This window comes from Glycine soja, chromosome 1 (assembly GCF_004193775.1).
Source record: "Glycine soja cultivar W05 chromosome 1, ASM419377v2, whole genome shotgun sequence".
Taxonomy (NCBI): domain Eukaryota; kingdom Viridiplantae; phylum Streptophyta; class Magnoliopsida; order Fabales; family Fabaceae; genus Glycine; species Glycine soja.
In genome coordinates, this window is record NC_041002.1 from 29,124,307 (window position 1) to 29,268,485 (window position 144,179).

The window sequence follows — 144,179 nt, forward strand, 5'->3', positions numbered from 1 at the left end:
GCTTAATTTCCCCTTATTCCCCATCGCTCCTCTATTCATTTAGGTTTTTAGCTACTTATTCCATATTTTTCCCTACCTTGTCCTTGGCCCCATTACAACCTTTAAAGACCTTTTGATCCTCATGTCCATGTCTTTGTCAAGTTTGTTTGTCAAATTTAGAATTTTGCCAAGTCTATGTGGTGTTTGTTTTCATGGGTGCTTTGAGAGTAAATAGTAGCCTAGACACTTGAGGGATAGAGTGAATATCTTGTGAGGCTATATCACTTATATTTGAGCTGATTGACTACCTGACCATGTTTGAGATGCTTGGATGATATTCATGATGGTCTTGATTCTTTAATTCATCACACATTGGATATTACCTATTCCTTTCATTCCCTGAGACTCAGTGAGAAATATATAATTGCTTTGGTGTTTGTTTATCTCTCTTTAATGTCTCTGGATTTGTTCCTTGCTCTATTTTTAATTTTTCCCAGGAGTGCAAAAAGTTAAGTGTGAGGAATTTTGATGTGTCATTATTTTCTCCTATTTCTTAACCCTTTTTGTCACCAATTTAATTACTGATTTACTCTAATTGTTAAATGTATTATTCAGTTTTATCAATTAGGCCCACTTGACTAATTTGATGTTTTTAATTCAATTTCAGGATAATTATAAGCAGTTGGGCTGAGCTAGATTGGACTTGAAGAGAGAAGAAAATTTTATTAGATTTCGTCTAATTTCATTTTATTGCGTTCATTTTTTATTTCGTATTTTTATTTCGTTTTAGGCCAAAATAATGTAATCAGGCCCACTGACTTTGAGTGACCCTTATAAATAACAGCCTTGGGATTCGTGTAAAGAGGATTCTGTTATTCTATTATTCAGGAGTTTTAGGGTTTTACGTTTTGAGCTTTGTATTACTGTTCACGTGAATGCATTTTTTCATTTTCTGCTTCTAATTGCAATTTCGTTTCTGTTCCTTTTTCTGCCTTTAGCTTCATTTTCGTTTTTGCCTTTAGCTTCATTTTCATTTCTGCCTTTAGCTTCATTTACGTTCTGCTTCTAGTTTCATTTACGTTTTCTGCTTTTGTTGAACTTATGGAAGGCTAAATTTCTAGTGTTGTTTCCCTTTGAGGATGAAGCGTAACTCTCTTTGAGGTTTTGTTTTTAATGTTGCTCTCCTATCGGTTTTCCCTTCACCAATTAACCCATATGCATTTTGTTAATCTGTGCACGCTTCGTGTTCAATTAATTGCCTCTGTGCTTAAATTACGTTCGTGCTTAATGAACAAGGGGTTAATTGGTGTATGTGTTGCTTAATCACATATTGACAACCCTAAATTGATTTTCGCTTAGTAAATTAAATTAGGGTTGGATTAAGTGGTTAACTGCCAGGGGTGAAATCCTCATAACCTAGGATAAGAGAATGGCTTATGAATCAGAGGAAACAACACGTTTTTAATACTATTAATTTCGTATTCCAATTTGCTTGTTCTTAAATTCACAAACAAACACCCGCCCCCAATTGTTACTGTTATAACGAAGCATATTATGAACATTTGGTTAGTCATTGCTCGTTGGGAAACGACCTAGGATCACTTCCTAGTTACTGCATTTTAATGTTTATTTGATTCGGGTATGACCTCGATCCCTTGAATTTGAATCACATCACTACTAAAAAAAGGACCTTCTACATCGGTTACAAGGCATATTCTACGTCGGGTCCTACATCGTCTTTGAATAAGGTATCGTTGAATGTCGACAACAACTACGACGGTCGTAGAAGACCCGTCTTTGTTTGTTGATGAGACTACGTGGCAGTGGTGGCAACAACACGAGGTGTGGAGGTCAGGAAATGCAACAATGTAGGGTTCCTTTTGCGGAGGTCAGGGAAACGGCACAATGTCAGGGTGGTGAGAGGGACATTCAGGTGAAACAGTCGACGGGAGCTGATACATGATTTTTCAGGCAAAAGGTTTTTGGAGGTACATGTGTTCAATTACTGCGCAATAGGGGAGTATATAAAGCACAACGTTAACGATGGTGTATTTCTGACACCGTCTTTGTAGCTAACTATTTCTACAACGGTGTCTAGAAATGCACCGTCTTAGATAAGTTCCAAAATGCCCCTGCCAAAGCTACAAAGACAGTGTTACAAAGAAACGTCGTTGTAGACGAAATGCAGCACATAAAAAAATTATATATTTACGTAAATGCCATCGCATACACTACTACGACGGGTTATATACGACTGACGTAGAATGTGCGTCGTAAAATAGGATTTTTTTAGTAGTGCATGCTTCATCAATTTTATACTTATAGAATATAATGTGCAAAGTTTGGACTTGGAAATCTTAGAAGCTAAAAACATCTTCACAATACAACACAAGTTGTGATATGGTTGGGCTTGTGAGGTCTCAATTCTTAATAAATTCATGGGAAAAAAAATTTCTTCTCGCTTAATTTAGACAGCTCTGAAGGCAGAAGGATTGTAATTAGAAATTCAATTTCTTAACCTTCAATTATAGACAACCTTTGTGATGTGGCTCTGCTGGCAGCAGAAGGGGCTATTGTTACCTTTGCCAAGAAAAAAAATGAAAATATATGCAGAATAGTAAATTCTGACCATAGGGATGTTCTGAGTCTTTTCTCGAAATCATCATTCTTAAGAACCCAACACACGTCTTATTATTACACTAATTGAAAATAAATATGTTTAAATGGGATGCATAGTTACTCTTAATGGAATTGACATGAATGATATTGTCGTGGTTGTCCCAGTGCAACTTCTAACAAATTGTAGGCAGAGAAGAAATATAAATGGTGATGCAGATTACTGTAATATATATCATTTTTTTTTATAAAATGTTTAGGTATGTACAGTGTTATTTTAGTCTTTAAACATTGTACTTGTACCTTAACTTATTTATCATTTGTCTCCGATATGTATATTACCATTCTTATGCGATACAATTTGTTGCATTACCTTTTGTGTTGACAAGATTGTTTGCATATGCATGGCGTGGGTTTTCCATGTTGCTATCTGAACACGTGGTTGTATAACTGGTTATGCTCTCAATGGTTATTCTTTTAGATGTTCAAACTACTGGATTTTTTTTCTTGATTCTTTTTGTTTTTTCGTTCTTGTAAATGTTTAATGTTGTCTAAATAGGAAATTTATCTGTCAGCCTGGTTTAGAAAATGTATCTAATTTAGCTTTTGTTTTACATCTCTCTCTTTATATATATATATATATGTGTGTGGCCATCTGGGATATATGTAGTGGGTGCTTCAGCAATTATTATGATTAAAATAATTATTTATCAATTAAATTTATTTTGCATTATATTTTTTTAATTTACTCCACCGTTGACTGCCCAAAAGCATGTTCCGGTCAATCTGAATAGATTTTAGATTTAGGTGTTTTAGGGTTTAGGTATGACTATTGATAATTTATATATATGCTCTCATATAAGGAGATATCACTTTCTAGATGAGTATCTCCGAAAGGGGATGATAGAAATTAGTAGTTGGTAACTTCAAACAAAATCAGTGAAATACTGAAAACTATTTTGATAGAAAATGCTACAAGTGTGGTGTGGTTATTTGGTATAGGACCAATTCATATCAGACTTTCAGATTGATCAGGGAACTCAATGGTTGACACTTATTCAAAATAAGTTCAATGCTATCATGGAAACTTGTAGATGGAAATTAAAGTGACTGGGTCTCTTCACTGTATTCTCGTTTCAGTCATTCTATATGCCAAGATGCGGAAATTGATTATGCATCTACTTGTGGAAGTTAATGCGTTAGACACTGAGAAATAGGAATGTTAAGGGGAAACTTGGAGTCTCAATTAAATTGGTGAAAGAGATTTCACACAAGGATTAGCTAGGAGTAATATATTCCTAAATTTAGAAACCAAATAATATGCAAAGACAAATTAAAAAATTAAATGACAAGTAGGAATTAAACTTGAAGATAGAGAGAATGGATATTTGAATATATGAAGGGTCTATTTATAGGATATAAACAAATTAAAAAGATCCAGCTAATCATCACCTATGCACAGTGGCTTAAGTTGTGCAAAGTTAGCTTTCTATATATGTTAGTCCTAATGCGTCTTCTCGTATCCGGATGAAATGATTAGTGAACATGGCACAAATTTCATATTTTAAGGAATGTCTAACTTATAGATCAATAGTTTATAATGTATTCAACTAGTAGAGATAGGAAATAAGTTAAGTTACTAGCTAGGCATAGATTAGATCTCGTAATATATCGAAATTACAACTCACACGTACATCTTTTATGAACATAAGTATTAGGTAACTTAAGCACAACGCTAAAATGTTCAGTACAATTATAAGCACAAACAATAGTTTTTATATCCTTAGCATTACATATATAAATATTGCATGCCATAATATATGTTGCGTGGGATGAAATTACAATTGCAGAATGAAATGTAGAGATTTTGTCAACTACTACTTGTGATTCATAGATTTACAAGTTAAATTAAAGGTAGAGATTTTGTATTATATATGATTTTGTATAATTTTTTCTTGCTATAATCAAGATGTGACTACAACCAATGCTTGCATAAGGTATAAGTGTAGAAAATCAAAAGCTGAAGATGACATTAAAATACTTTCAGCATGTGTTTTAACATTTATAAATTAACTTTAGCCTATAAAAAAATGTATAAATAAAATTTATTATTTTATTTGAATGGTTGTTAATTTGTACCTGTATACATCTCATGCAAGAACTACACCACAATTATATCACATTTTTCTATGCATATATCCTACAATTTTAAAATTTTTATTGAGCAAATTAATGGACAGAAAAGATTAAAAACCCAGCTATATATTGAAAAGAACGATTCCATAATTGAATAAACAATTGTAAATACTTGTCAATGTTGATGATGCACTATTCCCGTCAAATTTTGTTAGTTATTTAATTTTAATTCATCCGAATATTTTATTTAATTAATTATTTGTAATATTATTTTTCTATATATAGATATGTGTCATCAGGTGATGTTGATCCTCTCTGACCCCCATCACATGATAATAGTGGGAAAGAGACAAGGTGGAAGAAAAAATGATATGCGGTTAAACTATTACCATGTAGAGGTAATTTGTCATCATCTACCCTATCCCCGTCTACTTCGAATGTTGCACCTACATCATCTCCAACTCCGACTAAAGTTAGACCATCCACATTCCCAATTGATGCACGTAGACTATCCCTGGTACCTACATCCACACCATCCCCATCCTCGACTGTAACAGACATGCCTACTAATGAAGACATTCCAAATTTGGTCACGGAAGCCCCCCCCCCCTTCTCAATGATCGTCCTACGGTTACACTTACTAATAGAACATAAGTATTACAAAATTTAAATAATTATCATTATATATCATACATCTTTTGATCTTTTAATTTTTCATGAATTATTTTTTCTATTTAGGTTTCATCCATCTAAGGTTGTGACAAAGGCTATCACATTGTCCATTAGGCAACAATTTGGTAACCCATGGCCTACCATGGGGAGCAATTCCAGAAGATCATCACAAACTACTTTTCGAGTGTTTTAAGGTGACTTATACACCTCTTAATGAATTAGTTCAATGGTTGAAATGGATAGCTCATGTTTTAGAGTTTTTTTTTTCATTTTTGCTCTATATTTAATATCCTTCATTTTTGCTGGAAAATCAATAATAAGTAATGCTGATTTTGTTTTAATTGATCTGAAATGTTAAAATTGGTATTTTGCTAACTGTGTGTCATTTCATATCTTTGTGATACTTTAGAGAAAATTTATTTGGAGACCCAAGGAAGAGAATGACATTAGGAAAGCTTTTAACTCGAAAGCCTCTCATAGACTTTCCAAGATGTTTAGGGATGCCTGAAATGAAAATAACCATATTGGATTGGAGATTGTGTCTGGAACTATTTGTTATCACATTGGAATGCAGCTAGGTATCATTCCAAGTGTGCACAGGCAAAAAAAAATCATGTATTTGAAAATGGTGGGTGTATGCACACAAGTGATTCTATTATAATACATACTTCTTTGTACTTGTTTAATTTACCACTTAATGTTTATTTTATAATATTTGTTAATAGTCAGAGGAGCTTGATCGATCTGCATATGTAGATGAGGTCTTTCAACAAACTCATTTATGAAAGGATACCAGTCAATTTGTCAATGATAGATCTAGGCAGACCCATGTGAATTATCTTGCACATTTTTTTTTTATTTTTTAAAATGTTTATTATATTTATGAAATAATTACTATTTATGAATGACAGGAAGATTTTGAGGCTAGACTATCTGAAGCTAGGTTTGATGCTACATCAAGTGTTGGTGAATCACAAATCACTCCTTTAGACCCTACTGAAGAAGAAAGACTTAGGACTCGGTGTTCGGTTGTAGCTGCGGGAACAAAGCATAAGGGATGCCTTCGCGGTACTGGAGAGCTTGCTCATACTTATAAATGTGGAGATGACTGCTTCATGCAGCACATGCAAGGATCTTCCAATCATGCTCAAGATTCAATAGAGATTAATTGACTAAGGGAGGAGCTTTGTCAATCCAAGAAGGAGATGCGTGTATTTCAGCCAATTGTACTTCAATTTCTAGCTCTTGAAGCGCAAAATATTATTCATCAACATCAATATCCTGACTAGCAGCAACAGGACCAGCAACAACAACTAGACAATGACCAACCAGATGACCAGTAGCAACAACACAATGACCAACAATTTGATGACCAGCAACAAGATGATGAATATTTTGATTACTGACTTAACAACACAAAATTACTATTGACATATTAGACATTTTGCTTCTATTTTAGATTTATTTTGAATTTAAGTGAATTTGTTTTACTATTTGTTTTGGATTTATGAATTTGAGTATTTCGTTAATTACATGTGTTAATTTAAATATTGACATTAAATAATATAAATGAAAAAAATTCCTATATTATGGATGTTAAATAATAAAAATGAAAAAAAAAAACAAAAACAATTGTCTCCCGAGATGTCATCTGGCTCGATTTTTTTCTGCAAGCCAACTTTCAATTCACATGTCGTCTAATGGGAGATGGGGGATCCACAATTGCTTCACTACTCCCAGATTGGGCTGCTTGCTCCAATCATTTCTTTCGCTTTTCCTCCATTAACTTCTTGTCAAGAAAGTTATAACCCCCATGAGACAATACATGAGGGACAGTGTTGTGTTTTTGGATGGTTTGTGCCTTCTTTCAAACATCCAGTGGGAATTAGACACTATGTCAACAAAATGATTAAATAAATTATAAATGTCAATTTGAAAAACAACAACAACAACAACAAATCTCCCATCAAGGGTCTCTGCAGCTTTGACAAAATTGGTTCCACTTATCTTTGCTGATACCGTACTTGTCACACATAGTTTCATCATCATCATTCTTGCCTTTTGCAAGAATTCATTTGGAGGTCAAATTTCACTTAAATTTCCTCTATCACTCTCCTACAGTCTGGAGGATTTTCTTCTTCGTCTTTTTATCGGACGCTTCTGCAATATCAAATTCATGCTTCATTACAAAATGACATGCAAGAGTTACTGATTAACAACAATTGGTAGGTTTAATACATCCAATTACCATAACATACAAGGTTTAATTGAAATATCTAAATGTCCTCCCAAATCAATTCCTTTTGAGATGCAGGAACCCGCTTCCAGTTAATATATGTAACATCAACTTTGTCTCGGGCGATGACCCCCAATTAATTAAAAACAGAGATAATTATGGAGATATAGCTCAAAAATAAATGAAGAAAATCACTTGGAAGATTATTGTAACAATTAAAACAGATTATATCAGAGGAAGAGATAATTTCCTTGTATAAATTATATTATATTGTAAATTAAGGAGATTATTTATCTCTATTAAACACTTCTATGATTCTATAAATAAAGAGGCATCAGCGACAACAAAAGACACAACCTCTACACACCACCCTTCATTGAAAAACCCTCTTTTCTTCTCTCTTCTTGTATTTCATGATTGGTTAGTTCCTTTCTTAGTTAAGAGAGGAAAGGATTGAACCCTATTTGATGTAATTTTCTCACATTAATATATTGTTTCAGTTCATTATTCTCCTTCTGTGCTCAATGCTTTGTGAGCCTGTGCACCTCATGGACGATTCCAAAAATTGATGTGCATTTTGATGAGTGTCGTTGAAACCCAAACTGAATCGGATACATAATTAGGGTTATCTCTAGGGATAGAATAATCTTGGTTAAGCCTCGCTATTTCCCAAACGATAATGTTGATTGCTTGTGTTGGTTTGCCAAGGGATTAGGAATCAAGGAAAATGATTTAGGGTCTATCACCTAAGAGATTAGGGATAAAATACATTAGTAAATTAGGGATGAACGATATAACAACATAGATGTGTAAGGAATTACAGCAAAGAGAGGGATTTTGAGTATAATCTTAACATCTCAACGTTATTGTTTCCGTCTACAATTATTATTGCGTCAACAAATAACTTCTTACCTTTCTCTTAACTACTGTTATTAAATTTTCAGCTCATTAATCTCTCTAGAAAAATATATCATTTATTTTCTATTTTGATTAGTTTTAGTTTTAGGTAGTTTAAAATATAAAAACACAAAAATATCTTTATCCGACAGGTTTTAATTTGAATATTCATCCTTGCATTATTCCCTTGGGAGACGACTTGAGCTTTAGTTCAATACTACAATTAGGATTTGGTTACACATGGCCGACGTAAATCCTAATGTAATTAAAACGTTAACATATATCTATGTTGGATAATTCCTTTTAATCCCATCACAAACAAAATGTTTCGTACGCTGTCTACTACTTGTTATCTCCCATTCATACAGTTAATACAAAGACACAAATATTTCCCATCCTTATCTGGTTGAGTTCTTTCCAAGGAAAATTCCAAGAACTGTTCACCCCATTCTCATATGCAGGGCTTATGCGACTTGCATTCATCCAACTTCGATCCATCTTTTCTCTTCTATCAGTCACTTAAAGTTATTCCATGCATGAAGATCTCATTTTTTTCATTAAAGGTGTGGTCTTATCCCATTCATGAAGACATTTTTATACTTGATTCATACGCATAGGTTAAGTGTCTTTTCTTAGATTTGATGAAATTTCGGCATTATTTCGCATTGATCCCCAAGCACACGACACCAAAGTGGTGACATCAATTCCACCACAATCAAGTATGCACCCGAAAAACTAAGTGAAATGCACTATACAGAAAATTTCATCAAATTTAAGAAAAGAGACTTAACCTATACATATGAATCTAATATAAAAAATATCTCTTCCCAAAATTTTCAAACCAAATGCAACAATTAATCAAAACTGTCTGTATTAATCATTATATTGAATATCAAATGGGAAACTAAGGTTCACTCATAATGAACATAACTTGCATATAAAACAACAATCGTTAATAGAATGAAGAGATACATTAAAATAGTCATACCATACACAAGTTTAATAAAATAATTTCAAACTTGTAACAGACTGAAGTGAATATAGTATTGGCAGCGAATATTTTGCAACACTATGGTTATCCAATAGATTATAATGGTTCCAACACTTCTTGTTAAATATTTGCATTGAACTTAGTATTTGTAGGAGAATTGTTACCGCAATAACTGGGCTTCTAGGTGATCTGCGGTACTTTAGGGATTCTTTTGTTTGATGATTTAGTGGCCTAACTAAAGGATGATCTACGGTCAGTGTGTTGGACAAGTGGCCTCAATAACTTAAGAGGGAGAAGAATCAACAACCAATTTAATAATGTTCTTTAAACATGCAGGAAAAAATTGATTGCAATAAAATAAATGAGATAAGGGAAGCGAGAAATGCAAACTCAATTTATACTAGTTCGGCCACTTCCCGTGCCTACGTCCAATCCTTAAGCAACCCACTTGAGATTTTCCACTCTCTTTGTAAAAATCCTTTTACAAAGTCTGAACCACACAAGGACAACCCTTCCCTTGTGTTCAAGAATCCTTACAACTTAAGAGACCATCGTCTTAAACAATTTCCATTCAATAAGAAGAAGAAGAAGTTTCTCTCTTTAAGAAAAGGATATTAAAATTGAAGATCAATCAAGATTCCTTATTGAATATGTAAGTGTTAGACCAAGGAATCATTTTTGAGAGAATAAGACATTTCAGTTCAGAGAAACTCTCTCAGAAAATTCGTGTCCCAAGTCACCTATATATAGGCCTTTGATGGCCATTCAAAATCATTTGAAAAGATGTGACTGTTGGGATTCATTTTAGAAAATTCCTCACTGTTAATCGATTACAAAAATGGTGTAATCAATTACACAATTGTTTTGTGAAGAGTTATGACTCTTCACATTTGAAATTTGAATTTTAACTCTGGTAATCGATTACATACACTCTATAATCAATTACAAACTTTGAAATTTAAATTCAAATTTCTAAAGGTTGTTTTAAAACGTTCAAAACTTCTGGTAATCGATTACAAGCCTTGTGTAATTGATTACGAGCTTTCAAAGATATAAAAAACATTTTAAAACATTCCAATAAGCATTTTGGCCACTGCTAAATTGATTACCAGAGAGTAAATATATCTTTTAAATGCTTTTGAGAAAAACCTTTGGCCATAACTTATGCATCATCAATTTGAAAACTTCTTTCTAAGACTCTAGAGACTAACTTCATCATTTATCTTGGATTTCTTGGAGTCTTGTTTTAGATCAAACTTGAGAAGCGTGTTTCTTTGGCATCATCAAAACATCATGATATCTTTGCTTCTACAATCTCCCCCTTTTTGATGATGACAATATCCTGAAATTAAGATAAACTATATACAAGTTGATAGCACGTATACATAACCCTTATTCCCCCTATCTTTTGAAATTTATGCCTAAGTTAATGATTTCTAGCCCATGTTCTCTCCCCCTTTGGCAACATCAAAAAGCCAACAACATATAAGAAAAAGAACTAAGGAAAACAATCAATAGTAAACAAAGTTAGTCATAAACTAAAGAAAACCACACAAAGTCTTAAACAATCAATTCAAAGTCTAGAAATAGTAATAAAAGTGCAAGATAACCATAACTAAAACAATAAAAGCCAAGTACACGACTGAAATAAAGAACTACTTAGAAAGAACTATGGGGCAGTCGATGGATCGAAGCAACGGCGAATGAAACTTATGTCATCTTTAAGTTGATTAATCTGTGTATCCCTGCCTTCAAAATGAGCATCCATGGCATCCAGGCGACTATCCATGGCATCAAAACGGTCACCGACGAACGCTCGAAGGCCACATAGCTTAGAAAGAACTACATGCATAAGAGTAGAGGAAGCATCTCTCTGTGACGGAGGAGATGGAGTACGCTCGTTAGGAATCAGTGGTGGTAAATCTTGTTTCTTAATCCACTTTCCGTCAATATCCTTACGGTACCCAAAAGAAGTTACCACTCCAGCACTAATTGCAAAAGACCTCTTAACTTGAACAAAAGGTTCAATATCCAAAGGAATTTGGAAGTGATGAAGAAAAAGAGTGACCAACTGAGGATAAGGAAGAGGTGCATTGGCCCGTAATGCCGTATGCATTTGGTACCTAACCAAGTGGGCCTAGTCGATCTGACGACTGGTAAGAAAATCCCACATGAGAATCAAGTCCTCCTCAGAGGCTTGAGCAAGATTAGACGAACAGGGTAACAAAATGTGAACAATGATGTAGTGCATGATGCAACAGTCAAAGGTTAATGACCCAGCAAGCAATCTGCCGGTCATATCAGCCTGGTCATTACAGACTATACGACGAGCATCATGACTCGAGTAATCAAACTTCCAATCATCAACAACAGTTCCCTCAAAAGGAACACCTTGACTGGGTAATTTAGTCAATGAGAAAAATAGAGATTAATCAATGACAATAGGAATACCATGCACCTTAGAGTAAAATGTACTATTCTGAATTCTTAAGTTATTGTAAAAGACTCTAACTAGTTCAGGATAATAAGGCAACTTTAAAGACATAAATTCAACTAAGCCAGAGTTTTGAAATACTTGATAACAGTCAAATGTCTCATCATCAAAGAAAGCTATGTCTAGGTACTTAGGGTCTAATATGATTCTAGTAGAAAATTGAGAAGAGTACCGTAGACATTGATCATCTAAAGAAAATAGAGTAGATGATCATGGAGATGACAAGGAAGGAGGAACTAGTGCTATGGGTGCTTCAGATGGTCTGTGGCATCGATGGCCAGCAACAATAGTGGTAGAGGACATTCCCTTTTGCTTCTTTGATGATTCTGCCATTTGATGAAGTTTTAACGAATTTCAATCGGTGGAATCGAAAGAGGAGTGAAAATGATGAAGTTTTGGCTTTGTGGGACGTGATTTGGTTAAGAAATGAAGAAGATATGAGGATTTGAAGTTTGGGAGAAAAAGGGGCGCCACAATCGTGAGTTTCGTGGCTGCAACGTTTGAAACACATGTTATTTATAGTGGAGGATGAATGGTAATCGATTATAGGACTTCGTAATCGATTACATGACCATATTGCCTACTAGGAATCGATTGCAGGGATCTGTAATTGATTACAGGCTACCTGTTCTTGTGTAATCGATTACACGTAATGGTAATCGATTACTAGAATACTAAACTAGGTTTTTCACTTAAAAATTACCTATGTCTATGTCTAAAATCATCTAACTATATCAATCAACCATAAATACCAACATTCAATTCAACACAAGCAAAATTAAACACATACAATCAATCATCAATCATAAACACAATCAAAAACTCATTCAAAAACAATCATCAAAGACAATCAACATTTAAGTAGAAAACAAGCATCAAAATTCAATCAAGAGTTAACAATCATAAGAAAAAAATAATCAAAAGTAATTTATCAAAGACAAGTGACCTTTTTGGTATCATTGATACCACTTGTTGAGCTTGTTGATCAAGTGGCCTTTGTTCGTTGTCTCCATAGATCACATATTCACTATCTTTGGGAGAAATATGAATAAACTCTTATGCATCTCCCGCCATGTGTTTGGAGAAATTGCAATCAATGTATCAACTTTGTTTTTCTCTGCTTTCATAGTCTTTTAACATGAGGCCCAGATTTATGATTTTATTTACTGAATCACTTGAAGAATTTATGTCACTATCTTCCCAAGTGATTTATGCTTTTTTTCTTTCTTTTCTTTGAGATTCCTCTTGTCAGATTTTTCCAACACGAAAAAAAAGAGAGAAGGAATTAAAGCAACCAAATTTGTTCAACCATATTGCTAATATTTAAAAAAAAAAGTGAATTGAGAAACTTACCAAGAATTGGAGCACCAAACTGCGTAAAGTTGGGCTGGAGCAAGCAAGCAAGTCAAGGCTCAATAGAAAACCAGCCCAAAATATAAAATAGAAGGAATAAGGAAAGAAAGAAAACTGAAAAAGTAAGGAAGAATAAGAATTAAATTCTGAGAGGAATCTAATTCAATAGAAAAGCAAAATACGTGCAATGTTTGCAAACACCCCAAATATTCCAGAAACACTGAGATCAACACATGTTCCTACTTTGGTTAGAACTCAAAACTACAATCAAAAGAATATGATGCATATGCGAATGAAAGATAAAAAGGTTTGAGGTCCTTTCCTATAACTCACTAGGCACTAGATAACATATCTCAACTTTGAAAACTCACTTTCCACCATTAGTCCCTAAAACACAGGCACACATCACACTTGAGCATCACTCCAAGTTATTGCACTAGCACAAACCAAAATTGATGATCATCCAATCAAACGTTATTTATTGATGCTCTGATGTTTTGTGTTTTACCAAAATGTTGATTTGAGTTTAGTTAAGTTGAGTCACATGTCTACAACACAAGACCTCACCATTTTTTTTTTTGCTTCTTATTATCTTTTGATCTCAAGAGAAAGAAGAAGGAAAAGAAAAGGATAACTTTTTATCTTAGGGGCAAGCCAGCTGTAGAGTTAATAATTAGGGGCAATGCTTTTCGTTTAAGTTACCCTAATTATTAACTCTGCAGCTGGCTTGCTCTCGTGGTCAGTACTCAAACACACTGCACGCGCATTCAGATCGAGTTGGGTGCACTTACTATAGTTCGTCTTCTCCGCCGCCGTCATTTTAGTTTCTCAAAAGCATTTCGCGCGTGAGGGATATAAAGTTAAGAGTCGTTTAGTGTTCAAGCACGAGGTTTAGGATGGCGGCAAGAGGTGGTGGTGGTGAACAATGAGGAGATTCACCTTATTTCGACGTCGAGCAAAAGGAAGAAGTTCCTATGCTTCGCGGTGCCGTTGGGGATCTACGACGCATGCTTGACGTGTGTTTGATTTGGGCGAGACGCTCATCATGGCGAAAACAATGAAGTCATTCGAGGATAGGATTGAGGCCCTAAGGGGGTGGCTTTTGCCCGAGATCGATCCGATGTGGGTCTAGGGGATGCCCTTGGAGCTTAAGAGGTACCTCAAGAATGGTTGTTGCTGAAGCAGTACGTGGAGAGTGACACTGTTGTTGATAACGAGAAGGTGTATAAGGTTCAGATGGAGGAGGCACTACCGCTGTCCAATAGCCACGAGAAATTGGTTTGGCCAGTTGTCCGATTGCAGGAGAGGAATATTGTCCTCACGAGGATTAATCCTGAGGTTTGTGGTTATTGTTGATTGAGTATTAAGTGTTGACTGTCATCTGTCAAGTGGAAAATTTGTGTTGTGCTTGTGTTTGATTTGGGTTATTGGTTAGTTTTTGTGGTGTTTGGGTTTTGGGGTTTTTTGACGGAGTGTGAGTGGTTGGCTGAGATTGCTCGATATGGATTTTAGGGTTTAAGTTTGGGGTTTTGGGAATTGGTGAAATTTGATGAGAGGCGAAGCTTGGGGGTTTTGGGAATAGGTGAAATTTGCTTAGAGTGAGCGTAGTGTAGTGATTTGCCTAATTTATGAAAATTTTAGATGGGATTGAAACTGTGAAATTTGCTGAGAGTGATCTTAGTGTGGTGATGTGCCTGATTTATGAAAATTGTTGGATGGGATTGAAGTGGTGAAATGGATTGCATGTGGCAATAAGGACTGTTATAGCTACAATAGGCCTTCATTGTGGGTTGCATTGGGCTGCATCAGAGATAGTGGATATCCTAATTGTGTAGTAGGTAATCTTCCAATTACTTTTGTTGACACCTGATACGGTTACAGTCCAAGTCATGTAACTCAAGTAGGGGGAACAATTAAGCAAAGTAGTTTCACAATAGAATGGGACTGTTACATGACCCATGTTTCGGTTTTGTTCACTAATTAGGACAAATCAAGAGATTGGAATTAAAATTCATGGTATAGAAGTCAAATACTGAATTCAAGGTAGCTTTTAAGGGGGACTTGACAACATGGATTTTCTAGTTAAATTTCTTTTACTCTATTTCTTTTCTTCTCTTCTCTCCCCTTTTTCTAGCTTATGGTATTTATCTTTCTACTTTTATTATTTATCCACATAATTGAACTTGAATGTAATGATTTCCGATAGATCAAAATCTGTGAGGTTTGCCAGTTGAAGAGCGAAGCTAAAAAGTTGAACTAGCAAACTATGGTTTCTAATAGATCAAAATCTGTGAGGTTTGCCAGTTTTTCCCATTGACATTGACTAGCAAACTCTTACGTAATTAGAATTTAGTGTAATTTATGCTAATGAATCCATTAAGTTGTAATGTTATCGGACATGTGCCAATTTATGTGATTAAAATTTTGTATGACTTGGCTATTTTCATCACCATTTTTTTCATTTGGTTTTGGTGTTGAAATTCAGTTGTGTATATGTGCATCCAGATTTCAAGATGAACTTGAGACAAATAAGTTAATGGACAACAAAGAAAGTCACTTGCCGATGGTGTCCTTTGATGGAGTGAGCGATAAACAGAAGGGTGGAAAGGATGCAATAGGCAAGTCCTCTGATGGAAGAGAACTTTCAAGGGTCTTTACTGAGGATTATGATGCAGCAGAGATTTCGGTATTGGATCCTATGGGAAATAGAGTAAATACATGGAACAAAATCTTCTTAGCTGCTTGTTTGCTTTAGTTATTTATGGATCCCCTATTCTTTTACTTACCAGTGGCTAAGAACAAAAATTGCATCAAAGTACATGCGAAGAGATTTATGGCTTGATCTAATGGTTGCTCAACCACTTCCACAAGTATGTTCTTGACATAAAATTCACATTCATTTCTTCTATGATCCAAAAATTTCTGAATATTTGTTTGTGAAGAAGCAAAGGAGATGAGTTGATTCTTATAAAATTGATGAAGATTCCAAAACTTAGATAATTTAAGCTTTAGCATCATCCAATAGGATTGCTTAACTATTGAACACTATTAGCACATATTAATGTTCTAAATGGGCTTAGTCAACTCTAGGTGTAAATTAATACTGACCACAATAAAAGTATTATTACCTCGTGCATTATTGCTACCCCTATATTTTGATAATTTTTTCTCAATTTGATATAGCGAAATCAGGGTCTACTTAACAGTTGATTTGCAATTTTATACTCCTGAATGTAGATAATGAGACTAAGAAGACTTCTTAATGCAGTGATTGTTTTTCCTTTCATTTTTATTGTTCATTTACAATAGCCTTATGCTCACATTCTGCCAAATAGGTGAAACTTGAAAGAGATGGATAAAGACTACAAAGTATTTGTTTGGTTGAACAATGTGAAAACATATTTGGACAAATTGTAAGCTTCTTAAGGTTATATTTTTTCATAAAACACTTTCACTTTCTCCCACTCAACTTGTGCTATGATAAAACAAAAATATACTAATATACTAAAAGTATCTACTTGGTTATGTCATTTCTCTGGTTCATTTGCTGAACTAAATTGATGTTACAACTCTAAATGATATTGTGTCTCACTTGTGTACATCCTATTTTGTTTCTACTGCGGTAGGATAACAATTTTTGTAATTCATATACGTGTGAGGTATTGATTTAGGCAGTAATTCCATATCTAAAAGGGTCTCAAATGATTGCTTCAAGGCATGTTTTATGCCTTGTTTCCATTTTCCTGTACCTCTTAGAGGTTGTATCTTATTTATCCTCTATCATCTGAAATCGTCAAGGCAAATAGGGTAATGATGGAAAAAGCATGGGCTGGGGCAGCATACAATCTGATGCTTTATATGCTAGCTAGTCATGTAAGTCACTTTTCTCCAGGCAATTCTTTGCATAAGAACTTATGATGAACTTTGTACTATACCTTTCAAATTTGGAATATTATACATTGTTAACAGTGAGATCAATTAAACCCACAAACACACACACACACGGCGGAAGAAATAAAAAAAGAGAGGAACTTTTTATTTTTACCACACTAACTCACACACTCACTGGAGGAAGTGAGAAATAAAACTAAATTTCATTCACTCATAATTTACTTAATTGATCATTCATATTCCTAATATGGCACACGGAGGTGCTTTTATAGGTAGATTATAATAATAAAACATAAAAAACTTGGTGCCTAAGTGATCGAGGCCGTACCCGAATCAAATAAACATTAAAAATACAGTATCTAGGAAGTGATCCTAGGTCATCTGGCAACGAGCAACGATCAACCAAATCTTCATAACAGATAGTAATAAAACAGTATTGAATTGGGGGGGGGTGTTTGTTTTTGTAATTTAAACAGCAAGTAATTTGAATTAAAGAAATAATAGAATTAAAATGTGTTGTTTCCCCTTGATTCAAAAACAAGTCTCTTATCCTAGGTTATGAGAATTTATTCCTAATCAGTTCACCCACTTAATCCAACCCGAAATTAATCTACTAAGCGAAAATTAACCTAAGGCTGTCATTATGTGATTAAGCAATACATACACCAATTAATCCCTCTCACATCTCCATTAAGCATGAACGAAACTGATCATTAAGCATGAACGTAAATTAAGCGCAGAGACTATTAATTAAGCATGAAGCATGCATGGATTAATAGCAACAAATACAGAGCAATTGATGAAGAGGAAAAACTGATCATAATTCAATAGTAATAACAAAACCTGAAAGAGAGTTGTGCTTGATCCTCAAGAGAAAACAACGTTGGAGACTTAGCCTTCCATTAATCAGCAGAAATGAAAACAAATTCAAAGGCAGAAGCAGAAAAAGAAATTGCAATTGGAAGCAGAAAACAAAATTTCTTTCTCCATGAACAGTGCGCGAGAACAGTAAACACTGGAATTGCAAAACCCTAAAAAAATTCTCCTCTCCAAAAAATAGTCTGCTGCACTAAAACCCTGGTGCTGTTATATATGTCCTCATCCCCAAAGTTTACAATTCTGCTTTAAGTCCAAGCCCAAAAACGAAATAAATAAAACTGGCCCAAATAAAATAAAATTCGATAAAATAAAATTTCCTGCTCTCTTCAAGTCCAAGCCGGTTCAGCCTAATTTCGGATCCAAGCCCAATTGCTTATAATTCTCCTGAAATTAAATTTAAAACACAAAATTAGTCAAGTAGGCCCAAATGATAAAACTGCATAGTTAATTTGACAATTAAGGCTAATAAGTAATTAAAATGGTGACAAAAAGGGTTAAGAAATAGGAGAAAATAATGACACATCAAATCCCCCCACACTTAGCCTTTTTCACTCCTGGGCAAAATTAAAAAGCAAAGCAAGGAAGAAATCCAGAGACAGTAAAAAGAGACAAACTGCATAGTTAATTTGACAATTAAGGATAATAAGTAATTAAAATGGTGACAAAAAGGGTTAAGAAATAGGAGAAAATAATGACACATCAAATCCCCCACACTTAGCCTTTTGCACTCCTGGGCAAAATCAAAAAGCAAAGCAAGGAACAAATCTAGAGACATTAAAAAGAGACAAACAAACACAAAAACATTTACATATTTCTCAATGAATCTCAAGGAATGAAAGGAATGGGTAACATCCAACACGTAAAGAGTTAAAGAATCAAGGGAGTCATGAAAATCATCCAAGCACCTCTAACATGGCAAGATAGTCAATCAGCTCAAGAATTGAATGAAAAGTGATAAAACCTCACAAGATATGCACTCTATCTCACAAATGTCTTGGCTACTGTTTACTCTCAAAGCACCCATGGAAAACAAACACCACATAGACTTGGCAAAACTCTAAAATTGACAACCAAACTTGCCAAACACATACACATGAGGATCAAAAGGTCTTTTATGGGGCCAAGGACAAGGTAGAGGAAAGTATGGGATAAGTAGCTAAAACCCAAAGGAATAGAGGAGCAATGGGGAATAAGTGGAAACTAAGTAAAAGTAGTAAACCCAAAACCAAAATTAAGAATTAAGCATAAAAAGTAAACTCAAAACAAAATCAACCAAGTCCTCAAACCAATCAAAGTCTTCAAGCCAAGACCTCATTTATTTAACTTCATTCTTTTTTTGCTTTTTTTCGTTTTTTTTAACGTGAACAGTAGCATTTGAAAGCATTTGAAAAATAAAGCAACAATTAGGCAATATCTATATATACATCAAGCATGGCCAAAATACATCATCAAGCATGGCCAACAAAAACATATCATCCAATGAAACATAACCCCCCACACTTATTCCCAAAACAATTCCAAAGCTCCAAAATTCCTTAAGGGTAAGGTGAGATCATGGTTTTTCACTTAAGGCTTGTAATGAGCTTCAAAACAAAGAAAGGGGAACATAGGCTCAAAGGGGCTATCAAAGGAATTAATTCAAGGTAGGCTCATTTGGCTAGAGGCTTATAAGAACAAAATGCCTAAATCATCTTCCAACATGCATGTGAAGCAAGAAGTATCAACAAGAGTCAAGCTAAGGCTATTGTGCAAGCAATCAATGGGCCAAAACACACCGAATAAAATAGATGATGATGGCTCAAAATCTCGCCAAGGGTAAATCTATCACTTTCAATTCGACCTTTCAAAACTAACTTGACATGTAGAGAAAAACAAGGATTTCAATTCACAAAATGCCAAGAAACTCCAATTTCAAAAAGAATTACCCATTACCTGTACATAACCTAGAATTCAAAGAGAAACATGCAATGTTGTACACAAAAACATAAAACCAAAATAAAAAAATTAACCTAGAAAACCCTAAACAGAGAACAATCCCCCCCCACACACACACTTAAACAACACATTGTCCTCAATGTAGTAAAATCATAAGATCAAGAGCAATCAGAACAATCAATAAATTTGGACAAGTGCAATAAAAGTAAAGAAGGGGACAAAAAAAGAAAACTCCCTAAGTCATGGCGGAACAGAAGTAGGGTGAAGTAAGGAGGTCTCCTCTACCACTACATCCACCAAGGAAGGATTTGTGAGGAATGGTTTCAGCCGGTGTCCATTGACCTAGAAGCTCTTATTTGTGGATTCACTTTTGATTTCAACTATACCATAAGGAAAAACATTAGTCACCACAAAAGGATCAATCCACTTTGACCTCAACTTACCACTCATGAGTCCGAGCCTAGAGTTGTACAATAAAACTTTCTGTCCAACCACGAAGTCCTTCTTAGCTATCAAGCTGTCATGGAACTTCTTGGTCTTCTCCTTGTAGAATTTGGAATTCTCATAGGCTTCTAAACATATATCATCTAGCTCACTTAGTTGCAACTTCATTTCCTCTCTAGCCTGATCAATAGAGAAGTTGCAGGTCTTTACAACCCAGTAGGCCTTGTGCTCTATCTCTACAGGAAGATGACATGCCTTGCCAAAGACAACCCGATAAGGAGACATTCCTATGGGTGCTTTGTAGGCAGTCCTATGCGCCCAAAGAGCATCATCCAACCTGGTGCTCCAATCCTTTCTGTTTGGCTGCACAATCTTCTCCAAGAACTTTTTTATCTCCCTGTTTGAAATCTCATTTTGAAACATAATCAACAAAACCAAAAGAGACTGGGAAAGGCCCCATAAAGTCGATACCCCAGACATCAAACACCTCACAGAACAACATGGGTTGTTGAGGCATTTGTTGTCTCCATGAAAGTGAGCTGCCTGCTCTCTGACAAGGCTCACAAGTGCTACAGATTCTCCACGCATCCTTGAAGATGGTGGGCCAATAGAAACTGCAGTCAAGACCCTTGTGAGCTATCCTCTGTATGCTAAGATGGTCACCTGGTGCAGAAGAATGACAGAATTGCAGGACTGAGTCAATCTTATGGTCTGGAATCCATCTCCTAATAAACTGGTCACTGCACAACTTCCACATATAGGGGTCATCCCAAATATAATGCTTAGCATCGCTCTTAATTTTATCAGTTTGAGCTTTAGATGCTAAGGGAGGAAAAACAGAAGCAACCAAATAATTCACAATATTAGCTAACCAAGGAGTGGGGAAGGAATCAAAAATCTTATACAGAATGTACAAATGGTCATCCGGAAAATCATCTCGAATGGGTGAGTCCTCAGACGCACGCTCAATCCTACTCAGATGGTCAGCCACGAGGTTCTGTGCACCGCTCCGATCATGGATCTCCAAATCAAACTCTTAGAGCCAAAGCATCCACCTGATCAATCTAGGCTTTGATTCAGCCTTCTTCAACAGGTACTTAAGAGTTGCATGGTCAGTATAAACAATAACAAGAGTACCAAGTAAATATGAACGAAATTTCTCAAGAGCAAACACTATTGCTAATAGCTCCTTCTCTGTGGTAGTGTAATTTGCTTGAGCAACAACCAAAGTTCTGGAAGCGTAGTAGATCACCCAAGGCAACTTATCAATCTGATGGAAGCTTGCTTGTGGGGCTTCTATGGAGGCTGGATCTTTGAGCTTCAATGAGGTCCTTTAATGGTGATTTTCCACCATGGAGATGCAGCGGAAGACAAAGGAGAAGAGGTGAGAGGAGGCGCCATCCACAAGGGAATAAGGCATGGAAGAAGGAGCTTCACCACCAAGATGAGCCTTGGATAAGAAGCTTGGAAGGATGCTTCAATGGAGGAAAAGAAAGAGGGAGAGAAAGAGAGAGGGGGGAGCATGAAATTGAAGGAATAAAAGAGGGAGAGAAGTGGAACTTTGACGTATGTCTCACAAGACTCTCATTCATCAAAGTTACAACAAGTGTTACACATGCTTCTATTTATAGACTAGGTAGCTTCCTTGAGAAGCTTTCTTGAGAAAACTTCCTTGAGAAGCTTCTTTGAGAAAAATTCCTTGAGAAGCTAGAGCTTATCTACACACACCCCTCTCATAACTAAGCTCACCTCCTTGAGAAGCTTCCTTAAGAAGATTCCTAAAGAAGCTAAAGCTTAGCTACACATACCTCTCAAATAGCTAATCTCACCTCCTTAAGATGAAAAGCTAGAGCTTACCTACACACCCCCTATAATAGCTAAGCTCACCCCCATGGAAAAATACATGAAAATACAAAAAAAATCCCTTTGTATATCCAAGCTTCCAGCACCCGCGATTTTTTTTAAGCATGGTATATTGATTGCTTTGGGCTTACTTTCAACCTTCCTATGTATGTTGAACTCACTAGGATTGTTTACGACAGTTTTAGAAGTTCAATATGCACTTAGGATCAACATTTCAGCCAGCAATTCAATCACCAAAACTCAAATTCACAATAGACACAATCATAAGGAAACCTAAAAGTTCAAGAAAAGGTTCACAATCAAAGACTCTCTAAGAATTTTGCATGAAGATGTTAAGGACTAATTAACATGAAAGATTCGACTCAAATCAAATAATAGGCTAAAATAATTTCATACACTCATGAACAAATGAGTTAGACAAAGAAACAAGAAAATAAAATTCAGCATAACATAAGAAATCTTATGTGACAAGTTTCATGACTAGACATGACTTCTATTACAAAACTACAATAGGTGAACAAGTCACTCTAGATTTTTGAGGTTTTCTTCTACTTTAATATTTTTGTAAGAATTTTATGGTTTAGGTTTCAGCCACAAAAAATAACAAGACAAATCTCAAAGGAACCTAAACACAATTCATGGTTCAAGAACAAGAACAAGAAATTTGAACCATAGAAAATCAAATCTAGCTTCTATAGCAAGTTTAATCGGTGGAAACTCTAAAGAATCATGTTAACAACATTTAGCACAAGACATGTGAGGAGATACATGGAGGAAAAATGAAGAAACAACAATGGAAGAGAAGGTAAAGCCAAAAATTAATGGAGGTTTAAGGAGCACCTACTTGAAGCTCTTGTGCTCTGATTATCACTTAATGGAAGCTTGCTTGTGGGGCTTCTATGGAGGCTGGATCTTTGAGCTTCAATGAGGTCCTTTAATGGTGATTTTCCACCATGGAGATGCAGCGGAAGACAAAGGAGAAGAGGTGAGAGGAGGTGCCATCCACTAGGGAATAAGCCATGGAAGAAGGAGCTTCACCACCAAGATGAGCCTTGGATAAGAAGCTTGGAAGGATGCTTCAATGGAGGAAAAGAAAGAGGGAGAGAAAGAGAGAGGGGGGAGCATGAAATTGAAAGAATAAAAGAGGGAGAGAAGTCGAACTTTGAAGTATGTCTCACAAGACTCTCATTCATGAAAGTTACAACAAGTGTTACACATGCTTCTATTTATAGACTAGGTAGCTTCCTTGAGAAGCTTTCTTGAGAAAACTTCCTTGAGAAGCTTCTTTGAGAAAACTTCCTTGAGAAGCTAGAACTTATCTACACACACCCCTCTCATAACTAAGCTCACCTCCTTGAGAAGCTTCCTTAAGAAGATTCCTAAAGAAGCTAGAGCTTAGCTACATATACTTCTCTAATAGCTAAGCTCAGCTCCTTAAGATTAGAAGCTAGAGCTTACCTACACACCCCCTATAATCGCTAAGCTCACCCCCATGGCAAAATACATGAAAATACAAAAAAATCCCTACTACAAAGACTACTCAAAATGCCTCGAAATACAAGGCTAAAACCCTTTACTACTAGAATGGCCAAAATACAAGGCCCAAATGAAGGAAAAACCTATTATAGTATTTACAAAGATAAGCAGTCTCATACTTAGCCCATGGGCTCAAAATCTACCCTAAGGCTCATGAGAACCCTAGGGCCTTCCCTTGGATCTCTTACCCAATCTACTTGGAGTCTTCTATCCAATGCCCTTGCGTGGTAGGATTGCATCACAGTCTTTTGAGCAAGGACAACCCCCAATGCGTAATTGGATGCATCGCACATTAACTCAATTGGGGCTACCCAATCAGGTGCCTGAATGATAGGGGTGGTAGTCACCGCACGCTTGAGGCAATCAAAAGCCTCTTTGCACCGGTCATCAAAATCAAACTCCACCTCCTTTTGCAGCATATTGGATAGTGGAAGGGCCACTTTGCTAAAATCCTTGATAAAGCGCCTATAAAACCCTGCATGACCAAAAAAAGAACGAACCTCTCGCATGCAAAAGGGGTAAGGAAATTGTGAAATAACAGCTATTTTTTTTGGGTCTACCTCTAAGCCTTTACTAGAAATGATATGCCCTAAAACTATACCTTGTTCAACCATGAAGTGACATTTTTCAAAATTCAGCACAAGGTTAGTTTACATGCATCTATTAAGAACTCTATCCAGACTATCCAAACATGCATCAAAAGAGGATCCATAAACAGTAAAATCATCCATAAACACCTCTATGCAACTCTCTAAAAATTCACTGAAAATGCTAGGCATACACCGCTGGAAGGTATCAGGGGCATTGCATAGGCCAAAGGGCATCCTCCTATAGGCAAAAGTGCGAAAGGGACAGGTGAATGTGGTCTTTTCTTGATCCTCAGGAGCAATATGAATTTGTAAATAACCAGAAAAACCATCAAGAAAACAGTAATGAGACTTACCTGCCAAGCGCTCAAGCATTTGATTAATGAATGGCAGGGGAAAATGATCTTTTCTGGTTGCCTGGTTCAGCCTCCTATTGTCAATACAGACTCACTAGCTGTTCTGCACTCTTGTGGGGATAAGTTTATCCCTCTCATTCTTGATCACTATGAGGCCTGTCTTCTTAGGAACCACTTGGACTGGACCCACCCACTGGCTGTCAGAAATGGGGTAGATGACTCCAGCTTGTAAGAGCTTGGTCACCTCCTTTTTCACCACATCTAGAATGACGGGGTAGAGTCACCGTTGTGGCAGCCTCACTGGCTTAGCTCCATCCTCTAAAAGTATCCTATGCATGCAGGTAGATGGGCTAATATCAGGAATGTCTGCTAAAGTCCATCCAATGGCTTTCTTGTGCTTCTTGAGCACTAGCAACAACTTCTCCTGTTGCTCAACAACAAGGGAGGCAAAGATGATCACTGGAACTTTTTCCTTATCCTCCAAGTAAGCATACTTGAAATTTGCTGGTAAGGGCTTCAACTCTGGTGTGGGTGGTGGCTGAACAGTGGGAGGAACCAGGGTAGGAGAAGAAGAGGAGGGTTCCTCAGCCTTTACCTCATAAAGCAAGTCAAAAGTATATGTACTTCCTACAACATGGTTAGTGCATTCTGACTCTAAAAAATCAACATCAAGAGGTACAACACCCAGAAAATCAAAACCAGACTCAAATTCAAATTTACTCTCAGCATAAAAATCAGATATAGGATCAAATTCAAACTCAGATTTAGATTCAATGCATGAGGAATGACAAGTATGCAGATCAGATAAAAATGGATGTTTTCTACCATGAAGAGAATCTAAATCAAACATATAATCATCAACAATCTGATCAAGTATCTCAGCACGAAAAATAGAATGATCCTCAGATGGATGTTTCATGGCATCAAAAATGTTAAAATGAACAACAATATCACCAAATTCCATAGACAATGTGCCAGCATAAACATCTATCTTGGTTCGGGTTGTTTTCATAAATGGTCTACCTAAAATAATTGGAACTAAACCACGGGAAAATCCCTCTTCCATATCAAGAACATAAAAATCAGCAGGAAAAATAAGTTCACCAACCCAAACCAACACATCCTCTATGAAACCTGCGGGGTAAGCAACACTTCTATTTGCCAAATAAATCACCACATCCGTAGGTTGCAAAGGTCCAAGAGATAAAGAATTGAAAATGGATAGAGGTATGACACTAACTAATGCTCCTAGATCTAGCATGGCATTCTCAAATTTGTTGTTCCCAATAATGCAAGGTATACAAAAATTACCTGGGTCCTTACATTTTTCAGGAATGTGAGGAACTGATTACCTATTAATGCTGACACATTTCTGACCATGCTAATCCTTTCATTGCCTTTGAGCTTCCTTTTGTGGGTGCACAGCTCCATTAGAAACTTGGCATATCTTGGGATTTGTTTGATGGCATCTAGTAGAGGTATGTTCACCTCTACTTTCCTGAAGGTCTCCAAGATCTCCTTCTCCACTTCTTCCATCTTTTTGTTTGGAATTGCTCTAGGTGGAAATGGAAGAGGGATAGGAGGCTGCTGCAAGTCAGAATTACTAGAAGCAAGTCCACCTGCATGAAAATTTTTGTTAGCTCCCTCATGATCAGGAAGCTTTCTCTTTTGTGCAGCTAGCTCATCCTTTTTTTTAAGTGTAGAATGAAGCTTGATAGGTTCAGGTGCAGGTGCTGCTACTGGTGGAGGCACTTCAATTTGCTTGCCAGACCTCAAGGTGATGGCACTCACATTTTTTGGACTCTGCACAGTTTGTGAAGGAAATTTATCAAAATTTTGGGACTAAGCTTGGTTCAACTGAGTAGCCATCTGCCCCATCTGATTTGTTAGACTCTGAATGGAGGCTCTTGTCTCTTGCTGAAATTGCATATTCTGGATGGTCATTTGCCTCACTAACTCCTCTAAGGAAGGTTGAGAGGGGGCCTCAGTGGCTTGTTGTCTTTGCTGTTGCTGCTGCATTGGAGGAGGAACATATGGCCTACTTGGACCGACAACATTCTGGAAAGGAGGGACAGGCTGATGTTGTTGTGGAGGACTTGCCCATCTCAGATTTGGATGATTCCTCCAACCTGGATTATATCTGTTGCTTGAAAGGTTATAATTATTCTACTATTGTTGGTTTTGCTGCTGATTTGGATAAATGTTTGCAACATAAGCTTCAGGTTGCTCATTGACTCCAGATTGCTGCAAAGAAGGACAGAGATCTGTATGGTGATCTGCTGAAGAACATAGACCACTGACTCTTGCAACAGGTGCTGATGCAGATTTCATATTCATGGCAAGCTGAGTTACTAGGTTGACCAAGGCATCAAGTTTTCCCTCAAGCTTTTTATTTTTAGTAGATGAAGATGAATCCATGGCCACCTCATGGACTCCTCTAAGGACAATAGCATCATTTCTTGCACTGAATTGTTGGGAGTTGGAAGCCATCTTCTCAATCAAATTCCTAGCCTCAGCAGGAGCCATCACTGGTAGCATCAATCATACTCATCTCCATGTTGCTAAGTCCCTCATAGAAATATTGAAGAAGGAGTTGCTCAGAAATCTGGTGGTGAGGACAGCTTGCACACAATTTCTTGAATCTTTCCCAGTACTCATACAAGCTCTCTCCACTAAGTTTCCTGATGCCTGAAATGTCCTTTCTGGTGGCAGTGGTCCTAGATGCAGGGAAGAATTTCTCCAAGAACACCCTCTTAAGGTCATCCCAGCTGAAAATGGACCTGGGAGCAAGGTAATATAGCCAATCTTTTGCCAATCCCTCCAGAGAATGACGAAAAGCTTTTAGAAAGATATGATCTTCCTAGACATCAGGGGGTTTCATGGTGGAACAGACAATATGGAACTCTTTAAGATGCTTATGAGGATCTTCATCTGCAAGACCATGAAACTTGGGCAGCAAATGTATTAGTCCAGTCTTGAGAACATATGGAACATCCTCATCAGGATATTGAATGCACAAGCTTTCATAAGTGAAATCAGGTGCAACCATCTCCCTAAGAGTCTTCTCACGAGGTGGAGGTTGAGCCATGTTCTCAGTATGAAAATTAGTAGTCGAATGCTCAAAATCAGAATGTTCAGAATCACCAGCAACAGAATACTCAAAATGCTCAAAATGCACAGTCACTAGAGCCATGAACAAGAAACTCGAAAAGGATTGGGCTAGAGCTGCTAAAGAAGGCCTTAGAGTTCTCATGAACCTTATGGTAGATTTTTTAGCCCATGGGCCAAGGTTGGGTCCACTTATCTTTGTACATATTAGATTAAGATTTTATTATTTTTGGGCCTTGTATTTAGGACTCCATAATGTAGGTAGGGTACCCTAAAAATGTAGGATTTTTCAACCCTTGTATTTTAGAGAACCTAGACTAGTTTTTGTATTAGGGGTAGTTTGGCAATTTCACATGCATTAAGTGCACTATTTGATGTGTGTGTTGGGAGATAAATTTAATTGAATTGGGAGAAGCCCAATCCAATTAAATTTTGGACCATCTTAAGGGGGAGGTAAGCATTTTCTTGCTTCACCCCATTGCCACATCATATAGTCACACTTTGTCCACGCTTTACATGCCTCAAGACACCTAAACACACTTAGTGAAGAATCTTGTACTTGATCTTGGATTAGTGGGCTGAACCATAGCTAAAATTCACTAATCATAATTAGTGAAATTTTGGCTCCAAATTTGGCTCCAAAAATTCAAATTCAAATTCAAGTGAAATTTGAATAGAAATTCAAATTTCCCTCCACTTTTGTGTGACACTTAAGCTATAAATGGAGGCCTTGTGTGTGCATTTTTTGAACTTTGATCATTTGAGAATTACACATCAAAGTTCAGACCTCATTAGAAGCACAAAATTTCGTGCTCCTTCTCTTCTTCTCCCTCTATCGCAACCTACCCTTCGGCGGGAGGGTGAGGCGAGATCGAAAAGGTGCGTCTTCTTGTGAAGGAAACACGTGGAGTCGCCACCAACATTTATTTGAGGAAAATGTTAGAAAAACCAAAAAGGGGGTTTGCAGATTTTGAAAATAAGGGTTCGGGAGTTGTTTACGCATGGGGAAGGTATTACCACCCCACGCCCTCGTCATAAGGGACGACAACCTTTAATCAAGTGTGCGTAACGTGACTTCAAAATCATTTTCTTTTCCCTTTTTATATTTTTTATTTTTTTGGGATCGACAAGGGTGTTGCCCTTGCTCCTACGTATCCTCAGGTGCGATGAGGAATTCATACCTACATAGTCCTTTAAGTCTAAAAGCTTGTGTGTTAAATTGATTTTTATGTTTTTCAAAGATTCATTTTAATTGTGAACAAAAAAGTCATTTAAGGCATTGGACCTTGAAACGATGTTTTAAATTTGGAAAAGCAAAGAGAATCGTTAAGGCATTGAACCTTCAAATGATCTTTTGTGATATTTCATAAAAAGAAGATAGTTATGAGTTAGTTTTATCTTGGTTTTGTTTATTAGCTTTCAACCTCTTTAAAAGATGACTTATGTAACTAAATGATCGGTTAAAATTTTATTTACAAAAGGAAAGAGATTTATTGATGATAGAAGGAGATGAAGATACACAAAACAACAAAGAGGGCCCCTAAGAGCGCATAGATCGTATCCAAATCCTTAAAACAAAAACTAACAGGATGACAAACGAAGAACACCGAACAAAGAATGATGTATAAGTTGATTACGGTCACGATTCGGTAACGCCTCAACCTTGTTTTCTCTTCTTTCTTCTTCTTCTTTCCCTCTTCTCTTAATATCCTTCAGTAATGAACCTTGGAACCCTTTACTCAGCCTCCCTCACCCCTATTTATAGTAAAAAAGGGGACTTGGTGGACTTCCAGCTTTCCCAGGTAAGCTGATGCTTCGCTCTGAAGTAACCTTGCTCGCCCAGGCAAGCAAGGTTACTTCAGCCCTAAGCCATTTGGGGGCCCAGGCAAGCCAGAGGCTGGCCTGGGAGAGCTAGGGTCCAAAAAATTTCCTTGAATGACCCTTTTGCCCCTCCCCTTGGGTATTTTCTGCATCCTTGACCAAAACGTCGAACGATATCACGCCTTGTGCAGTAACTCATGTCAAACAACTCAATTCGGCTAGCGAGAATCAAAATATCCATGAATGATAGTCCCCGGACGAAATTAGGGTATGATAGTTGCCCCTCTTTACTTACCTTTTATTGGAAATAAAGGGGAAGTAAAGATAAGGACACTAATTTCATTCGAGCGATCTTGCTATTCGACCGGGCAACTGGCAAAAACAAAGGAAGAAAAACCTGTGAACAAAAGGACATTGAAGTCCTATAAAAATAGAAAGAGAGGACGTTCAGCAAAAGACATTGAAGTCCTACAAAAACAATGGAGGACAATGAAGTCCTGTAGAGCAAAAGACATTTGAAGTTTTTTTTAAAAGCATAGAAAGAGAGGACGTTGAGTCCTAAGAAGCACAATGACAATGACATTGACTCCTATAAAAGATAGAAGATGTTGAAGTCTTATAAAGTGTAAAAGACAAAAGACATTGAAGTCTTGTAAAATGTAAATGAAGACATTATAGTCTTTTGAAAGTGTAAATGACTGAAGACATTGAAGTCCTTGAAATGTAAATGAAGACATTGTAGTCTTTTGAAAGCGTAAATGATAGAAGCCATTAAAGTCTTTGAAATATAAATGACAGAGGACTTTGAGTCCTATGAAAGATAGAGGCAAGGACTTTGGGTCCTATGGAAGATAAAATGGGGACTTTGAGTCCAGTGAAAGATAAAAGCAAGGACTTTGAGTCCTATTAAAGATAAAAGCGAGGACTTTAAGTCCTATGAAAGATAAAAGCGAGGACTTTGAGTCCTACGAAATATAAAGGTGAAGGAAGTTGAGTCCTATGAAGCAAGCCAATAGGTACTAGTACAAAAGGCTCAACCTTATGAGAAAGCAAGAGGTTGACTCTTTGAGAGGGTCTCTCATCCTATACTCAAAAGATAGGTCATTAGATTTGGGAAATTGGTATATAAAGTGAAATCTATGCACTTATAGCCTAATATGAACATGATTTGGGGGATGCAGACGCATGCGACCTTCACTTGAAATGAAATAAATGCAAAAGGTTTTGAATCATGAAAATTGTGTAATGCTCATTTGATCGAAGACTATTGTTTGTGATAATGGCATAAGGGAGGCCATACCTGCATATGAGGTGTTTCTACATGAACTTCTCCACCTCATTGGCTATGACTTGTTGCAATGGTCTTGCCTCGATCCACTTGGTAAAGTAGTCGATAGCGACTAGTAGATATTTGACTGCTCTTAGGGTCTTTGGCAGTGGTCCCAAAATGTTCATTCCCCACATGGTGAAGGGCCAAGGGGAGCTCAAGTTGTGAAGATTGTCAGGAGTGGTGTGTGGAATGTCTGCAAACTCTTGGCAGTGCTTGCATCTCTTTGTGAAATCAAGGGCGTTAGCCCTGAGTGTCAACCAATAGTAGCCGATGCACAATACTTTGGTTACAAGGGAGCGTTCTCCGCTATGGAGACCACAGATCCCTTCATGAAGTTCTCTCATGACATGGTCTGCCTATTGGGTATTTAGGCATTTGAGCAAGGGTGTTGTCAACCCTCTTTTGAATAGCTCACCATCAAGGATGACATAGTAGCTGGCTCGAGCTTCATTTTCATCTGATGGCAACACTCCTCGAGTTAGGAAATTCTTATAGGTGGTCATCTAGTCTGGTTCCTCCTCTTCTCTGGCCATAACTTCCTTAGTGTTTATGGTGGGAGTTTGGAGTGTGTCTTGGATAATAATCTTGAGGTGCCCGGTATTTTTGGTGCTGGCCAACTTTGAGAGCAAGCCTGCTCTGGTGTTGCTCTCCCTGGGTATGTAGTACATCTCAAAGTATTTGAAATTGTCAATGAGAGTTCTGGCGATATGGTAGTATTTGAGCAACACTATTTCCTTGGTCTGGTACCTGTTGGCAACTTGCCCCTCGACAAGCTACGAGTTTGTGTAACATCGTAGCTTCTTGGTCCTGACTTCTTTTGCTAGTTTTAGACCTACAATAAGCGCCTCGCACTTGGCCTAATTGTTTAAGGCTTTGAAGTTGAGCTAAAGGGCTTGCTCTAGAGTAACATTGTTAGTGCCTTCAAGGATGATTATTGCCCCTCTTTCCTTCACGTTCAACGCACCGTTAACACAGAGGCTCCCTCAGTCTAGGGTGGTATGGTCATTTCCAGCAAATTCTACTAGAAAGTCTGCCATGAACTGTGTCTTCATGGGGCCGTGGTGTCATGAGGCATGTAAAGCATGAAGGACATGCACAAAGTGTGACTATATGATGTGGCAATGGGGTCTAGTAAGCAAATGCTCACCTCCACCTCTAAAATTTAATTGGATTGGGCTTCTACCAATTCAATTAAATTTATTTCCAACCACACACATCAAATATTCACTTAGTGCATGTGAAATTACAAAACTACCCCTAATACAAAAACTAGTCTATGTGCCCTAAAATACAAGGGCTAAAAAATCCTATATTTCTAGGGTACCCTACCTACATTATGGAGCCCTATCTTCTTGGAGTCTTCCATCTGATGCCCTTGTAGGGTAGGATTGCATCACATGTGGGGTGCAATGACCAAGTTTGATATCCCTGGTGGGGGAAATAGAGTAGTTAAAGAGTTTAAGTATCTCTGGAGTGAAGGGATGACTTAGAATCTTTAATTATCCATTGTCAGTGCATTAATGGTGCCCATGTGTCTTCATACTGCATGATATAGTATAAACTTTGTCAATAAGTGTTGGATCAAGTGGCCTCAGAATAATTAAGAAGGGGGGGATTGAATTAATTATTAATAAACCTTTACAAATTAAAAAATCTATCCTTCTTAATGTTACTAAAAACAATTAGGCTTTTACTATAGTGTTAAGAAAGTAAAGAACAAAAATAGAAACTTAACCAAAAGTAAAAGCGATAATTGAAGTGCACGGCAGAAATTAAAAGTGTAGGGAAGAAGAAGACAAACACAAGAGTTTTATACTGGTTCGGCAACAACCCGTGCCTACATCTAGTCTCCAAGCGACCTGCGGTCTTTGAGATTTCTTTTCAACCTTGTAAAATCCTTTACAAGCAAAGATCCACAAGGGATGTATCCTCGTTCTCTTTGAAGAACCAAGTGGATGTACCCTCCACTTGAACTGATCCACAAGAGATGTACCCTCTCTTGTTTTCAGTTACAACAACCCAAGTAGATGTACCCTCTACTTGTACCACAAAGGATGTACCCTCCAATGTGTTAAGACAAAGATCTCGGGTGGTTAGTCCTTTGAAACTTTGTGAAGGGGAAACAAAAGATATCTCAGGTGGTTAGTCCTTTGAAATTTTTGGTTTAAGGGAAAGGGAAGAATCAAAAGAATTCTCAAACTTTCTCGTTTTGAATTCCTTGAAAAGGGAGAAGGGAGACACAAAAGAATTCAGACAGTTAGTCTTTTGTTCTTTTGGAAAAGGGAGAAGAGAGACACAAAACGAATTTAGGTGGTTAGTCCTTGTCGAATTCTTTTTGGCAAAGGGAGAAGAGATGAAAAAGATGAATAGCACAAGTTTTTGAACAAAGAACGTTTCTTGAAAGAGAAATTTTTGAACAAAAACTTTTAGAAAGATGAAGAGAAGATGAATCAGAAAAAAATCTGTTGAAAGAGATGAAAGAAAATATTGAAAGATTGATTGAAAGAGATGATTGAGATGAATAAAATAAATGTTTCATTCCAAGGTCACATATTTATAGTTTCTTGATGACTCAAGTCAAAACTTGTAACTCTTGGCAATTCCTTTAAAACTAATTACTTAAAATGTTATGACTTTTGAAAGAATCATCAGAAACAAGTCAATTGAAGAATTGTGACTTTTGGAAATGAATTTTTTGAAAACAGTCACTGGTAATCGATTACCATTAAGGTGTAATCGATTACACATCAATAGATGTGACTCTTCATTTTGAGTTTTGAAAATCTTAATGTTTTAAAACACTGATAATCGATTACATGTTTATGGTAATCGATTACAATTTTGTAAATCAGTTTGAAAAAAAATTCTGGCTATTGGTAATCGATTACTACCTTCTGGTAATCGATTACCAGAGAGTAAAACTCTTTGGTAAAAGATTTTGTGAAAACTTCATGTGCTACTCAATGTTTTGAAAAAGTTTTTTAATACTTATCTTGATTGATTCTTCTCTTGATTCTTGAATCTTGATCTTGATTATTCTTGAATCTTGATTCTTGAAACTTGATTCTTGAAAACTTCATTCTTGAATCTTTGGAATTTGCTTGACTCTTGATTCTTTGGCATCATCAAAATAACCTTGGAAGGCATTGCTTCCACAGAATTCTCCTCATTTCTCAGCGAATCTCTCGGCCAGAACGTCCTCCTCCAGAGAGAGGCCCGCTTCGTTGGTCTTCTACATGACCACCTTCGCTTTTCCTTTGACATCTGTGGGTTGTACCGATAGGTTGGGAGCTGCGAAGACTTGACCGCTACGGGTCACCCCACTTAGGTCAGTGATGTTGGTAACCTTGGTGGAAAGTAAGTCAATGCTAGTGGCCTCCTCTTTCCTTCCGCTTGGCTTCTGAGGGGCGTATCTCCGCGGGACCGCCTTGTCACTTTTGTAAGGGAAAGGGATAGGTTTGCTACCCGAGATAGGTCAAGAACCTCGGGGTTTCTAAGAGGTCGCATCCCTGGTGAAGTGTATCACCAAAGACTTGGGTTTAGCGAGGCTTTCTTTGTCCACCGACTGCATACACACGTGCGGTTCTTCCTTCTTCCTTGTTCCCTTCACTGATTTCAAGCCGTAGGGGTAAGCATGTCTATTATACCTCTGACGCGGGCTGTTGGTATTCCCCAATATCTCTCCTCCTCGTCCCATCATATGCGGGGCAAGCTTATGTGCTAGATTTACTACAGATGAAAGAGCCGGATCTGCCTCAACGACAGTGCTGGCGGCGACAACCATGGCTGCGTTACTTTCTATTAATCTTTTCATGCTTAGCATGGCTTCCATCAGGGAAGCCATTTGATCTTTCAGAGTCGACATGTCGGACTTCATTTTTTCCTGCACTTCCTCTACTTCACCCATGGCTCTAGATTTAGAACGAGTTCGATAAGGGTGCTTTATGGTGCGCTTAGTTATGGTGTTACTCCCTAAAGGAACAAAATGCGGTGAGTAATGCGAAAAAGAATTTAAACATGAATGCATGCTAAAGACAAGTTGTGGAAGCATTGGATTCACACAAAATTTTTAAGGAAACACATAGGATTAAATCAACCTCATTTTATTAGAGAACAAAAAGGGTTTATCTAGCCAAAATCAAAGCAACAAAACAATTGTCTTAGCGGCTTCTAGTTATGTAGGCCATCAGATTAATCATGTGTTGGCAATAACTAAGGAGCCCGTGAATCTTTTAGGCAGCCGAGTACACGTCCGCTATTGCTTTGGCCTTAGCTAGTAGTAGGGGAAGCTCTTGACTCCCATTCAAAGTAAAGGCGAATCTATCCTTCCACATCATTGCCTCTCTATGCAAAGAATCGATTACCCTTTCCCTTGCTTCCCTTTCCGCTTGCAAGACTGATACCTTGGCATACTCATCCTCTAGCTTTTTTCTCGTGAGTTACCGCTAGGTTTAGCTTTTCCTGGTACTCATCGATGATGGCTCACATATTTCCTTCATTCTTGCTTAACTGTTGGGACAAGCCTCTTTTCGACCTAAGAAAAGCCTTTAACTCGTCTTTCAAGATCATGCCTTCGACCCGCGACTGATCCCTTTCATCTCTTCAGAGCTTAAGCTCACTGTTGTTTCCCCACAAAGCTCCTCGGAACTTGTTTCGGTTGTGTTCTTCTTTTCGGGCCCTCTTGATTTCTCATTCCAAGGCTTTGGCGGTGGCCATATTGATATCCTTTAGTTTATCCTATTCTTTTTGAACTTTGATGGCCGTTGACTTGAACTTCTCTTTGACCGCTCAGGCTTGTTCAAGCTTCGCTTTTAGGGCTTGTACTTCCTCACTTTCTTTCGGAGCTTCAGCCTCTTCCTCTCTCACGGGGGAGCCAATCCAACCCTTGTGTCCAGACTCTCAGCTACTTATGATAGCCGCTGATGATCCCATTACTGCTTCCCCTAAGATCTTTGTCCTTCCTTTGCACCGCATCCCATGCCTTGTGGACTCCTTGAAGTACCATCGCATTGGGGTCACTAAAACCCCGTGCGATGAAAGGCGTGATGCTTTCCCCAACGATGCTCCTCTCATGGGGTAGCCAAGTTGTCTTATGGCGAGGACGGGATTATAATTAATACAACCCCTTGTTCCCATCAAAGGAACATTTGGAAATCCTTCACATGCAGATAAAACCCCAGTTCTTCCTTCCTTCCAGCGAGGGAACCAATTAATTGATGCCCCCTCCATACTAGCCAAGAGTTGGTCCCAGTTGCGATGAGGAACTCAGACCTACGTAGTACTTTGAAAAGCAAGAATGTTATGCGGGGTGTTGATTTTACACTTTTAAATGGTTCATTTTAACCGATAAAAGTAAAAAAAGGACCATTAAGGCGTTGGACCTTGAAACGATTTCAAATGACCTTTTTGCGGGCAAAATCTTGATTTGTGAGTTGATTTTAGCCTTAGTTTCACTTGGTTATATCTCAACTCATTTAAGGAGAACTTTCAAAGTAAATGTCTGGTTAAAACTTTCCATTTTGATGATTAACTGAGGTTACAACATAAACGATCAGTTGAATTTTATTTTAAAGGTGATTAAACGAGATTACAACATAAATGATTGGTAGAAATTCATTTTAATATTGATTAAGCGAGATTACAGCTCAAATGATCGGCCAAAATTTGCTTAAAACAAAGAAAAAGAATACCAAATGTAGACGAGATGAAGATGAAAACATACAAAGCAAGAATGAATTCAATGCTTCGAAATCGAAAACTAACTAGTCGAAGATCGACGAACAACGAAGAACGAACGAAGAACGGCGAAGAACGTTCACGGATTTGATCACGGAAGCGTTACGGAAGTGCCTCGACCTTGATTTTTCTCCTTCTTTCTTCCTCTCCTCACTAATTTTAAATGAAATATGATTGCCAAAGGTGTTGAACCCCTTCCCCTCAGCCCCCAATGCCATTTTATAGGAAAAATGGAGGAGGAGCTTGCCGCCCAACACGCCTAGGTGAGCTGGTGGCTTAAGCTTGAAGCAACATGCTTGCCCAAGCAAGCTGTTGCTTCCTCCAGAAGATTCTTGATGGGCCCAGGGATGAAGAACACCCCCTAAATTGATCAGTTCACCCCCATTTTGAGTTTTTTGGCTTATTTCCTTCTGAAACACCACAAAACCTTACGGATCGTGCAACAATTGGCTTTATGCAGCTCAACGGCAATGGAGTCGTTTGACATTTAATCAATCAACCAAAATATTGTTCCTAGGGTTTTCACCTTTCTTTTTTAAAACTTTGATTATTCTGCACAACAAGAAAACATAAGGCTTTGGGATCTATCATGCGCCCCATTGAAGGATGGCAATGGATTGTCACACTTTGGTATGTGACCAAGTGAAACTTTCCCAATTTAAGATCGTAGAGTGATGCCAAGGGTCTGTCGATCCCGTTGAACCTTGATGTCATGGGTTGATCCTGAAAGAATTTATATGGCAAAGGCCACCCTTGGATTCAAAAGGAATCCTAAGGAGTCGGCATGAGCGACTAACATCAAATGTACCCTACTATCACAATTGTCTTTAGGCATTTTCCATGAGCTCCTGGTCGAATGAGTTTTCTTCTTAAATGTGCAAGTGCGAAACCTCGAGGATTCTGTTTTTTTTTTCTTTTTATATATATATACATTTTTTTCAACAATCACAAGCGTGTGCGGGTTTCATTCCATAATCCCAACTTAAAAGCAAAATTAGTCATTCCTTGATCCACATGGGCTTTATTGGGCTTGTAACGTGGTCAGGGGTAAGAGGGCTATGAAAGAAAGGATCAGAGAGGCTCAAAGAGTATTTAAGGGTTATATTGAGTAAGAACCTTGAGAGCGTTGCTTGTACTTTGTTCATTTCAACTCTTGGGATGGGCTCTACTCCTTTTGTCTTATACATTAATCCTTTTGTCTCCTTTTTTTTCACTCGTCTCTGGCGGATTTTTTTTCTTTTTTTCTTTTCATTGTTGCCCAACTTCATGCATGTGTTGTTTGCATTGCTCTTCCCGTTAGTTTAGCGGTGGTTCCTACTCAGGGTTCCTATTTTGTTTTTGTTGTTTTTTTGTGTTGTTTTTAGAATACAAATATGATTTGGCTCGGAGGGGGTAGCAAGGGATAAATTAGTGTTTGGGATGTCGAAACACGACCATGTGTCATTTCAAATCTTCACTAGGTACTTTTGAAGTTTGGATTTTGGGACCAAACCCTTGATATACACGCTCCTGATTCTTTCTTCTTTTTATTTTTTATTAACCCTAATATTGCTTAGGCCGCCCTTTCGGGTTTTCAACCTACCGAGTGAGAACATTTGATCTTCCCTTGGGTTTACTTGAGGCTCATGCATGGTGCCTCTCATTGCCCCAGTGTAGGACTCTGAGGTATCTATTGTTGTCTTTTGTCATGACTTTGTAGCCAGGAAAAATGAAAGAAACTGTGTAGGTTCTCGAAAATGGATTTTCAAGGACGAGAAATATTTAAAGGATTTTCAATTGACAGGTTAAGTCGAATGACTCTTGTTCTTGACAACTTTTCTCTCAAAAAGAAAACTTTTAAGAATAAGGTCACATGAATGTCTGTACTTCTTATTTTGTTGGATCGAGTAGCCTCAAAATAATTAAGAAGGGGGGGGGGATTGAATTAATTATTCCTAAAACTTTACCAATTAAAAATTACTCTTTTAAGGCTTTTACTAAATTGTTAAGAGAATATGGAGTAGAAGAGAAACTTAACAGAAAGTAAAAGCGAAAATTAAATGCATAGCGGAAAGTAAAAGAGTAGGGAAGAAGGAAACAAACACACAAGAGTTTTTATACTGGTTCGGCAACAACCCGTGCCTACCTCCAGTCCCCAAGCGACCTGCGGTCCTTGAGATTTCTTTCAACCTTGTAAAAATCCTTTTACAAGCAAAGATCCACAAGGGATGTACCCTCTACTAGAACTGATCCACAAGAGATGTACCCTCTCTTGTTCTCAGTCAAACCCAAGTAGATGTACCCTCTACTTGTACCACAAAGGATGTACCCTCCAATGTGTTAAGACAAAGATCTCAGGCTGTTAAACCTTTGATACTTTGTGAATGGGGATACAAAAGAATTCTCAGGCGGTTAAACCTTTGAACGCTTTTGTATTAGGGAATGGGAAGAATCAAAAGAATTCTCAGACTGTGTCATTTTGAATTCTTTGACAAGGGAGAAGGGAGACACAAAAGAATTCAGGCGGTTAGTCCCTTGTTCTTTTGGAAAAGAGAGAAGAGAGACACAAAAAGAATTCTGGCAGTTAGTCCTTGGCGAATTCTTTTTGGCAAAGGGAGAAGAGAATGAAAAGATGAATAGCACAAGTTTTCAAGGTTTGGAAAACCAGAAAACTTCAGAAAGCTTTTGGTACAAAGAAGAAGAAGAACTTCAAAGAGATTTCAAGGCTTGTAAAGGATTGATTGGAAAAGCAAAAGTATTCAAGATTGTTGTTAGAAAGATTGATTGAAAATACAAAACAAAGCCTTGCTTTTATAGACTCTTCATGTCTGGTCAAGAAGGCCATTCAGAAGAGTTATAACTTTTAGAAAAACTTAAAACCCAGTTGAAAAAGTCAAAACCTTTTTGAAGAGTTACATCTTTAGATTTTTCAGAAACAAACACTAGTAATCGATTACCAAATAAGTGTAATCGATTACACAAATCTTTTGAGTGAAACAATGTGACTCTTCACATTTAAATTTGAATTTCAACGTTCAAGGACACTGGTAATCGATTACCAAAACATTGTAATCGATTACAGCCTTTTGAAAATATTTGGAACGTTGTAAATTTAGTTTGAAAACTTTTTCAAACTTATTTTGCTACTGGTAATCGATTACAACAATATGGTAATCGATTACCAGAGAGTAAAAACTCTTTGGTAAAGGTTTTGTCAAAAACTCATGTGCTATTCAAAGTTTTGAAAAAACTTTTTAATACTTATCTTGATTGAGTCTTTTCTTCATTCTTGAATCTTGATCTTGATTCTTGAGATCTTGAATCTTGAATCTTGATTCTTGATTCTAGGCTTTCTTCTTGAGTCTTGAATTCTTCTTGATTCTTGAACTCTTGACTTGTTCTTGATTGACTTGAAATGTTGTTTGATTCACTTGAGTTGTTCTTTGATCTTTGAGCTTTTTGTTCATCACCTTTGTCATTATCTTTTGTTGTCATCATTGTTATCATCAAAACACCTTTGAATCATTGTTGATTCATCATGAAGCTTTGCTTCCACATATTTTAATTTGAAACATAGTCAATCAACGTTTTTTCTATTCATTTTTCTGTTTTTTTGTTTGTTTTTGTTTTTTCTTTTGTGGAGGAAATGCAAGGATCATGTATGAGTGAACATAACATGCGAACAATGAAAATAGAATGTATGCAGTTGGCAGAACAAAAGCATGCTAAATAAAGATGTATGACAATGCAATGTCTTATGCAAATGTAATGCATGAATATGATAAATGATAAATGCAGGAATGATATGTCCATTACGATGCCATGAAGAGATGCATGATGCGATCAAGGAACAAGCCAGAGTGAGTTTGCTATGTGCCCTCTAATTTAGGAACCTAATGGAAATGATCCAAAAGTCCACTCCTAGTGGTAACTCCCAAGGGTACTTTCATGTAACCTTATCGGTCTCTAGAGATATCATCTTCTTAGATAATACATTGTGGCGATAAGGACTATCAGCGACAATGCATCACCAAAAGAGGAAAACTTTAGATGAGGATTCACTATTATCAAGTGAGTCAGAGACCCAGCATGACCACAGATCAACCTCCATTCCCTATGGCTCACACAGACCCAGGTATAGGGCCTAATATCTCAACGTTTGTGTGAGGTGTAGGTGCCATGTGTGCATAAAATAAAAATATTTCTAACTATGAATGAAATAGATAGACAGACACACCAAACACAACAACATAGCAAAGGTTATATGGACAAAACAAAGGATAAAAGGGAAAATAGGACATAAATAAAGAAGAAGTCACAATAAAAACATTGCACACTAATTGAATGGCCTAACTCTCTAACAAGTCCTCAGTGGAGTCGTCAACTGTCGCAACCTACCCTTCGGCGGGAGGGCGAGGCGAGATCGAAAAGGTGCGTTGCTTGGAGTCACCACCAACGTTTATTCAAGGAAAATGCTAGAAAAACCAAAAAGGGGGTTTGTGGATTTTGAAAATAAGGGTTTGGGAGTTGTTTACGCATGGGAAAGGTATTAGCACCCCACGCGCCCGTCACAAGGGACGGCAACCTTTAATCGAGTGTGAGTGGCGTGACTTCAAAATGATTTTCTTTTCTCTTTTTATATTTTTTTAATTTTTTTTGGAGTCAACAAGAGTGTTGCCCTTGCTCCTTCGTATCCTCAGGTGCGATAAGGAATTCAGACCTACGTAGTTCTTTATGTCTAAAATTTTGTGTGTTAAATTGTTTTTTATGTTTTTGAAAGAATCATTTTAGTTGCGAACAAAAAAGTCATTTAAGGCGTTGGACCTTGAAACAATGTTTTAAATTTTGAAAAGCAAAGAGAATCATTAAGGCGTTGGACCTTGGAATGATCTTTTGTGATATTTGAAAAATAGAAGTTAGTTATGAGTTAGTTTTATCTTGGTTTTGTTTATTAGCTTTCAACCTCTTTAAAAGATTACTTACATAACTAATGATTGGTTAAAATTTTCTTTACAAAAGGAAAGAGATTTACCGATGATAGAATAAGGAGATGAAGATACGCAAAACAACAAAGAGGGCCCCTAAGGGCGCATAGATCGTATCCAAATCCTTAAAACAAAAACTAACTGGATGATGAATGAAGAACACTAACCGAAGAACGATGTAAAAGTTGATTACGGTCGCGATTCGGTAGTGCCTTGGCCTCTTTTTGTCTTCTTTCCCTCTTCTCTTAATATCCTTCAATACTAAACCTTGGAACCCTTTACTCAGCCTCCCTCAAGCCTATTTTTAGCAAAAAAAAGGGACTTGGTGGACTTGCAGCTCACCCAGGTGAGCTAATGCTTCACTCTGAAGTAACCTTGCTCGCCCATGCAAGTTGGTTACTTCAGCCCTAAGCCATTTGGGGGCCTAGGTGAGCCAGAGGCTAGCCTGGGCGAGCTAGGGTCCAGAAAATTTCTTGGATTGACCCTTTTGCCCTTCCCCTTGGGTATTTTCCTCATCCTTGACCAAAACGTCGAACGATCTCACGCCTTGTGTAGTAATTTGTGTTGAACAGCTCAATTCAGCTAGCGAGAATCAAAATATCCATGAATGGTAGTCCCCAAACAAAATTAGGGTATGGCACCCTCCACTCATCTTCTCCTACCTTCAAGCTCTTATCCATGGTTTCCTATGGTGGTGAGCTTGTTCTTGGCTCATCTTCTCCTTGAAGTGGCATCTCCAATCATCATTCTTCAATCTCCATTCAGCTACCATTGATCTTCAAGAAGCAAAGAATTCCATTGACGAAGAAGATCCAAGGCTTACAAGCTCCACATGGAGCTACGCCACTTTCTCTCTCCATAAGAGCGTAACGCATAACACTGCCTCGAGCTGTGAGACAACGATCAAATCAGAGACATGTGATAATCTTGTAATAGATACTTTCATAAAGTTTATAGAAAGCGACCAATGCTCTGCTATCATGTGCGAGAAGTAAAAGAAAAAAAATACGAAGGGAAAAGCAAGAGCATTTTGAAGTGAGAATTTCTCAAGTCATTGGACGATACACAACAATGCTTAATTAGTTCATCCTTTGCATATCAAACTTATTCATTTGTATTTGAGCTTAATTTTTTATTCACTCTATTGAGTGATTTGAATTTGTGTATTCAATCAAACATTATTTGTTTGTGAAAGCCAAGAGTGGCTTAGTGTTAAATAACACTTGAGTGTCTTAGATTCAGAGGGAGTCTAAGGGTGCGCTAGTAGTGACCTAGAGAATACTGTTGTAGCTAGGAGTGGTAGGACAAAATACTTATTTGTAATCAATCTTTGCTTATTGGAACCCTTCATTGGTTTATGAATGAGAGCTGGATGTAGCTTTGTTTGAGTGAACCAGTATAAACTAAGTGTTTCTACTTATCTCTTAAACTATTTGGTTAGTTTATCTTTAGCTTATATTGACACAATTTATCACACAAGTGTTATCTTGAAAAACCTTTGTCAAAATACTATTTTATCAATCATTGGATGACAATATTTTTGGTTTCATAAAAGTTGGTTTTATTCATTGGACGACACTGTCAATAACTTGGTTTTTTGCATTTCTATTTGTGAAAAACAACTTCTTGCGAAAAAAAAAATTCTTTTTTATCTAACATATTATTCAACCTATTGTGTGATATCTATTATTCCATATTTTAATCAAATTAAATTTTGACAAAAAAATAAAATTAAAGTAATTTTTTTTATTAGCTAAAGAAAGAAAATGAAATATATGGAATACAAGGGGTGACCTTTCTAATTACATGAACTACTAGTAACAACATAATGAAATCACAAATATCACATTAGAAGGGGTAGGTTGAATAGTGTGTTAGGTAAAAGTTAAAGCATTTTTGAAGGATAAAAAGTTTCACAAACAAGTTTATCACAAATATAATAGAAATGCTCTTAATAGGAGTGTGCAATTGTTAAAAATAGATATCTGTAAATATTGTTTTCACAAAGACTTGTGCATCCTAAGATAAGAAAGAAATAGCTGAAAATAAACAAGTTATATAAGAGGTTAGAGTAAAAATACAATGTTTATACTGGTTCAATCAACCTGAGTTATGTCTAGTTTTCCTACATAACCTGTAAAGGGTTCCACTAATCACATTTGATTACAAATGAGTTTCTACTCTACCACTCTTGGCTACACCAAGTATTCTTTATGCCACTTCTATCTTACTCATAACTTTTCCAAACAATAGTTTGAATGAATTCAATATTCAAATCTCTCAAAGAGAGGATTACTTTTAAGCTTGAATATAAACAAATGACTTTTCTAAGCAAAGGATAAACTTTCTAAGTTCTTGTGTTTGAGCGTCCAATACTTTTGACAAAATTTCAACGCCTGTGATTTTTTATGTAGTCACTTGTTTTATGCTGAACATTGAGACACCTTTTACAGACTTTAGAGAAAGTCTCCGTTGTGGGATTTGTCCCTTCCTCTTGATAAGACCCAGTTGTTATTCTTACAACATGGCAATGTGGAGAGGGAGAGAAAGGGGACAAAAGGTATATTGCTATTTCTCCCGACCACGTTCTCTACTTCCACTATGTGTACTATTACTGCTCTTCCTAATAATTCTTCTTTTATGTCTATAAGAGAACATATACATACTTGAAATTTGAACATTAGTCAATTTCAAATAAAACATCACAATGTATCATATCATATGTGTGTGCGAGAGAGAGAATCAACCTAGAGATGCTTTCCATGTTTAAACCAATCATATCGACGTTGACTAAATATAAATCATTTGTGTAAGTTAGTTATATTCTTTTGTGCGCATAAGACCGCATAGTACTAGTTTTCACAATATTGTTGGGTGCTTGTTTTATAACAGTGCATTGGACGCTAAGTACAATTGTTAGTAAAAACAAGTTCCATTTACCTTTGGACAATTACTAGTAAAAGAATAAGGATATCGATGTGTTACCATAGGTTCTTACACCATTTATGTCTTGTTTCACATAGGTAAACCATTATCCTATCAACAATTTATATCTTTGATATCATCAAAACAATGGGCATTTTAGATCGTCTAGATATATCATATTGGACCATCTAGATCTAACACACAAATGCTTATATGTGCCCTTTAGACACACTCCTAATTAGTTCATCGCATACACATTATCCCTGTCAAAATGACTAATACTACTCTATTTCTCATATTCCTAATTACTTCCATGCATACACACTACCCCCAAACAGAATAACAATACTAGTTTTTCCAAATACATTGGTAAACAAAAATAGTAACCAACTTAGGATAATTTATTTCAAGATAAAGTTATCTCAACTAATAACTGTCTTGTCTAGACCTATTATGTTGTTAAAGTTGTTTTAGACATAAGGCCTCATAGTTCTTTCATAGACAAAAAATAAAGCTCCCTTCATTTTAGCTTTTAACCAAGACCAGGATGTGAATTTAACATGACCTTTTCCATATATAATTTCCTAATTGTTGAAGATGACCTTGTTCTTGTGATTCCAAATTGACCACATTGTTGCAATCCATATTGACAATCATGCTATTCTTACTTTATTTCATTTTATTTTCCCACCAGGTTTCCAAAAATGATATTTATTTTCTCGGGAAAGTCTATTTGGATACTAGCCTCTTGCATATGAAGTTGTTTGACAAAACAAACACAAGGCCATGCTGCTATTAGTAATATTCGTTTTTTTTTTTTGCAAATTCTTCTTTGTTTGAATGCTATCCAAAAAGATCTTACACATGAACTCAATTGATAGTATTGGAAAACTCCATAGATATCTGAATAGATCCTTCCTTTATGTGTTTCCATAATTTTGCAATGATACATAAATAGAGCTTCAAGAAATGAGAGAATTAAGAATACCCACGAGAAACACTAATCCAATCCATAATGATGTACCGGAAAATACAACATTTTTGTTATTCGACCAACCTTCAGGAGAAGCAAATACAACAGGTACACTAATCAATAAAATAAATGAAATAGCAATTAATGCAAAAACAGTTAATTGGAAAGCAATAGTCATGTTTCTAATCCTCCAATTTACCAACAGAAGAACTTTACCATTTGATCCCCCAACCCCTTGATCCCTTTATTGACAAAAAAAAATTAGTTTTTGGAAGTAATGATTAATCTTTTCCACCATATAAGGCAAAATAGTTTTTTTCCTAGCAGAACCATGTTCTCTTCCATTTCATATCCAGAACCCATTCCTACCCTATCCACTTACCCATCTTTGATACTCTATAGTCTTGTTGAGAGTAATTTCTATATACTTTGCTAAACTTATTGCAGAAAGCTCCATGTGATGTCCACTTATGCGACCATAGTTTTATTTCAACTCCCTCTCCACCCTTTGCATATTGTTTTTGAACTATGATTATGCTTCATTTTCACCATAAATATTTTTTAAATCCTTCCTCAAAATTGATCTTGCACTTGTTTGAGTGGTTGGTTGCATATTCTCTACCTTGTAATTTTCTTCCAACACCATCACTCATAATGGTTTTCGTTCCTTCAAAATCTCCACATCCATTTTGTTACCAAATCTTTTGTATTTCTTATTCTTAATCCCCCTTTGCCTTTGGTAAACCGGTATTTAACCTTGGTTATTTAGGAGTTTTCTAGCCATAATCATGCATTTTTGGTATATTTTATTGACAAAACTCATGTTTGGGTGCTAGTTTTTGCAACATAGGTACTTATAAGCTAAATAGTGGAAAAAGAGTAAAAAAACTGCATGTTTTGGCTAAAAGGAAATTCTAACTGTAATGACCATAAGCGACCAATTCATTTTGATATAGGATTATGATGTTACCATATCCTTGTTCCCTTTTTAATTTTGTAACACCCCAATGTTATTCAATTAAATCTCTTTTAATGTTCTTCATTATTAATTTTGAATTGCTCATTCTGAGACCTAATTAATTACATAACAGTGACCATTTATGTGTGATTAGTTAACCTAGAAAGAGATTATTTTGTATTAACTTGCATGGCCAAACTGATTGGGCAATTTCTAGTGGATTAACTTGATTTGCAATCATCCCTATTATTAAGAATTTGTCCCTTAATCTAAATTAATATTTCTAGGATCAATTGAATATTGATATAGACTAAGGATATGCACATCTTCATAATCCAAGGCTTTTCATTATAACTATTTTCTCACAAATTTTTTTCTGCTTTGCTTTTTTTTTCACTAAAGAGTAAATTGATCAAAAAAAATCTTTCTTTATTTGATAAAACTCCAATTGCCTAGTTATTACAAAATTGATTATTTGGGAACATGACTGGTCTTCTAGGTTCAATATCCAGACTTAGGTCCAGTGTCACTACTGTGTAGGGTACACTTGCTTTTGTGCGAGTCTTATTTTTAAGCTTCAAGTTTCTAATGCCGTTGTCAGAGACTAGTTGTCTATTTCCTATCAAATTGGTTTTTTGAAAACTCAGCAATTTTGTTCATAGTTTTTATTTTTCTTTAATTTTTTAATTTAAAAAAAACATAAGATTTTTGTTTATTTTAATATTTTTTTCTATGCTGACAGTGTTGCTGAAAGAACAGGAGCAATGATTGAAGCTATGATAAATGATCCCATGAAGACTTTGATGGACTATCTAACCCTCAAGGTGGGAGAAACCAACAACATACATCTGCCAACTCTACCTAAGGGGGTGACATGGACTCCAAACATGGGTTCCTACAAATGATTGAAAGTAACCAATTGAATAGATCTGCCCATGAGGATCCTATGATGCACATGAGGAGGATCGTGTGGTTGTGCAACACTATCAAACAACCTAATGTCATCAAAGAGTACATTAGGCTGGTTGGTTTTCCCTTCTCTCTAAATATCACTAATTGGGCTTAATTTCACTCAGAATGAGCATAAGCATTTTTCAGAAGCCTAGGAAAGATTCCAAGAGTTTCCAACATTATGGGTTCAACCAACATAGGATAGTGCATATTTTCTACGGAGGAGTATCTAATCCCTACAACAATTCTAGAGATAGGAGAATCATGAAGAGGCCAATCAACCAGGTGGAAACTGAAGTAGCTATTCCTGGCCTTGGATAATAGATTCAAGTATTGTCCAAGTAGATTAAGACTCTGATGAAGACCCAGCCTCAGGTTCCTAACTCTTCACCTCTCTACCACACTTGTGATAACTGTAGATGTGTCAATGGGCTAGGGGAATGCATAGTGGGGGATGAGCTGGGCCAAACCATGAATGAGGTTAACTTTATAGGAGGCAGGAGCAATGGTTATGATCATTAATCCAACAAAAATTACAACCAAGGTCAAAATCAAAACTTGTATAGGCCACCATACTTGCAAAATCAAAGGCCTATAAAAGAGGAGAGGTGACCCAACATACAAGAGAAGTTGATGCAATACATAACTCAGAATGATCAATGTTTAAAGCTCATAAAGTCCCAACTTGCTTCTATACAAGCCCTTTTATCTCAAAGAGCTTCTAACACACTCCCTTCCCAAACTGAAGCTAATCCTAAGAACGAGGAAGTGAAAGTTGTGAGCACCAGTAGTGGATGGTCTATGACAGAGATAAAAAAGAAAAAGAAAAGCCTTCCACCACCAAAAAAAGGCTCTTATTGAAGAGAGCCAAGAGGAACACAAAGAGGGTGAGAAGGATGTACTGATACCATGATATGATCTAGCAAGGGTCCAATAACTTCAAATATCTTTTGCAATGGATGAAAGGCCCAATGACCAAAGCAAGACCAAAAAGAACTAAGAAGCCTTTCCAAAGCTTAGTCATGCAAGTGCCCAAACCAAGAATTGTCTCAGTTGTAGAACTTGAAGATAAATTCAAAAAACTTAAAGATAATAATTTGAATAGCACAATGAGCCCAAAAGTTTATACTCAAGATGCATCTATGGGTTGTGGTTTATTTCGATGGATGACATAGCTTTTGGTCTATGGAATTAATTAAGGCCCATTTTCTAATTTTCTTTTAATTTTTGTATTTTATTTTCATGTAATAAGTTCAGATGGTTGTTGACATCTTTTAGGTTAGTTTTTATGTTTTTAGGCTTCCCAAGTTATTATAGTGGTTGGTGGGGTTTTATTGCTAGTGGATATTGAATGTTAGTGGGAATTTAATTCTAAGTGGAAATCAATACCTAGTGGAATGTTTAGAAGGAAGCCTAGCCTATAAATAGCATGAACTTTGTAGCTTTGAGGCAGATTTGAGTCTGAATGAAAGTTTGAATTTTCTCCCTTTTGCAAGAGCTTTCCTTGGTTTTTGGGTAAAGAACTGAATCTGATCTTATCAAGGCAACTTGTTGATAGAAACAATTAGTGAGTGGAGAGGATCCATATTTTTTTCCTACTTCTTGTTGATAGAAACTATGACTACTCATTGGGACTTTAGTATGAATGGGTCGAAAAGAACAAATTGGAGACATACAGAAACATGGAAAGAGTTAGAGGTTTTGAAGGATAGGGTTCCATGTTTCAAAGGAATGAGTGCTATGGAGGTATACTTAAAGTGGGAGATGAAAACAGAGCAAGTATTTGCATGCTGCAAATATAGTGAAGCAGAAAAGGTTAAGGTAGCAGCTCTAGTGTTTAAAGATCATACTATAATTTGGTGGGATCAAGAAAAGAAATATAGGAAGAGATTCAATGAAACCCCGGTGGCAACATGGTTGGAGATGAAGACCTTGATGAGAAAGAGGTATGTTGATGCAATCCTCCCTAGGAAAGGAAGAATTACCAGAGCCATGAGCAAGAGGATCCAAGAGGATTAGGCTAGAGCTGATAAAGAAGGCCTTAGGGTTCTCATGAACCTTAGGGTAGATTTTTGAGCCCATGGGCCAAGGTTGGGTCCACTCTTCTTTGTAAATATTAGAATAGGTTTTTTTCTTCTTTTGGGCCTTGTATTTTGGCCATTCTAGTAGTATAGGGTTTTAGCCTTGTATTTCAGAGCATTTTGAGTAGTCTTTGTAGTAGGGACTTTTTTTTTGTATTTTCATGTATTTTGTCCTGGGGGTGAGCTTAGCTATTATAGGGGGTGTGTAGCTAAGCTCTAGCTTCTCATCTAAAGGAGGCGAGCTTAACTATTAGAGAGGTGCGTGTAGCTAAGCTCTAGCTTCTGAAGGAAGCTTCTCAAGGAGGTGAGCTTAGCTTTTAGAGGGGTGTGTGTAGCTAAGCTCTAGCTTCTAAAGGAAGTTTTCTCAAAGAAGCTTCTCAAGGAAGTTTTCTCAAGAAAGCTACCTAGTCTATAAATAGAAGCATGTGTAACACTTGTTGTAACTTTGATGAATGAAAGTCTTATGAGACACACCTCAAAGTTCCACTTCTCTCCCTCTTTTATTCCTTCAATTTTGTGCTCCCCCCTTCTCTCTTTCTTTTCCTCCATTAAAGCATCCTTTTCAAGCTTTTTATCCAAGGCACATTCTTTGTGGTGAAGCTCCTTCTTCCATGGCTTATTCCCTTGTGGATGGTGCCTCCCCTCTCCTCTTCTCCTTTTCCTTCCGCTGCATCTCCATGATGGAGAATCACCATTGAAGATCAGAGATCCAGCCTCTATAGAAGCTTCACAAGCAAGCTTCCATCAAGTGGTAATCAGAGCACAAGAGCTTCAAGTACGTGCTCCTTAAACCTCCATTAATTTTTTGCTTTACCTTCTCTTCTATTGTTGTTTCTTCATTTTTCTACATGTATCTCCTCACATGTCTTGTACTAAATGTTGTTAACATGATTCTTTAGAGTTTCCATCGATTAAACTTGCTATAGAAGCTAGATTTGATTTTCTATGGTTCAAATTTCTTGTTCTGGTTCTTGAACCGTGAATTATGTTGAGTTTAGGTTCCTTTGAGTTTTGTCTTTTTATTTTTTGTGGCTGAAACCTAAACCATAAAATTCTTACAAAAATGTTAAAGTAGAAGAAAACCTCAAAAATCTAGAGTGACTTGTTCAGATATTGTAGTTTTGTCATGGAAGTCATGTCTAGTCATGAAACTTGTCACATAAGATTTCTTATGTCGTGCTGAATTTTATTTTCTTGTTTCTTTGTCTAACTCATTTGTTCAAAAGTGTATGAAATTGTTTTAGCCTATTATTTCATTTGAGTCAAATATTTCATGTTAATTAGTCCTTAACATGTTCATCCAAATTCTTAGAGAGTCTTTGATTGTGAACCTTTTCTTGAACTTTTAGGTTTCCTTATGATTGTGTCTATTGTGAATTTGAGTTTTGGTGATTGAATTGCTGGCTGAAATGTTGATCCTTAGTGAATATTGAACTCCTAAAACTATGGTAAACAATCCTAGTGAGTTAAACATACATAGGAAGGTTGAAAGTAAGCCCAAGGCAATCAATATACCATGCTTAAAAAAAAATCGCTGGTGCTGGCAGCTTGGACATACAAACTTGTACAAATTACTGAGAATTGGTTACTTCGAATTTTCAGCAGAAATTTTTACTGAATTTTCTAGACATCTGAAAAAAATTTATACAAAAAGAACCAAGTGATTTGGATAAAAGGAAAAAAATACTAAAAATCACGCAATTTGGCAGAAAAATCAGTATCCAGGAAAAAAAAAGTGAAAGGGAAGTGTGCTTGTTGTTTTGGCTCAAAATTTATTCTATAATTGGTTCCTATTTTATACCAATCTTAGTTCCTAAATTTCAATTGAAAATTAGTGTGAAAAACAAGGGCCAAAGCTAGAGGTTTGTTGAGTCTTTTTTTTACTCTACTCTAGAGCCATTCTAAGTTTCTCCTTGAGTCCTAGCTTGCTTCTATGTCCTTTTCATTGCTTTAATTGTTGAATAATCCTTGAAAAATTGTCTTGTTAAAACTCCATTGGTTTAGCTTTCATTTCATTTTTTTTTGTCTTTGGTTATTGCTTGTCTCTTTGTTTCCTTGTTTGTGAGTTGCCATATAGGAAATTGGAAAGGAGGATTGGTGTCATCCCTTGAAGAATTTGAGTCAAGAAGCAAGGGGCCAACCACCTTAAGAGCTATTGGACTAAGAAGCACTCCAAATTAATTGAATCACCAAAGAGAGAACAACCACCAAAATTGAGGACGTTTTGTAATTTTTTAATTTACAATTTACTTACCTTCATTGCTTTCAACTTTTGTAACAAAAAGGCCTTTCATTGGAAGTGTGTTGGGAGCCTCCAATAGGTTACCAAACTTCCATTTGTGTGTAATAATTTTAGGCAATTTTTCCTTAGGATAGTGAGTGTTTTGTTGGGAACCTTGAATGTGGTCATCCAAACACTCTTAGGATTCACCTAGTTTACTTTTCTTGCTTACTTTCATAGCTTATTTCCTTTACCTTCCATTGTCAAACCGCCTAGATAGCTTCCATTTTACCAATTAGTTTTTACCTTATCTTTTACACCTCTTTTAGTGTTTATTTTAGCTAGTTTCAACCATAGTTTCTTTAACCTTTTGGTTTCAACCCCGAACAAGAAAGAACCACAACTTAGAAACCAACATGAGTCATCATTCAACTAGTGTTAATGATGAGGATTCTAGTCATAAGGACCCTCTATCTAGAATCTTAGATGAGTTGAGTTCTCTCAAGTTATGGAAAGAAAAACGAGAAAAGAAAAAGGAAAACAAGAGTGGAAGAAATAAATCAAGATGAAAGAGAGAAAATAAGAGAGGAAGAAAGAAGAAAAATAATAAAAGAAGGAAAAGAGAAAAACATGTCTCCTATAGTAGTCATGACTCTTGCAAGAGTTTAAGTGAAGAACTTAGCGATTATTATAGAGGGCGCCATAGTTCACATACTAAACATCACTCCCAAAGAAGGGAAAAGGATAGAAGGCCTCAAGAGGTTAACATTAGTCTTCCATATTTCCATGGAAAAGATAATGTTGAGGCCTACTTAGATTGTGAAATAAAGGTTGAACAACTCTTTGCTTGCCATCATATTAGCGAAGAGAGAAAAGTTCCATTGGCTACCCTTAGCTTTCAAGGGTATGCCTTCTATTGGTGGACTTCCCTTGTTAGGGAACGAAGGATTCATGGGGATCCTCCAGTAGAGTATTGGAATGATCTTAAGAGTGCCCTTAGGAAGAGGCACATTCCCTCCTACTATGAAAATGAGCTTATGGACAAGCTCCAAAGGCTTAAACAAGGGAGTATGAGTGTCGAAGAATATAGACAACAAATGGAACTACTCTTTTTAAGAGCTGGACTTAGGGAGGAGGAAAGGACAAGCATAAGTAGGTTCCTTAGTGGGCTTAATATGGAAGTAAAGGACAAGGTTGAACTCCTTCCATATAGGGACCTAGATGAACTAGTCCCACTTTGTATAAGAGTGGAACAAAAACTAAAAAGAAAGCCTTCTTCAAAATCTTATGGCTTTCACTCTTATCCAAGGAAGGACCAAGCCCAAGGAATTTTGGGGGCTACACCTTCAAAACCCAAGGAAGATAAGGGTAAGACCATAGCGAAATACACCCCTAAGACTAGTTCCCAAGAAAAGACTAGTAACATTAAATGCTTCAAATGTCTTGGGAGAGGTCACTTTTCCTCTCAATGCCCCACAAAGAAAACCATGATTATGAGGGGTCAAGACATTTATATTAGTCAAGAGGAAACTACTTCTTGCCCTTCCTCTAGTGGAAGTGAAGATGAAGTAAGGGGTGAAGAGTCTAGTGAGGAAGTCTACCCCCATGAAGAAGGTGACCTCTTAATGGTTAGAAGGCTCCTTGGAGGTCAATCTTGTGATCTATCTCAATCCCAAAGAGAGAACATCTTTCATACAAGATGCAAAATTTTAGATAAAACTCGTTCTTTCATTGTGGATAGTGGATCTTGTTGCAATTGTTGTAGCACAAGATTAGTTTCCAAGTTGAACCTCACTACCATTCCCCACCCAAAACCTTATAAACTTCAATGGCTCAATGAGCAAGGGGAAATGATTGTTAACCAACATATGAAGGTACCTTTCTCCATAGAGACATATAAGGATGAAGTTAATTGTGATATAGTTCCCATGGAGGCTGGACATATTCTTTTAAGAAGACCATGGCAATTTGATAGAAAGATAATTTACAATGGCCAATGAGATTACCTGCACCCATCTTGGCACTAAATTTGTGTTGCATCCTCAAACACCTTCACAGGTGGCCAAAGATCAACTAACTATGAAAGATAAAAGGGATGAGGAAGAAAAACTTGAAAAACAAAAGAAAAAGAAGGATAGTAAGGCCTTGTCTTCAAAGTCCAAGGGGAAAGGAAAAGACGAAAATGATTCCTCCAAGAAGATTGTTAAGAAGTGTCATACCCTAATTTCGTCCGGGGACCATCCTTTGTTGGTATACAACCCTCGTTTGACTACTTCGAGGTACTTGGCACCCATCGTTAGGCAATTCGTGAAGTTCTGTGACATGTTGGAAGTCAGAAGAAAGCATTGTTGCACAACCCGTGAAGTTCCGTGACATGTCGGAAGTCGAAAGGAAGTCTTAGTGCGCAATCTGTAAAGTTCCGTAACATCCCGAAAGCCCAAAAAGGGGATGATTATGTGATCCGTAAGGTTTCGTAATATTACAGAAAGAAAACAAGTATCATTACGAAATTCGTAAAGTTTCGTAACGTTACGGAAAAAGAATTAGCAAAAAAAGGAAAGGGGTGTATTTAGTAAATAGGGGGTGCAAATAGCAACCAGGTCCACTTGGGCCTTCCAGGATGTTCTCCAGAAGGCGGTGCCTTCTGGAGGAAGCAACCTGGCTTACCAGGGCGAGCTGGGTGACAAGCTTCTCCTTCCTTTTCCTATAAATAGGGGAAGGAGGGAAGAACAAAAATGTTCAACCCTCCTGGTATCGGAGATTCACTTAAAATTAGTGAGAAAAATTGTTTTCGTGAAGAAAATCCAAGCCGAGGCGCTTCTGTAATGCTTCCGTGACGTTTCCGTGGGTGATTTTCAACCGTTCTTCGTCGTTGGTCGTTCATTCTTCGTCGTTCTTCGGTCTTCAACCGGTAAGTTTCCGAAATCAAACTTTTCAATTCATTCTATGTACCCTTAGTGGTCCTCATTTGTTTCGCGTGTTTTTATTTTCATTTCATTTAGTTTCCATACCCCCTTTTGTTGTGCTTTAGTCATTCATTTAAGTTATTTTCTTGCCTAATCAAAAATAAAATAAATTTCCACTGATCATTCGTATTGTAACATCCTTTAATTTCTGTTAAAATGAATTCCGACCGTTCAGTCATGCCGTAACCACGTTTAAAACCAAAAAGAGGCAAAATTATAATATAATAATAAAAATTATCTTTAAAAAAAAAATCAAAAAAAAAATCAATCGGAAGTTTTCTTTGGGATTTCCCTTTCTTAATCGAATCGACTAATAACCAAAGTGAAACTAAGGCTAAAATCAATTCATAAGCCAAGTTTTTTTCATCACCTAAAAAAGCCATTTTTAAGGTCCAACGCCTTAAAGTGGTATTTTCCACCTTTATTGTTTAAACATAGATTTCTAAAAAAAGCCTAAAATCAACACTTAACTTTATTACCTCTTTCAAAAATAAAGAGATCATTAATGGTCCAATGCCTTAATGTTTTCTCTCTTTTCAAAAGAATCGAAAGATTGTTTAATGGTCCAACACCTTAAATGACCTTTCATTCAATAAAAACATATCTCGCAAAAAAGGATAAAAAAAATAACTTAACCAAACACTTTGTTCACAAAGAACTACGTAGGTCTGATTTCCTTAACACAATTGAGGAATACGTAGGAGCAAGGGAAACACCCTCGTCGACCACATAAAGTTAAAAAATATAAAAGGCATAGAAAGACATAAGAACATGAAAAAGGGGAAGATAAATGGAAGTCATATTTGCACATTTGATTAAAGGCTGCAGTCCCTTGTGACAGACGTGTGGGGTGCTAATACCTTCCCCGTGCGTAAATACAACTCCCGAACCTTTCATTTAAAGTTCGTAGACCACATCTTTTCCGGTTTTTCCGACATTTTCCTCAAATAAACGTTGGTGGCGACTCCGCGCGTATTCCTTTCTTGGAAGACGCACTCGCGAGTCACGCGTCGCCCTCCCGCCGAAGGGTAGGTTGCGACAGTTGGCGACTCCGCTGGGGACTGTTTTTAGAGAGTTAGACCATTTAATCTTGTGCAATTTTTTATCATGACTTTCTCCAATGTTGGCTTCCCTTTACTTTTCTTATGTTCTTGTATATATAACTCTTTGATGCTTTTAGTGCGTTTTAAAATGTATGCATGAGGTAGATATTTATTCATTTGATGCACACAAATACCAACACTATTTGCACACACGGTGAGTTGAAAAAGGGCCCTATACCCGGGTTTATGGGAACATAAGGAGTGGAGGTGAATCTGTGATCATGCTAGGTCTCCGACTTGCTTGATTACAGTGAACCCTCATCTAGAGTTTTTCTCTTTGATAACATATTGTTGCTAGTAGTCCCTACTACTGCAATATGTCCTTCGAAGGGAATGATACCTCTAGAGACCATCAAGAGAGATATGACCACCTTGGGAATTATCACTAAAAGCCTTGTTAGCTCCCTCCCATATAGGTCCCTTGAATAGGGGCACGGAGCGGACACGTTGCGTGCCATTTTTCACACTGCCATGCATAAGTGTCATGTACCCTTTTGCTTATATTTTGTGAATATTGTCATAATATGTACATTCCAGTGTTGTGCCTTTCGCATATGCATCATGCACGGGTTCTGTCTATATCCCCTGTCTTTGGCAAACCAACGGAGGGTCCGTGTCACCTTCTTAAATACATACGTCGGACACTTTGCTACCCCAAGACGTTGTATCTAAGAAGGAGACAATTTCCCGGGCTCCCGTGTTCATAAATTGCATCTATATCATACGCATTTCTTCACGCATTCATCCATTCCACCCATGATAGATGTCGGAGTTTTGATTCGCGTTAGATTTTGTTTCACTTTAGTAAAACATGGGATCAAGTCAAACGCCTTTGCTTAAAAAGAGGTTCTATCAAGTCAAGGTCAAGAGCCTAGGGATCACCAGTCTAAAAGAGTTAGGGCAATTGATGGGTCAGCTCCAGCGGCAAGCTTTTCGCAAAGCTTACGGTAAAATCTAGGACCTAGCCATGGTAGAAGTCTCCACAGAGGCCATTGCTTCCCTCGCCCAGTATTATGATCAGCCATTGAGGTGCTTCACCTTTGGGGACTTCCAGCTATCACCCATGGTAGAAGAATTTGAAGAGATCCTAGGATGTCCTCTAGGGGGAAGGAGACCATACCTCTTCTCAGGGTTCTATCCCTCATTAGCTAGAATTTCTATGATTGTCCAAATCTCGACGCAGGAATTAGACCACAGAAAGCAAGTCGAAAATGGGGTGGTTGGAATACCGAGAAAATATTTGGAGGCAAAAGCAAGAAACTTGGCAGGTAAAGGCAAATGGGCCTCATTCATAGACATTCTCGCGCTGTTGATCTTCGCAGGAGTCCTCTTTCCAAATGTGGATGGGTTGGTGGACCTAGCAGCGATCGACGCTTTTCTCGCCTATCATGACCACAAGGAAAGCCCGGTTGTCGCTATGCTAGCCGACCTATATGACACCTTCAACCGAAGGTGTGAGAAGAGCAGTACGAGGATTGTTTGCTGTACTCCATCTCTTTATGTATGGTTGGTTTCACACCTTTTTCTCCAAGAGGTAAGGCATGCTTGCCCGCTAGAAAGTCACCGTTCATGCACAAAGAAAGGAGGTGCAAATTGGGACCAACTCTTAGCAAACAAAGAAGGAGCGTCTATCAACTGGTTCCCTCGATGGAAAGAAGGAAGAATCAGAGTTCTTATTTCGTGCGGAGGATTTCCGAATGTTCCCTTGATGGGGACGAGGGGTTGCATCAGCTACAATCTCGTTCTTGCTATAAGGCAACTTGGCTACCCTATGAGAGGGGCACCACTAGAGGAAGAGATCGCGCCTGTCATTTCACAAGGTTTCAATAAGACCAATGTGGAGACACTTTAGAAGGTCTGTAAGGCATGGGAGGTGGTGCGAAAGAAGGACAAGGAACTCAGAGGCAGTAACAATGGGCCCATCAGTGGCTACCGTAAGTGGTTGAGAGCCCACGTGCAAGGTTTGGATTGGCTCCCAAGTTTGAGAACCGCTAAAAGGGAGGAAGTTGAGGCACCGAAGGAAGATGAAGAGGTGCAGGCCCTTAGGACAGAACTCGAGCAAGTTCAAACAGTCAAAGAAAGGTTCAAATCAGCAGTTCTGAAGATCCGAAAGGAGAATGCCGAACTGAGAGATATAAATACAGCTACCACCAAAGACTTGGAGCAAGAGACCAAGAGGGCTCGTAGGGAAGAGCACGACCGGAACAAGTTCCAAGGGGCTCTGTGGGGCAGCAACAGCGAGCTTAAGCTCCGGAGAGAGGAAAGGGACCAATCACGAGTGGACAGTTTGATCTTGAAAGATGAGTTGAAGGTTTGCTCAAGGTCCAAAAGAAACCTATCTCAGCGGTTATGGGAGACAGAGACCAACATGTTAACCATCATCAGCAAATACCAAGAAGAACTAAATCTAGCCACGGCCCACAAGTATAGAGTGGCGGACGAGTATGCCCAAGTGTACGCGGAAAAGGAGGCTAGAGGAAGGGTGATCGACTCATTACATTAATAGGCAACAATGTGGATGGACCGATTTGCTCTTACCTTGAACGGGAGTCAAGAACTTCCCCGATTGCTAGCCAAGGCCAAGGCGATGGCGGACACCTACTCCGCCCCCGAAGAGATCCACGGACTTCTCGGCTATTATCAGCACATGATAGATTTAATGGCCCATATAATTAGAAACTGCTAGGAATAAAATGAGTTTATCCCGCATTTTTACTCCAAAGATCAGTGCAAATCAAATCACTCCCACATTTTATCTCTAGCATGCATTCATATCATGCATCGCATAAGCATCTCTTCATGGCATCATAATGAACATATCGTTCCTGCATTTGTCCGTTATCATATTCCAGCATCACATTTTGCATGAGTCATTGCATCATCATGCATATGCGTTCAACATACTTTTTGTTCTACAAACTGCATACCTTTTGTTTTCATGTTCGCTCATGCATGATCCTTGCATTTTCCTCTGCAAAAAAAAAAAAAAACAACAACAAAACAAAATGATTGAGCATGGTACCTAATGCATGATTAACTAGGAAATGATGTTTCTTCGGGTATTTCAATCTCATCATTACATTTTCCATGCATAGCATACGTATTCCCGAGTCTTTCATCTCTATGAAATGTTGTCGAAGTATTGGCGATCAAAATTGCCATCCCTTAGATTACGGGGTTGAACCAAGCTCATGCTTTTATGAAAAAGGTTCATCAAGTCAAGGTCAAGAATGGAAGTAACCATCTTGCAAAAATTGGGGCAAAAGATGGATCGGGTTACATCGCAGCTTTGTCTACTGCCAAACACATTTAGGACTGTTGATGTCCTTGTTACTTCCAGTTTCGCCTTGACAAAGATGTCATGGACCATGTCAAAAATCTAAATTGATCCAACCCCATATCCTGCGTCAAAATTTGCAATACTTCAACTGTGCATCATTCACATACATCCATGCTTTTCATTGGTTGCATTGCTCATTGCATTCTTTCCTTGAAAAAAAATGAACTTAATCATTGTTATCAAAAAGAAAAAAACATACTTTACGGCGCCCTTACCGAACTCGTGCTAGAGCTAGAGTAATGAGTGAAGTAGTGGAGGTGCAAGAGTAGAGGAAGGCCGACATGAAGGCCATGAAAGAGCAAATGGCCACAATGATGGAGGCCATGATGAGCATGAAGAAGATAATGGAAGCCAATGCGGTTGCAGTTATCGCTACCAGCGCTGTTGCTAAGGTGAACCCGATGCCCCCATCTGGCCTCAACCAAATGAATCATCCAACCTCAGCTAGGGTAGGCCAAATGAACCCTATTTATGCGCAAATTCAAAACAAGCATGCCTTCCCACCATATGGCTTGCCTCCCAACTATACACCACCCAACGTGGCATACACTCCCAATGAGGATGTCAATAACTCTGCTCCCATACTCATTGAGAGACAACAACCCCAAACTGATCATGAACATGTCCCTTAAACCGTGGGGGAGACACATGAAATTCCCCACCACAATCTAGCCGACTTCGAGCCTTGCCTCGGATATGCCACTGAAGGGCAAACAGTTGGTGATATACCCCTGCAAAACACATTGGAGGGCCCTCAGTATCACCCACAACCACACCTCTTGCATTCCACAATGGGTAAAAACCCTCATGCTATGGCAAAAATGGAAAAGTTGGATCATCTAGGGGAAAGGCTCAGAGCCATTGAAGGAGGTGAAGATTGTGCCTTTGCTAACCTATAAGAGTTGTTCCTAGTACCCAATATCATCACCCCTCCCAAGTTCAAGGTGTCGGACTTTGACAAGTACAAGGGGACTACTTGCCCCAAGAACCATCTAAAGATGTATTGTCGAAAGATGGGGGCATACGCAAAAAATGAGAAACTGCTGATACATTTCTCCCAAGAATGTCTTACTAGGGTAGCTGTTACTTAGTACACTAACTTGGAACCTTCTCGAGTCCATTCTTGGAAGGATGTAATGGTTGCCTTTGTTAGGCAGTATCAGTACAATTCTAATATGGCTCCGGATAGGATGCAACTACAGAACATGTGCAAAAAAGGAGCATGAATCCTTCAAAGAATACGCCCAAAGGTGGAGAGACCTGGCAGCCCAAGTGGCACCCCCAATGACGAAAAGGGAGATGATAACTGTGATAGTAGACACATTACCAATGTTCTACTATGAAAAATGGTGGGCTACACACCTTCAAGCTTTGCTTATTTAGTTTTCACCAACGAAAGGATCAAAGTGGGTCTGAAAAGAGGCAAATTTGATCATCCTACTTTGATGAATGAGAAAATTGGGGCAAATAAAAAGGATGAGAAGGAGGGAGAAACCCATGCTGCGATTGTCGTTCCTACATGGCCAAGTTTCCCACCAACCCAACAATGTCATTACTCAGCCAATAACAACCCTTCACCTTACCCACCACCCAACTATCCACAAAGGCCATCCCTAAATCAACCACAAAACCCACCTTCCACACAACCAATGCTAAACACCACCTTTGGCACAAACCCAAAGCACCAACCAAGAAATGAATTTTGCAGCGAAAAGACCTATAGAATTCACCACAATTCCGGTGTCTTATGCTAACTTGATCCTATATCTACTCAATAATTCAATAGTAGTCATAACCCCAACCAAGGTTCCTCAACCTCCATTTCTCTGAGGATACGACTCGAACGCAACGTGTGCTTATCATGGAGGAGCCCCAGGGCATTCCATTGAGCATTGTAGGGCCCAGACGCATAAGGTAAAAATCTAATTGATGCGGGCTGGCTAGAATTTGAGGAGAATCACTTGTGAATCCTAACATTGACAAACGACACCACACATGGGGCAATTTTGAAAGCTGTTGTTAGATGTCTCTAATGACTCATCAGGATTTTCAAGTTTATGCCATTATTGTAAACCATAGTTACAATGCTAAAATGGATGAATTTGACATCCTTGTCTCTCTCATCCTTTCACAAACACATCTTTGCTTATTCAACTTCCACCGGAATGTGACTGTAACCCATTGGTTTGTTTGCTCAAAGCGACTTGTTCTCGTGAGTGTTGACTTCCAAGACTGTTCAATAAGAGATTACTCGTCCTGCACGTTGGTGGGGTGCCGTAAACAATGAGTAAAGCAGAAAAGTTCAAAAAGAAAAAAAAAGCATTTGATTGACTGTGTTTTCAAGTAAAAATATAGACATTCATGTGACCTCATTTTATCATTCCAGAAATTTTGTCTTTTTAGAGAGAAGTGAGTTATCAAGAATAGGAGTCATTTGACTTAATCCGTCGATTGAAAAAATCCTTCAACTATTTCTCGTCCTTGGAAAATTCTTTTTGCAAGAATCAACCGCTTCTTTCATTCTTCCTTGCTACTAGGTTGTGAAAACAAAGATGGATACCTCAGAGCCCTACACTGGGGCAATGAGGGGCATCGTGCATGAACCTCAAGTAAACCTAGGGGCAGATTAGAAGTTCTCACCCAATAGGTTCCCTGCTACAAGGTCATGACGAAAGACAACGATTGGTACCTCAAAGCCTTACACTAGGGCAATGAGGGGCACCATGCATGAGCCTCAAGTAAACCTAGGGGCAGATTAGAAGTTCTCACCCAATAGGTTCCCAGCTACAAGGTCATGATGAAAGATAACAATTGGTACCTCAAAGCCTTACACTGGGGCAATGAGGGGCATCGTGCATGAGCCTCAAGTGAACATAGGGGCAGATAAAAAATTCTCACCCGTCGATGTTTTTAAACAAAAAAAAGGGACAAACCCTGGAATTTATATGGATTGATTAAACGTCAAACGGCTCCATTGCCGTCACTCCAAAATGGTCAAGTGACTAAATCAAACAGAACATACACTATGAGGGAGTTCCCGAAGAGAGTTGCAAAAGATAGGATAAGGTTGCATGAATTATCACCTCTTTCAAAAGGACAGTCAATTTGTGTTTTCCAAAATAATTAAATTAAATCAAAATCAAAATCACAAAATAGGGAAAGAATGTCATGGTACAATTTTCCATTACATCGCATTGTTTCATATGAAGTCTGCATTTACCAAATTTCATGACAAAGGTTGCATGCATCTGCATCCCTAAAAATCATGTTAACTGCATAGATTTCCTACATCTAATGTCCAATCTTTTGAATTTGGAATGATCGGACCTCTCAATGAGTCAATCTCTTGCTTTCTCATAAGGGTGGACCCTTGGGTACTAGTACCCTTATCTTCAGAGGGCTGTTCGCCCTCACCTTCCGAGGACTACATGTCCTCACCTTCAGAGGACTACACGTCCTCACCTTCAGAGGGTTGCACGCCCTCACCTTTAGAGGACTACACGTCCTCGCCATCAGAGGACTACATGTCCTCACCTTTAGAGGACTACACGTCATCACCTTCAGAGGGTTGCCTGCCCTCACCTTCAGAGGACTACACGTCCTCACCTTCTGAGGGTTGCACGCCCTCACCTTCAGAGAACTACACGTCCTCGTCATCAGAGGACTACATGTCCTCACCTTCAGAGGACTACACGTCCTCACCTTAAGAGGGCTGCATGCCCTCACCTTTAGAGGACTATGCATCCTGGCCATCAGAGGACTACGTGCCCTCACCTTCAGAGGACTACACGTCCTCACCTTTAGAGGGTTGCACGCCCTCACTTTCAGAGGACTACACGTCCTCGCCTTCAGAGGGCTGCATGCCCTCACCTTTAGAGGACTACGCGTCCTCGCCTTTAGAGGACTACACGTCCTCGCCTTCAGAGGGCTGCATGTTCTCACCTTTAGAGGGCTACACGCCCTCACCATCAGAGGGCTGCACGCCTTCGCCTTCAGAGGGTTGCATGTCCTCACCTTCAAAGGGCTACACGCCCTCGCCTTTAGAGGGCTGCACGCCCTCGCCTTCAGACTACACACCCTCTCCTTTAGAGGGCGACACGTCCTCGCCTTCAGAGGGCTGCACACTCCCTCGCCTTTAGAGGGCTACGCGTCCTCACTTTCAGTGGGCTCCATATCCATGCCTTAAGGTAATTTAAGGTCCTCTGCCCTTAATGCTTAACCGAGACTTATGCTCCCGGTTAAGGGGCCAGTAGTTTCCCTTTATCAATTCTTTTTCCTGGGCCACCCCCTGATATTGGAGGAGGGCCAACTATGCAAGTACAACCAAAGGAGGAGGCTATCCCGCAGCTACTATGCATACCGGGGCAAGATTTCACCCATGCCACTACAAAGAGACGAGTGCAGATCATGCGCACCAACATGACCACTCTTACACAGATATGGATGACATTGCTACTTAGCAAAATTCTACCCAGCGGCCGTAATGTTGATCTCCCCCTATGGAAGTATCAGTTGGTCTGTGTCGTCCCGACAAAGGTAGGTATGCATTATTTCCAACTGATTTCTAATTCCATCTACTATTTGCAGGGGTCACGCCCACAAGACACCCAGTGGACCCGGAGAAGTCCAACAGGGCCCTGGGGTTTCCAGCTCTAGTTACAGGCCTCTATCAGTCCTACAGGGTGCCCGTACCACCCGACAAGGTCATGCCATCACGACATAGGTAAGTATGCATATGGTTCAAACTGATTTCTGATGTCATTCATTGTTTGCAGGGATCGCGCCTGCAGGACACCCAGTGGACCCAAAGAAGTCCAACAGGGTCCTGGGGTTTCCAGCTCTAATTACGGGCCTCTGTCAATTCTGCGGAGTACCCGCCATCCCCAGCAAGGTCATCAGGCCTCCTACTAACCGAGCTTTCATCAAGAAGTATTGCGCCCCCAGACAGGCAGAGGGCAAGAGACACCACAACAGCCTGGGGATGGCCAACAACAGGCAACAAATGCACCGCCGCCACCTCCAGAGCCCCTCAGCTCATCCACCAAAAGGTTAGAGTATTGCCTACGACACATGGCCGACCAATAGGCAACCAAGTCCAAAGCCAAAGGTAAGCAAAGTACTAGGTCCGTGGCTGGCAAGTCATCACGCGTCTAGCTCAAGACGTTAAAGAAGCGCTACTAGGAGGCAACCTAGTAACTTTTAAATTTCTGCTTGTTATTTGATCACTTTTGTTTCTCAAGTCATAGTAGGACACACCTAGTTGCTCATGATCCTAGGAATTTGAATAAAACAAGCACAAGCTCGAAAGGTAGTCATACCTCACAAAATATATATATGTGTGTTTAGGTAGCAAGATACCTTGGATATGCATGAATATAGCAAACATACCTCACAAAATATATATATGTATGTTTAGGTAGCAAGATACCTTGGATATGCATGTATATAGAAAAAATATCTCACAAAACATATATATGTATGTTTAGGTAGCAAGATACCTTGGACACGCATGTATATAGCAAAAATATCTCACAAAACATATATATGTATGTTTAGGTAATAAGATACCTTGGACACGCACGTATATAGCAAAATACCTCACAAAAATATACATATATTTAGGTAGCAAAATACCTCATGGAAAAAGAAGAAGGAAGAAAAAAAGAAAATAAATAAAAATAAAAAGTTGTGTAGCTAAAAAATAACATGCTTGTGAAAAGAGATAACTTCCAACTTTTCTTTAAAAAATTCATTGATCATAACTAGTTTTTGAAAAAAAAAGTGTATACATTTGAAGGGTAAATGCTGTGAAAGTTTTTTCGAACACCCAAAATAGATTCGGATGAATGCACAAATTGATAAAAGAACATATTTTGGAAACACTGGGTTGACTAAAGTAGAGAAAATGAATCATGAGCCCTAGCGTCACATGACCAAAATTTTTTTCGACACTTGAGTGTCCACATAGGTGCATGCATGACTAGTTTTGCATAAAATTTCCAAATCATCATTGTTGCATTTGTGTCATGGAAATAATGTGGGACATCCCCTTTTATCCCTAAACCAGACCAACACTCTGACATATATCATGTCCATCCATTCTACAAGCCTTGAGCCAAAGTCCCAACTCACCATAAACCTTGCCCTCAAAAGAAAACAAAAAAAAAGAAAAGAAGAAAAGAAAGTTCTCGATCAAAGAATCAGAAGAAAGCAAAAAGAGAAAATTCTCAATCAAAGATTGAGAGAAAGCAAAAAAAAAATAGAAAAGAAAGAAAATTCCCGATCAAGGATCGAAAGAAAATAGAAGAAATATGCAGAAAGGTCTTTGGACCAGACAACATCTGAACAATACAGAATTGTCACCAAGTAAATAAAAAAAAAAAGATGAAAGGAAACCACGATCTAAAGTGGTCCTCTCCCTTTGATTGCCAACCAAAATCCTGTGTGTCGGTGACTTGTTCACCTAACACTAAACAAAAACAGAAAAGGAAAAGGCCAAGAACACTCAAAGCCAAAGTTCCCACCAAAAAACCCCATTCCCAAGAAAAAGTCCTATTGATCCATGATCACGCATGTAATCTTTGATTTGATAGGAAATAATTTGCAAAATCAAGTCATGGCATATCTATGGTTCGGAATTAGGATGAAACACTTACCTGTGTGAGATTGATACACTTTCTTCTATTTTTGTTGAACCCAGTGTTTCCTCTAAATGGTCATTTAGAAACGAAATGCTAACATCCAAAATCTCATTTATGGTTATGAGAAGATTTCATCAGCATACTCCCCTTCCCCGATAGACACATTGTTTTTCATCCGAAAAGCATATGTTGCTCTGATTAGTTGGAAGTTTTGTCTCTTTACTAAACCATGTTCGCATTTTAGTGAAGAAAACACCAAGACTATTTTTAGTCTCACAAGTTATCCAGAACTACGTAAGTCTGAGTTCCTCATTGAGGATATGTAGGAGTAAGAGCCTCGCTTTTGTCGTCCGCCCCACAATCTCTGTCATACTGACCTTGAAGTCATGTGACAGGCGGAAATACCTAAGCGGTTATCCGTTTAAACTTTCTTTTGCTATCTCGAAGACTCAAAGCATGATAGCACGCTGAGACTAACGTCGTCTTCTGCGCCTTTTGTCATCCAGAGGCAGTGGGCCCGATGACATGTGGGAACCATTTGGTCCCGCACTTTTAAACTTTCTTTTGCTATCTCTAAGACTCAAATCATGATAGCACGCAGAGACAAATGTCGTCTTCTGCGCCTTTTGTCATCCAGAGGTGGCGGGCCCGATGACATGCGGGAACCATTTGGTCCCGCCCTTTTAAACTTTCTTTTGCTATCTCTAAGACTCAAAGCATGATAGCACGCAAAGATTAACATCGTCTTCTACACGTTTTGTCATCTAGAGGCGGCGGGCCCGATGACATGCAGGAACCATTTGGTCTTGCACTTTTAAACTTTCTTTTGCTATCTCTAAGACTCAAAGCATGATAGCACGCACAGACTAACGTCATCTTCTGCGCCTTTTTTCATCCAGAGGCGGTGGACCCGATGACATGCGGTCATCCGCACGCTCGATGAGTGATAAACGCGCAGGGACAAATTCTGCGCCCTTTGTCATTTAGGAGCAGCAAGATGAGTGATAAACGCGCAGAGACAAATTCTGCGCCCTTTGTCATTCATGAGCAGCAAGATGAGTGATAAACGCGCAGAGACAAATTCTACGCCCTTTGTCATTCAGATTTCGCAAGTTGAGTGATAAACGCGCAGAGACAAATTCTGCGCCCTTTGTCATTCAGGAACAGGAAGTCAAGAGGTGGGGGGAGACAAATTATGGTCATTCTGCACACCTTTTGTCAACCAAGACGAACGAATTCGACAGTATCAGGATGATGTAGGTCGTCGGTACTGATCACTTTCAAAATTTTTGCAAGTTCCGCTGGCAGGGAGTTTCACCGGCCGAATGGTGTTTCGCTCGAACGAAATTAGTGTCTTATCTTTACTTCCCTTTTATCTCCAATAAAAGACAAGTAAAGAGGGGCAACTGTCCTACCCTAATTTCATCCGAGGACCATCCGTTGTTGGGATGTGACCCTCGTTTGACTACTTCAAGGTACTTGGCACCCATCGTTAGGCAATTCGTGAAGTTCCATGACATGCCGGAAGTTAGAAGAAAGCATTGTTGCACAACCCATGAAGTTCCGTGACATGCTGGAATTCGAAAGGAAGTGTTAGTGCGCAATCCATAAAGTTCTGTAACATCCCGGAAGCCCAAAAAGGGGATGATTACGTGATCCTTAAGGTTTCGTAATATTACGGAAAGAAAACAAGTATCGTTACGAAATTCGTAAAGTTTCGTAATGTTACGGAAAAAGAATCAGCAAAAAAGGCAAGGGGTGTATTTAGTAAAAAGGGGGTGCAAATAGCAACCAGGCCCATTTGGGCTTTCCAGGATGTTCTCCAGAAGGCGGTGCCTTCTGGAGGAAGCAACTGAGCTCGCCTGGGCGAGCTGGGTGGCAAGCTTCTCCTTCCTTTTCCTATAAATAGGGGAAGGAGGGAAGAACAAAAATGTTCAACCCTCCTGGTATCGGAGATTCACTTAAAATTAGTGAGAAAAATTGTTTCGTGTGCTTTTATTTTCATTTCATTTACTTTCCGTACCCCCTTTTCATGTGCTTTAGTCATTTATTTAAGTCATTTTCTCGCCTAATAAAAAATAAAATAAATTTCCAGCAATCATTTGTATTGTAACATCCTTTAATTTCTGTTAAAATGAATTTCGACCGTTCGGTCATGTCGTAACCACGTTGAAAACCAAAAAGAGGCAAAATAATAATATAACAATAAAAAAATATCTTTAGTAAAATAAATCAAAAAAAAAAATCAATCGGACGTTTTCTTTGGGATTTCCCTTTCTTAATCGAATCGACTAATAACCAAAGTGAAACTAAGGCTAAAATCAATTCATAAGTCAAGTTTTTTTCATCACCTAAAAAAGCCATTTTTAAGGTCCAACGCCTTAAAGTGGTCTTTTCCACCTTTATTGTTTAAACATAGATTTCTAAAAAAACCTAAAATCAACACGTAACTTTATTACCTCTTTCAAAAATAAAGAGATCATTAATGGTCCAATGCCTTAATGTTTTCTTTCTTTTCAAAAGAATCGAAAGATTGTTTAATGGTCCAACACCTTAAATGACCTTTCATTCAATAAAAACATATCTCGCAAAAAAGGATAAAAAAAATAACTTAACCAAACACTTTGTTCACAAAGAACTACGTAGGTCTGATTTCCTTAACACAATTGAGGAATACGTAGGAGCAAGGGAAACACCCTCGTCGACCACAAAAAGATAAAAAATATAAAAGGCATATAAAGACATAAGAACTTGAAAAAGGGGAAGATAAATTGAAGTCATATTTGCACATTTGATTAAAGGTTGTCGTCCCTTGTGACGGACGTGTGGGGTGCTAATACCTTCCCCATGTGTAAATACAACTCCCGAACCTTTCATTTAAAGTTCGTAGACCACGTCTTTTCTGGTTTTTCCAACGTTTTCCTCAAATAAACGTTGGTGGCGACTTCGCGCGTATTCCTTTCTTGGCAGACGCACTCGCGAGTCACGTGTCGCCCTCCCGCCGAAGGGTAGGTTACGACAAGAAGGAAAACCATTTTGCAACAAAAGGTGATATTAAAAGAACACTCCTTCTTAAATAATCTTTCTACCTTCTCCTATCAAGGGAAACATCCCTTAGCACTGCCAAAATTCCTACATTTGTGACCTTACCTTCAAAGGTCCAAGAACTCTTACATGAATTTGGTGACATATTTCCCAAAGAGATACCCCCTGGGATACCTCCTTTAAGGGGAATAGAACATCAAATAGATTTGGTCCTAGGAGCAAGCCTTCCTAATAGAGTCTCAGGTTAAAGATTTGTTGGAGAAGGGTTGGGTCCAAGAGAGTCTAAGCCCTTGTGCTGTGTCAGTGTTGTTGGTGCCCAAAAAGGATGGTACGTGGAGAATGTGTATAGATTGTCGAGCCATCAACAACATTAGTGTAAAGTATAAGCACCCCATTCCTAGACTTGATGATTTACTTGATGAGTTGCATGGTGCCAACATCTTTTCAAAAATTGATCTTAAAAGTGGTTATCACCAAATCAGGATGAAAAATGATGATGAGTGGAAAACCGCTTTCAAGACCAAGTTTGGTTTGTATGAATGGCTAGTGATGCCTTTTGGGCTCACTAATGCACCAAGCACCTTTATGAGGCTTATGCATTATGTCTTAAGTGATTTAATAGGTAGATTTCTAGTTGTTTATTTTGATGATACTTTAGTGTACTGTAGGAGCCTTGATGATCACTTAGGACATCTTATGCAAGTTCTTTCAGTCCTTAGGAAAAACACCCTCTATGAAAATATAGAGAAGTGTACCTTTTGTGTAGATAGTATAGTTTTCTAAGGATTTGTAGTTGGTAGAAATGGGGTCCAAGTCAACCCTGAGAAAATCAAGGCCATCCAAGAATGGCCCACCCCAAAAAATGTGGGAGATATTAGGAGCTTCCATGGGTTAGCAAGCATCTATAGATGGTTTGTTCCTCATTTCTCTACAATTGCCTCACCTCTCAATGAGCTGGTAAAGAAGCATGTGGCATTTACCTGGGGTGAAAAACAAGAGCAAGCCTTTGCTTTGCTAAAAGAAAAGCTTACTAAGGCACCTGTTCTAGCTCTTCCTGACTTTTCTAAAACTTTTGAGATAGAATGTGATGCCTCCAGAGTGGGAGTTAGAGCTGTTTTGTTACAAGGTGGGAACCCTATTGCTTATTTTAGTGAAAAACTTCATGGTGCCACCCTCAACTACCCCACCTATGATAAAGAGCTTTATGCCTTAATAAGAGCGCTCCGAACTTGGGAACATTACCTTGTTTCCAAGGAATTTGTCATTCATAGAGATCATCAATCACTTAAGTTCATTAGAGGGCAAAGCAAGTTAAACAAAAGGCACACAAAATGGGTAGAGTACCTAGAGCAATTTCCATATGTTATCAAATACAAAAAGGGAAAAACAAATGTGGTAGCTGATGCCCTCTCTAGGAGAAACACATTGTTTTGCTCCCTAAGAGCTCAAAATTTAGGATTTGATAACATTAGGGACTTGTATGCTTTAGATGAACATTTTTCTCCCATTTACAAGAGTTGTGGGAAAAAGGCCCAAGATGAATTCTATTTGGATGAGGGGTATTTGTTCAAAGAAGGAAAGCTTTGCACACACCAAGGAACCATCAGGAAATTACTTGTGAAGGAGAGCCATGAGGGTGGGCTCATGGCCCACTTTGGGATAGACAAAACCCTTGTCTTTCTAAAAGAAAAGTTCTATTGGCCCCATATGAAGAAAGATGTCCATAAGCATTGCACTAGGTGTGTGGCTTGTTTACAAGTCAAGTCTAGGGTGATGCCTCATGGGCTGTACACACCCTTACCCATTCCATCGGCACCTTGGGTAGACATTAGTATGGACTTTGTCCTTGGGCTCCCTAGAACCCAATGAGGTGTAGACTCTATCTTTGTGGTGGTGGATAGGTTTAGCAAGATGCCACACTTTATACCATGCCACAAGGTGGATGATGCTTCCCACATCTCAAAACTCCTTTTTAGGGAAGTTTTGAGACTCCATGGTTTGCCTAGGACCATTGTGTCAGATAAAGATGCTAAGTTCCTTAGCCACTTCTAGAAAACATTATGGGCTAAGCTAGGAACTAAGCTTCTTACATCTACCACTTGTCATCCACAAACTGATGGGCAAACAGAGGTAGTGAATAGGTCTTTATCCAACCTTTTAAGTGCTCTTCTAAAAGGCGACCATAAGTCTTGGGATGAGTATCTTCCTTATGTAGAATTTGCCTACAATAGGGGGGTTCATAGAACCACCAAGCAATCCCTTTTTGAGGTTGTCTGTGGGTTCAATCCCTTAACACCCTTAGACCTCATTCCCCTTCCACTTGACACTTCTTTTATACATAAAGAAGGGGAATCTAGGTCAGAGTTTGTAAAGAAGTTGCATGAGAGGGTTAAGACCACATAGAGAACCAAACAAAGGTGTATTCAACTAAGGGCAATAGAGGAAGAAAAGAGCTAGTTCTTAATGAAGGGGACTGGGTTTGGCTCCATCCTAGGAAGGATAGATTCCCTACTAAATGGAAATCCAAGCTTAGCCCTAGAGGGGATGGACCTTTTCACGTCATGGAGAGGATCAATAATAATGCCTATAGGTTGGACCTCCCAAGAGAGTATGGAGCCAACACCACTTTTAATATTTATGATTTAATTCCTTTTGCAGGTGGAGCTAATATAGAGGAGGAGGAACCAACAGATTTGAGGTCAAATCCTCTTCAAGGGGGAGGGGATGATGCAATCCACCCTAGGAAAGGACCAGTTACTAGAGCCATGAGCAAGAGGCTCCAAGAGGATTAGGGTAGAGCTGATAAAGAAGGCCTTAGGGTTCTCATGAACCTTAGGGTAGATTTTTGAGCCCATGGGCCAAGGTTGGGTCCACTCTTCTTTGTAAATATTAGAATAGGTTTTTATCTTCTTTTGGGCCATGTATTTTGGCCATTCTAGTAGTATAGGGTTTTAGCCTTGTATTTCAGGGCGTTTTGAGTAGTCTTTGTAGTAGGGACTTTTTTGTATTTTCATGTATTTTGTCATGGGGGTGAGCTTAGCTATTATAGGGTTTTAGCCTTGTCAAGGAAGTTTTCTCAAGAAAGCTTCTCAAGGAAGCTACCTAGTCTATACATAGAAGCATGTGTAACACTTGTTGTAACTTTGATGAATGAAAGTCTTATGAGACACACTTCAAAGTTCCACTTCTTTCCCTCTTTTATTCCTTCAATTTCGTGCTCCCCCCTTCTCTCTTTCTTTTCCTCCATTAAAGCATCCTCTTCAAGCTTCTTATCCAAGGCACATTCTTGGTGGTGAAGCTCCTTCTTCCATGGCTTATTCCCTAGTGGATGGTGCCTCCCCTCTCCTTTTCTCCTTTGACTTCCGCTGCATCTCCATCGTGGAAAATCACCATTGAAGCTTAAAGATAAAACCTCCATAGAAGCTTCACAAGCAAGCTTACATCATATGTTCCAAGAGAATATCAAAGGAGACATATAGAAGAAGAGAGAATAAGAAGAGCTAATGAGAGAGATGAAAGGTTAGGTTGGAGGACCAAACAAAAGAGGGAAGGTATCTCTACTAGTGCAAAACTCACTACATCTATTCATCCTACTAGAAGTATGGAACTTGAATGTCTCATGTGTTCAAGAAAAGGGCATATGACCTCCCAATGCCCAAGATGGAAGACATTGACAAATGAGCTAAAAGAAAAAAGATGAAAGAGAATGAGTTAAGAAAAAATGAGTTGAGGGAAAAAGAAAATGAAATGAGAGAAAAAGATATTCAAGAAAAAGAAATGAAAGAAAAAGAGATTAGAGAAAGAGAAATAATTTAAAAAGAAAGTGAAAAAGAATGAGCAAAGGATGAAGAGAAGTATGACTACTCTTATTTTTATTCTAACCCATTGTTTGATTGTCAAGATCATCTGGTTGATTTGAAGAATTGTTTCAAAAGAAGAAAAGCGAAGCATCAAATGAATATCAAATTGAGTTTTCAAAGGCACTTGATGTTGCAACCAAGGGGCATTGTCCTTTTCCAGTGGTTGAAAAGATCAACGATACTGCTTATAACCTTCAGTCAATGTCACTTTTATTGATGTTGACTTCACTTTCTTTCATATAGATGATGAACTCGTTTTGAGGGTGAATCTTTTTGAAGAAGAAGGGAATGATATGTATGATCTTGCCAGGGTCCAATGACCTCAAATATCTTTTGCAATGGATGAAAGGCCTAATAACCAAAGCAAAACCAAAAAAGAATTCCAAAGCTTAGTAATCCAAGTGCCCAAACCAATAATTGTATTGTTTGTAGAAATTGAAGATAAATTCAGCAAACTTAAAGATAATAATTTGAAGAGCACAATGAGCCCAAGAGTTTATACTCAAGATTAATCTATGGGCTAGAGTTTATTTGAATAGATTACATAGCTTTTCGTCTAAAGAATTAATTATGGCCCATTTTCTAATTTTTCTTCAATTTTCGTATTTTATTTTCATGTAATAAATTCAGATTGTTGTTGACATCTTTAGGTTAGTTTTGTGTTTTTATTCTTCTCAAGTTATTATAGTGGTTAGTGGGATTTTATAGCTAGTGGATATTTAATGTTAGTGGGAATTTAATTCTAAGTGGAAATTATTTTTTAATGGGATGTTTGGAAGGAAGCCTAGCCTATAAATAGTAGGAACTTTGTAGCTTTGAGGCAGATTTGAGTTTGAATAAAAGTTTTAGTTTTCTCCTTTTTGTGAGAGCTTCCCTTGGTTCTTGGGTAAAGATTTGAATATGATATTATCAAGGCAACTTGTGGCGATCAAATCTATGACTTATCACTCACCTTCCCAACTATTTTTTGAGTGTGGCGTCAATATCCTTCTCTAAAAGAAAACGAAGCCAATTTCTAAGTCTAAACACCTCAAGGTGATCCGTTTCATTTCCATGTTCATATCACACCTCCTTAGGTAAGTGTCGATTTCCCTCAAAGATATGTAGTTTGCTTGATTTGATGACATGCTTAAGAAGGTGCCAAAGTATGCCAATTATTTAAAATAAATTCTTTCAAATAAGGAAAAGTTGACAAACTTGCAAATTGGCCTCAACCAAGAGTGCTATACTGTGGTTTTAAGGAAGTTTCCACCTAAGCTTAAAGATCCAGGGAGTTTTTCAGTCCCTTGTACTATCAGCAACTTGCAAATTGATAAAGCTTTATGTGATCTAGGTGGTAGCATTAATCTAATTCCTTATTTTTTTTATATGAAGTTGGGGTTACAAGAACCCAAACCCAATAACATTTCTCGTTCGCTTCTAGACACGAATCCTACTTATTTGTGAGGTATAGTGGAAAACTTGTTGGTTAAAGTGGGAAAATTTATTTATATTTTTTATCCATTAGGTTTGGGAAGTTAAACAAGCACTTCTTGGGAGGCAACTTGATTTATGTTACAATTTGGTTTTTATTTCTGTCTTTTATATTTTTGTATTTGTTTCAGTATATTTTTCATCGCTTTAGGAATTGGGTTTTAGCTGAACGATGTAAAGAATTTAGGGATGATCAATAGAAAAACAATCTGTCAAACAAAAATTATTCTGAATTCTTCTCCTAAGATAGAATGAAATCATGGTCCAAGACCACTATGATTTTTCTTCCCTTAAGGGATCATAAGAAGTTGCATTGTAGCAATGGTTTGTGAAGAAAGATATGTCTAAACAACCACAATGTTAGGAATAGTGGCATAAGAAACATAAACCAAGAGGGGGTGAATTGATTTTATAAATGTTTTTACCCTTTCAAACAATTTTCAAAATATAATTCCTTTTAATTTGTTATGGCGTAGAACACGGACTGTGATTTGGCTCGTGTGGCATTGGACATAGTAAATGAGAAATAGAGTGATGGAAGTTTGCTTGAAAAGCTTCTATGGAAGCTGGATCTTTAAGCTTCAATGAGGTCCTTCAATGGTGATTTTCCACCATGGAGATTGTTGGATTTCCCCTGCAGTTACTTTTTGGTCCAATTTTTCTTTATACAAATATGTTCAAGGGAAATCTGATTCACCGGAAAGCGCACCGGATCGTCAAGTATTTAAAATTAAAACGGATGAATTCGAGTATCGAACTCAGGGAACTAGTATTAGACAGGGTTAAATTCAGAAATAAGGCATTGTTGAAAGAAACATTGATAATTGATGGTTTAGAACATAATTAAACTAAGTCTAGGCTAAAAATAGTAAAAATGCAAGTAAGATTGACAGTAGTAGGTAAAAGTATTGGGTCTCTCTAACAAACAAGCTGATGCATATAAAGATATTTCTCTAATCAATCATGCTTTTGTGTTCTATGTTGTAGCCTAAAGTACTAAACCATGATCCCTCATTAGGCTAGCTTAACTCAAGCTTCGTCCTCAGATCCATCTTGTTGGACTAGGCTCAACTTAAGCAGCCCATGTAGGTTTAGACTAATTTAAACTAAGCTTCGTCCGCAGATCCCTCATTTAAGACTAGGCTCAGCTTAAACAGATTACGTAAGTTTAGACTAATTTAACCTAAGCTTCATCCTCAGATCCCTCTTGTTGGACTTGGCTTAAATTAAACAACATTATCATCACAACATATTAAGAAAACTAAAACTTAATCCTCAGATCCTACTTGTTGGACTAAGTTTCAATCCTGCTTCTATGAAGTTCTAAGGCAACAGTACATTTCTCAATGCTAAAGTCACCTAACTAGACATACAAATGGGTGATCAGACCAAGAGCATGCAGAAATTAAGCATTGAAAGAAGCATTGAACACAGGAAACACAATCAATTAGATATTAACATAATTACATCAGCTATTCCTTAGAAATTCCCAAGAAGAGTGTTTAGCCAGCCATACAGAAAAACCCTGACACAAATGAGATTAAGAGTAGAGAATAACTACTCCTTACACAAGAAGGGGGATCCCTCCTCCTCTTCTCAGCATCTCACAATCACTCTGCAACTCACTAATCTCTCTCTAATTACAAAACCTAGGTCTCTTTGCAAAAGTCGCTCCTCTTGCTGCCTCTAGAGCTCTTTTCTTGAAATAGGCACTATGGTGTGCTCTATGATAGTGATTCTCTGGATTGTTACCCTAATTCTGCACAAAACAACTTTAAATAGGCTCTGAACCCATGACGACGTTGCGCTTAGCGCCACCCTCATGCTTAGCGCGAGTAAGTGGATTTGAGCTTAGCGCCAGTCATGCGCAGAGCCTGGATGAAGACAACCGTTGCACTTAGCGCACTGATCTCGCCCTTAGCGCGCGACCTTGATATTGATGCTCTTCCAGATTCTTCTATTGTGCTAAATGTGCTGAAGCTGCGCTTAGCAATGGATGCGCGCTAAGCCCAAATGGTGAGCTGAGCGCAACTACCACTTTTAGCACTTAAAGATTTAGCCTCATTTAACCTGAAATTGAACAGATTTCATCATTAAATCCAATGGATAATATTCTAGAGACAGCTTGAAGAATAAAACAAGATTTATTTACAAATTACTACAAAATAACCATAAATTGGGGAACTATACAAGTTTTGTACTAGCATTCAACAACACTAAAATAATTGGAATTTCAAAAGATTGAAATTTAAATGACTAAGACATAAAGCAATTAAATAATTGATAACTAAATTGTTCATAATTTTCAGAAATTAAATCAAAACAGAATTTAAACATCCTGCTCATCATGTGCCTGATCTTCATTTAGATCCAGTACTGTAGCTGCTGATGAATCCTGAATGGTGGGCTCAGGCTCCAAAACTAGTACTGATGGCAAGGTCTCCTCAAGAGCTGGTGCAAGGGATGTCTCTGGCATGGGATCTGGAGAAGTTTCCTCCTCCTGAGCCATGTGTATATCTGCATCATAATAAAAGGGCTAAGGAGGAGTGAGCTCATCCTCCCCCTCTGCTGGCTCCTCAGCTGCTGCTGCGGGCTCCTCTAGCTCAAGCTCCTGGGATGCCAAGGCCCCAGCTCTTGGCCAGGCCACCTATGTGTTAAACTCATCTATGCTCATGATGGATGGCAAGCCCAAGCTCTAAAGGCTCTGCATGATAATGGCCTGCCCCCTATGTAAGCTTTGGAGCATAGAATGAAGCATCTCTGGTGTAAATAAAAACTCTGATGGTCTAGAAGATGAAAGAGCTGGAAGATGAAATGAAAGTGGAGCAGGAATAGTTGGAGTCTGTGCTGGAGTCAAACTGGGAGGTGTTGGAGCTGTGGATGAAGAAGGTGTTGTTGTCTCTGGTGCTGTTGAAGTAGTAGGGGCCTTTGATCTCCTACCCCGAGCCTTCCTTCGCCCTCTAAATGTCACTATTGGATCATCTAGATTCCAACAGTTCTTCTTAATGTATGCCAAGTTAATGGTAGGGCTCAGGCTCTCTAGGGATCTAGAATCTAATTGGACTCCTCTGGCCTTGCACAAAGCTGTGATCAAGGTTGGGAATCCAAGTCTAGAGGAATCGTGCTATGCAGTAATAGAGATTTGGTGGGAGATGAGGTACCCCACATTCATATCTGTCATACCCTAATTTCATCTGGGGACCATTGTTTGATGGCATGCACGATCTGTGAAGTTTCGTAACATGCCGGAAATCAAAAGGAAGCATTGTTACCCAATCCGTGAGGTTCCATAACATTCCGAAAGCCAAAAAAGGAATGATTACGTAATCCGTAAGGTTCCGTAACATTACGGAAGGAAAACAAGTATCGTTATGGAATTCGTAAAGTTCCGTAACGTTACGGAAAAAGAATCAGCAAAAAAGGCAGGGGGTTTATTTAGTAAACAGGGGGGTGCAAATGGCAACCAGGCCCACTTGGGCCTTCCAGGATGTTCCTCCAGCTGAGCTCGCCTGGGCGAGCTGGGTGGCAAGCTTCTCCCTCTTTTCCCTATAAATAGGGGGAGGAGGGAAGAACAAAAACGTTCAACCCTCCTGGTATCTGAGGATCACTTGAAATTAGTGAAAAAAATCGTTTCCGTGAAGAAAATCGAAGCCGAGGCGCTTCCGTAACGCGTACGAGACGTTTCCGTGGTTGATTTTGTGAAGATTTTCCGCCATCCTTCGTTTGTTCTACGCCGTTCTTTGGTCTTCAGCCGATAAGTTCTCGAAATCAAACTTTCCAATTCATTCTATGTACCCTTGGTGGTCCCCACTTGTTTCGCGTACTTTTACTTTCATTTCATTTACTTTCCGTACCCCCTTTTGACGTGCTTTAGTCATTTATTTAAGTCATTTTCTTGCCTAATCAAAAAATAAAATAAATTTCCACCGATCATTTGAATTGTAACATCTGTTAATTTCTGTTAAAATGAAATCCAATCGTTCAGTCATGTCGTAACCACGTTGGAAACCAAAAAGAGGTAAAATAAATAATATAATAATCAAAAAAATATCTTTTAGTAAAATGAAACAAAAAAATCAATCGGACGTTCTGTCTTTGGGATTTTTCTTTCTTCATTGAATTGACTAATAACTAAAGTGAAACTAAGGCTAAAATCAACTCACAAAATCAAGCTTTGTCCGTAAAAATCACTAAAAAAACGTTTTAAGGTCCAACACCTTAAACGGTCCACTTTGCTTTTTATCGGTTAACATGGACCGTTCGAAAGCGTAAAATCAACACATCACTGCCTTTAGAAAGAACTACGTAGGTCTGATTTCCTCTTCGATGGAGGGTACGTAGGAGCAAGAGCCCCGCTTTTGTCGACCTCAAAAATAAAAAAAAGAAATAAAAGTTTAGATACATAATTTCACACAATTCTAATCTAAGGCTGTTGTCCTTTGGGACAAACGTGAGAGGTGCTAATACCTTCCTCAAACGTAAAGATAACTCCCGAATCTGGAATATTCTTCATGACCGGTTTCCTTTGGTTTTTCTAACGTTTTCCTTTCAATAAAATGTTGGTGGCGACTCCACGCATTTTCCTTCTATGGAAGACACACCCGTGAGTCTCGCCTCGCTCGCCCGCAAAAGGGTAGGTTGCGACAATATCCATCTTCATGATGATGTCATAGATTAACTTGGCCCTTTCAAATGTGATGTTAAAAGTGTGGGAGGTCGGGACCAAGTTACAATAAGAAAGAACGATCCATGTCTGAGCGAGAGTAGTCATGTTCTTCCTTAAGATCTTCAACGGGAGACCATCAACATTTAGCTCAAATCCATTCCCTGGGATACAGAGCTTAGCAGCTAACTCCTGAGGATCAGGCCTCAGGAGTGCAAATCTCGAATAAGCACATAAATTCTCCCCCTCTTCTACAATCACTGGGGTCTTCAGAAAAGTATTCAAAGTATCTTCATCAAATTTGACCAGATGACCCCAGACCCGCACCTGCTTGGGTGATTTATCTTCTGTGTTATACAAGTTTGCATACAATTCTTTTACTATGTCAACATTGATGTTGCCTTCATCAAAGCTTGTGAGCTCTTCGTCCTAGTGTCTTCTCATTAATTCCTCTTGAAACTCATCGAACTCTGTGTGGTAGATTACCATATTTCATTATGGTAACAGCTTCCTGGGTACAATTATATCAGTATACCTCTCCCAAGCTTCTTGAGAGGTGAACCTAGACCAGTCATATCTGACTTGGGAAGGTGTAGAAGGAGCCTTCCTTTTCTTAGATGTCATCTGCAAAATAATTAGAACAAAACACAAGATTAAACAAGGCTTATTCTCAACAAAACAAAAAATAAAACTAAAATTTTGACTGGGCGCTTAACGCAGCAGGCTGGGCTTAGCGCGCCTTATAAAATTTTACTCATGGGCTAAGCGTAGCGGACCCACGCTTAGCCTAAAGACACAAAAAATATTTTTCTGCAGATTAGGCTTAGCGCAACAAGCTGGGCTTAGCCTAAGTCCACAATTTTCAAAATAGAATAGGGTCTCGGCTTAGCGTAGCATGGCACACTTAGCTCAGTCTCACCAAAATGACCCTTAGGCTTCTTTAGAAATTTTACCATAGTCTTAGTATCATTATGCAGGGTAGCTACTGCTTCAACCCATTTAGAGACATAGTCAATAGCCACTAGTATATATTCATTGCCAAAAGATGAAGGAAAGGGACCTACAAAATCAATCCCCCAGCAATCGAATACCTTAACCTCCATAATATTTTGTAGAGGCATTTCATTTCTTCTTGATATACCCCCCATCCTCTAACATAGATCACATTGTTGCATATGCTGGTGAGCATCATTGAAAAGCGTGGGCCAAAAGAATCTAGATTCCAAAACCCTGGTTGCCGTCTTATCTCCACCATAATGGCCGCCACATGGAGAATTGTGGCAATGCCATAATATGCTCTTGGCCTCTTCTTGTGTCACACAACTTCCTAAGAGATTGCCAGCTCCTATCTTGAACAAGTGCGGATCATCCCAGATATAGATTCGAGCATCATGTAGTAATTTCTTCCTCTGCTGCCACGTTAAGTCCTTTGGGATGATTCCTGCAGCTTTGAAGTTGGCCATATCGGCAAACCAAGGTCTCTTAGTCACCAAGAATAATGATTCATCGGGGAATTCTTCTCTAACTTCAGCTTCTTTCGATGTGACTTCCTCATTCACCAATCTAGACAGATGGTCAGCTACAACATTGTCCGATCCCTTTTTGTCCTGAATCACCAAATCAAATTCTTGCAACAGCAAGATCCATCTTATTAATCTGGGTTTGGAATCAGACTTGTTGAGCAAATATTCAATAGCTGCGTGATCGGTGTAGATGATAACCTTTGAGCCTACCAAATAAGATCTGAACTTCTTAAGTGCATAGACAATTGCCAACATTTCTTTTTCTGTGGTAGCATAGTTCACATGTGCATCATTTAGAACCTTGCTGGCGTAATATATAGCATGAAAAAATTTTCCTTCCCTTTGTCCAAGCACTGCACCTACGGCATAAGCACTCGCATCACACATCAACTTAAATTCTTGTCCCTAATTTGGTGCTGTAATTACTGGAGCAGACACTAATTTGGTTTTCAGATCATTAAATGCTTCCATACACTCTTCATTAAACACAAAAGCAACATCTTTATTCAACAGATTGGTAAGTGGTTTGGCGACTTTTGAGAAATCTTTTTTGAATCGCCTGTAGAACCCTGCATGTCCTAAGAAGCTTCTCACTCCCTTGACATTCTTTAGAGGAGGAAGTTTTTCAATTACATAAATCTTTTCCTTGTCCACCTTTATTTCCCTTACTGAAATTTTATGCCCCAGCACTATTCCTTCTTGAACCATGAAATGGCATTTCTCCCAGTTGAGAACTAGATTGGACTCTTCACATCTCTGTAATACTCTTTCAAGGTTTGATAGACACCCCTCAAAAGATGGCCCAAAAATCGAGAAATCGTCCATGAAAACTTCAATGCATTTTTCCACCATATCAGAAAAAATTGCCATCATACACCGCTGAAATGTTGCTGGGGCATTCCACAGACCAAGAGGCATGCGCTGACATGCGAATACGCCAAAAGGGCAGGTGAAAGTAGTCTTTTCTTGATCTTTGGGATCTACAGCGATCTGCTTATAACCAGAATACCCATCCAGAAAACAATAATAAGATTGCCCTGCGAGTTGTTCAAGCATCTAGTCCATGAAAGGAAGCAGATAATGGTCCTTCTGAGTGGCATCATTCAGCTTCCAATAGTCAATGCACATTCTCCACCCGGTGACACTCCTTGTGGATATTAACTCATCTTTATCATTTTTTATGACTGTCATACCCCCTTTCTTAGGGACAACCTGCACAGGACTAACCCATGCATTATCCGAGATGCGGTAAATAAGGCCTACTTCCAACAACTTAAGCACCTCCTTACACACCTTCTCTTTCATGATTGAGTTCAGTCTTCTCTGAGGCTGTCTCACTGGTTTATACTCAACTTCCATATTGATTTTGTGCATGCAATAAGATGGACTAATTCCTTTCAACTCAGATATATGCCATCCAATTACAGCTTTGTGTCTCTTCAAAATCTGCACTAGCTGATCTTCTTCTATTTTCTTCAACGAGCTGCTAATAATCACTGGTTTTGAGTCATTGTCTTCCAAAAATACATACTTTAAATGTGTAGGAATGATCTTCAATTCTACTTTGGATTTTTCTGTTTGTCCATCCTTCTTCAATTCTTCAAATGCAGAATGTCCCTCAAAATTTTCTCCTGCACCATCCAACTCTTTAATACAAGTCTGCACTTCATGCTCCTCCTCTTTAGTAAGACATTCTACATGATTAATCAATGCTTTTTTTCAAAGGAGAGTGCAGTGCCATGGCTGTAGCAGCTATTTCTATTTCCTGTTCTACCTTGTCCAGATCAAAGCAAGCTTTCATATCATTTGGATGCTTTATTGCTTCTAATAAGTCGAGGGAGACTTTCTGATCCTCCTCATCCAATTCTAACTCGCCATTCCCCAAAACTACTCTATAGTTAGTCGTGGACATGAAAGGGCGGCCCAATATTATGGGAATGTCAGGATCCTCCTCTATATCCATAACCACAAAATCTGCAGGAAAAACAAGCTGCTTGACCTGAATTAACACATCCTCAATCACTCCTTATGATCTTGTGGTGGAGCGGTCAGCTAACTGGAGGGTCATATGTGTGGGCATTATTTCCAACTCTCCAAGTCGCCGGCACATAGAAAAAGGCATTAAATTGATACTAGCTCCCAAGTCTATAAGGGCTTTGCCTACAGCAACCTCGCCGATAGAACACGGTATCGTAACAACTCCTGGATCTTTGTGCTGGGGTGGAAGGATGCATTGAATGACAGCACTACAGTTACCTTCCACAACAATTCTGTCACTATGGATGTACCGATTCTTCTTGGTTAGCATATGCTTCAAAAATTTGGCATAGAGGGGCATTTGCTGAAGGGCTTCTCCAAAAGGCAAAGTAATTTCAAGTTTCTTGAAGATATCAAGAAATCTGGCCAAATGACGCTCTTTATCTTTCCGGGAGGGTACCAATGGATAAGATACCTCTTTGCATTCAATAGGAGTAGCCTCTTTCTTCTTTTCTTTGTCGGCGTCACTCTTTCCCTTCTTCTTCTCAATCTCAACAACCTTCTCTTTTTATTTTTTATTTTTCAACTTTTTGTCTTTTTCTTCTTCTTTTTCTTTTATTTCTTTTTCTTTTTCTTCTTCTTTTCTTCCTTCTTCTTTATTCTCTCTTGACAGTCTCTTATTGGTGTCTCTTCTTTTTCATCACCTTCTGCTTCCTCAACAATTTCTTCAAGTTCAACTAAATCATCAACCGGTTCCAGTGCCGGTTGATCAGCCAACTGTTGTTTAAATCCCTCCACCTTCTAATCAGCTCTTCCTTCCTCAGCTTGAATCGCCATTCTGCTTCTAGTCACCACAGCTTTGCACTCTTCCTTAGGATTTTTCTCCGTGTTTGCTGTAAAGTTGCTGGATGGTCTTTCAGCTAACTGCTTTGCAAGCTGGCCCACCTGAACTTCCAGATTCTAAATTGCAGACTCTGTGCTCTTTTGGTTAGACATTGACACATGCATGAATTGAGCTAGAGTCTCTTCTAGCTTTGTGGTTCGATTATAGAGACTTGGCATTTGCTATTGTGGTCTTGTAGATGAACCACCCTGGTCTCTATTGAATTGGTTACCAGGGTGATTTTGCCACTGTCTCTGCTGTTGATACTGTTGGTTGTTCTGAAATCTTGGAAATCCACTTGTGTTGAAATTGCCTCTGGGCTGATTCCCCATATAATTAACTTCATGTGCAATTTTCTTTTGATTAGGGATACAACATCCAGATTCATGAGCTCCACCACAAAGTGTACATCCTACAACCTACAAAATAGAAGAATGTGAAGTTTGTACAAAATGAAGTTGAGTTGCCAACTTACTGAGTGTTTCTGTTAATGCCTCTAGTTGCTTGTATAGCAACTTGTTTTGTGCCAACAGAGCGTCCTATGAGGTTAGCTCCAATAAGCTCTTCTTAGTAGAAATGTGGGCTCAGTCTCTCAGAATAGCAATGTCACTAGCAGCCATGCTTTCAATTAAGTACATTGCTTCCTTGGGGGTCTTCGTTTTGATCTTACCCCCGGTTGAAGCATCCAAGAGTTGTTTAGATTGTGGTCTCAACCCATCTATGAATATGTTGAGTGTATTGGTTCCGAAAAACCATGAGTGGGCGTTTTCCGCAATAAACCTCTAAATCTTTCAAGTGCCTCACTCAATGATTCATCTGGTAACTGGTGGAAGGAAGAGATGGCAACTTTGCCTTCTGCAGTCTTCAATTTAGGGAAGTACTTCTTCAATAAATTTTCTACTACTTCATCCCATAACTTCATATTGTTTCCTTTAAAAGAATGAAGCCATCTCTTAGCTTCTCCAGCTAAAGAAAATGAGAACAGACTCAACCTGATTGCATCTGCAGGCACACCCACCAGCCTAATAGTATTGCATATCTCTACGTAGGTGGCCTAGTGAGCATAAGGGTCTTCATTGGGTAGACCATGCAAAAAATTATTTTGAATCAGCTGTATCAAAGGGGGAGGATAAGTAATTGTCTGAGCTTGAACTTCTGGCTGTGCTGGTGAAAAATTGTGGCACTGTAGAACTTGAATAATCCTCCAGGGTTACTCTTCTTGGTTCTTCAGCCATGATTGGGTCTTCAATAGGTTCTATATGAGAATGCCCTGCAATAGGAAAACTAGAAGATGCCTCGAAAGATCGAGGTTCTTCTTCTGGAGTTGTCACTGCTTCTAAATCCTGCAAAAAATTTATGATTCTCTCTTAATTACGCCTTCTACAAGTGGCATTAATCTCCAAATTGATGGGGATAAAATCTCCTACAGTAGATCTTTTTTGCATCCAAGAAAACAAAACAACAATTATCCATTTCAAAAGAACAATGAATGTACAATAACAAAAATCTGAACAAAAAAATTCAATGAATCAGAGAAAAAAATAAAGCAATGCCGTAAAACTGAACTGAACTCTTCTAATGAATTAAGTTCCCCAGCAACGGTGCCATAAATACTTTGTTGGATTTCTCATGCAGTTACTTTTTGGTCCAATTTTTCTTTATACAAATATGTTCAAGGGAAATTTGATTCACTGGAAAGCGCACCAGATCGTCAAGTATTTAAAATTAAAACGGATGAATCCGAGTATTGAACTCAGGGAACTAGTATTAGACAAGGTTAAATTTAGAAATAAGGCATTGTTGAAAGAAACATTGATAATTGATGGTTTATAATGGAATTAAACTAAGTCTAGGCTAAAAAAAAATAAAAATGCAAGTAAGTAAGATTGAAAACAATTGGTAAAAGTGTTGGGTCTCTCTAACAAACAAGCTGATGCATATAAGGATATTTCTCTAATCAATCATGCTTTTGCGTTCTATGTAGTAGCCTAAAGTACTAAACCATGATCCCTCATTAGGCTAGCTTAACTCAAACTTCGTCCTTAGATCCCTCAGATCCCCCTTGTAGGTTTAGACTAATTTAAACTAAGCTTCGTCCGCAGATCCCTCATTTAAGACTAGGCTTAGCTTAAACAGCTTACTTAAGTTTAGACTAATTTAACCTAAGCTTCATCCTCAGATCCCTCTTTTTGTACTAGGCGTAAATTAAACAGCATTATCATCATAGCATATTAATAAAACTAAAACTTAATCCTCAGATCCCTCTTGTTGGACTAAGTTTCAATCCTGCTTCTATCAAGTTCTAAGGCAACAGTACATTTCCCAATGCTAAAGTCACCTAACTAGACATACAAATGGGTGATCAAACCAAGAATATGCAGAAATTAAGCATTGAAAGAAGCATTGAACACAGGAAACACAATCAATTAGATATTAAGAGTAGAAAATAACTACTCCTTACATAAGAAGGCGGATCCCTCCTCATCTTCTCAACATCTCACAATCACTCCGCAACTCACTAATTTCTCTCTAATTACAAAACCTAGGTCTCTCTGCAAAAGCTACTCCTCTTGTTGCCTCCAAAGCTTTTTTCTCAAAATAGGCACTATGGTGTGCTTTGTGATAGTGATTCTCTGGATTGTTACCCTAATTATGCACAAAACAACTTCAAATAGGCTCTAAAATCGCGACATTGCACTTAGCGCCACCCTCGCGATTAGCATGAGTAAGTGGATTTAAGCTTAGCGCCAGTCATGCGCTGAGCCTAGCTGAAGACAACCGCTACGCTTAGCGCACTAATCTCGCACTTTGCGCATGGCCTTGATATTGATGCTATGCTAGATTCTTCTGTTGCACTGAAGCTGCGCTAAGCAATGGATGCATGCTGAGCCCAAATGGTGAGCTGAGTGCAACTACCACTTTCAGCACTTCAAGATTTAGCCTCATTTAACTTGAAATTGAACAGATTTCATCATTAAATCCAATGGAAAATATTCTAGAGACAGCTTTAACAATAAAACAAGATTTATTTTCAAATTACTACAAAAAACCATAAATTGGGAAACTATACAAGTTTTGGAAAATGTTTTCTGTACAAAAGTTATTTGTATAAGATGACTAACAGAGATGCAGTGGAAGATAAAGAAGAGAAGGTGAGAGGAGGCGCCATCTACTAGGGAATAAGCCATGGAAGAAGAAGCTTCACCACCAAGAGAGTGTCTTGGATAAGAAGCATAGAGAGGAAGAGAATGAGAGTGAGAGAGAGAAAGTGATGCAATCCTACCCCCCCAAGGGTATTGGATAGAAGACTCCAAGAGGATTGGGCTAGAGTTGCTAAAGAAGGCCTTGGGGTTCTCATGAACCCCAGGGTAGATTTCTGAGCCCATGGACCAAGGTTGGGTCCTCTCTTCTTTGTAAATATTAGAATAGGTTTTTATTTCTTTTGGGCCTTGTATTTTTGCCATTCTAGTAGTATAGGGTTTTAGCCTTGTATTTCAGGGCATTTTGAGTAGCCTTTGTAGTAGGGACTTTTTTTATATTTTCATGTATTTTGGCATGGGGGTGAGCTTAGCTTTCATGTATTATGGCAGCTTGGACATACAAACTTGTAAAAATTACTGGGAATTCGTCACTGCGAATTTTGAGCTGAAATTTTTACTAAATTTTCTAGACATCTGAAAAAAAGTTATCAAAAAAGAAAAAATTGATTTGGATAAAATGAAAAAATACGAAAAATCACACAAGTTGACAGAAAAATCAGTATCCAGAAAAAAAAGGTGAAAGGGAAGTGTGCTTGTTGTTTTGACTCAAAATTTATTCTATAATTGGTGCCTATTTTATACCAATCTTAGTTCTGAAATTTCAATTGAAAATTAGTGTGAAACAAGTGCCAAAGCTAGAGGTTTGTTGAGTCTTTTTTTTAGTCTTTTTACTCTACTCTAGAGCAATTCTAAGTTTCTCTTTGAGTCCTAGCTTGCTTCTATGTCCTTTTCATTGCTTTAATTGTTGAATAATCCTTGAAAAATTGTCTTGTTAAAACTCCGTTGGTTTAGCTTTCATTTCATTTTTGTTTGTCTTTGGTTATTGTTTGTCTCTTTGTTTCCTTGTTTGTGAGTTGCCATATAGGGAATTGGAAAGGAGGATTGGTGCCATCTCTTGAAGAATTTAAGTCAAGAAGCAAGGGGCCAACCACCTTAAGAGCTATTGGACTAAGAAGCACTCCAAATTGAGTGAATCACCAAAGAGAGAACAACCACCAAAACTTGAGGACCTTTTTGTAATTTTGTAATTGACAATTTACTTACTTTCATTGTTTTCAAATTTTGTAACAAAAGGCCTTTCATTGGAAGTAAGTTGGGAGCCTCCAATAGGTCACCCTACTTCCATTTGTGTGTAATAATTTTAGGCAATTTTCCCTTAGGATTGTGAGTGTTTTGTTGGGAACCTTAAATGTGGTCATCCAAACACTCTTAGGATTCACCTAGTTTACATTTCTTGCTTACTTTCATAGCTTATTTCTTTACCTTCCATTGTCAAACCGCCTAGATAGCTTGCCTTTTACCAATTAGTTTTTACTTTCACACCTTTTTTAGTGTTTATTTTGGCCAGTTTCAACCATAGTTTCTTTTACCTTTGTTTTCAAACCCCCAACAAGAAAAAACCACAACTTAGGTACCAACATGAGTCTTCATTCTTCATCTAGTGTTAATGTTGAGGGTTCTACTCTTAAGGACCCCTTGAATAAGATATTAGATGAATTGAGATCCCTTAAGTTGTGGAAAGAAAAACAAGAGAGAAAAGAAAAAGGAAAAAAAAGAGTGGAAGAAATAAGTCAAGATGAAAAAGAGAAAATAAGGGAAGAAGAAAGAAAGAAAATACTAAAAGAGTTAAGAAAAGAAAAACATGCCTCCTATAGTAGTCATAACTCTTGCAAGAGCTTAAGTGAAGAACTTCGTGACTATTATGAAGGAAGGCATAGGTCACATCTTAGACCTCACTCCCATAGGAGAGAAAAGGAAAGAAAGCCTCAAGAGGCTAACATTAACCTCCCATACTTGCATGGGAAGGACAATGTAGAGGCTAAATTAGATTGGGAAATAAGGGTAAAGCAACAACTTAAAAAGAAGTCTACTTCAAAATCTTATGGCTCTCACTCTTATCCAAAGAAAGACCAAGGCCAAGGCATCCTAGGGGTGACACCTTCTAAGACCAAAGATGATAAGGGGAAGACAATAGAAAAGCAACCCCTTAAGGCTAGTATGCAAGAGAAGACTAGCTCCATGAAGTGATTTAAATGTCTTAGAAGAGGACACATTACTTCTCAATGCCCCACCAAGAAAACCATGATTATGAGGGGCCAAGACATTTATGGTAGCCAAGATGAGGCTACTACTTCACCTTCCTCTAGTGAAAGTAAAGAAGCAAAAGAGTAAGAATCTAGTGAAGAAATCTACCCCCAAGAAGAAGGACAACCTTTAGTGGTTAAAGAGAAGTGTAAGGAGGTAAGTGTCTCCTCCAAGAGGTTAACTAAGAACGACACTCATTTTACAATAAAGACAAACATTAAAGAAACTCCCCCTCTTAGACAACCTCCATATCTTCTCCTTTGTAAAAAGACACTTGTTAGCACTGCCACACCTCTTGGGCTTGAGGTTATTCCTCAAGTAAAGAAGTTGTTGGATGAGGGTTAAGTTCATCAGAGCTTAAATCCTTATGCTTTGTTGGTGCCCAAAATAGGTATTATTAGGCACCAAATCCCTAAAATAAGTGATATGATGAATGTGTTGAGTGTTGCAACCCTCTTTTGTAAAATCAGTCATGCACCCAACATCTTTATGATTCATGTACATAGGGACTCATTAGGTAGGTTTGTTCTTATTTTTGGTTTTAATACAAACTTAGGTGCTCATATGGGACACCTTAGGTTTGTCGTATTTTTTTGTAGGAATAATCAACATGAAGATATAGAAAAAGGTATGCTTTATTGCATTACTTTCCTTAATTTTTTAAATAGTGGTCGAGAGGTTCCCAGAGACCCTAAGAGAATAAAGGTCATTCCTGATTGGCCCACTCCACCAAGTATAAGGGAAATCTGGGGCTGCCATGACTTAACAAACTTTTGCAAGAGGTTTGTCCCATATTTTTCTATACTTGTAGCACCACTCATTGATTTGGTGAGGAACAATGTTCCCACATGCGTAGATGTCCATGAAAGGGGTTTTCAGACCTTACCCTACGCTAACATACCCAACACCACTAATACATATGTTTTTATTCTTCTTACAGGTGTCGAGGGAAGGAGCCCCGAGTATGAAGAACCTTGGGATTTGAGGTCAAATCCTTTCCAAGGTGAAGGGGATGATGCAATCCTACCACCCAAGGGTATTGGATAGAAGACTCCAAGAGGATTGGGCTAGAGCTGCTAAAGAAGGCCTTGGGGTTCTCATGAACCCCAGGGTAGATTTCTGAGCCCATGGACCAAGGTTGGGTCCTCTCTTCTTTGTAAATATTAGAATAGGTTTTTCCTTCTTTTGGGCCTTGTATTTTGGCCATTCTAGTAGTATAGGGTTTTAGCCTTGTATTTCAGGGAATTTTGAGTAGTCTTTGTAGTAGGAACTTTTTTTATATTTTCATGTATTTTGGCATGGGGTGAGCTTAGCTATCATAGGGGGTGTGTAGCTAAGGTCTAGCTTCTCATCTCAAGGAGGTGAGCTTAGCTATTATAGGGGGTGTGCAGCTAAGCTCTAGCTTCTCATCTCAAGGAGCTGAGCTTAGCTATTTGAGAGGTGTGAGTTGCTAAGCTCAAGCTTCTTTAGGAATCCTCTCAAGGAGGTGAGCTTAGTTATTAGAGGGGTGTGTGTAGCTAAGCTCTAGCTTCTCAAGGAAGTTTTCTCAAGAAAACTTTTCAAGGAAGCTACCTAGTCTATAAATAGAAGTATGTGTAACACTTGTTGTAACTTTAATGAATGAAAGTCTTATGAGACCCACTTCAAAGTTCCACTTTTCCCCCTCTTTTATTCCTTCAATTTCGTGCTCCCCCCTTCTCTCTTTCTTTTCCTGCATTAAAGTATCCTCTTCAATCTTCTTATCCAAGGCAATTCTTGGTGGTGAAGCTCCTTCTTCCTTGGCTTATTCCCAAGTGGATGGTGCCTCCCCTCTCCTCTTCTCCTTTGCCTTCCACAGCAACTCCATGGTGTAAAATCACCATTGAAGGACCTCATTGAAGCTCAAAGATCCAGCCTCCATAGAAGCTCCACAAGCAAGCTTCCATCAGAAAGTGGCATGGAAAATTGAAGGAAGAAAGGGAGAGAAGTTGAACTTTGAAGTGTGTCTCACAAGAATTTCATTCATCAAAGTTACAACAAGTGTTAGTCATGCTCCTATTTATAGCCCAGGTAGCTTCCTTGAGAAACTTCCTTGAGAAGCTTTCTTTGATAAGCTTCCTTGAGAAGCTAGAGCTTAGCTACACACGCACCTCTAATAACTAAGTTCACCTCCTTGAGAAACTTCCTTGAGAAGATTCCTAGAGAAGCTAAAGCTTAGCTACCCACACCCCTCTAATAGTAAGCTTACCTCCTTGACATGAGAATCTAGAGCTTAGCTACTGATGTGTCATCATTTTCTCATATTTCTTAGCCCTTTTTGTCACCATTTTAATTATTGATTAGCCTTAATTGTCAAATTAATTATGCAGTTTTATCATTTGGGCCTACTGGATTAATTTTATGTTTTTAATTTAATTTCAGGAGAATTATAAGTAATTGGGCTTGAATCCAGAATTGGGCTTGCACTTGAAGAGAGGAAACAATTTTATTCTACCAAATCTTATCTTATCTAGATTTCTCATCTGGATATTATTTCATCTAGATTTTATCTTATCATATCTAGATTTTATCTCATCTAGATATTATTTTATCTAGGTCTTATCTTATCTAGATTCTATTTTATTTATGGGCTTGGACTTAAAACAGATCTGTAAGCTTTGGGGGCTGAGAACTATATAACAGCACCAAGGTTCTAGTTTTAGGCTTTCTCTCTCTCTCTTTTGTTTTTAGTTTTTTTTTCGTTTTGGAGGATAATTTTAGTTTTCTTCGTTTTCTACTACAATTGCGTTTTCTATTGATTAATGGAAGGCTAAGTCTCCAACATTGTTTTCTCTTGAGGATCAAGCACAGCTCTCTTTGAGGTTTTATTATTACTATTGCATTCTGCTCAGTTTTTCCTCTTCACCAATTACTCTGTATTTGTTGCTATTAATCCATGCATGCTTAGTGTTTGATTAATTGTCTCTGCGCTTAATTTAGGTTCATGCTTAATGATCAGTTTCATTCATGATTAATTGGTGTATGTGTTGCCTAATCACATAATGAATGCCTTATGTTAAATTTTGCTTAGTAATTTAATTTAGGGTTGGATTAAGTGGTTGAACTGATAAAGGATAAATCCTCGTAACCTACAATAAGAGACTTACTTGTGAATCAAGGGGAAACAACGTGTTTTAATTTTGACATTTTATAATTAAAATTTACTTCCTGTTTAATTTACAAAACAAACAACCCCCCCCCCCCCAATTCGTTACTATTTTATTACAATCTGTTATGAACGCTTGGTTGACCATTGCTCGTTGGGAGACAACCTAGGATCACTTCCTAGATACTGCATTTTTAATGTTTATTTGACTCGGGTATGGCCTCGATCAGCTACACCCCCCCCCCTTATAATAGCTAAGCTCACCCCCCATGCCAAAATACATGAAAATACAAAAGGGTCCCTACTACGAAGACTACTCAAAATGCCCTAAAATACAAGGCTAAAACCCTATACTAGTAGAATAGCCAAAATACAAGGCCCAAAAGAAGGAAAAACCTATTCTACTATTTACAAAAAAAAAAAGTGGACCCAACCTTAGCCCATGGGCTCATAAATCTACCATGTGGTTCATGAGAACCCTAGGGCCTTCTTTAGCAGCTCTAGTCAAATCCTCTTGGAGTCTTTTGTCCAATACCCTTGGGGGGTAGGATTGCATCAACTCTTCCCCCTTGGAAATGATTTGACCTCAAATCTCAAGGTTCTTGATACTCTGGGCTCCTTCCCTCGATACCTGTAAAAAGAATAAAAACATATATATTAGTGGTGTTGGGTATGTTAGAGTAGGGTAAGGTCTAAAAACCCCTTTCCTGGGTATCTTCCCATGAGGGAACATGGTTCCTCACCAACTCAATGAGTGGTGCTACAAGTATAGAAAAATATGGGACAAACCTTTTTTAAAAGTTTGTTAAGTCATGGCAGCCCCAGATTTCCCTTATACTTGGTGGAGTAGGCCAATCAGGAATGACCTTTATTCTCTTAGGGTCCGTGGGAACCCCTTGATCACTATTTAAAAATTAAGGAAAGTAATGCAATAAAATGTACCTTTTTCTGTATTTTCATGTTGATTATTCCTACTAAAAAGTACGATAAGCCTAAGGTGTCCCATAGAGCACCTAGGTTTGTATTAAAACCACAAATAAGAACAAACATACCTAATGAGTCCCTATGTACACGAATCATGAAAATGTTGGGTGAATGAGTGATTTTACAAAAGAGGGTTGCAACACTCAGCAAATTCATCATATCACTTATTTTAGGGATTTGGTGCCTAATAATACCTATTTTGGGCAACAACAAAGCATAAGGATTTGAGCTCTTATGAACCAAACCCTCTTCCAACAACTTCTTTACTTAAGGAATAACCTTAAGCCCAAGAGGTATAACAGTGCTAACAAGTGTCTTTTTACAAAGGAGAAGATATGGAGGTTGTCTAAGAGGGGAAGTTTCTTTAATTTTTGTCTTTATTGCAAAATTACTTTCCTTCTTAGCTAACCTCTTGGAGGAGACACTTACCTCCTTACACTCCTCCTAAAGGTTGTCGTTCTTCTTGGTGGTAGATTTCTTCACTAGATTCTTCCCCTTTCGCTTATTCACTTTCACTAGAGGAAGGTGAAGTAGTAGCCTCATCTTGGCTAGTGTCTTGGCTCCTCATAATCATGGTTTTCTTGGTGGGGCATTGAGAATTAATGTGTCCTCTTCCAAGACATTTAAAGCACTTTATAGAGCTAGTTTTCTCTTGCATACTAGCCTTAGGGGTTTCTTTTCTATTGTCTTCCCCTTTTCATCTTTGGCTTTGACCATGGTCTTTCTTTGGATATGAGTGAGAGCCACAAGATTTTGAAGTAGACTTCCTTTTAAGTTGTTGCTCTACCCTTATTTCCCAATCTAAGGCTCTACATTGTCCTTCCCATGGAAGTATGGGAGGTTAATGTTAGCCTCTTGAGGCTTTCTTTCCTTTTCTCTGCTATGGGAGTGAGGTCTAAGATGTGACCTATGCCTTCCTTCATAATAGTCACGAAGTTCTTCACTTAGGCTCTTGCAAAAGTCAAGACTACAATAGGAGGCATGTTTTTCTTTTCTTAACTCTTTTAGTATTTTTCCTCTTTCTTCTTCCCTTATTTGTTCCCTCTCATCTTGATTTATTTCTACCCTCTCTTTTCCTTTTTCTTTTCTTTCTATTTTTTCTTTCCATAACTTGAGGGAACTCAACTCATCTAAGATTCTAGATAGAGGATCTTTATGACTAGTACCCTTACCATTACCACTAGATGAATGATGACTCATGTTGGTTCCTAAGTTGTGGTTCTTTCTTGTTGGGGGTTTGAAAAAGGTAAAATCTAGGGTTTAAAAGAACTCAAGATAAGCGTGATAAGTAAGAAGAAAGTATCATGCAATAACAAGATAAACTAGGCGAGAATAGTAAAGAAAATAAGCTATGTAAATAAGCAAGAAATTAAAGTGCAAGAGACATAAACTTGGCGGATCCTAAGAGTGTTTGGATGACCTTATTTAAGGTTCCCAACAAAACACTCACTATCCTAAGGGAAAATTGCCTAAAATTATTACACACAAATGGAAGTAGGGTGACCTATTGGAGGCTCCCAACTTCCAATGAAAGGCCTTTTTGTTACAAAATTTAAATGTAATGAAGGTAAACGTACAAGTGTCCAATTACAAAAAGGTCCTCAATTTTGGTGTCTATTCTCTCTTTGGTGTTTCACTCAATTTAGAGTGCTTCGTATTCCAATATCTCTTATGGTGGTTGGCCCCTCGCTTCTTGACTGAAATTCTTCAATGGATGGCACCGGTCCTCCTTTCCAATTCCCAATATGACAACTCACAAACAAGGAAAAAAAGAGACAAGCAATAACCAAAGACCAAAAAATGAAATGAAAGCTAAACCAATAGAGTTTTAACAAGACAAATTTTAAAGGATTATTCAACAATTAAAGCAATGAAAAGGACATAGGAGCAAGCTAGAACTCAAAGAGAAACTTAGAATGGCTCTAGAGTAGAGTAAAAAAACAAAAAAAAAAAGAACTCAACAAACCTCTAGTTTTGGCACATTTTTTCACCCCCTTGCAAAATTACAGAACAAATTTTGAGCCTAAACAACAAGCACACTTCCCTTTCACTTTTTTCTCCTGGATACTGATTTTTCTGCCAACTTGTTGATTTTTCGTATTTTTTCCTTTTATCCAAATCACTTGGTTCTTTTTCTCTAATTTTTTTTCCAGATGTTTAAAAAATGCAGTAAAAATTTCAACTCAAAATTCGCAGTGACCAATTCCCAGTAATCGTATGTTCAAGCTGCCAGCACCAGCGATTTCAGACTTCAATTTTTTTAAGCATGGTATATTGATTGCCTTGGGCTTACTTTCAACCTTCCTATGTATGTTGAACTCACTAGGCTTGTTTATGACAATTTTAGGAGTTAAATATTCACTTAGGATAAAAATTTCAGCCAGCAATTCAATCACCAAGACTCAAATTCACAATAGACACAATCATAAGGAAACCTAAAATTTCAAGAAAAGGTTCACAATCAAAGACTCTCTAAGAATTTTGCATGAACATGTTAAGGACTAATTAACATGCAAGATTTGACTCAAATCAACTAACAGGCTAAAAGAATTTCATACACTCATGAACAAATGAGTTAGACAAAGAAACAAGAAAACTAAAATTCAGCACAACATAAGAAATCTTATGTCACAAGTTTCATGACTAGACATGACTTCTATGACAAAACTACAATAGGTGAACAAGTCACTCTAGATTTTTGATGTTTTCTTCTACTTTAATGTTTATGTAAGAATTTTATGGTTTAGGTTTCAGCCACAAAAAAAATAGCAAGAAAAAACTCAAAGGAACTTAAACTCAACACAATTAACGGTTCAAGAACAAGAACAAGAAATTTGAACCATAGAAAATCAAATCTAGCTTCTATAGCAAGTTTAATCAGTGAAAATTCTAAAGAATCATATTAAAAACATTTAGCACAAGACATTTGAGGAGATACATGGAGAAAAATGAAGAAACAACAATGGAGGAGAAGGTAAAGTTGAAAATTAATGGAGGTTTAAGGAACACCTACTTGAAGCTCTTGTTCTCTGATTACCACTTGATGGAAGCTTTCTTGAGAAGCTTCTATGGAGGCTGGATCTTTAAGCTTCAATGAGGTCCTTCAACAGTGATTTTCCACCATGGAGTTGCAGTAGAAGATAAAGGAGAAGAGGTGAGAGGAGGCGCCATCCACTAGGGAATAAGCCATGGATGGAGAAGCTTCACCACCAAGAGAGTGTCTTGGATAAGAATCTTAGAGAGGAAGATTCAATAAAGGAAGAGAATGAGAGTGAGAAAGAGAGAAAGTTGCATGGAAAATTGAAGGAAGAAAGGGAGAGAAGTTGAACTTTGAAGTGTCTCTCACAAGACTCTCATTCATCAAAGTTACAACAAGTGTTGCACATGCTTCTATTTATAGCCTAGGTAGCTTCCTTGAGAAACTTCCTTGAGAAACATCCTTGAGAAGCTTCCTTGAGAAACTTCCTTGAGAAGCTTCTTTTTGAAGCTTCCTTGAGAAGCTAGAGGCTTATCTACACACACCCCTCTAATAACTAAGCTCACCTCCTTGAAAAGCTTCCTTGAGAAGCTTTCTTGAGAAACTTCCTTGAGAAGCTTCCTTTAGAAGATTCCTATAGAAGCTAGAGCTTAGCTACACACCTCCTATAATAGCTAAGGTCACCCCCCATGCCAAAATACATGAAAAAACTAAAAAATTCCTACAACAAAGACTACTCAAAATGCCATGAAATACAAGGCTAAAAACCTATACTAATAGAATGGTTAAAATACAAGGCCTAAAAGAAGGAAAAACATATTCTAATATTTACAAAAAAGAGTGGACCCAACCTTGGCCCATGGGCTCATAAATCTACCCTAAGGTTCATGAGAACCCTAGGGTCTTCTTTAGAAGATCTAGCTCAATCCTCTTGGAGTCTTCTATCCAATATCCTTGAGGAGTAGGATTGCATCATAGAGAATGCGAAAGAGAAATTAGATAGAGAATTCAGTGAGATTTTTAGAATACTCTAGTATTGAAATTGTGTTGTTCTTCCTCAATAAGATTATAGGATACATATTTATAGTGTATGTGATGCAATCCTACCCCCCAAGGGCATTGGATAGAAGGCTCCAAGAAGATTGGGCCAGAGATGCAAGAGAAGGCCTTAGGGTTCTCATGAGCCTTAGGGTAGATTTCGGGCCCATGGGCTAAGTATGAGCCCATTTATCATTGTACATATTAGATTAAGGTTTCATTATTTTTGGGCCTTGTATTTAGGGCCTCATAATGTAGGTAGGGTACCCTGGAAATGTAGGATTTTTCAACCCTTCTATTTTAGGGTACCTAGACTAGTTTTTGTATTAGAGGTAGTTTTGTAATTTCATATGCATTAAGTGAATATTTGATGTGTGTATCGGAAAAGAAATTTAATTGAATTGGGAGAAGTCCAATCCAATTAAGTTTTAGAGGGGGAGGTGAGCATTTGCTTGCTACACCACACTGCCACATCATATAGTCACACTTTGTGCATGTCCTTCATGTTTTACATGCCTCATGACACCTAAGCACAATTAATGGAGAATCTTGGACTTGATCTTGGATTAGTGGGTTGAACCATAGCTAAAATTAACGAATCATAATTAGTGAAATTTTGGCTCCACAAATTCAATTTCAAATTCAAGTGAAATTTGAATTGAAATTCAAATTTCCCTCCAATTTTATGTGACACTTAGGCTATAAATAGAGGTCATGTGTGTGCATTTTTTTCAACTTTGATCATTTGAGAATTAAACTTCAAAGTTCAGACTTCTGTAGAGGCACTAAATTTCGTGCTCTTCTCTTTCTCTCCATTCATTCATCTTCTTCTACCTTCATGCTCTTATCCATGGCTTCCTATGGTGGGGAGCTTATTCTAGACTCATTTTCTACTTGAAGTAGCATCTCCATTCATATTTCTCCTTCTCCATTCTGCTGCAATCAGACCTCAAGAAGCAAAGGAATCCATTGATGAAGAAGATCCAAGGCCTACAAGCTCCACATGGAGCTACATCATGTGGTCTCAGAGAATCTTCATCTAGGTGATGTTCTTTTGCATCCTCTATCTTTTCGTTCGGTGAATTCTCTTGAATTACTTGTTCTTCATCTTATTCTCCATGTATATCCTCCATTTTCTTGTGGTTTGGTGCTGTTTAGAGTAGATTCAAAAAAATAAACCGATTAAATCTTAGATCTACACTTGTTCTTGCATTTCTATAGTTCAAATTTTGTAGATCTACTCTTGAATCATGTTTTTGTGTTGATTTTAGGTTCTATCATTTTTCATTCATAATATTGTTGTGCTGAACCTTAGATCTAAATTTTCTTCCAAAATATTGATTAGAAGAAAAACACAAAAATCTAAGTGTAAATCACTTAATCCATGTTGTCTTAGAGTCATGTTTTGTCATAGTAATTGTCACAATATGTTCTAAGTTTGTGTTGAATTTTATTTTGTTGATTGAATTCTAGATACATTTGTTCATGTATTCTTGTCATTCTTAGCCTATCTTTTGATTTTTGAGTCTAATCCATGCATGTTATTTAGTTCATAACATGTTCTAAATCAATTCCTAGAAGTAGTCTTGTTGTTGATCTCTTTTTTTTGTTTTCTAAGTTTCCTATATGATGCCTATGATGAAGTTGTGTTGTAGTGCTGAGTTGTGGCTGGATTTTTGAATAAAAATAATTCTTAAGCTCTCTTGAATTGTGTTATTCAAGATAATTGAGCATAAGCAAACACAAATTGTAACTATCCAAGCCTTAAGCAACATAAAGACTACTCTTGATTTCTAGGTTGAAATCGCTGGTGCTGGCAGCTTGAACATACAAACTTGTATAAATTATTGGGAATTGGTCACTACATGTTTACTGAATTTTCTAGACATTTGGACCAAAATTATGAAAAAAGAACCAAGCGATTTTGATTAAAGGAAAAAATAAGAAAAGTCACACAAGTTGGCAGAAAAATCAGTGTCCAGGAAAAAAAAGTGAAAGGGGAAGTGTGCTTGTTGTTTTGGCTCAAAATTTGTTCTATAATTGGTGCCTATTTGATACCAATCCTAGTTCTGAAATTTAAATTGAAAATTAGTGTGAAAAAAAAGTTCCAAAACTAGAGGTTTCTTGAGTCTTTTTATTTTAGTTTTTTTACTCTACTCTAGAGTCATTCTAAGTTTCTCTTTGAGTCCCAACTTGCTTTTATGTGCTTTTCATTGCTTTAATTGTTGAAAAATCCCTGAAATTTTGTCTTGTTAAAAATCTATTGGTTTAGCTTTCATTTCATTTTTGGGTCTTTGGTTATTGCTTGTCTCTTTGTTTCCTTGTTTGTGAGTTGCCATATAGGGAATTGGAAAAGAGGATTGGTGTCATCCCATGAAGAATTTGAGTCAAGAAGCAAGGGGAAAACCACCTTAAGAGCTATTGGACTAAGAAGCACTCCAAATTTAGTGAATCACCAAAGAGAGAACAACCACCAAAATTGAGGACCTTGTTGTAATTTTGTAATTGACAATTTACTTACTTTCATTGCTTTCAAATTTTGTAACAAAAAGGCCTTTCATTGGAAGTAAGTTAGGAGCCTCCAATAGGTCACCCTATGTGAGTGTTTTGTTGGGAACCTTAAATGTGGTCATCCAAATACTCTTAGGATTCGCCTAGTTTGCATTTCTTGCTTATTTTCATATCTTATTTACTTTACCTTCCATTGTCAAGCCACCTAGATAGCTTGCCTTTTACCAATTAGTTTTTACCTTATCTTTCACACCTCTTTTAGTGTTTATTTTGGCTAGTTTCAACCATAGTTTCTTTTACCTTTTGTATTCAAAACCCCAACAAGAAAGAACCATAAATTAGGAACCAACATGAGTCTTTATTCTTCATCTAATGTTAATGGTGAGGGTTCTACTCCTAAGGACCCCTTGTATAAAATATTAGATGAGTTGAGATCCCTTAAGTTGTGGAAAGAAAAACAAGAGAGAAAAGAAAAAGGTAAAAAAAGAGTGGAAGAAATAAGTCAAGATGAAAGAGAGAAAATAAGAGAGGAAGAAAGAAGAAAAATAATGAAAGAAATAAAAAGAGAAAAACATGCCTCCTATAGTAGTCATGACTCTTGCAAGAGTTTAAGTGAAGAACTTAGCGACTATTATAGAGGGCATCATAGTTCACATACTAAACATCACTCCCAAAGAAGAGAAAAGGATAGAAGGCCTCAAGAGGTTAACATTAGCCTCCCATATTTCCATGGAAAAGATAATGTTGGGGCCTACTTAGATTGGGAGATGAAGGTTGAACAACTCTTTGCTTGCCATCATATTAGAGAAGAGAGAAAAGTTCCATTGGCTACCCTTAGCTTTCAAGGGTATGCCCTCTATTGGTGGACTTCCCTTGTTAAGGAACAAAGGATTCATGGGGATCCTCCAATAGAGTATTGGAATGATATTAAGAGTGCCCTTAGGAAGAGGCACATTCCCTCCTACTATGAGTGTTGAAGAATATAGACAACAAATGGAACTACTCCTTTTAAGAGCTGGACTTAACGAGGAAGAAAGAACAAGTATAGCTAGGTTCCTTAGTGGGCTTAATATGGAAGTGAGGGATAAGGTTGAACTCCTTCCACATAGGGACCTAGATGAGCTAGTTCAACTTTGTATAAGAGTGGAGCAACAACTTAAAAGAAAGCCTTCTTCAAAATCTTATGGCTTTCACTCTTATCCAAGGAAGGACCAAGCCCAAGGAATTTTGGGGGCTACACCTTCAAAACCTAAGGAAGATAAGGGTAAGACCATAGAGAAATCCACCCCTAAGACTAGTTACCAAGAAAGGACTAGCAACATTAAATGCTTCAAATGTCTTAGGAGAGGTCACATTTCCTCTCAATGCCCCCACAAAGAAAACCATGATTATGAGGGGTCAAGACATTTATAGTAGTCAAGAGAAGACTACTTCTTCCCCTTCCTCTAGTGGAAGTGAAGATGAAATAAGGGGTGAAGAGTTTAGTGAGGAATTCTAACCCCCATGAAGAAGGTGACCTCCTAATGGTTAGAAGGCTCCTTGTAGGTCAATCTTGTGATCTATCTCAATCCCAAAGAGAGAACATTTTCCATACAAGATGCAAAATTTTAGATAAAACTTGTTCTCTCATTATGGATAGTGGATCTTGTTGCAATTGTTGTAGCACAAAATTAGTTTCCAAGTTGAACCTCACTATCATTCCCCACCCAAAACCTTATAAACTTGAATGGCTCAATGAACAAGGGGAAATGATAGTTAACCAACAAGTGAAGGTACCTTTCTCCATTGGGCCATATAAGGATGAAGTTAATTGTGATATAGTTCCCATGGAGGCAGGGCATATTCTTTTAGGAAGACCATGGCAATTTGATAGGAAGATCATTTATAATGGCCTAACTAATGAGGTTACCCTCACCCATCTTGGCACTAAATTTGTGTTGCATCCTCAAACACCTTCATAGGTGGCCAAAGATCAACTAACTATGAAAGATAAGAGGGATGAGGAAGAAAAACTTGAAAACCAAAAGAAAAAGAAGGATAGTAAGGCCTTGTCTACAAAGGCCAAGGGGAAGGAAAAAGAGGAAAAGGATTCCTCCAAGAAGATTGTTAAGAAGGAAAATCATTTTGCAACAAAATGTGATATCAAAAGAGCACTGCTTCTTAAAAAAACTTTCTACCTTTTCCTATCAAGGGAAACATCCCTTAGCACCGCCATACCTCTTGAGCTTGAGGTTATTCCTCAAGGAAAAGAGTTGTTGGATGAGGGCTCCGTTCGTAAGAGCTTAAATCCTTGTGCTTTGTTGGTGCCCAAAATAGGTATTATGAGGTACCAAATCCCTATGATAGGTGGTATGATGAAAGTGTTGAATGGTGCAACTCTCTTTTGTAAAATCACTCATGCACCCAACATCTTCATGATTTGTGTACATAGGGACTCCTTAGGAGGTTTGTTCTTATTTTTTGTTTCAATACAAACCTAGGGGCTTATACGGGACACCTTAGGTTTGTCATAATGTTTTGTAGAAATAATCAACATGAAAATAAAGAAAACGGTATGTTTTATTCCATTACTTTCCTTAACTTTCTAAATAGTGATCAAGGGCTTCCCATGGACCCTAAGAGAATAAAGGTCATTCTTGAGTAGCCTACTCCACCAAGTATAAGGAAAATTTGGGGCTTCAATGACTTAACAAACTTTTACAAAAGGTTTGTCCCATATTTTTCAATACTTGTAGCACCACTCACTGAGTTGGTGAGGAAGTATGTTCTCTCATGGGAAGATGGCCATGAAAGGGATTTTCAATCCTTACCCTAGTCTAACATACCCAACATCACTAATACATTTGTTTTAATTCTTTTTATAGGTGTTGAGGAAAGAATTCCTGAGTTTCAAGAACCTATGGATTTGAGGTCAAATCCTTTTTAAGGGGGAGGGAATGATGCAATCCTACCCCCCAAGGGCATTGGATAGAAGACTCCAAGAAGATTGGGCCAGAGATGCAAGAGAAGGCCCTAGGGTTCTCATGAGCCTTAGGGTAGATTTCGGGCCCATGGGCTAATTATGAGCCCATTTATCTTTGTACATATAAGATTAAGGTCTCATTATTTTTGGGCCTTGTATTTAGGGCCTCATAATGTAGGTAGGGTACCCTAGAAATGTAGGATTTTTCAACCCTTTTATTTTATGGCACCTAGACTAGTTTTTGTAATAGGGGTAGTTTTGTAATTTCACATGCATTAAGTGAATATTTGATGTGTGTGTTGGAAAATATATTTAATTGAATTGGAAGAAGTCCAATCCAATTAAGTTTTAGAGGGGGAGGTGAACATTTGCTTGCTACACCCCATTGCCACATCATATAGTCACACTTTGTGCATGTCCTTCGTGCTTTACATGCCTCATGACACCTAGGCACACTTAGTGGAACCATAGCTAAAATTTACTAATCATAATTAGTGAAATTTTGGCTCCAAATTTTGGCTCCACAAATTCAATTTCAAATTTAAGTGAAATTTGAATTGAAATTCAAATTTCCCTCCAATTTTGTGTGACACTTAGGCTATAAATAGAGGTCATGTGTGTGCATTTTTTTCAAGTTTGATCATTTGAGATATAAACTTCAAAGTTCAGACTTCTTTAGAGGCACTAAATTTCGTGCTCTTCTCTTTCTCTCCCTTCATTCATCTTCTTCTGCCTTCAAGCTTTTATCCATGGCTTCCTATGGTGGTGAGCTTCTTCTAGACTCATCTTCTACTTGAAGTGGCGTATCCATTCATCTTTCTCCTTCTCCATTCTGCTGCAATTTGACCTCAAGAAGCAAATGAATCCATTGATGAAGAAGATCCAAGGCCTACAAGCTCCACATGGAGCTACATCAGTATGCTTCCATGACACTTATACAAGTATTTGTGTTAAGTATCCCATTTTGAGGGTTACATCGGATGTGCCTAGAGTCATCTTTTCCTTGGGGAATTCTTTAAGTTGGCTTCTTTATCCTATAGTCGACTTGTAATCCTTAAGTCATCCTTCATGTGTCTATGTTTTGGGCCACATGTCCATGACGTGTAAAGTTGATATTTACCCTGAAACAATTACCCTCGAGTCGATATTGTCTCGGAGAAGCAATGTCGACTTAACAAGTGTAGAAGTTGATATTTGTCTTGGAACAGTTTCCCCCAAGTTGATATTGTCTCAGAAAGGTAATGTCTACTTAGCAAGTGAGTTTCCAATGCCACGTGATAACTTTGCGCATACACAATTATTGGATTCATCAGAAATTTTTAAGCATAATTTTCTATGTAACTAGTCCTTTAACTATTCTATTTTTTAATTTGAAAATATTGTAATTTTTGCTTCGTACTAGTGCCTCTTCATTTACCTCGGTTGATCCATTTTGTCATAACTAATACTTTGTTGCACATTCGCTCGAGACTTTTGTTCTTCATAAAAAATTAATGCAACTTCCATACTCATTAGGCTCTTTCTTACTTCCATGCTTTCGAGTGTTTCCTTATTTTGGGGGTGTTTCAGGTTTGGTTGTGTTTTTGAATATGTCTTCTTGAAAGTCTAGTTCAAGAGGATGTCTGGTCAGGGATTTCGTGGTAGTTCCACATACCTTAGGAATATATCCACTTGTGGTAGAGGCAACGACGCTTAGATTATTTGAGATGATAAGGACACGACAGAAAGAGGGATAGAGTTGCACCCTTGAAGGCTGATAAATCCTCACAAGACAACAACCACTCCTTTATCCAATACGGATTCTTAGTCTCGAGCCCTAGTTGCTGGTATTGGGAAATACATTCCCCACAAAGAGTGCCCTTTGACGAAGGAACCCAACAATGGAATTATTCCACTTTCCAAAGTAAAACTTTTGTTCTTGCTTATAATCTTTGGGGCAACCTTATTCATATGAGGATGGTTTAGAATTTGCTAAGGCTTCCCTATTGTATCCCCAATATATGCAAAACGATAAGCGTTCATCTTCTGTGATCCCTCCCAAGCCCTTACATGATTTGTCTATTTCAGACAAACTTTTTCAAGTCTTTCATGCTGCCATAGAGAAGACTAGTCAATTTCTCAAATCCATTGGTTTTGAGCGAAATGATACAAATTGCATTGAATTTGTTAGGGAGGGAAGACAAATTATTGGCCTGGATGAAAATGGGATTGATTATGACAATGAATTGTATCCCTCTTTTTTTGTGACAAGGATATAGCCACCAAATTAGAACTACATGCCCAATTAAGATGTTAAATGGGCCAATGAACAGGTTTGTGGTATCCACTTTAAATGGACTCCCTTAATCCTTGCTATCTTTACTCTTTAATTTTCACTCACTCGGGATAATAACGTTGGTGGATGGCACATAGAATGCCTTGGCAATGATGGTCGAATTTGCTCTCAAGGTAGAAGAGAAGATATAGGTTCGCCTTCTACGCTAATTATTTTAATAGAGTCGGTTTGAGCCTTCCCTTAGCAATTTTCATATTGAAATTCTAAACTACCTTAGGATTTATCCTTCCCAACTTCATCCAAATGGCTAGGGTTTTATTCTTGCCTTTGAGAAATTGTTTGCTTGCCATAACTTCTTCCTACCCATCAACGTATTCTTTTATTTCTTGATTCTTTGGCTTGTTAAGAGGTCTACTAATGGTGGTTATCCTTGCCTTTCGCCTAAAGGTTGTAGAGACACACCAATACTTAGGGCCTTTGAATAATCATTCAAAATTTTAAAGAGTTGTACTTCTAGTTACTGCCTTCAAAAGATTGTTAGGTTGAACTATTTGTTCTTGATGACAGTAAGGGTAGTGACCAATTTAAACCTCATTTTTAACTCTATTGGTCATCCACCAATTATAATAGCTTGAACAATATTATGGGAGGGATGAAAAATAAGTATCTCAATAAAAACTTGCTTCTACAAATTTGAGTAATGAATTGGTTAACAAGATTGGAGAATCCATCCCTTGTAAACTGATTTTGCAAACTGCTAATAAAGATCGGGAGTCAATTTTAGGTGTGTCTAAGTTGTTTGTGTTTTATTTTCTTTTCTTGAGTCTAAGTAGGATTAAAACTAATGATCTTTTTTTTTTTATTATTTGTAGAATCATTCATAGGAAAATTAGTGGAGAAGCCCTTCTTGATTGTTGCCCTTTTTGCTGCTAACAGTAGTGACAAGAAGAAGGTGCTTTTGTGGAACAAAGCTAAACCAGTCGACAAAGGTAGGAGTTTCCTATATACACTAATAATCGATGTACCTCCTTGTTATTGATGAAAGCCTTCAATAAAGGATCATCATGGTTTGGGATGATCGACATGTCCATGTCTTTATCATTAACTATCAAGGGCGAAGATCATCTTTTGACCGACTCGTGGTTTATTCCACTATACGCAGCAATCAACACTTCTCTCACATGTCATTTCCAAGCATTGTTTGATGATCCTCCACTGGAAAATCCCCTAGTTATAACATTGATAAACATCAAATTTACCGGATTTTCATATGCATTTTGTGACATTTATTTGGCATTTTAGTTAACTTTAGGCCTTGTTTTGAATCAAATTAGCTATAAATTCAGTTTTTACTTTGTCTTAGGTAGAATTTTATGTTTTAGTTATTTTTAATGAATTTTTTATAGTCTATCAACAAAAACAGGTCATTCTGGCAAGAACTTCAGAGGCCTTAAATCAGCAGAAAAGTTCTGGAAGAAGAAATTGCGAAAATGGAAGATAAAAGCTAGGAAAAACAAGAGCTAGATATTTTTCAAGGATAAATCAACTGAAGAAGAAGAAAATTACTTAAATTAATTAGAGATATTATTTGTTTGTAATTTCTTGTGATTATCTCCTTAATTAAACCTGATAAAGGACTATCTAAGGAGGAAGAGTTTGGCTTGGGTGGGCTCAACATGGATGGACCAATCACTAGAGCAAGGAGTAAGAGATTTCAAGAAAAGCTTAGCAAGAGACTAAATTCTCTCATGGAGGAAAGAGAAGAAGAAGCAAAACTCATTTGTTTTAGCCAACTTTTAGAATAAGATTTATTTTCGCTTTTAATTATATTTTTTAGCCTATTTTTAGACTTGTAATGGGCTTCTACCTTTTTTTGTTATTTTTAAGTCTTTTAATTATTAAATTAGTTATTGGGCCTTGGGCCAATTTAGGATTATTAGTAGGAGTTATAAATAGACTCCTTAAACACTTTGTTGGCAGTTTTTTTTTATAAAATTTCATATTAGACACGGTTAAACCTTAGGTTCTTATCATAGAATTTTATTTTTTATGGCGAATCATCCTCAACTTATTAATGTCCGAAGATTGTGGCATTGTTCTTTTCATCTCCCTTTCTAATTCCGCTTTTTCCTTTTTATTTTCCACATTTTTAAAGAGTCTCAAATAGGTTCTCCAGTTTGTTGATGCTAAAAAATTAGATCCACAAATCAGGATTCCATCAATTGGTACCACAGCTTTGGTTCTTGAAATCAGTTGTTATCTATAATTTGTGTTTTCTATTTCATGTGTGTTTCCTCCTTTGTTTGTTCTATCACTTTGTCATACCCTAATTTCGTCCGGGGACCATTTGTTTGGTGGGATGCAACCTTCGCTTGATCGCTTTGAAGTACTTAACACCCATTGTTAGATAATTTGTGAGGTTCCACGGCATGTCGGAAGTCGAAAGGAAGCATTGTTGCGCAATCCGTAAAGATTCTGCAACATTCCAGAGGTCAAAAAAGTCATTGCTGCGTAATTCGTAAGGTTTCGCAACATTCCGGAAAGAAAATAAGTGTCGTTATGTAATCCGTAAAGTTCCGTAACGTTACGGAAAAGGAATCAGCAAAAAAGGTAAAAGGGGGTGTGTTTAGTAAAATGGGGGTGCAAATAGCAATTATCAAATCTGGGCCCTTCTAGAGAATTCTGGGCATTTTCTTGCTTAAGGTAGAAGCAACCTAGCTCGCCTGGGCGAGCTGGGCGGCAACCACCTCCCCCGTTTTGTTAAAAAATGGCTTCCTGGGCTTTCGTAATGCTTCCGTAAAATTCTCGTAACACTATATAAGCATATTTCACTTAATATGGGTGAGAAGGAAGAGAAAAAAAAAAGAAGAAATTCAAGTCCTATATGCTTCTGTAAGGCTTCTGTAACTTTTCCATAAATTACGAAAGAAGGGGGTGAACTTATCAAAATGGGGGGTGCAAATAACAATTTTCAAAATTTTAAAATTATGCGCCCCAGAACAGTTTCGAAGCAGGGTTGCTTCTAAAGGAAGCAACGTCCAGAAGCAACCCAGCTCGCCTAGGCGAGCTAGGCGGCAACCTCCTCCCCCCTTTTCCTATAAATAGGCGAAGAGAGGTTGTTCTATATATCCTCAACCCCCTTGGCTATGCATTTAAGTTGTTTTGGGTGAAAAAAATTGTTTCCGTAAAAAATATCCAAGCCGAGGTGCTTCCGTAATGCTTTCGAGACGTTTCCGTGAGCAAATCCGTGAAGGTTTTCCGTCGTTCTTCACTGTTCTTCATCCGTTCTTCGTTCATTCTTTGTTCTTCAACGGGTAAGTTTTCGAATCCGAGACTTTCAATTCATTTCTTGTCTTTTTAGCTTTCATCTTCATTTTGTTCATTTTCGGTTTTCTTTTCTTCCGTTTTTAACGAGCTTTAATCGATCGTTTAAGCCGTTATCTCGCCTAATAAATGATAAAATGAATTTCAATTGATCATTTGTGTTGTAATCTCGTTTAATCACTATTAAAACAAAATCTAACCGATCGTTCACGCTGTAACCTAGATTAAACCAAAAAAAGCAAAATAATAATAAAATAATCAAAATATCTTGAAAAATAATAATAAAATAATCAAAATATCTTTGAATAAAATAATCAAAAAAATCAATCGGACGTTTTTCTTTGGAAGTTTCCTTGGATCAATTGACTAATAACCAAAGTGAAACTAAGGCTAAAATCAACTCACAAATCAAGCTTTGTCCGCAAAAATCACTAAAAACCGTTTTAAGGTCCAACGCCTTAAACGGTCCTCTTTGCTTTTATCGGTTAACATGGATTGTTCAAAAGCATAAAATCAACATGTAACTTTACCGCTTTTGCAAGAACTACGTAGATCTGATTTCTTCATCGCAATTGAGGATACGTAGGAGCAAAAGCCCCACTTTTGTCGACCACCCCAAGTGATCGTTAATGGTCTAACGCCTTAACGTTCCTCTCCTTTCAAAAACAAGAGATCGTTAATGGTCCAGCGCCTTAACGTTTCTCTCCTTTGAAAAAACAAGAGATCGTTAATGGTCCAACGCCTTAACGTTTCTCTCCTTTCAAAATCAAAAGATTGTTTAATGGTCCAACACCCTAAATGACCTTTTTTTCAATCAAAATATATCTTGCAAAAAAAGATAAAAAACAACTTAACCAACGTTCAGTTCTTAAAGAACTACGTAGGTCTGATTTCCTTATCACAATTGAGGAATACGTAGGAACAAGGGAAACACCCTTGTCGACCACAAAAAGATAAAAAATACAAAAAAGGCATAAAAAGACATAAAAACGTAAAAGGGAAATAAAACAAATTGAAGTCATATTTGCACACTTGATTAAAAGCTGTCGTCCCTTGTGACGGGCGCGTGGGGTGCTAATACCTTCCCCGTGCGTAAATACAACTCCCGAACCTTTCACACTTAAAGTTCGTAGACCACACCTTTCCGGTTTTTCCGACGTTTTCCTCGAATAAACGTTGGTGGTGACTCCGCGCATTTTCCTCCCATGGAAGATGCACTCGCGAGCCCCGCGTCGCCCTCCCGCCGAAGGGTAGGTTGCGACACACTTTTTTGTTTAACTCTATATTATTATTTTATCTTCCTTTGTTTTATTTCTTTGAGTCTATCTTTCTTTTCTAAACTATATCTGGTATCAATATCTATTTATCTTCTTTATTTCTTAATTAATATAGTCTTAAAATTTGTGCAACAAAAGGAAAGAAAGAAGTAAAAAAAAAAAGATAGAAATCCAATTTTTGAATTTGGAGGCAAAATTTTGTTATATTCTAGAATTGTATTTTCCCAATCACGTATTTGCATTCAAATTTGAATTATGTGCCAAAATAAATAAATAAAAAGTACAGAGATAAAAAAAAGAAGCAAAAACAAAATACTGAAAAAAAAAACACAAAAAAAAATTTCATTCAAAGTCTTTCTTGTTTTTACATACTTCTACTTCAACAACAAAAAAATGTGTCTTGTTGGTTGTTTACATCTAGTATAGTTTAATTCTCGGACAATCCTTTTCTTCTTTCTGGAGTCTTTTAGTTTGTCTTCCTTGACATTCCTTTCATTGTTATTTTTGTCTTTAAAATTCCTTAGTTTTGTCTTAGAGTATTTCTTTTCTTGACTTCTTGGGTTGAGTTTTGATTTGTGACATATTTCACATTGAATACTTCTTGATTTTGAGCTTGAAGGTTCTGCATAAGAACTGAAAAGAAGCAAGAGTGGTAAAAGGCAAGAGTGCATATTATAAAATAAAAAGCCTTTAAAGAGTGATACATGAGTGAACTTGAGTGAAACACTAAGTTGAGTGGTGAGGTCCTATTTTATTTTTCACTTGTGCACTAAATTTTCTTGTAGGTATGGCTTCTGCAAGTGGAGATGCTACTCCACCATCTCCAAAAACCGCAAGGCTCATGGCAGAGATAATTAAACTTGGTGAGAAAATGAGAAGAATGAGTTATGAAGATGAAGAAATGATTGAGGGAATGAAAAAGGAGAATGAGGAGAGTTTGGGAAGAATACACAGGAGTAGTGAAGCTTTAAGTGTGAGGATTAAAAATATAGAGCGAAGAAGAGAGGATAGATCATCTAATTCTTATAATGGAGAAGATGAGGGATATAGGGAGAGAAGAAATCATAAAAGATATGAAGGTAGACAAAGAGAGGAAGGGATTGAGGGAGTGAAGGTGAAGATCCCTACTTTTAAAGGGACTTATGATCTAGAAGTGTATCTTGAGTGGGAGATGAAGGTTGAGCAAGTATTTTCTTGCTACAACTACAATGAAGAGAAAAAGATCAAATTGGCCTCCCTGGAATTTGAGGTATATGCCTTAGTGTGGTGGAATCAAGTGAGCAGTGATGTTGAAAGGATGAGAAGACCTTTGATTAATATTTGGCAAGACATGAAAAGAGTTTTGAGAGAGAGATTTGTGCCTTCCTATTATGAGAAAGACCTTCACAGCAAGCTCCAATGACTAATTCAAGGAAATAGGAGTGTGGATGAGTATTATAAAGAAATGGAGATTTCCTTTATTAGGGCTCAAATTGAGGAGTCTCAAGAGGCCACCATGGCAAGGTTTTTGCATGGTCTCAATAGGGAGATCCAAGACATTGTAGAGTTGCACCACTATGCCTCTTTGGAGGATCTCATTCATCAAGCTATCAAGGTGGAGCAGCAATTAAAGAGGAAGCAAACATACAAGAAGTCCCCCTATGGCTCTTCAACTTGGAAAGCTAAGGAGACATTCAAGAAGAAGGAAGGATCTTCATTCAAATCTCATGAAAAAGGTGTTGCCCTTGGTAAAAATAATTCTAACCCTACTCCCAATTCTTTAAAGGTGAGTTCTATTAAATGTTTTAAGTGGTTGGGAAAGGGTTATATTGCCTCCCAATGTCCTAACAAAAGGACTATGGTTGTCCTGGGTAATGGGGATATCACTAGTGCATCTTCTTCTAGCTATTCTAATTCTTCTAGTGAGAGTGAAAGTGAATGTGATGTATAGCCCCTGCAAGGTGATCTATTGATGGTTAGGAGGTTAATGGGAAGTGTGTGTTGGATAGAGATGAAATTCAAAGGGAGAACATTTTTCATACTAGGTGCATGGTCATGGGGAAAATATGCTCTTTGATTATTGATAGGGGTAGTTGCACTAATGTAGCTAGCCAAAGATTGATTGAAAAGCTTACTTTGAAAACTTCCCCTCACCTTAGGCCTTACAAACTACAATGGTTGAGTGAGAATGGGGAGCTAGTTGTAGATAGACAGGTTTTGATATGCTTCTCCATTGGAAAATATGTTGATGAATATTTTTTAATGTAGTCCCTATTGATGCAATCCTACCCCGCAAGGGCATTGGGTAGAAGACTCTAGGGTTCTCATGAGCCTTAGGGTAGATTTCGAGCCCATGGGCTAAGTATGAGCCTGCTTATCTTTGTAAATATTAGAATAGGTTTTTCCTTCGTCTGGGCCTTGTATTTTGGCCATTCTAGTAGTATAGGGTTTTAGCCTTGTATTTCGGGGCATTTTGAGTAGTCTTTGTAGTAAAGACTTTTTTTTGTATTTTCATGTTTTTTGTCATGGGGGTGAGCTTAGCTATTATAGTGGTGTGTAGCTAAGCTATAGCTTCTCATCTCAAGGAGGTGAGCTTAGCTATTAGAGAGGTATTTGTATCTAAGCTCTAGCTTCTTTAGGAATCTTCTTAAGGAAGCTTCTCAAGGAGGTGAGCTTAGTTATGAGAGGGGTGTGTGTAGCTAAGCTCTAGCTTCTCAAGGAAGTTTTCTCAAAGAAGCTTCTCAAGGAAGTTTTCTCAAGAAAGCTTCTCAAGGAAGCTACCTAGTCTATAAATAGAAGCATGTGTAACACTTGTTGTAACCTTGATGAATGAGAGTCTTGTGAGACATACTTCAAAGTTCCACTTCTCTCCCTCTTTTATTCCTTCAATTTCGTGCTCCCCCCTCTCTCTTTCTCTCCCTCTTTCTTTTCCTCCATTGAAGCATCCTTCCAAGCTTCTTATCCAAGGCTCATCTTGGTGGTGAAGCTCCTTCTTCCATGGCTTATTCCCTAGTGGATGGCGCCTCCTCTCACCTCTTCTCCTTTGTCTTCCGCTGCATCTCCATGGTGGAAAATCACCATTAAAGGACCTCATTGAAGCTCAAAGATCCAGCCTCCATAGAAGCCCCACATGCAAGCTTCCATCACCTATGGAGGCTAGCCATCTCTTACTCTGATGGCATTGGAAGTATGATGGGGATGTTGTCCACAATGGTGTCATAAACAAGTTTTCATTTGTACATAAAGGGCAAATGGTTACCCTTAAACCTATGTCTCCAAGTGAGGTTTGTGAGGATCAAATAAAAATAAGAGTGAAAAGAGAACAAGAGAGAAAAGAAGAGAAAAACAAAATTGATGAAAAGAGAGAAACATGAAAGGAAAGAAAATAAAGAAAAGAGTGGAGATAAAAAAATGAAACTGAAAAAACAAAGATGAAAATCAAGAGAGAAAATACAGAGCTTGTTCATGAGAGAAAAAAGGTGAAGAGAGTGATGCTAGCTAGGCAACCTATGTATTTACTAATGCCTCATGATTATTGTATGTCTTCTATTGCTAGTTCTTTGCCTATAGGTGTGGAAGAATTATTGAAGGAGTTTGGGGATGTCTTCCCCAAAGACAACCCTCATAGGTTACCTCCTTTGAGAGGGAAAGAGCACCAAATTGATCTCATTCCAGGAGCTTCCTTACCAAACAAGCCAACATATAGAAGTAATCCAGAAGAAACAAAAGAGAGCCAAAGACAAGTGGAGAGCTTGATGGAAAAGGGATGGGTTAGAGAAAGTTTGAGTCATGTGTTATACCTATCGTTCTAGTAAATCAAACTCTATCTCAACTTCTAAGGTGCTTGGTGGGTAAGAATTAGAAAGCTTGGAAGCAATGCCTACCCCATGCTGAATTTTCTTATAATAGGGTAGTAAGCTCTACTACTTCTTATTCTCTTTTTGAGGTAGTTTATAGTTCTAGTCTATTGTTCCTTCTTAATTTGTGACCTTTGCCTAACAATTCAACTATGATGAATAGGGATGGGCTTTCTAAAGCCAATTGTTTTAGGAGTTTACATGAGAAGGTGAAAGCACAAATTGAGAAAAAGATTGAACCATATGCTAGATATTCCAATAAGGGTAGAAAGAAAATTGTTATCAAATCGGGTGATTGGGTTTGGATTCACTCGAGGAAAAATAGGTTTACTTCCAAAAGGAAATCTAAACTTCAAGAAGAGGAGATAATCTTTTTCAAGTTTTAAAGGGCATAAATTATAATGCATATAAAACTGCTTTACCACTAGACTATGGTGAGAGCAACACTTTTAGTGTTACTGACTTGACTCTTTGTGATGTAGGTATCTTTGACATCAATTCGAGGGAGAATTCTCCCCAAGAAGGAGGGTATGATAGAGGACTATCCAAGGAGGAAGAGTTTGGCTTGGGTGGGCTCAACATGGATGGACCAATCACTAGAGCAAGGAGTAAGAGATTTCAAGAAGAGCTTGACGAGAGACTAAATTCTCTCATGGAGGGAAGAGAAGAAGAAGCTCAACTCATTTTTTTTAGCCAACTTTTAGAATAAGATTTATTTTCGTTTTTAATTATATTTTTTAGCCTATTTTTGGACTTGTAATGGGTTGTTACCTTTTTTAATGTTATTTTTAAGTCTTTTAATTATAAAATTAGTTATTGGGCATTGGGCCTAATTTAGGATTATTAGTAGGAGTTATAAATAGACTCCTTAAACACTTTGTTGGCAGTGTTTTTTTTATGAAATTTCATATTAGACACGGTTAAGAGAGTGTCTCTCTTGGTTCTTGTGTGAAACCTTAGGTTCTTATCAAAGAATTATATTCTTTGTGGTGAATCATCCTCAACTTATCAATCTCCCAAGATTGTGTTGTTCTTTCAATCTCCTTTTCTAATTCTGCTTTTTCCTTTTTATTTTCTGCAATTTTAGAGTCTTAAATAGGTTCTCTAGTTTGTTGATGCTAAAAAATTGGGTCCACAAATCAAGTTTCCATCAAAACCCAGCGGTAATTCTAAAATAGGAGGCTAGACATTCATTGTAAAGGAGTAGAAGTCCTGAGCTGTTCTTAGAATTATATTTTAGACTTCCACCTACTAGATGCCTTCATTATTCCATTAGATACTCTAGGTTTCATTTTATTATTTTTATGAGAGCATTTCCTTCCACCTAGGAGAGAAAAGGGTGAACCTTGTTTCGCTTTAATTCTATCAATTTTATACTTCATCTTATGCTCTTTATTTGTTTTTGTACTTAATGTTTTTATTTGATTGACCATCTTTTAAATGAATTCAAGAGTTGACTTGCGCTTTAGTGAGCCTTGTTGAAACCTGAACATGAATCAAGTACTTAATTGGGATTATCTTTAGGGATAAAATAATATTGTTTAAGCCTCGCTAATTCTCGACCATTAATGTTGATTGTTTTGTCGGTATGTCCAAGGGATTGGGTATCGAGCAAGTAGTTTAGAATCTGGGACCATGTGGGAGCTGGGGCAGAATACATTAGTCAATTGGGGATGAAAAAGAGAGATGAGTTGAGAATTGTGAAGTTATAGTGGATTGTGCGAATTCCAAGTACAAACCTAGACATTCATAAAGATCGACATCACCATCCAAGTCTAGTATTTCTATGTTTACTTAATTATTTTACTGTCATTTAATTTTTATTGCAATTTATTTAATGGTATTTATTTCATGACAATCACAGGACAAAAATACAAAAACGTAGTTCGTAGTTAAATAATTACATGAAATCCCTCCTTTATTCCTTTGGGAGACGACCTGGACGATATTTTAGTTATTACATCATGATTTAGGTTACACTTGGCCTATAAGTTGAATCTAACGTGAAATAAAACCCTAACAAACATACATCACCTCGTGTTCTCGTTGAGGGGAATTTGATCTCCTCTAAGGAGAACCCAACTTATGTTTTGAATCAGATCCATCCTAATGTGGATCTTTCTTAGCAACCACACAGGTAAACCCAAAGGAACATTGTAATTTAATTACAACAAGGTGGGGGACTGTGGTTGGTTTGAAGGATAATGATGAGAAAAAGAATAAAGAAGGACTTCAAAAAGAAAATAAGAAAAATGATGAAGTGGTGAATAGTGAAAAAGTGAAAGAAAAAGTGGTAAGTGAAGAAGAGAAGAAGAAATCAAATGAACAAACCACTAATAAAGGTAAAGCTATAGTAAACCATCCACCAATTGAGCATCTTTCTTATTCACATGCTCCGCCAAAGAAAGATTAGGAAAGGTAGTACAAGTGTTTTATAGATATTTTTAAACAACTGCAGATTAACATTCCTTTTTCTGAGACATTAGAGCAGATGTCAACATATGCTAAATTCATGAAGGACTTTCTTATGAAGAAGAAAAGAATTATGAATGATGAAATAGTGAAGCCTCAGCCACAACAATAACGTCCAGCTTAAAAGACGTTAAAGAAACGCTTCTAGGAGGCAACCCAGTGTTTCTAAATTTTGTCTTAATTTGTATTACTTTAATCTTATGTCTTATGTTTCTGAACCTTACTTTTGAGTCTTTATTCATGAATTATGTTTTTGAATGTCTAATCTATTTTGTTAGAGCTATCATTGCATAGCTTGGGGATAGGCCTATTTTTCAGGAGGAGGATGAAGACATGGCAGATCCAGTTGATTATTTCATTGGAGGAGAATAAGCTCCTCAACCATGATCGTCAAGGAGATTGAGCTCCTCAGCCATGATCTTCAAAAATTTGTGAACTTGTGTTTATGTTTATTTATTGCTTTGTATTAAATTCCAATACTTTATTACCTTATTTATTGTTTTGAATATTTTGAAAAAATTACGCGAGTTTATTTTGACTAATTTAGGCGTGCTTTGATATCCCAATTTATATTATTTTTGCCATTTGCAAGCCCTTTAAGCCAAACATTTGATATTTTTGGAACACTAATCTAGGATAAAAGTTTCCTACCTTACCTTAGGTTAGGAGAGAAAAGGTGTTTTGTTGGGGATTTCTATCATTTGGTGGCTAATGTGATGTAAATACTTTGTTTTTAATATGGGTATTAAGGGAAAACATAATAGAAAAGAAAAGAAAAGAGAAAAAGAAAAGGAAAAACAAGTTCTTTATGGATAAATAAATGTCTGAATCATGTACAGAGTTGTTGTAAATATCTTAATAGAAAGAAGTGATAACTTGGTTAAAACAAAAAAGGATAGGAAGTGATCATTCTTTTAAATTACTAGCTAGATTTTTATGTATGCTCTCATATTCTCAAGGTATGTTTGAATATCCAGAAAAACCAAGATTTCCTTCAAAATCGGACCCAACCTTAAAAAGACCTATTGATCCATGATGATTATGCACATTATCTTTGATTTGATGGAAAATGATTTGCAAAATTGATTTATGACATATCAATGATTGGAATTGAGATAAAATTCTTGTCTGTGTGAGAATTATACACCTTTGATGAGGTTTTCCTTTATTTGAATGCATCCAGTGTTTCCTCTGATGTTCTTTAGAAACAAAATGTGAAATGATCTTAATCTCATTTTTGGTTATGTGAATTCCATCTTTGTGCTTTCATTTCTCATTGTTGCATTTTGAAAAATGTTGTTTTGATTAGTTTGGGGATTAATTATTTACAAAGCATGTTCATAATTTTTAAAGCAGATTTATTTTATACTTATACTATATTTATTTGTAATTTTTCTTTACTTTGCTTGAGGACAAGAAAGATTCTAGGTTGGATGGAGTTGATAAGTGTCATATTTCAGTTATTTTTGGGATTACAATGGCACTTATCTTTTGATTGTAATAGTTTTCTTATAAACTATCTTTAAATCTAGTTGTTTTATATATATTGTACATTTATTAATGTTTTTGTTTAAATATGAAAGATTCATCCATGACTTTGTAGGTTTTGATGGTTGTTTGTTAGATCTAGAAACAAAGTCAAAAGGAAGGACAAAATGGTCATTTTTCCAAGATTTCAGACATCCACTCGCCCAGGCTAGCATCCAACTTGCCTGGTAAGACTTCTTCAGCCATAAGCACTAAGTCACAATTTCGCCTAAGTGAGCTACAACTCGCTTGGGCAAATTTCTCAACACCTCTTGGCTTTTTTCAATAAATAGCCATGTTTAGGAAGTTAAAAGGAAGCCAACTGAAGCAGAATACAGAGAAAAATGAGGAAAAGGTCGGAAAGAAGAAGGAGAAGAGGAAAAGTGGAGCTGAGGCACTGCAAAGTTGCAACCATGGATCACTTCCATTGTTATTTCTCTTGTTAGTCTTGTGCTCTGGGCAATGGTCGGTTAGTTTTTATTAAGGATTGGATGTAATCTTTGTACCCTTATGTATCCCTTTTGATATTATATATGTATGAATCTTTTCTACTCATTATTGGTGATTTCATTCTACTCGTAATGCTTGATTCTATTTGGTCACTAGTGTCATGAAATTAGATTTTAAGTGAGACTCAAAAGTAATCTTAGAATTTGAATTGAATGATTTTACTTTTTACACTATGTTACTAGGAAAAGAGCATAACATTTTGATTGCAAAAAGCATGAGAATATAATTGTAATCCTGGGGTATTTACTTCATATGCGAGGGATCAATATTCAGTAAATATTCTTAGGTCTCGAGTGCGAGGAATCAACTTGGGATAACCATGTGTGCATCAGTAATATTAGAAAATTGTTCATATATGTTAATCTTATTAGGATACTAAGGGCATGAATGATGAAATCCAATTCTATGTTTTCTTGAATTAATTAAAGTTGTTATTATTGTTTCCGTAATTTACGTATTTCCGACACACTGATTTCCATTATTTTCGCTATTTCCATAATTCTGTTATTTTTACTATTGTCTTTAGTTAATTAAAACCAAAACCAATGACATTCGGTTAAATTTGTACATAACTATGAAATTGATAACCTTTATTTGAATGAATTAAGTAAACTCGAGTCCCTGTGGAGATGAAATCTTTTATAAATGTGAAACCTACAATTACGTCTACAAAAGACACATGTTGTACACCTATCTTCAAAAGACTTCCCATGGTTCAAATTCAAAAACCTTGAAGAACCTCTAAGATCAAGAACTAGCACTCAATAGATACATTTTAAATATGAAATGTGTAAGTTGTCATAATAGTGGAAAAGAGCATAGATGAAGAAGACAATTCAAGAAGGTTTGTAGAAGACATGGAAGATTAATCTCATGCTGAATGACTAGCTACATGAAAATGGACAACTCATGCAATGACTTGAAGTTTGAATTCAACCTCTAACAACCATTGGAATTTTCTGTATTAGTAGATGATTATAGTATTTTTTATTTTATATAATTATTGTATATTATGGTTTGGTTGGGTTTGGTTGGGCTCAAAACTATAAACTGTTACCAACCCAATACTAATTGGGTTCACTAGAATAAATCCAACCCAACCAAATGACCCAATCCAACCCACAAAAAAGTAATTGAGTGTTAGATGAGGTGGGCGAGTTCGTGGGTTAGGTACGACCTGCTTACACCCTTAGCCCTTTTCCTAGTTTCGCATTTGAGTACAACCGTTTATTCACCACTTGTGAAACCTCTCATCCTTTTAGCCACTATTTAATAAAAAAGAGCCAACAAATCACCATGCCTTAATCCCTTGTGTACTATGAACTCACTGTTGGATCGAGTGGCCTTAGAATAATTAAGAAGGGGGGTTGAATTAATTATTCCTAAACCTTTATTAATTAAAAAATTACTCTTCAAAGGCTTTTACTAAATTGTTAAGAGAATGAGGAGTAGAAGAGAAACTTAACAGAAAGTAAAAGCAAAAATTAAATGCACAGCGGAAAGTAAAAGAGTAGGGAAGAAGGAAACAAACACACAGGAGTTTTTATACTGGTTCGGCAACAACCCGTGCCTACATCCAGTCCCCAAGCGACCTGCGGTCCTTGAGATTTCTTTCAACCTTGTAAAAATCCTTTTACAAGCAAAGATCCACAAGGGATGTACCCTCCCTTGTTCTCTTTGAAACCCTAGTGGATGTACCCTCCACTAGAACTGATCCACAAGAGATGTACCCTCTCTTGTTCTCAGTCAAACCCAAGTAGATGTACCCTTTACTTGTACCACAAAGGATGTACCCTTAAATGTGTTGAGGCAAAGATCTCAGGCTGTTAAACCTTTGATACTTTGTGAATGGGGATACAAAAGAATTCTCAGGCGGTTAGTCCTTTGAACACTTTTGTATTAGGGAAAGGGAAGAATCAAAAGAATTCTCAGACTATGTCGTTTTGAATTCTTTGACAAGAGAGAAGGGAGACACAAAAAGAATTTAGGCGGTTAGTCCTTGGGGAATTCTTTTTGGCAAAGGGAGAAGAGAATGAAAAGATGAATAGCACAAGTTTTCAAGGTTTAGAAAACCATAAAACTTCAGAAAGCTTTTGGTACAAAGAAGAAGAAGAAGTTCAAAGAGATTCAAGGCTTGTAAAGGATTGATTGAATAAGTGTAAAAGTGTATTGAAAAGCAAATCAAAGCCTTGCTTTTATAGACTCTTCATGTCTGGCCAAGAGGACCATTTAGAAGAGCTATAACTTTTAGAAAAACTTAAAACCATTTTGAAAAAGTCAAAATCCTTTTGTAGAGTTACATCTTTTGATTTATTCAGAAACAGTCACTGGTAATCGATTACCAAATTAGTGTAATCGATTACACAAAGCTTTTATGTGAAAGGATGTGACTCTTCACATTTGAATTTGAATTTCAACGTTCAAAGGCACTGGTAATCGATTAACAAAACATTGTAATCGATTACAACTTTTTGAAATTAATTGGAACGTTGTAAATTCAATTTTAAAAACTTTTTCAAATCCATTTTTCTACTGGTAATCGATTACAACAATATGGTAATCGATTACCAGAGAGTAAAAACTCTTTGGTAAACATGTTTTGAGAAACACCATGTGCTATTCAATTTTTGAGAAAAACCTTTTCATACTTATCTTGATTAAGCCTTCTCTTGATTCTTGAATCTTGAGTTTTGAATCTTGATCTTGATTCTTGAGATCTTGAACCTTGAATCTTGATTCTTGACTCTAAACTTTCTTCTTGAGTCTTGAATTCTTCTTGATTCTTATCTTGAACTCTTGAATTGTTCTTGATTCACTTGAGTTGTTTTTTGAGCTTTTTGTCATCATCTTTTGTTATCATCAAAACACCTTTGAATCACCTTTGATTCTCCATGAAGGTTTGCTTCTACACTCACCAGTTGGACTTCCATTTACCAACTCATAAATTGATGCAAATTCAAGGCCTATTTCGATCCAATAAGTCCATTTCCTACAAAAACCAACCTAGGTATAGAGAAACTCACATTTAACTAAATCATACATCTTTTGGAAATCTGCCTTAAGAATCAAACATGATATTTTCCCCACTTTTGCCTCATGCCTCATCAACAACTTCATTTGCAACTAAAATTTTATCCAACATATTCCTACCTCCAAGGAATGCAGATTGGCTCTCACGTGACATTGTGCAGCACTGTTTTGAGCCTTTTTTAAAAGCAACTTCACAATAGTTTTATATAAGCATCCCACTAGTGAAATCGACCTATATTCCCTAATTCCTTGAGGGTTGTCCTTTTTCGATATCAATGCAATGAGTGATGAATTTGCTCTCCTAGGTAATGCACCATTTAAATGAAATTATTTGATTGCTCTTTCAATATCCTTCTTAAGCACACTCCAACATACCTTGATAAAACTTAAATTGTACCCATCAGGTGTCAGACTTTTACTTCCTCACTCCTACACATGTTATTTTGTTATGGTGCAATTGATTTAAAACTAATTACCCCATCCAAGTGTATTGGTATTTCCCCCTCTCCCGGGAATATGTTACTGATACTCCTTAATAGCATCTTTCATCCTCCCTAGTTCCTCCTCCCAACACCTATTTAACATGATACCATGTACAATATTACCTCCTCCTCGTCTAGTTGACAACTAAATGAAAAATTTGTTGTTTGAATCTCCCTCCTTTAGCCATTTATATCTTGATTTCTAAAGCAACAAATACTCGTGATATCGTGATAATTTAAAAAGGTTCTTGAATTCTCTTCCTTCTGTTATATCTCCTGGATGGTTAATCCTCCCATCTTGTTCCTCTCATCTAGGAATTGAAGTTTATTTCATTTTCTAGTTGACCACACCTTATTTGCAGAATAAAGTGTAACATGTTTACATCTACCAAAGGAGGGAAATGAATGTTTTAACACAAAAAGAGATAGTCATGTCATACTTATATCTCTTAAGAGATGATAGTGTAAAAGATATTTTGGTAACAATATTTTTTAATGGAAGTTTACAAAGCTCTAATGAAAATTTTAAATTAGAATTAAATATTATATACTTGAATCAATCAAGAATATAATTTACTCTACTTTTTAATTATTGTAAAAAGTAATTGAAATACAATTATGCTGATAATTATCAAATAAACATAGTACAGTTTCTGTTTTGTGTGTGACTTAAATATCTAACTTTTTTTATAATTTATATATTAACAATTTTACTTTTAATTTATTAGATAAAATTTATATCCACGAAACAATCTTATTAACTATTTTTCTTTTCCCTTTAGTTTATGTGATCATTTCTGGACTCCAATAGTGTGCCGGATGAATTCTAGGGTGAAATCATTTAATTTATGGGAGTTGCTACGTGCACCCAGCATTATTGCTGGGGCACCCAGCAAACAGTGAAGTGGCGAAATTGCCCTTCAAAAATTCTTCTTCTGGAAGAAGTTTTTCCGGAAAATTTTCGGAAAAAGGTTTTCCGGAAAGTTTCTGGAAAAAAACTTCTTCCGGAAGAAGAATTTGTGACTTCCGGAAGTACCAGAAAGTACTTCCGGAAGAACGTCATCTGGAAGTTTCCGGAAGAATCTTCTTCCGGAAGTTACCTTTTTTAAAAAAAAAAATTATTTTGAAATAATTTAATTTTAATGGATAAACTAAATTATAAAATAATTAATATTATTATACATAAATAATTAAATAATTAGTGAACGTATGTAATGACGAAATGAAGAAAAAAGAAATTTCATTTTATAATAATAAGTAAAATAATAATAATATTTAATGCGTATGTAATGATGATTTTGCCCTTGTGTAATTTTCTTTAAATTAACGCGTACACGCTTCTTTTTACTGCGCTTTCTTCCCTGCTTGTTTCTTCTCTGCTTTGTTTCTTCCGTTTTGGTTGCTTGCTGTTGTTTCGGTGGTCCCTTTTGCAGTTTCCATTGGTGGTCCCGTGAAGTATTTGGAGATTCGGTGGTCCCGTGTTCCGTATTTGAAGTTTTGTTAGTGGCTGTTCTTCCTATTTCGTCGGAGGTACGCTTTTATGTGTATTTTTTTTCTTTTCCGGCTAGTATTTAGAGAAGAAAAACAGTAAAAAAAGTGTATCCGGAAGAAATTTTAGGCACAACTGAGGCGCATTCCGGAATAAGTGTTATTTGAAAACACTTCCGGAAGACCTTATTCCGGAATGGGTCTGAGTAACTTCCGGAAGAAGGTCTTCCGGAATGTTTTATAATTTATATATATATATATATATATATATATATATATATATATATATATATATATATATATATATATATATATATTTCTGTTTTATAATTTTTTTTATTTCTGTTTTATATATGTTGTGGATTATTGATTTAATTAGGTATAATGGTATAATATTAAATGATTTAGGTAACTTAAATGTATAATGGTACAAAAATGTTTTATTAGTTGTTTATTATAGTGATAAGTTTAGTTTAAGTAAATAATGTAGTTATAAATTTAGAATATATTTGTATTAGTTGTTAGTTAATAAGTAGTCAATTTATCGATGTGGTTATATGATAATTTTAATATAGTCGTGTATGATGCATATGTGCTATTAATATGTTTGTTATTTAATGTGTAGTAAATTTTTGGATGTGGTTATATGATAATTTGAATGTACTTCTGTATGATGCATATGTCCTTAAGATGGACGAAGATCAATGGAGGTATGACTTTGCGATGTCACAAGAAGTTCATATGGATTATGATTATGATAATCAAGAAGAAAGTGGAGTGAATGAACCACATGTCGATTGTTCAAATGCTTTTAATACATCTCAGGTAATCATAGATAATTTGAGTCATTGGTTGAATTGATGGTTTGTATGAAAATTAATATGTTAGGGTTGCGTTGTAGGTATTCGCTACTCAAGATGATGTTTTGCAATGGGCTCGAACAGTTGCCCATGAAAATGGATTTGTTGCAGTGATTATGAGATCTGACACAGAGACCGGTAGTAGAGGAAGAAGTGCATTTGTGTTAATTGGGTGTGAAAGGAGTGGTACGTACAAATGTAGAAATAAAGAATTCGTTAGAAAAGACACCCGGAGTAGGAAATGTGGTTGTCCCTTCAGGCTTCGTGGGAAACCAGTGCATGGAGGGGAAGGTTGGATGGTGAAGTTGATCTGTGGGATTCATAATCATGAATTGGCGAAGTCCTTAGTTGGACATCCATACGCCGGGCGATTGACTAAGGAAGAAAAAAAAATTATTGCTGATATGACAAAGTCGATGGTGAAACCGAAAAACATCTTGCTAACGTTGAAGGAACACAATGCCGACAGTTACACCACGATAAAGCAAATTTACAATGCAAGAAGTGCATATCGTTCTTCAATAAGAGGAGCTGATACCGAAATGCAGCATCTGATGAAGCTTCTCGAACGTGATCAATACATTCATTGGCATAGATTGAAGGATGAAGTTGTGGTGCGTGATCTGTTTTGGTGTCACCCAGATGCAGTAAAGTTATGCAATGCATGTCATCTGGTGTTTTTTATAGACAGTACCTACAAAACAAACAGGTACAGACTCCCACTACTTGACTTTGTTGGAGTGACACCAACGGCGATGACATTCTCTGCTGGGTTTGCATATCTGGAGGCTGAGCGTGTTAATAATATTGTATGGGCTTTGGAACGATTTCGAGGCCTATTTTTAAGACACGATCGCCTCCCTCTTGTTATTGTCACTGACAGAGACCTAGCACTGATGAATGCAGTGAAAACTGTGTTTCCCGAGTCTACTAATTTGTTGTGCAGGTTTCATATCGATAAGAATGTGAAGGCGAAGTGCAAATCTTTAATCGGGGAAAAAAATGAGTGGGACTATGTAATGGATAGCTGGGGTACTTTGGTTGATTGTCCGTCCGAATACGAGTTCCATGAGTCACATCAGAAGTTTCTAGTTGCTTGTTCGCCTTGGCGGATGTTCGTTGACTATGTTAACGACACATGGATTATCCCCCACAAGGAAAAATTTATTACAGCATGGACGAATAAGGTCATGCACCTAGGCAACACAACAACAAACAGGTATTAACAACTGATTTTATTTGTTAGTAACAATTAGTATTTAATTGTTGTATATTTTCATGTTTGTTGTGTATTTTAAATGTAGGGTTGAATCAGCTCATTGGGCTCTCAAAAGAGTACTACAAAATAGCGTTGGAGACCTATGTAGTGTTTGGGATGCCATGAACAACATGATCACGCTGCAACACGTCGAAATTAAAGCATCCTTTGAAACCAGTACGCATGTGGTTGGCCATGTATATAAAAAAACCTTATACAAGAGGCTTCTTGGGATGGTTTCGAGGGATGCTTTAAATCAGATTGCTTCTGAGATTGACCATCTACGTTATCTCGGCAACAATCTCTCTTCTTGTGGTTGTGTGATGAGAAGCACACACGGGCTTCCTTGTGCATGTGAGCTTTCTAGGTATACTGTTGGCAGCATCCCATTGGAGTCAGTCCATCTTTTTTAGAGGAGACTTTGCTTTTCAGACCAAGGGTTATGTGAGACAGAAGTCACCATCAAGGAAGAAATAGAGGTCATATCTAAAAGGTTTGATGAACTTGATGTGGCTGGCAAACTAACTCTGAAGAGTAAACTTCGCGAAATTGCATACCCTGATCATAACTCTATGTGCCCTCCTCCGTCAAAGGTGAACACTAAAGGTGCACCGAAGAAACCGATGAAAAGAAGTCAAACATCCACAAAGCGTGATCCGTCTTACTGGGAGTATATTGATGCTTTTCATTCTGTTCAAAGCAGCAACTCTCCAGTGAAACGAAGTGCATCATGTTCTCAACCGCGTCAGCCAACAAGGATCATCCCGATGTTGGATCAATTTGCGTCATTCTTTCAAGGTTTCATTCGTGACGTTGTGGATGTGAAAGCGGACGGTAACTGTGGATATCGGTCCATTGCCGCTTTATTAGGTATGGGGGAAGATTCGTGGCCGTTAGTGCGTAATGAATTGCTTAAAGAACTTGGCAGGTGGTCGCATGACTACATGAACCTCTTCGGTGGCACAGAGAGATTTGAACAATTAAAGTTGTCCCTACTTGTTGATGGCTTTTCAAAGGTATGTTTTTAGGTTAATTTTTTTTAATAACAATGTTTAAATTACTTACATGTGTATGTTTGGTTCATTCAGGTTAGTGTGGACAAGTGGATGGATATAACAGACATGGGATATGTGATTGCTTCACGGTATAACGTAATCCTTGTATCGTTGTCCCAACAACAAAGCATGACATTTTTCCCTCTTAGAAGTCAACCACCACCTGACTCTTCTGGCCACCGCATCATATGTGTCGGTCACGTGTTTGGAAATCATTTTGTTCAGGTACATTGAATATAGTTAGTGTAACAATTATGCAATGACTTCGCTGGTTCGTTTGGCACAGTCAGCGCATGATATAATGTTTGTTCATGTACAACAGGTTTATTTGAAAGACCATTGTCCGTTGCCGCCTCCAGCGCTGTTGTGGTCAAGCAATTGTTATTCTCAGGCAAAGCAGTGGGCAATTCCATATATTAGTAGAATGCAACAATACAAAAGCTTGATGTCATTCAAAACACACTATGTAGACCTAAATGAAGACTAAACATGCATTGTTTATGTAATTGTATTCATTATGCGATATAATTTGTTGTTACCCGTTACTAACCAATTAATATTATCAAGTACTCGTTTGGTTAAGCAAGGAAATTGTTGGTCCAATAAAAATCATTTACACGTGCAGCATACATCATTGTCATAATTGACAACACATAATGACATGCATGCGTATTACAGTTTGAGCACGACAACACATTGGCTGACTTCAATACACATTCTGAAACTAGCAGTCGCTCGACAACACATTGGCTGACTTGACTACACATTAGCGACAACACATTGGCTGACTTGACTACACATTTACGCGTGTCTATTTTTTTGTAAACAAAGTTAAACAAAGGCTCGGTCACAACCATCTATATATATGGCAGACTAGGCTACTAAGTCACACATTATCTTGCTTTCAAATAATCTCCCAACTGATACACAAACTATGGCATTTCTAGGAGTAACTAGCAGTCAGACGATTGTCAACTCAAGGTTGGCTTTCATTTATCCAAATGGATCGATTATTCACAATGATACTGGGGTTTACTTCCAAACTTCAACTCCGGTGCCCATTCGAGTACCAAATTGGTGTGACTTTGCAAGCCTAAAAACCAGAATACACAATACCCTTCAGCTATCCGACAAACAATTTTTGGATGAAATTCACTACCGGAAGCCATTCACCAATACAGGTAACCAAATTCGCTTTGAGTGTATCAAATTGATAAATGATGACGATGTCAACACAATGTTAATGTGTAATGATCAATTTTATTGTGTTGGTCTGATTGAGTTATTATGCACCGTTGGAAGAACACCAGATGGAACAATAAACTTACTTGAACGCACTATGTCTCGTATTCATGACGCGATCCTGTATTACAACGGCAAATGGAACATGCCACCGCAGAACAAATTTGTTGAATGCGCGTTCACAGGAAAAAATCCTAAGAAATTTCAAATTCCTTCAACATGTACCATCGATGAACTGAAGAATTTAATCAAGCAAGTTGCACCTAAAGGGATTCCCCCTCTTGGAATTCACGAATCACAAACGGTAAGACGATTGTTTTTCCGCCAACCAGGTCGGTTTGAGTATTCAGATACGGTTATAAAATATGAAATAAATGAGCTGATCACCAATGAAGAACTGCTGAAGGTGTTAGTACAATCTAACTACTGGAAAAAATATGGACCAATAGAAATTTTAGCTGTCTTTACTAAATATGTTGAAGACGAGGTCAGTGGGACGTCGCTAAACAACTGAATATGATGTTTAATTTTTTGTTTTTTCGCTGATCTAACCTTTATCTGTTTACGGCGTGTTTAATTCCCATAATAAAGTTGAATGTGTTGTTTCAGTGGTCCAAAAAATTACTTGTTAAAAGGGTCCATTTCCTATTTTTTTGGATTTTGAGGCTTTGTTTTGACATGTTAGTTGACGGAACCGGGGAACGGGACTATTTTATTTTGGGTTCTTTGACGTCCAAACATGACAAATGGCTGCCCTCCATTGTCTCAGAGCACTGGCACACCCACGCAAAAAAATCCCAAACATGGGTACTTGAACATGGAAAAATGGTCCATTTCCTATTTTTTTGGATTTTGAGGCTTTGTTTTGACGTGTTAGTTGACGGAACCGGGGAACGGGACTATTTTTTTTGGGTTCTTTGATGTCCAAACATGATAAATGGCCGCCCTCCATTGTCTCAGGGCACTGGCACACCCACGCAAAAAAATCCCAAACATGGGTACTTGAACATGGAAAAAGGGTCCATTTCCTATTTTTTTGGATTTTGAGGCTTTGTTTTGATTTGTTAGTTGACGGAACCGGGGAACGAGACTATTTTTTTGGGTTCTTTGACGTCCAAACATGACAAATCGCCGCCCTCCATTGTCTCAGGGCACTGGCACACCCACGCAAAAAAATCCCAAACATGGGTACTTGAACATGGAAAAAGGGTCCATTTCCTATTTTTTTGGATTTTGAGGCTTTGTTTTGACGTGTTAGTTGACGGAACCGGGGAACGGGACTATTGTTTTTGGGTTCTTTGACGTACAAACATGACAAATGGCCACCCTCCATTGTCTCAGGGCACTGGCACACCCACGCAAAAAAATTCCAAACATGGGTACTTGAACATGGAAAAAGGGTCCATTTCCTATTTTTTGGATTTTGAGGCTTTGTTTTGACATGTTAGTTGACGGAACCGGGGAACAGGACTATTTTTTTTGGGTTCTTTGACATCCAAACATGACAAATGGCCGCCCTCCATTGTCTCAGGGCACTGGCACACCCACGCAAAAAAAATCCCAAACATGGGTACTTGAACATGGAAAAATGGTCCATTTCTTGTAATTCTTACAAACAAAACTCATGATTCTAAAAACTTATGTTTTTTATGCAATTATTACAAACATGGAAAAAGGGTTCATTTATGTAATTCTTACAAACATGGGTACTTGAACATGGAAAAAGGGTTCACTTATGAATTATTAATCATTTTAAAAACTTTTATTTTTTATGTAATTCTTACAAACAAAACTCATGATTCTAGGTTCCCTTTTTTTAAAAATAAATTTAAAACAACCGTAAACTTCGCTTAAGGACCACAAACAATCAGAATAATAAACTATATTATAAAATAATAAACTGTGCACAACACGTCTACTATATTAAACAAAAACTGTAATAATTACAAATATTCATGTCAACTACAACACAACAAAATAAATACAATGATCAATGGTCCGTGCGGCGTCTCTGACGAGCCCTGACCGTCCCATCAGCACTGGGTCCCCCTCTCGCGATCGTCAGGCAGTCCTGCATAATGTCATATAACTCTGTGCCTGCAGTGACTATCATAAGGTTGAGCACACGCTCCAACCTCTATGCAATCGCCTCATATCCCTCGTAATCATCCTGTCAAAGTCATTAAAAATATTTATTATGAAATTTAAAATAAACAACAACTCATAAAACATTAAACGCGCAAATATACTTACCACATGTGGAGGGGGGTCAAATGCCACTGGAACCTGGGGGCTGGGCGGCTGTATGTAGTCCTCAGGGTCTACAGCTGGTGCATCCCTCTGCTGGTCACCTGCCTGGGTCGGTGTCATGAAAGGGTGAGATATGCGGAAAAACCACTCCATGTAATCCGCAGATACCTGCCCAGGCACTAGACAAAGCTGACCCGCAGGTAGTAAGTGATCCGCAAACTCCATCCACATGTCATCTATCTGATCGTCTGACAATCGTGCACTAACAGGTGGCGGAGGGATGCTCTGGATGTAACCGAACTGGCGTACCACCCTCTCCGGTCGAACTGTGATGATCATAGGACCCCATCTGAGTGGACCCTGGAACGATGAAATCTCCTGAAACGCCCTAACCCCCCGATGCTCAGTGTACGGCAACCAGGACACATCTGTGACGGTCAAACCATCACAACATGCCCTATAGGGTGCTCCTGTGATGCCCTTCATGTGCGCCTTCGACGTCAACCACTGGGAAGCACGTGGGGACGTCTCCTGGTATGTATCGTCAGTCACGCACTGGTGCACACTAGGGAAGTGCTCATAGATCCAGCACTACACCATAATTGAGGTTAACATAACATAAAAACATGTTTAAATCATAATTGAACCTAACATATTAATAAACAGAAAATTTACCTGAAGTAGCGCCAAGTACCCCGCAAGCTGTCGGGTGGTGGTCCTACAAGCCTCATTTAACTGGTCATACATATGAACCAGCGCGGCAACCCCCCAAGCGTAACCACCACTATGAGCGAGGTCCCGAAAAGCGTCAAGGTGGACCACATGCACGTATGTTGCACTCTTATTAGCAAAAAGAGTGCAACCGACAAGGTGCAGCAGATAAGCGCGAGCTGCGACAATCCACCGCCGGGCCTGACATCTGGTCTCATAAATGTCACGAACCCATCCTAATCGTACATATGCTCCACGTGTGAGTGCTATCTCGGCTCTGGCCTCCTCGGCAGACACTTCCAGCAACTCCGTAAGCAAGAATCTGGCCTCCTCCGTAGAAAGAGCGTAGAAACTGTGCAAGGCGCCAGTGATGGGCAAATGTAGGATGGACGACACATCATCCAATGTGATCATTAGCTCTCCTACAGGAAGGTGGAAGGTGCTAGTCTCACTGTGCCACCTCTCCACAAATGCGGATATAAGTCTAGGATCGCCAGTAATAACTGAACAATCTATCAGTGGACTTAATCCTGTGGCAGCCACCATGCCTTCAATCTCAGGCACTGGCCTCCCAATCAGTGTCACCTTTCTCCCATGTGACACTAACTTCAAATCAGGACGTTCCTGATTTGAAGTACAAATTATACAATTATTAAAAAAAATTAATCATAAACAAATAAATCAACAATGACAAATAATTAACAAATTAAAATACCTGACCACTCCACACGGCATGTGCAACATGCTCGGCAAATGATGTGAGCACTGACGGGTCACGTGGACCACCAACGAATCCCTCTCTAGCATCATCACCATCTGACCCCTCACCACTATCAGCACCCTGTGCGTCCGCACGCATCTCAGGTGCCTCTATAGGCTGCTCAGGGACATCATCAGTCATGTCAGCGACGTCCTCAGCCATATCACGTCCCTCCGTAGTCATCTGATGAACGCGTAGTCTACGGGCTGAGGCAGTAGGCCTACGCCTCTCGAGAACATCGCCAGCATCCTCGTCAGCAGGTCTATCTCTGCCTACAACTCTACCTATGGCACGACCTAAACCTCGTGTTCTGGCCATGATCTGTAAATCATGTCGAACACGTATTTCTTTCGGTCAAAATATACACAATTTTCTTTATAAAAAAACAACTTTATTTATAAACAAATAAGACTAACTTAAATCAAATTATTTTAAAACATACACAACCTAATTTAAAAAAAAAATTAAAGAACTTCATTTATAAAAAAAACACAACTAATGTAAAAAAAATATTTATTAATAAACATGCACAACTTAATTTAAAAAAAAATTAAACAACTTCATTTATAAAAAAAAACACAACTAAATTATTTAGTAAACATCCACAAGTTAATTTTTTTTAAAAAAAAATATACAACTTCAATTATTTATAAAAAAACACAACTAATATAAAAATAATTCATTACTAAACATCCACAACTTAATTTAAAAAAAAATAAAATAAACAAACTTCATTTATAAAAAAAAACACAACTAATGTAAAAAAAAATTAATTAGTACACATCCAACTCTTAATTAAAAAAAAATAAGAAACTTCATTTCTAAAAAAAAACACAACTAAATTACTTAGTAAACATCCACAAGTTAATTTTTTTTTAAAAAAAATAAACAACTTCAATTATTTATAAAAAAAAACACAACTAATATAAAAATAATTCATTACTAAACATCCACAACTTAATTTAAAAAAAATTAAACAAACTTCATTTATAAAAAAAAACACAACTAATGTAAAAAAAAATTAATTAGTAAACATCCAACTCTTAATTTAAAAAAAAATAAGAAACTTCATTTCTAAAAAAAAAAACACAACTAAATTACTTAGTAAACATCCACAAGTTAATTTTTTTTAAAAAAAATAAACAACTTCATTTATAAAAAAAAACACAACTAATATAAAAATAATTCATTACTAAACATCCACAACTTAATTTTAAAAAAAAATTTAAACAACTTCATTTATAAAAAAAATACTTCATTTATAATCAAATAAACAACTTTATTTATAATAAAATAAAAAACTTTATTTATAGACAAAAAAAAAAACAACTACTTTCAAAATATATAATTAGTAAACATACACCACTAAAATTATATATACAAATAAAACAATAATAGGAAAAAAATATTTCCAAACATACACAACTTTATTTATACAAATAAACTACTTCATTTATAAAATAATACATAAGTAATTTTAAATTAAATAATTAGTAAATTAGTCAACTAAAATGATATAAAAAATAAACTAAAAAAATTAACAAAAACAATTAACAAAAATAATATTTAAAAAAAAAAACTTCCGGAAGAAGTACTTCTTCCGGAACTGATGCAAGCTCCATTGGAGCTTGTAGGCCTAGGATCTTCTTCATCAATGGATTCCTTTGCTTCTTGGAAGATGAATGGCAGCGGAATGGAGAAAGGAAGAGAGAGAGGAGACGCCACTTCAAGGAGAAGATGAGTCTAGAAGAAGCTCACCACCATAGGAGGCCATGGATAAGAGCTTGGAGGAAGAAAGAGATGAATGAAGGGAGAGGGAGAGAAGAGCACGAAATTTTGTGCTCTAAATGAGCTTTGAGATCTGAAGTTTAACATTCAAATGATCAAAGTTGAAAAAAATGCACACACATGACCTCTATTTATAGCCTAAGTGTCACACAAATTGGAGGGAAATTCAAATTTCACTTGAATTTGAAATTGAATTTGTGGAGCCAAACTTTGGAGCCAAAATTTCACTAATTATGATTAGTGAATTTTAGTTATGGTTCAGCCCACTAATCCAAGATCAATTTCAAGATTCTCCACTAAGTGTGCTTAGGTGTCATGAGGCATGAAAAGCATGAAGGACATGCACAAAGTGTGACTATATGATGTGGCAATGGGGTGTAGTAAACAAATGCTCACCTCCCCCTCTAAAATTTAATTGGATTGGGCTTCTACCAATTCAATTAAATTTATTTCCAACCACACACATCAAATATCCACTTAGTGCATGTGAAATTACAAAACTACCCCTAATACAAAAACTAGTCTAGGTGCCCAAAAATACAAGGGCTAAAAAATCCTATATTTTTAGGGTACCCTACCTACAATATGGAGCCCTAAATACAAGGACCAAATATAATGACATCCTAGTCTAATATGTACAAAGATAATTGGACCCAACCTTGGCCCATGGGCTCAGAAATCTACCCTAAGGTTCATGAGAACCCTAGGGCCTTCTTCAGCAGCTCTAGCCCAATCTTCTTGGAGCCTCTTGCTCATGGTTCGAGTGATTGGTCCCTTCCTAGGGAGGATGTCATCCGGAAGAACCCTCTTCTGGAATGTTTCCGGAAGAAGTACATTTTCCGGAAACATTCCGGAAGAGGTGTTGCGAGAGCTTTCCGGAAGACCTGTTCTTCCGGAAGTCGTTTCATTACCTCTGGAAGAACCCTTCTTCCGGAAATCTTCCGGAAGAACCCCTAACGGGTCTTCCGGAAGGCTCACCGTCACCAAGCTTCCGCCATTTTTTCCGGCGTCCTCTACCCTAAGGTTCATCTACCCTAAGGTTCAACTAACCTACCCTAAATGCTATACATACATTGCAAAACAAAAGGAAAGCTAAGAAGAAGGCCACTTACCTCGAATGCAAATGGAAGATGAAGCCGGAGAAGCCTCGCGGAGAAGAAGACCCCCAAGGAATTTCGCGGAAGAGAGAAGAGAGGAGAAAAGCTTTTTCGCGGAAGAGAGAAAACGGAATACTTCCGAAAGAGGGAAAAAGTTTTTTATGTTTTTAAATGAAGGGTAAAATTGACCTTTCAATAAATTGCTGGGTGCACCAACAATAATGCTGGGTGCACCTAGCATATCCCTTAATTTATTCCTTCAGACTAGCTAGAAAGTTACGGCAGATATTTTTGATGAAATCGAGATGAGGACACTGTCGGTTTCCCGGAATGATATACAGGCTAGTACAAATCCTCCACAGTAGAGAATAATTTATTTATATGCAATCAAACAACTACTGAAAAGAACTTTGGAATGGATAAAGAAAGAAAATGTAGAGTATAGAGCTGAATCTGGACAGGTGGACCTGGGAGTTTCATACTCAACTGGATAAGAAGCTAAGTAGCTATCATGCATTTCCTTGGGCCAAGAGCTTTGGTGGGACTCGTGAGACACATTGGCCCCGAAAAATAAAATGATACAAGAAAATTCGGGCACGGAACTCAAACTACACTTGGACAGGTTAGTGTTGCTTTCACAACTTTTTCTTCACAATATATTTAATAATTATTAATGTAAATCACAGATATGAAAAACCATAATGTAAGGGTTTTTGGACTTGTGACAGCGTTAGCTACATTTATATATCAGCAATTTTTTGCAATATCACATAAGTGACGAAATTGATGATCGTGACTGTAATTTAAAATCTTAAAATACTTCATTTAAGATAAAATAAACGTTTCTATTATCTCCTTTGGTGAGAATAGAACAACAAATGTCACAGCGAGGTTCTTCATACTAATAAAAAATATATTTTTATTAAGTTATTGATGTGAAAGTATTTTTCAGTCTAATTAATCGTTAATAGGATCTTTTATTCTAAAGAAGAATGAGTGTATATTTCATTCGAACTAATAACTTATTTTTGTTGTTGAGATTGAAATACGTTTTTTCTGCGTAAATATATCAATTTTTATTTAGTTTATAATTCTCGTAATATACAAATTTTCCGCTTTTGTTGATCTAATACAAAAATACTAAAATAGCTCCATCACATGCATGTTGCCGTTACAAAATATTTACGCAGCAGCAATGTCGGATGAAATCACGTTTTTGTAATTGCACTGTTAGGAAATGATGAAAAGCAAAAGGTTAATTTGGATATTACAAAGATGATAAACAATTATTAAGGAATTTTGTTATGACAAAATACGTATATAAGCCAAATTGTATTTATAATTTTCATAATGAAGTTAAACAAATTTTGTTTTATAGTTTATTTCTCTGCGAGTCATTCCTAATTCTGATCAAAATCTTAAAACCAATATAAAAAAGTAATTTTAAATAAGGATATTGTTAAATAGATCAAAATCTTAAAACCAATATAAAATAGATCAAAAGGTTCCAAGTGATTATTAGCAATTTTGGGTCATATATATATATATATATATATATATATATATATATATATATATATATATATATATATATATATATATATATATATATATATATATATATATATTACATAATTAAATGAGTTAGAGTGATTATTTTATTAGCCAAAATATTAAACTGGTCTCATCAATATAAAGTTATAGCGAAGGATATATATGTTATGAAAGGCTAATTATGTAGATACCATTAGTAATATTATAATTTGATGGGTCAAATTATAATTATCAAATTTAGGGTAACCAATGATAGCACTATTAGAAAATACACTTTCAACATCGGTTATTTAGAACATTCTACATCGGTTCTAAAACCGATGTTGAAAGTGACGATGTTGAATGTATGAATGTTAACATCGGTTTTGGAGAACCGATGTTAACATACATATGACAACATCGGTTCTCTAAATACCCGATGTTAAACACAATGAACAACAACAAAAAACGTGTACACATGATGAACGTTGACATCGGTTTTCCAGTAAATTCGATGTTAATATATTAGTTTAACATCGGTTTTCTAAAAAAACGGATGTTAATATATGCCCTTAACATCGGTTTTGCTAAAAAACCGATGTCAACGTTGATGATGCATACACTTATTTGGTGTAGTTCTTTGTGTATAACATCGGTTAATTATAAATAACCGATGTTAATATTCAAATATTCACATCGGTTATTTATAATTAACCGATGTTAATGTACAATAGTTGACATCGGTTATCTGCAAATAACCGATGTTAAAATACAAGCGCTGACATCGGTTATACACAAAAAACCGATGTTAATATACAAACGTTAACATCGGTTTTCTATTATAACCGATGTTGGTTATGATATTAATGTTGGTTTTTGTTAATAACCGATGTTGTTTTCAAGTATTTTTTTTATATATACTTTCTGTTTTTACAGTAAACCCAAAATTGTACCTGTCAAATGCAATTTCAGGAGGCCCAATTCACAGCAAATAAACATTTTATTTTGCTTTCAAGCAGTTTTAATGATAATAAACATCAAATAATTGATTTATATATTATAAAGAACAATCAACAAATGAATTCAATGTTCATGTTACATAGAAAATGTAAAAAATGTTAAAAAAATGTCCCTAAATCCTAGGCCTGATCTCTAACTCGGAGATAAAACTGTGCCCACTGGATCCGCAATGCTTTTAATCTCTCAGGCTCAAATGGTCTAGGATCGTTAAAATACTGCATGATTAAATAAATCATATTAAGTTAATAATGTAATACAAATTATAAATAAATCGATTTTCTTTGAAATAAACTTACCGCTTCCCAATTATTTCTAAAAGTTCCTAAAATGATGGTGGACATCTAGTGCATCACATAGTAGCCACACTCAGTGGTTCCTTTTTGTCTATTACACTAAATACATAATGAAATTTGGATATTAATTAAACAACTAGTGTACAGACACATAAAGAAATATATATAAGTGGAAGTTTTATGTAAATGACGTACCTTGACGACAATCCACCTAGCAGGAGCCTTTCATTTAGGCTGTGGAGCAACATCAAGACCCTTGATAGCACTGTTCCATATGAGTAACAATTAAAAACTGGTGTTGTACGTTGAGGTATTACAATGCAAATGTATTGAAAAGAACACTAACCTATTAATAATCCTCTTAAGGTAGTTGTCTGGCCTGCTATGCAATGAACAAAACTAGACAACTAAGTGTTCCTTGGGCAGGATGACCACCATCTGCTAGTGTCCGCTGCAGTGGAACCTAAAATGGGTTAGTACATTAATAAACATTAATTAAATTTTGTTATTTTGTGACTTACCCATTTAGGTAGGCTCCAAGATACACATCGCGTTGTGAACTCTGCATCCAACTCTTTATGTAACTTTCAGATTCAAACTGCGATTGCCCAGACCTTTGAATGGACTGAGGCTCGAGGAATCCATAGATATCAGAATTCCCCGCTCGCATACATGTTTCAGTGAGATGCCTATTTATGTTAAGTCAAAGTTAAATATTTATGAATTGAAAGCCATAACTTAGGTAAATGAAAGCCTTTTATATAAAGACTTACAGAATCCACAAATGTAACACTGATATGCTGAGACATTGACCACCGTGTGCAATTTCGGAGAGGTCTTCGTGCTTTATGTACAGGGGGAAATCTGGATTAACGACCCCGAACACGGTGGCATCCCATCTAACCTGATAAGGCCTCAAGAAAAGCTCTGGGATGATCCATGTCATCAGATAAAGCGGATCATCGACCTCCGGATCGGGCTTCGGAGGTGGTTTTGGCGGAGACACAACTACCTGTTCATGAAACAAAGTTAAATAGCCAAATTTGAGGCACGCTTAATGAATTAATTTAAAAAGAAGAAACATATAGTAAGGACAATAAGTACCTGCTGTGATAAAGACTTGACCAGATGTGTCGGCCAAGCAAGGAAGGTGTGAAGTGCCTGCCCCACTAAGGAAACCTCATCATTGGGTACAGGAACTGGAGCATCTGCATCTTTAACCTCGTCCACACTCACCTTTACTTGGCCAGACAACAAATGAGTGTTATGAACAAGAGTGGATCCCTCATAAACTCTCCCCATGGCAACCAGGCGGGCAGGATCTGCTTCTATGTACAAGCCGCACCTGCCAGAGTCACCTGTCTCAGGATTGTTTCCTGAGGGATCAACACAACTCCCCTTTGTGCTCACTCAAGGACCAGAGGGACCAGGACCAACCAGAGGCTCAAGAGGCACTGCAAGTCCCTGAGATTGCATCTGCGACTGAAGCTGGCTGAAGGATGCCATGACCTGCCTCGTCACTTTCTCTATGATGGACTCCTTTAGCTGGTCCCTGATCTGCTAGGTCAGTTACTGTAATTCGTCAGGAGGCAGGGAGGAAGCGTTGCGGGACGTCCGTGGAGCCGATCCAAAGTATTGCTTGATGGTGACACCGGCTCCAGCAGCACGGACACGTCCAGGGTGCTCTGGACGTCCAATAACAGCGGCCAGAACATCCTGACGTCCATGGGGGACGAACGATCCCTGTGTAGCCTGCTCCTTAAACGAATCCTGCACAGAAAACACATAGTGGTACATGGCATTCTCAAAATATTCAAACATAATTGTAATGGTTAGTTGAAAATGACTTACAATCTTCTCAACGATTTCCTTTGCGGCCTCAGTCGTCATCTCCCCTGTCTTCTTCGTGCGGGCCATCTTCCACTTCACGTGGCGTCTGACCGGGGATGGAGGGTCGATGACGCCATCAACACTTCCTGACTGTGCAGCTTCCTGCAGCTTCTTCTTGGTCTTCTCAGCTAGGAGCTTCTGCTCCAAATAATCATAACCCCCACGAGACAAAATGTGGGGGGCAGTATTCTGCTTCTGGATGGCCTGTGCCTTGATGCGCACATCCTGGAAAAATTAAACAATAATGTTTGAAATGGGTAGAATGAAGTATAACAACATCATGTTTAATATGAAAAACAACTTAAATGGCAAGGAACATACCTCCCAAGAAGGGTCTCTGCGAGTCTGGCAAAACTGGGCCCACTTTTCCTTGCTGATGCCGTATTTGTCACAGACAGTGTCCTCGACACCGTCCTGATCGGCTGCAAGGGCCCATTTCCTCGTGAGGTCTGATTTAAACTGCCTCCATCTCTCCCCCACGGTCTGTAGTAACTTCCTTTTCGTCCTACTGTCAGAAGCCTCTGGGATATCAAATTCTGCCTAACAACATGAAACAAAGTTTATTTGTTACAATAATGTATTTTTTGGCTATTAATTACACAAAATCAAATAAGAAAAGAGAAATACCTGAATATCCTCCCAAATCAGATCCTTCTGAGTAGTAGGGACCTCCTTCCAGTTCTCGTAGGTGATGTCCACCTTATCACGTGCCACAATCCCCAAATATGTTCTTAATTTCTTTCTGTGGGGACCGTCGGCCTTCCCGGTAGCAGGATCAACATGCACCACTGGTCTCTCAACACCAGGTGGTCTAGTGGACAACGATCGTAGACGTGAGGCTTTACATGTCCGCTTCATGGCAGACGTCGAAGCTGAGTCGTCCGAAGTAGGAGGAGGAAAAGGAGGAGGAGGAGTGGAGGCAGGTGGAGAACCCATGATCTTTTATACAATAACATACAAAATAGGATTAATGAAAAGAGAATCAGTCATAAGTTTTTTTTGGAAGGCAAAAGTATAATATTATTAAACAAAACCCCACCACATAAGGAGATAAGACATATTAACCAAAGGACTCTGAAAGATTGGTAGTTGTGCTTTTTAATTGTGATTTCATCCATGTTTTCTTTGATATTGATTTTCTTAGGACTTCATCCATGTTTTCTCTGATATTGATTTTCTTTTTTGCAGAAAAGAAATAGGGGAAAGAGCAACAATTTGAAGGTTGTACATTCAGGAACTAAAGAATTCAAAATAACTAGTAATAAGAGGGATTTGTTTTTGAGATTTTCTGAGCACCAAGAGCGGCTACGCAAGAAGCTTGCACTTGAGGAGGGAATGATATTTGCAGCTAATGAACAACTTTCTTAACTATTTGTCCTTCAGATTTTACTGTTTTTTTTTTCTTATATGTAAATATAAATAATATAAGGCTATGGTGACCTCTGTCTCTGCAGAAAATTACATTAGACGATGTTAATCAATTCTCCTTCATCATGATCATTTCGATTAGCATGAACGTCGTCAACTTCTTCTTCTCCGACAACGTTACCAGTGATTTGAGCGGTCAAAGGACTAACATAGGTGTCCATGTATGAATCATCATCTTCTACATTAACACCAACTGTTTTGCCCTGCAGAACCACGCACCACCTTTCATCACAAGGGTCATTGTGGTAACCAAGTTTCTTTAAATCTACCAGGGTAAATCCTATATCATTGGTGCGCACACCGGTGTTGCTGTCAACCCATTTACATTTGAAAACACATACTGTAAATTTCACATAATTAAGCTCCCAAATTTCATCAATGAACCCAAAGTAAGGGATGGAAGCTACAATGGGATTGGCGTCATTGACACTTGCAAAGTGTTGAGATTCAGCCCTTAGGGTGACCCCGCTGTTCTGCATTGTACTTTTGTCATCTTGTGCTTTTGTGTAAAATGAATACCTGTTTATGTTGTATCCTTGCCAGGTTATAACATTTCTTTTAGGCCCATCTGCTAGCTTTCTTAATATTTCTGAAGCATTCTCATCTGCAAAGATTGTATCTTTAAACCAATCATAGAAAGTCTTGTTATGCTTTTTCAACACCCAATTCTTTGACATTTTCGGATTATTCTGTTTGACTAAAGCTTCATGCTTAACTATATATGGCAAAACTTCATTATTGTTGTTCAAGACATACAAGTGAGCTTGTAACAAATCTTCTACACTTGGAGTGATCACCTGCAGTCCTCTTGAACCCTTACCACCCACTATGTCATCATGCTGAGACTCAGGAAGCCCAACAGGTTTGGCCTTCTCTAAGTATTCTGAACAAAATTCAATGGCTTCTTCTGCAATGTACCTCTCAACAATAGATGCTTCTGGACGATATAGATTCTTTGTATACCCTTTTAAGATCTTCATGTATCGCTCAACCGGGTACATCCACCTTAGATAAACAGGACCACAACATTTGATTTCTCTGACCAGATGCACAATCAAGTGAATCATGATGTCAAAGAAAGCAGGGGGAAAATACATCTCCAACTGACACAGTATAATTGCAGCCTCATTTTCCAACTCATCAAACATGAGTGGATCAATGACTTTGCTACATATAGCATGGAAGAAAAAGCACAGGCGAGTTATCGTTAACCTGACTTTGTTTGGCAAGATGTCTCGTATAGCCACGACTAACAATTGTTGCATGAGCACGTGACAATCGTGATACTTTAACCTAACAAGCTTAAGCTCCTTCAACTGCACAAGGCTCTTAATATTTGAAGAGTATCCTTGTGGAACCTTCACCCGACGAAGACACTGACAAAAACTTATCTTCTCCTTCTTGGACAAAGTATGGTAGGCTGGGGGCAAGTAAATTTTCTTCCCATCAGACCTTGGATGCAACTGTGATCGTATACCCATATCAGCTAGATCCTGACGGGTATTCAAGCCATCCTTCATCTTGCCTTGAATGTTAAGGAGCGTCCCAATCACACTGTCACAAACATTTTTCTCGACATGCATAACATCAATACAATGTCTAACGTCAAGATCACACCAGTACGGAAGATCAAAGAAAATGGACCTCTTCTTCCATATGCAACTCTGACTTTTATCCTTCTTTTGGGTCTTCCCAAATACAGTATTCAGGTGTTGAACCCGCTGATATACCTGCTCACCAGTCAACAGTATCGGCGCAATATCTTGCTCTTGACTGTTAGTGCTTAGCTTTACTGAGCTTTAAAAGATTGGCTAAAATTTTGTTAAAACATAAGCACTTAGACAATGAAGGAAAGCTGGAGTTGCTGCACATGATGTCCAACGTATGTCAAGGAATCAGATTGGGCTGCACAATGCACAAGGCAAGAAAATGTCAAATGAAGAATTGAAGCTGCAGGATCCACGATGTCGGATACAATGTCCAGGACATCCTGCCCGAAAATACTGGACACATAAATCTGTTATATCTTTAACAGATTGTGCAGGATCCACGATGTCGGATACAATGTCCAGGACATCCTGCCCGAAAATACTGGACACATAAATCTGTTATATCTTTAACAGATTAATGTGCAGTTAGCAACAGATTTGGCGATCTATCTCTAGGAACGAATTAAAAGATAATTAAAGTTCGAATTACAAACTTGAATAGTTCGTTCAGGGATTAAAGATTAAAGATAAAAACTAAAAGATCAAACTTTATCTTTTAGATCTTTAAGTGCAGATTTTCAGGAGAATGATAGATCTCATCCAGCGCAAGTTGTTGCAGCCCAGATACGCACACTGCTATATAAACATGAAGGCTGCACGAGTTTTCTACCAAGTCCGGGATTGAAGAGTTATTTTGTGAGTTTTGGGACTTGAGTGTTTTGTGAGCCACCTTGATGTTACCCTAACATCAAGTGTTGGACCTGAGTGTGTAGAGTTGATCTCTATAGTTTGTGTAGAGTTGATCTCTATTGTTCAGAGAGCAATCTCTGGTGTGTATTTGATTTAATTGTAAACACGGGAGAGTGATTGAGAGGGAGTGAGAGGGGTTCTCATATCTAAGAGTGGCTCTTAGGTAGAGGTTGCACGGGTAGTGGTTAGGTGAGAAGGTTGTAAACAGTGGCTGTTAGATCTTCGAACTAACACTATTTTAGTGGATTTCCTCCCTGGCTTGGTAGCCCCCAGATGTAGGTGACGTTGCACCGAACTGGGTTAACAATTCTCTTGTGTTATTTACTTGTTTAATCTGTTCATACGGGCATATACAATCTGCATGTTCTGAAGCGCAATGTCGTGACATCCTGTACGACATCTGTCCCCAGTATCAGAATTTCATTGACTTCCATTAAAATCTTTACTCAGTCGTCTGTAAGGATGATTGGGTGTTAGAAAGCGGCGATGCCTACTGTAGACTGTTTTTCTCCCTTGTTTAAGTTGTATGTAACTTGTATTTTCTTCACAGATGGGGCATGCATGATGACCCTTAACACTGTAACCACTGAGATTCCCATATGTTGAAAAGTCATTAATGGTACAAAAAAGCATTGCACGCATTTCAAACGTCTCTTTACGAAACGAATCAAACACTACAACCCCCTCGTCCCACAACTTTCTCAGATCTTCAACCAACGGACTTAGATAAACATCAATGTCATTTCCTAGCTGTCTTGGGCCTGATATCATCATAGACAACATCATGTATTTTCGCTTCATGCACAACCAAGGAGGCAAATTGTAAATTACTAGCAGAACCGGCCATGAACTGTGTTGAGTGCTTAAGGTGCCATATGGATTCATTCCATCACTGGCTAGTCCAAGTCTAAGATTTCTTGGCTCATTCCTGAAATCCGGATACAAACCATCAATCTTCTTCCACTGGGAGCAATCAGCCGGATGACGGACCATTCCATCAGAAATCCTTCCATTTGCATGCCATGTTAGGTCTTTTTCGTCGTCCTCGTTAGCAAAGAGACGCTTAAACCTTGGAATGATTGGAAGATACCACAAAACCTTTGTTGGGGGGCCCTTGTTGGATTTTTCATCATAACTACTTTCTTCTTCATCCTTCACTTTGTACCGTGAAGTCCCACAGATAGGGCATTTGGACATTTCTTGGAATTCATGCCTGTACAGTATGCAATCATTGGGGCAAGCATGAATCTTCTGATACTCCATACCCATCGGACACAATATCTTTTTCGCCTTATAGTAGCCTTTAGGCAATGTGTTGTCCTCTGGAAGCAGATTGTGCACTACCTCAAGCAGTGAGGTGAAACTTTTGTCACTTCACCCATACCTGGCCTTCATATTAACCAGACTTAACATAGCAGACAATAGGGTTAAGGAATTCTTGCACCCTGCATACAAAGGCTTCTTAGAATCACTTTGCAATCCTTCATACACAGGGGCTTGTGCTTGCTGGAAAGACTCTTGTCCAAGGTCACGAATCATGTCCTCTAACCGATCTCCCATCTCTACATCAAACGGTTCAGATTGGGACCCACTCTGCATGTCTATGACTTCACCATGCCATATCCACGTCGTGTAATTCTTCTTAATTCCATCACACAATAGACGGTCCCGTATGTCATCGAGTAATTGTCGTCTTCCATTCAAACAGTTGATGCAAGGACAATAATATTTTCCTTCTTCATTTGGTCGACCTCTTTCTGAAGCAAATTGCAAGAACTGTTCGACGCCATCCTCATATTCTGGGCTCATGCGACTTTCATTCATCCAACTTCGATCCATCTAACCAATTCCATGCATGAAAATCTCGCTTTTTTATTTATAGGTGTGGCCCTATCCCATTTAGGAAAATTGTCTTTTATGTTAGCTTCAAACGTCAGGGTTACCATTATTTACAAAAATTTGACTA